The sequence below is a fragment of the Miscanthus floridulus genome, chromosome 14 (assembly GCF_019320115.1).
Source record: "Miscanthus floridulus cultivar M001 chromosome 14, ASM1932011v1, whole genome shotgun sequence".
Classification (NCBI taxonomy): Eukaryota; Viridiplantae; Streptophyta; class Magnoliopsida; order Poales; family Poaceae; genus Miscanthus; species Miscanthus floridulus.
In genome coordinates, this window is record NC_089593.1 from 46,898,251 (window position 1) to 47,042,429 (window position 144,179).

Consider the following 144,179-nt stretch of genomic DNA (forward strand, 5'->3'; position numbering starts at 1 on the left):
ACCATCGAGGGTAGGTTCAAGTAAGCCTACTACTACAAGCAAGACTGCGTCGTCCAAGCGGACGCACTATCCACCCCCTATGATCCCACTGGCTCCGGCTACGACGCAGGAAGGGTGTCAGCTAAGGGAGGAGTCAAGGCGATGGTGACGCTCGACTAACCGAGCACTGGCTGGGTGCCCGGTGCGACCGACGATAGTGGTGGCTCGGCAGGCCCCTCTATCCATGCGCTCAGCCCTCTAGAAGGGGCTGGTCTGATCGAGGTGAGTTCCAACCTCTCCCCATGCGGGAAGGCCATTGCCGAGCCAACTTCTCAAGAGCCCAGCACTCGAGCCAATCTAGGCCACTCCCGCTCTCCACCTCAGCATGACGTCCGAGAGGCAAACGCAAAGCTACATAGCTTACTTTGTTTGTTTACTATTCCTGTACCCTATGTCTTAAAAGTAAATAGTAAGTTCACTTCCTGATTGCCACGAATCCCCCTCCTTTTGATAAAGGTGTGGCATCATGAGGCCCACCTCGCTTGACTAGCCCAAGATCGAGCCAAGGGCCTAGGGTCACCACCCACGTCAGCTGCGGGCCGACTTCCCCTAGACAGGAATGCCCGACGCGTGCGCGTCACCCACCGAGCCTACTCGGCCTTCTCCTCCCGATCTATTTGCGCTTCCGAATTCCTTGACCTAGCAACGATGCCCTTGGGGAAGATGGCGTGGCTGGTGCCTATGGCTATGACCTAGAGTTCCCTAGACTCTGCGCTCTAGGTGTCATGATGGGTCTGGATCCTACCCGTGTCCTCCTAGGCTCACTGGAGCTGCTCCCCAAGACAGCGAGCCTCCTTCCTTGACTCTACACCAGCAAGAATTCAAATATCAAGATTAGCATGAGAAAACCAACCTAGGGTCTAACGCTCACTGAAAAAGAGTGAACGGAATGACCCACAGCTCTCAGCTCATCCCTCAAATGGGCCGCCTCCATGTGCATCACGTCGCGCATGTTCTCCACTGTCACCGCCACGAGCTGTTGCTCCTTGGCTTCCCTCTGGGCGTCATCTGTGTCCCCCACTGCATCCTCATGGTCCTTCTGTAGAGCCTTGAGCTCCATGGGGGAGAGCAGGGGGCAGCGCAGTGGGGGGACCTATGATAAGGGGGCTCGCCTATGCTCGAGGAACCAACCTCGATGACCGCTCTCCCCATGAATACCCTATATATAGCATAAGCGTCAGCGTCAACATCAGCTAAAGGAAAGAAATAGGAAGCAGTGATGACCCTTACCTATCATGCTTGGGCGACGATGAGTGGGAAGGGATCCACCCATGCCTAGGGGGACTCCTCTGATGCCTCTGTGCCCCCCTAGCTACCTCCATGCGAGGCGTGGGGGCCAAAGCCACTGCCAGAGGAGGACCGAACACTAGCGCTGGTGCGTTTGGCATCCCTATCGGCACCACGTCCATCCACTCCCACTCCACCATTGAAGGTGGATTGGGAGGCCCTGCGGCCATTCTGGTTAGGAGGTGACCCACGGGGGGAGGCGCGTGGCGCTGAAAGGCCCGGGGCCTATGCCTTCCCCCGAGAAGTCCACACCGATGGCGATGACCATCAGCTGCGTGAGTAGCTGTCGATAGAATATCATCGGTAGTCCACCTAGGGGTATACCCACGATGGTAGATTGTATGAAGGGGTGCACGTGAACAAGAACAAGATGGTGACAGAGACAAGATTAGATATGTTTAGGCCGTTAGCTCGACGTAATACCCTAGTCCTATGTTCTATCAGTTTGTATTGGCTATCGTATACGATGAGATATGTTTTGAGGGGTTCCCCTACCCGCCTTATATAACCTAGGGGTAGGGTTACATGCCGATCAGGCCTTAATCTATCCAGGTAAGAGATAATCTTTACAAGGAATCTAATATTCGGCATATCCTAATAGATCTTGTGTCATCTTCAGGATATCGCCGGAATGCCTTGCGGTGTGCGCCGAGTAGTGTCGTGCGTCGCAAGTCTTCATCTTGTGGGTTAGATCGTCCCTGATGGTGCGGCCCATGTCCATTGCAGTGGGTACCCGGGGTTGTACCCCCCACAGTTAGTTCCCGAGCATCTTGCATCTGCTTGGTGACATGATCTTGATCAAGTTTGAGAAGTCTAACACAAAGCCAATCAGTTTAACTAATGATCCGAGCGGTGAAAATCAAAGCTGACTAGTTTAACTGGTTGCTAGACCTATGAAAATGAACACCGACCAGTTTAAATGATCAGCAGACCAACAAAAATAACTGCCGACCAGTTTAACTGGATAGCAGACCTCGGACTTAGCCAAGTAAGGCTTACCAAATGGATGTAAGGAGCTCAAGATTAAAATTTGAAAACTCTTCATCTTAGATGAAGTGTACACACTTAGGTGCTAGAAGCATTGATAGGTGATTATCCCCTATGACTTAGTCATCTAAGAAAAGCAAAGGAAGATGAGTAGGCACCATGACTTAGTCAAGGCCAATCCAAGAAACATAGTACATGCACCACAAGGTACAGTGTACACACTATAGTCCCCGAGCCTGTCATTAGGTGAAGAATGCACCTAGTGTCAGGGTCAAATTAAAATGTCTAGTCCCCAGCTTAGCTGAGTATCCAGCAAGTCCCTAGCTTAGTTAAAAACGAGGAGCAAAAAATAGTACACTCACCGCTAGGTGAAGTGTACATACTTAGTCCCCGAGCCTGCTGAAAGATAAAGATTTATTTGTAGTAGGGTCAAAGAATTCAAGTGAAATTATTTCTAGAAAAATAGAATCAAGGTGTGCTTAGCACTTAACCATGGTTACAATCAACCAAGTACTGCGGCGCCATTAGTGGAGTTGAATTAACTATGTCGCCCGTTGGATCCGTCTTTAAGAAGAAAACCGAAGGCCCATTAAGTGGCCCACTATTGGAGCCCGTAGAGGAGCCGAAGCGTGCGCGTGGTGAATGTAGGAATGGGCGTGCGTAGCGTGGCATGTTTCCCCAAAAAACCCTAGAAGGCAGAGAGACGGAGCGAGCTGTTATATAACCCCGCCGCTCGCAGCATACTCCCACTTTCTCATTTGTGCATCTTCTGCCTCGAGCGGTTGCCTCCATTCTGTGGCCGTCGCTCTTTCTTCCTTGCAATCTCTCGCCTGCATCCTGTGCCCAACCCGCTCTTAGAGCAAATCCAAGTAGAACCTGCCACCAGATCTAGATCTGATCTAATGGCGCCAGCGAAGAGGCGTGCCCCCAAGGTGAACCCCCGTAGCATGGAGTGGGTGAAACTGACCTGCAGCCAATTAGATCTAGAGCATATGGTCATCGACGACGTCCTGCCAGACCAAACGACCGCCAGTGGTGTCCTGCAGCAGGTGAGCACTTCCTAACCCCCCATGGTAGCAAAATCATTGTTTTTTAATCTTTCTTCTACCAGGGATTTGGGCTGCCAGCGCAATCTACTTTATTTCTATGGCATTCTTCTTTACCATCTTACCCCCTACTACATCCTACACATTTCTATCTTCATCAATCTATGCAAAGCCAACCTCAGCATAGATCCACACTTCAACCTCTTTAGGTATTTCTTCTACCTCAAACCCTTGTTCGGACAAGGGGCCCAAAAAATTATTGGCGGAGTATACTTGGTGCTTTGCGATGGGATGGCCAACCAGTACAAGATGGTTCCATTGAATTCATTAGTGAAGAACTAAAACACAAGGTGGTTCTACATCGAGAATGCGAAAGAAAGTGTTTCCACTGATATTGACACCATGGCGAGGTTGAATGCCAATTGGAGGTGAGGCCGAGCAGCGAGGAGATAGTCAAGGTGGAGGAGCTCTTAAAGATCCTTGCTCGGACTAATGTCGATGGGGTCAGCGTGACTGTCAACTTCATTTCCTGTCAGATCCAACCCTGCAAGGAGAGGTGCCACCCCGCCTATGAGTTCTAGGATGAGGACTTCGTTCGGGAGGCGCCCGAGAGGCTAGAGAGGAGCGAAATCGCCATCCACACCCAGAAGCTATTCGCGTCAGACACAAAGCTTAAAACCAAAGGGCGATAGATACCATACAGTCTAGGGAACCCATGTCCAAAGGTAACTAACTTCGACCAGCTTAGCCAGTGTTTCTTCATTTCTGAAATTTATGCTTCAAATCTTCTATTCCTTGTTTGCACAGGACTGTTGACGGTAGTTAACACTCATCACACACCGTCAATATAACTTGTATAAATGCATGAAAAGGATCACCAACATAGGTTTAGGCATTTAAACTGACAAATTCCACGAGTTTTGGTGAATCTGTGTTTTTAGTAGGGTTTATCCAGAAAACTATTAAGGTGGACCCAATCGTCATATTTAATCACGTTTATTTGTGATGAAGCCGACACAGGAAGACTCCAGAACACTCCAGAAGGCAAACCACCATGAAAGGGCATGAGCCAATGCCATGTGGGACCGGCCAGCCCCACCTATAGGCCGGCCAGTCCACTAGCCCCATGTGTCAGTCTCTCTTCGTTATGTCGGTTCTCCACCGCCTTAAAGATCAAATCAACGCTGTTGCTCAAGGTTGGTTTGATCCGAGGATCCAGGATTGACGCTACCTCCAATATATATCACTCAGACCCCCCCTAAGGCATCAATCAAGATCAAGATCAAGATCTTCATCATCGTCAGAGCTACTACAATTATTCCAGAAGATCAACCAGAGAGAATAAAATAGATCTCCAATTTCTCAAAGCACTAGTATAGGCTAGCTAGTAGATTCAAGTAGAGTTGGGCTACTACTCAGGATTCTAGATTCCTCGTCTGGAGGCTGGTATAGCCATTGTATCCTCTATATTTCATGACTTTGTTCTTAATCTATATTATGTTTCTATCTATTATGTTCTTAGTTTTCTTCAGTAGTTGTTGACGGTCATTAACACCAATTATAAACCGTCAACATAACCTGCAAATATACTTAATTTTATCACCAAACATAGGTATAGGGGTTTTAACTAATGAATTCCATAAGTTTTGGTGAATCTATGAATGTAGGAGGGTTTATCCAGAAAACCATCAAGGGGGACTTAATTGTCAGAAGGCAACCCACCGAAGGAGACCCTGAGGGGCAGCCATGTGGGGCTAGCCAACCCCATCTATAGGCTGGCCGGCCTATGGGCCCCTCTCGTTAGTCCCCGCTTTGAATGTCAGTTTTCCACAACCTTAAAGATCGCATCTACGCTGTCCTTTTAAGTCGGTTTGATCCGAGGGTCCAGAATTGACGCTACCCCCTATATATACGGCCCTGTAGCCCCTCTGGAGAGCCATCCTAAAATCTTAATTCATATCCTCCTCATCAGGATCAGAGCTAGCAATCAAGAGAAGATTAGTCCTCCATAGGATCTAGTCTTATAAATAAAAATAGTGAGATAGAGAATGAGGAAAGAGTTTGAAGGAGGTTTTGGCCTATCGGTGCTCTCTCCATGGCTTGTACCTTGGCAGATCCAAGTTCTACTTGAACTTGCGTCTAAGATTTCTCTGGTAACTAACTTCTGATTCAAGTAAGCATCTTATTTATGTTGTTCATCAGGATCATGACTCTTTTGAGTGCTTTATTCTCTTCCTCGGGGGAGTAAAGCATCGTATTTATGTTGTTCATCAAGATCATGACTCTTTTGAGTGCTTTATTCTCTTCCTTGGGGGAGTAAAGTATTAATCATAAGTGTAAGCATGGTGCTTATACTTAGGTTAATTGTGGATGCACCCTGCATTCCGGATTGGTTGTAGCTCACGAGGGTGACTCTTATAGCCTTATTGAATCCTTTATAGTCCACCTCCTGTTTGTAGGCCAAGTAAGACCCGGTTATGAAGGAAAGCATCCTCTGCTGGTGTCTTTCCCTTAGTAATGTCCCTAGTTGAATATTAGAAGACATAGCTTACCCAAGTCAGAACAAGAGAACTTTAGTTATCTTCTCTACGCTCCTGTATCCTAACCTTGTTGCTATCCTTAGTTAAGTTAGACCATAGTTAGTCTCACACGTTTCATTGTGGATACGATACTTGGAATACTTCTAGGTGAAAGCTACAGTGGTATCCGTGTGGTTGTGGATTTATCTGTGTGCATTAATAAATATCAACAAGCTTTTTGGTGCCGTTACTAGGAAAACGGTTGCTGAATTAACTACGATCCTAGCTTAACTTTTTATCTTTTGTTTTGTTTTAAAATTTTCTTTTAGCATGGATAACACACCTATATATCAATATGCTAAACCTACGGGCGCATGTCTAGAGCCACCAAAATCTGTAGAGCCTATCCTAACACCTGGCTATGAGCTGTGCCCATGCTTAATAAAATTGATTCAGGAACAATCCTTCTCGGGAGTAGGCGATGAAAACCCATACTCACACCTATGAGAGTTTGAACAGACCTATGCATGCTTGGATATTGCTGGCATGTCTGACGAAACCTCAAGATGGAAGTTGTTTCTGTTCTCTTTGATGGGAAGAGCTAAACAATGGTATAATCGAACCGTAGGAAGTATGCAAGGAGATTGGGAAATGTTATGCTCTAAATTTTGTTTATGTTTCTTTCCCATCTCTAGAGTGGTTAACCTTCAGAAAGAGGCTCTAAATTTTAAACAACTAGATGAAGAATCTCTTGCCACATCATGGGAATGTATTAATAGTTTTATCACCACTAGCCTAGACCTTGCTATTTCAGACCCGATGCTCCTTCAACATTTTTATATGGGTCTTAGCAAAGATTCTGCGCAATCCCTTGATCATGCCTCTAGAGGAGCTTTCCTTCATCTATCTGTTAGTGAAGCAAGGTCTATGCTTGATAGAATTTTTGGAAAGACTCCCTGCACTAGCATTCAGGATGAGCTCCCCGAGGAAGAGAAGGAATCATCTCCCAAACAAGAAGAGGAAGTTTTTATAGCCAAATCAGAACCACTTCAATGCCAAGATTTAGCTATCAACCTCAAACCATCAATACCCTAGAATCTAAATCCTCCAAAGGAAGAAGAAATTCAACCTTTTAAAATTTCTTGTGAGGATGATCTTTTTATGTTGATTTTGGGAAAAGCTTAAACTTCTAGTTCCACAAGAGACCTATGAGCGAATATAATTCAAATCCTCTCAAGAAGGGATCTCTTAGAAAGCATCCTTATTCCCTTGTAGGACATTGGGAAGAATTCAAGGATGACATGTCTAGTGAACCCATGGAAGGAGAACCAAGTCATTTAGAAGCAATTCCTATCTTCTCCCCTTCTATGCCCACATTAGATGTCTCATTCAAACCCATCATTGACCCTGATGATTCCTCTTATGCTCTTTCTCCTGAAACTCATGATGATCCTAGAAATCCACCAAGACAACCAAAGCATAGAAGTCATGAAGGCCATAAGGAAGACCAAGAAGAGAAACAACAATGGCTGGAGGATATTAAGAACTTATGTGCCATTGCCATTAAATGGATGGACAAGGCCTTGGACAAGATCAACCCAAGAGTCACCAATCCAAGGGAATCTTGGATAATAAAATGACCAATGAATGTCATAGGCATGGAATAATGGAGACAATGTTTCTACCTATAGACATTCATGAAGAAATAACCTTGGAGTCTAAAAAGGAAGATAACATCAACAAGCATGGAAGCCATTTCATGAACATCTCATCAATTCCATGCTCACATGAGAAATCTCCTGAATCAATTGGTCTCTCCAACATTGCCACACACGAGATCTTCAACCCCCTCATGCTTCCTGTACATAAAGATTTTGAAAGGGAGGTTGTAGATGCATTCATTTATCATAAAATTGCAAATCTCATTGGCATGAATCTTGAGATAGGCACACAAAGGTTGGTGTTGGAGGGGAAACCACTTCACCAGCTTAGAAACACAATTCGAAGGTTTCCCAAGAACGAGCTTTTTCTCCAAAACAAGCACTTACGAGAGATAACACGAGCTTTACCTTTTGCTGCAATGCCCTTGTGAAATGAGAATAGAAATATAATTGTGAAAATATTCCTTTGGGAATTTTTGTCACTAACCATTCTAGGTTTAAAGCAAAAAGAATGATGGATGATGACGCATGGTATGCCCAACCATTTATCATGCAACATTTAATTACATCCAACCAAACTTGATTTTTTCTGCAAAATTCAAGCTGGGGGATAGACTTCTCTAAACAACATCTCTTGCCATGTTTCTAAATTATTTTGGTTGTCTCTACCTTTAAGCCATAGTCAATTTGCTAAATAACAATCAAGCTCTTTTATCTTCATTTGAGTAAATCTCTATAATGCTTTCATGCTACCTTTATTTGCTATAGTATGCTTAAGGTTTGGAGTATGTTCATACATCTTTTAAATTAAGCAAGGAGCTTAGTTTAGGGGTGCTGATCGTACTTCCAAAGACTTTTAAATTAAGTGTGGTGCTTAGGTTAAAATGTCTTACTAAATCAAATTAGATGTGGTGTCTAGGTTAATTTTTGAGCTAATAGTATACTTTAGTAGATTCTGGATACTTTATTGGACTAACCCCTACAGAAAACTCTCAATTCAATTTGGGTAAGTCACGAGATGAATTCAAATCAGAGATGAAGCAAGGCACATGATGAACTCCAATAACTTTGCAAAAAGAAGACACAGCTCATTCAACATGGATAGAAGAACTCCATGGAACAAAGAGGAAGAAGGCGAGTGCCATAAAACAATGAGTAGAGCGAAAGATCCAAATGAGATGTCAAGATCAAAGAGCAAAAAGATGGCATGACAAAAGGATGAGAAAGAAATGGTGCAATCTAGGAAACAAGAAGCTCATGAACAGCTCAAGATGCAAGGCTAGCCGAACAAGGAAAAATTCAAGCAAAAGGGAAGGACCATCACGAGTCATCTACCATTCGTCATGTGGTGTCATCACGCTTCAATGACGAAGGTAACATCCTAAGGTAAATGGTCATTATTTAAATAGTTTTCCTTGATTTGGGTAGGCACATAACTAAGAAACAAACATGTTTGAGTTATAACTTCATCCAATCTGAATTAACTCAATATGTTTAGTTCTTTAAGCTTGTTACTAGCACCATTTTCTTGATCTCATAGCCTTAACCAAATGAACTAAAAAATGCACATCCTATCTCTAGAAGATGATAGTCATAATCATGTAAAGATTGATACATTATGCACAGATAGACAATCCTTCCATGGGTTAAGCAATTCATCCCTTTTGGCCAAATGTACTTAAATGCTACATTCATATTCAAGTTTCTAATTTTATCACCCATGATATAAATGAACGAAGCACATAACATCAACTTCATCTTGTTCAATGTGCCTAAGGATAGAGAAGGATAAATAAAGTTTTGGTTCTGTTGGTGTTTTCCCACCAATAGAGCCCATACACTTGATCTCTACATTGTCCTCATGAGCAGGACACACTTCAAGCAAAGTGTGTGGAAAATCGATTCTATAATTTCTACAAGTGAAAGTTCTAAACCTATCAAACCAAAAATCCAAACTCAAAACCAAGATGGGTTTGGCGGAAGAAGGTGACATCACCATTAGAGGTGCCACCTCAATAATCCTCATCTTTAGAGCAAACCGAGGTACTTGATCAATAAGTCCGGATCAAAGAACTTACAACACCGAACCCTCACCGAAAGAGCTAGCCTAGGGGAGAAGCACTTCCGTGTATCCAAGTAAGTATTCTTCCCCTTTTAGTTTTAGTTTTAGTCTCTTTTAATTAGTTAAAAAAGTGATGAATGAAAAAAAATAAAAATTTATCTTTGCATTAGTCATTATAATAATAATGTGTGATCTAGTAAAATTGAAACACAAAATAAAAAGTTGTGTCTAGTTTGCTTTAGTTTATTTTTAAGAGTTGAATAAATAAAGAGGACTCAGAATAATCTCTTAAAATGGAAATGATGAATAGTTGCTCTATTGTAATTCCTTTCAAGTACCTAGTTTTCAGCCTTGAATTCTTCCGAGTTTTGGATAAGATTGTTTTGATATAAGGATTTACTCTGAACTTGAAACTCGTGGGTGGCATATGCTTGATCTAAGTCTAGGTAATAAACAGTTATGATATGAGACGGTCTAAGCTATTGTTTATCTTGTTCCATGTGACACTAAAGTTCTAGAGATTTATCTTTTGAAAAACATAAAAATGCTACATGATGAGTTCCTGTTTGATAAAGCTTGAATTCCCACCAGAGCCATACATGTTATTTTGGCTAGAAAAACTTTCATATATATGCTACTTGTATTGCATTGAGTTTTGTCAAGCTTTGTTGACCCTTATGAGAGGTTTGTCATGCTCTTAAAATCAAGATCACATACACACCACCCACATATGCACTAACTCCTACACTGGGGGTAGGTGCAAAATATGCTTCCCATTTAGATCTACCCAAAAATATTTTAATCCTACACTGAGAGTGAACACAAAGACATGCTTGATAGGTTTTTCATCCACCAAATAAATGCTCTAAGTTCTTGTTGCTATCTCTCAAAAGTTTTGTTGCAGTAAAGAGGCATGGGCTATGCAAAAGTTTTTCATATAAAAAAAGAGAAAGAAAAAGAAGCAAAAAGAGAGTTGAAAAAAGGGACACAAAAGTGTCTGAGATATTGAAAACAATGGGTACTTAGATGCCTGCCTAAAAAAAGAGATGAATAAGATAGCCCATATTCTCTCACAAAAAATGTTTTCATGTTTCAAAAGAGAGATAAGTTTTCAAGGAGCAAAGTAGAATTAGGTTAGCCATCATATATATCCACCATATATCCACCACATGCACATCTTGATTTGATTGTATGACTCAACTCTCTTTAGATCCATTGTTTGACTTTACAATATATGCATTGCCAGTATGCTTTAGCTTTTCCATACCTATGAACTCCACATAAAGCCTTAGTGGTAGGAAGAGAAAAAGGCATAACATCTTTATTACCTTGGTGAGGATCCACAAATACCACATATATTGAGAGACTTGAGAGTGTCGTACAATGAAATCTTTGAGTTTTATTTTGAAAACTTATAAAAACTCTGAAATAATGGTGAACAAAGAACTTGAGACATAGTGCTTGACTTGATCGTTCTGTGTCTCAATTGCCCAAGACCCAAGTGAAGGCAGCCCCATGGTTGAAGGTAATATGGGTAAATTTAAAAGTCAGATCAGTTTATTCTAATCTGGAGGAGAATTTTTGATTGAATGCATGTGTACTTTTGAGGAGTGAAAACATTATAGCAACTTCTGATCTAGTGTTGAGTTTAGCTTTTCTCAGACACTAGCAAAGGTTAAGCTTAGGGGAGCTTATTGATTGTCATTAACACCAATTCTAAACCATCAACATAACCTGCATATATACTTAATTCCATCACCAAACATAAGTATAGGGGTTTAAACTAATGAATTCCATGAGTTTTGGTGAATCTGTGAATGCAGGAGGGTTTATCCAGAAAACCGTCAAGGGGGACTTAATTGTCAGATTACATCACGTTTATCCATGACGAAAACTACTTGGGAAGGATCTAGAACACACCAGAAGGCAACCCATCGAAGGAGACCCCAAGGGGCTGCCATGTGGGCCTGGCCAGCCCCAACTGTAGGGTAGGTAGCCTATGGGCCCCTCCCATCGGTCTCTGCTTCGAATGTCGGTTTTCCACTGCCTTAAAGATCACATCTACGCCGTCCATTTAGGTCAGTTTGATCCGAGGGTCCAGAATTGACGCTACCCCCTATATATATGGCCCTATACCCTCCTCTAGAGAGCCATCCTAAAACCCCAATTCATATCCTCCTTATTTGGATCAGAGCCAGCAATCAATAGAAGATTAGTCCTCCATAGGATCTAGTCTTATAAATAGAAATAGTGAGATAGAGAGTGAGGGAAGGGTTTGGACAAGGTGCTAGCCTCTCTACGGCTTCTACCTTGGTGGATCCAAGTTTTGTGCTCTCTCTACGGCTTCTACCTTTGCAGATCCAAGTTCTACTTGAGCTTGCTTCTGAGATTTCTCTAGTAACCAACTTCTGATTCAAGTAAGCATCTTGTTTATGTTGTTCATTAGGATCGTGACTCTTTTTTAATGCTTTATTCTCTTCCTAGAGGAGTAAAGTATTAATCATAAGTGTAAGCGTGGTGCTTAGACTTAGGTTAATTGTGGATGCACCCTGCATTCTAGATCGGTGGTAGCTCATGATGGTGACTCTTATAGCCTTGTTGAATCCTTTGTAGTCCACCTCTCGTTTATAGGCCAAGTAGGACCCAGTTACGAAGGAAAGTAGTATGCTTGGTATAGTTATAGTTGATACTAAGTTTATGCATAAGTTCGCAAAGCGCTTAGCTCAGTACTTGAGTGAGTTAAGTGGTCGACATTATGTAAGCATGGTGTTTAAATACTGTTTACCTGTGGATGCACCCTACATTCTAGGCCATTTGGTAGATCGTGAGTGTGACACTCTTGTTGAGTCCTTTGTAGTCCACTCCCTGCCTATAGGACAAGTAGGACCTGGTTGCGAAGGAAATCAAGCTCTATTCTTGATCTTCCTTAGTAATATTCCTTATACGTAGATGAAGAGTTAATTATGCTATAGATGAAAGTGTATATATTTGGAGTTTACAAAAGACTTAGTAAATAGAAATGACTTAGGAATTTTTCTCCTAATTAATCTCTAGTACATCTATACTACATTTATGAGTATCTATTTCTATATCTGGATTATGATTGCCCTACACTTATTATTTATATATCATTTGGCTTACCCCTGTTTAGAGTAAGTGTTTAGTTAATGATCTCATCATAAGTATTCACATTTATCAATATCTCTAATCCACCGCTCCTCCCTGTGGTAAAATATAAATAACGATGCCTATAATACTCTCGGGTGAAGTGCTACAATGGTATTTTTTGTGTGCTTGCAGAATCCTTAATATGTATATATTCTTTTTGAGTCACAAACAAATACCAACAAGCATTTGTAGGCATCGTTGCTTGGAATACAAACCTAGTAGCGATGTTTCTCAACAAGCATTTTTGGCGTCGTTGCTGGGGAGAGCAAAAGGCTAAAAGAGAATTGATCAAATAAATACTTATTGATGATATCATAACTATGCACCACTGCTCAAGCAGGCTTATGCTTGTTTTTATTTGTTCATATCTTATACAGGGTATTGTAGGATTGGTTTTGATTCACCAGCAAATTCCATCAAACATAATCAAGAGGCAACTCAACACCTGTTCCTGAAGCTATGGCTGACAAGACACTGCGTGAGTTCTCTGCTCCAAGCACCAAGAACATTCGCACTAGACCAACACTCAAAACCAACAATGTTGAGTTTGAACTCAAGCCAAGCCTCATCAACGTGGTGCAAGCTACCCCATTCAGTGGAAAGGCACATGAAGATGTTAGTGTTGATCTCCAGAATTTTCTAGAGATTAGTAGCACAGTCATCATCAAGGACGTTGCTCAAGATATCATACTACTCTGCATATTTTCATTCTTGCTTGTGGGAAAGGCGAAGCAGTGGTTCTATGCCAACAAAGATGACATCAACACATGGGCAAGATGTTCGAAGGCCTTTCTAGCAAAAATTTTCCCTATAGGCAAAACCAATGCCTAAGAGGAAAAATCTCCAACTTCCAGCAACAGAAAGGTGAAACCATTCTAGAGGCATGGGAACGTTTTTAAGAATATATTTCAGATTGTCCATATCATGGAATGGAAGATTGGTTGCCATACAAGGTTTCTACCATGGATTAACCCAAAAAGCTCATGAACAACTTGATGCTACTGCTGGAGGATCATTTATGTCACTCACCCTTAGAAAAGCTGAAGCTCTTATGGAAAAGATAGCCTCTAATCAAGGCTGGTCTTAAGGCAACATTCAATATTGCAAGAAGGGCGAAGAAGCATAAGGAGAGGTGTGTGCACTATCAACCAAGATGGATGTATTGCTAAATTGGCTTGAACAACGAGCCAATTACAAGAAGGATTGACAAGCCATCTAGGACACTTATGATTCACAAATCATGTGCAATATCTATGGGACCATTGGGCACTTAGAGAACAACTGTCCTAAAGCACAACAGGATGTAAACTTCACCATCAATAATTCTGGTTCACAGCAACAAAGACAAGGATGGAGTCAACCACAACCATGGTCAAATTATCAAGGTAAGTACCCAAGTAACTACTATAATTCTTTCAATACTAATCAACCATCCTTAAGATATTTGATCCTAGAATAGGCTAAGATTAACGAAAACATTTCCAAAAAGCTTGCTTCTAATGATAAGTTAATGTATGACGATTTTTATAGAGGCATCCGAACTTAGTGACATAAGTTAATGTATGTAAAAAAATGTCTTAAAGCTAGTCCAATTGTATATTATGACAATATTTGCCATGTCATAAAGAGTAATTTGCAAGGATATGGTATCACAAATTATTTTATTTATTTTATTAACATTGTTATCAAGGTGGCGTGTGGGTCCAACTACCAAGACGTGTCTGGTAACACCATAGGTGTTGATCAATGTTGTTAATCCTACCCATAATCATATATCATTCTAGTAACCGACAAGTTAAATAAATCAAGATCTATATAAAATATATAAATATTATTTATTATTTATTATTTCATATAGTAGATAAAAGTATACACCTGTATGCATATTTGAATAACAATAAATAAATGTTATAATATATATGTGTGGTTGAGTTGGGTACTAAAATAATAATAAATAAAAATACATTTATATATACATGCATATCTTATTTTAAGTGTGAAAACTCAATTCGTGCTAAATGTATTTGCATATATCTGCATATATATATTTGTATATATCTGCTTATATGTATACTGGACAATTTATTTTCTAAATAAAGATCTAATTAACAAAAAAAGAAGAAAATAAAAAGAAAATGCCACACACACACAACACAACCCACACCAAACGCACACACACCACCAAGCATGTGCATTCCCTGAGCATCCCTAACTTTGTTCATGTGCATCCATGATGTTTATCTTGCGCATACATGCAATAGGTGTGTCGAAGGGAGTGACACTTCTAGAGTTCGAGGGAGCGAGCCAGGAGGAGGAGCCCAAGGTTTAGGCAACCGATGAAGCAGCCACCGAGGAGGAGTTGCCCGAGTGCCCTGACCACTGCCCATCCTCTTTCCTAAAAGGCAAGCCCTGGAGCATTCTAAGTCTCCCATGTTTTTACAAATATCTTGAGTATCTTTTATTATTGATGATGCATTATGTATAGGAATTGGTTGGAACCAATTGTTGCATTATATATCTATCATTGTCCAGATATCGCACTTGAATCCTAATTAAGTTCAGGAACGAGTTAAATTCTTAGCCATGCTTAGTGCGGTAGAAGTCGGGTGATTTCCTGTCACCTACGAGCTTTAGGATGAGGTGGATCATGGTTAGCTATATTTGCTATCGTGGAAAAGAACCATGTTAATAATGAATTAAGACCGGGTGGAGTCTTGTGTAGGGTTGGACATAGTGACTCTATCTGTGTCGTTTAAGGACCGATACGTTGTACGTCCATATGTCATGTTGAACGTAGCCTAACATTTAGCTAGCCGGATAACTCGTTCCGACCGCGAAGCCTAGTAGCTCGATTTAGGCCGAGAACATGAGCAGTTGGTCGCAATTTGGATGGCAGTAAGGATGTGCGGAGAGCTATTGGCGTAAGCCCAAGGGCGGTTTAAGTCACCGAGCACTCATGGCAAATGGTTCTCTGATTTTGTGGCACTGATCGGACTCGCAACTCCTAAATTATACCAAAGGTGACTTGTTTGCGACCCAAACAGGGGAAGCAGGGTTTGTGTTAGGAATACCCCTCCAGCTAGATAGGATCGGTTCAAATTGCCATCTCTCCCGGATAGTGAGAACTTGACTAAGCAGCGGCAATGTAGATCACTTAATTAACGATATGGTTAAATGGAGAATGATGATAATGTTGCCACAGTTTATACTTGCTATGGTTAATAATGTTTGCATCTTACTCAAGTGATTAATTAGTACATGTGCTAATATAGATGATAGGTTAATGGCTAAAAGTCACTGCTAGCTTAGGTTAAGAGTTGATCATTATTACTTATGCTTTTTCGCAAAAAAAAAGTATCAGCCAGATCCACTAAATTAAGCTATGCATGATCCTTGGTGTCAATTATTTTGGTTTCTGACGGGTAAGTCTAGCTGAGTACATTCTCGTACTCAGGGTTTATTCCCTCGTGTTGCAGATGACCTTCTTTATCAGGGCTTCTGTAAGTACTGTCTCCACCCGGCGGGTGACGAAGACTAGATCACGGGCATGATCTCTGTTTATCTTATCCAAATGCTTTTGTGGGATGTGATCGGCAAGCTGGTACTTGTATTTGAACTCCTATGTGTGAGTTAAACTATTTGCTTCCGCTACTTTACAAGACTTGGTTTGTAATAACTATGACTCTGATGTGTTGTAATCTACCTGCAAACTATTTGTGAAATGTTGTAACGTGTGATATGTTATGTTGAATTACTGTGATCTTGGTTGTATGCGAGTTGGTTTGAAATCCTTCGTGGTTTCAGTTGACTACCGGGTTTATATGGGCTCAAGTGCAAGAATTTGATTGTTTCAGCGATTGTTTTTGTACTTGTGCTCTTATAAATTGGATGGTTCTACGACAGCTGTAACACCCTAGGTGTTTGGCTTCCACATTTGCACTTGCATTTCATAAACATGAGCATCATTCATCCATGCATGTGCTTTGATTGTTTGGAACATGCTTTTGAAACATTGCCACATATGTTTATATCCCATGTGTGTTTGTTTTATGAAATGAATAGTGTGCAACACTCAAAGTGCAACATGTGCAACTCACTCTTGAAACATGTCACATACTTTAGTGAAACATGGTGAGTTAGTACTATGCAACAAACTCATGAAACATATGAAACATGGCTTTGAAACAAAAGTAACATTTCACTGGTTCTTCCTTATTTCAATACATGTGATGCTTGATTTTTGTGTGATCAATGTGTGGTGTGTCTAATTATCCTCTTAAACAACTTAGCTACACTTAGAATGTCATTAGGAACAATGTTCATATTGACCATATTGTCTAATTATGCTTTCAAGTAATGGTTTGACTAGTGTTGACCCCTAGAGCTCCTTTGTTTGACTATTTAAAAAGTATAGCTTAGAGTATTTGCATGTCTGAGCAACCTAAAGCAAAGTTGTAGCAAATTTTATAAGGAACAAAAGTTATTTTATGACCATCTCATGAAAATGTGCAGAACATGCTCAAAAGGGGGCCACAAGTCAGTTTTGAGGTCCATTTGGAGACTGAAAATTTTCTAAGTCACAAATCAAATTTCAGTTTCATGTACTCCACTTTGGCGTGATTTTACTCTGCATCGGTTGAGAACTAGGCCTTCGTCTTTTAATAGAAGTTGAAGATGGCATAAAGGGCTACAACTTTCATTTACACTGTTTTCGCTAATGATCAATGGTTTAGTGGTTTCAACGCGATGAAAGTACGCTGTTAGGCTCGGTTGGCTTCACTGAATCGAAGCTACAGTAGTCTGACCCATTTCAGCGTTTGAACGCCGCGTGGCGCCACGCGTCACCGCCGGCCTGACCGGCCAGGCCATGTTAGCCTGCCATGCACCAACACAGGCCCCGGCGTCTGCCCGTGTTTCCTAGCGCCTCCATTTGCATTTCCTGCTACTTCCTTCGCTCCTCGCAGCGTCCGCCGCAGCACAGCGCAGCGCGAGCACGCCATCGTCGCCATTGCTGGCCCTCGCTCACGCCTCATCGCTCAATCGCCACCACAGTAGCTTCGCCGTACTCCTACCATCGCACCACACACCACATTGGCTCGCTTGAATCACACGGTGAGATGTTGTGCTGCGCACGGGCCTCGCCGTTCTTCCGCCACCGCATCCCATCGCTGTGGCCAGCTCGCCTCCGACCGCCACTTGCTTAGGTAGCTTGTGCACTAGCTTCGCCGTGGACTGTAGAGTCTTGGTCGACCCATGGATCGAGCCCTCATCGCAGCTCCGGTGCCGCGCCGTCGAGCCGCACCGTCGTGCCGCCATGACCGCCGCCAGCGTGTTTAGCACCGGCAATAGGCCGAGCTAGGTAGCTCTGTAGGTGCGCAATGTCATGGGGATGCTCGTCGTGTCGTTGGTGTCATCGAAAAACCTCATCGTCGGTGAACTCTAGTCGAACCGCGTCGTCCCACGCCATGGCTCTACTTTTCGGTCACTGACGCATGGACCCGGCTGACCGGTGGACCCCAGTTGTCAGCGACACTGATTTGAAAGCTAGTTCATTTATTTCTAGTTTTGATGTTGTTTTGTAAAATCCATATCTAGAGTTTGGTAGATCCAAATTTGGTGATTCCAATTTTGTTAGGATCTTGGTGAAGTGTAGTATTTAGAAAAATATAATATTAGCACTTATAGTAGGGTTTCTGGAAGAATTAAATTGAAACTTGAAATGTGTTTTTAAATGGATGCAAACTTGTTTAATTCATATCTAGAGTTACTGTGCTCCAAAAATTATGAAATTTGGATGGTGAGCTCTTCTTGGTGAGTAGAAGCTCTGGTAAAAATTTTAGAGTCAGTGCATGAATAGTTTTTCGAGTTATAGATTTTCCTTTTATAATTAGGTGATCCTTGTGTGAATTTTTATAAATTATCTATGAATCCAATGATCATGAGATTTGTTGGAGGTTGTCCTAGTAGCTTAAGGATGCTAAGAAAAATATAAAATCTATTGCTTGACACTATTCACTTGGGTTTCCTATTTATGTTATTTTAAGCCTTTATGCCTTGTCCATTTTTGTGTAGGAAGCTATACTTGTTCAAATGATGTGAAATTTTTATAGTGCCCTACTTGGATCATGTAGTACCTACTGTAATTGTTGTAGATTAAATAATGCAGTTTTCATATATGTTTATTATTCCTCTCAAATAATTAAATAAATTAAGAAAGGCATTAAAAGAAATGAATTGGTGGTGAACACTTTACTTTCTGATGTTATTTTGATATGTGTGATGAGTTAGTATAAGTTGGTTTTGTCCATTTATAGGTTTGCCACATAAGTTAATAATTATTTTCTTGCATTATGTCTTACTGGACAGTTCTAGGGAACTTTTCAAAAGTTCACCATGATAATTTGGTTTTCTGGGAAAGTAGTGAATATAAAAGTTGTAGACAACTTACGTATCTAGCTCTTGTTAAAATTTAGGTGGCATTTGGCCCTAGTCGTTCAAAATTGACTCATGAGACACTACTTGCATCTCATGAAGAATTATTAGAACAATATATTTCTCTCATTAAAGTGTTTTCAAAGAAACTTAAAAATAATGAGAGCATCATCACATGAGTCAAGTGATCAATTGCAACATGTGACTAACTCTTGTGATGTAGGAAAAAAGCATGTATCCACCTCTTATGATGATTTATTAGATATGTCATGCTCTTCACATATAGATGCTTGTTCTACTTCTATGTCTTGTGAAATCTAACCTTTTGAAGGAGAACAATGAGCTCAAAATGAAGTGAAGAAATGTAGCAACAAGCTAGAGAGGTGCTACAACTCAAAAGTCACCTTTGAGCACATATTGAAGACTCAAAGAAACTATGGTGACAAGTGCAGCCTTGGCTTCAAAAAGATGACAAAGGGTGAACGAAAGAGAGAAAGAAAGAAGAAGCTACAACAAAGAAAGCTCTCTCATACCATGTGCTACCGGTGTCATGAAGCGGGATATCTTGCAAATGGTTTCCCAAATATTGAGAAGCTCAAGAAGATGAGGAAGAAGAGAGGCTAAAGCATGGGAAATGCTTCAAGTGTCGCACTTGGGGTCATCTTACCTCAATGTGACCAACCAAGCAATTGGTGAAGCAACTAAAAGAGCCTCAACCAAAGCCACAAGTTGAGCAAGAGAAGACACCCCAACAAGCAAGTCAACATCTATCATCAAGATGGTGGTGACTTGATGACGAAGAAGAAGAAAACAAGAAGGGGTGGAAAGGCAAGGCATCCAATGCAAACTCAAGATGCGGTTGATGAGCAAGACACAAGATGAGAAGAAAATCTATGCTCACATCAAGTGCTTCAAGTGTGGAAATACGGGACACTTTGCCTCTAAGTGTCCTACCAAGCTTAAGAAGAAGGCTCAAGCAATCCATGAGAGGCAAGGCAATGGGAAGCACCACATGAGCAAGGAAGAGAATGCTCAATCAAAGAGAAAGTGCTACTCATACCAGGGAAAGGGGACACATGGCACATTCATGTCCCCTAGGTAAAAATTCTAAGCCCATTTCAATTGATGATCATGATGTGCTTAGAAAGGATGGCAATGGTACCTCATTGGTTGCAATTTCAAAACATCCCGCTACTCATACTAAGGCTATACCTAAGTATGTTGCTCCTAACTTGAGAGGACTCAAACTTGCTTGGGTACCATCAAAAAGTGGATGATTGGTTGTTGGTGCCATTGGCATTGGAGGCTTGGTTCAAATGGTATTCATCTTGTTGATTATATAGTTGAGCCAAGTATTGATAAGTGATGATCATTATCCCAATGCCATGACAAATTGAGTGAAGTCCAAATGTGCTTCAACATTCAAGTGTCATGATTAAGTGTGGTGATTCATTGGATATATTTGATGGATTGCAAATAATTGAGTTGAAGCTTGCTAGTTGGATGATCATGAGCTAACCAAGGTATATCTCTTGTTGATCATTTATTTGGGTGCATATGAGTTGATTGAATTGGATTAAATATGCAATGTTGCTTGCTACGAGATGTTTGAATGGATAAATAGCTTTGTAATCAAGTTTGGATTGATTTGTGTTGGATAAATTCATAAGATGACATTATAGTGAAGATTGAATGGATTTATGTCTTGTGAAAGTATTCAAACAAGTTGATTTTAAGTTTGATTCACATTTGATGTAGTATAGCTCAAGTGATTGAAATCTGTCCTATATTGAAAATCTAAGCTAGCTGTGATCTTAGCCATATATGAGTGATCAAAACTTATTAGATTGGCATCAAAATTGGTGTACATGCTCTAGACTTATGGTATAAGATGATGTACAAATTTCATGAGAATTGGATAAGAGATGCTTCAGTTTTAGAGTGGATCTTGTTAGCTATAGTATAGCAGTTTTTAGCATGTGGCAGTAGTGGAAGAATTGAAATCTGGTAGCAATCTAGAAGTCAAATGAAGCTAGAATTTTTACAGCTGCTAGATAACTTAGTGAAGCACACCTCCACCAAATTTTGTGCTATTTGGATCTGTACATTGGGAGATATGTATTTTTTTTGAAGGGTACAGAATCTGCCAGAAAAGTGGCAATTACTGGATCTATTTTGAGTCACTTTTATTGAAAGGTCCTCAAGTTGGAAACATATTTTTACAAGTATTTGAGGTACATAAGTTTGGTTTTGAAATGATCTAGAAGCACGATAAGCAAAGAGTACAAGGCAATTTGATTGTGGAGTATACTTTGCACACATTTAGTACTCAAATTGGAACATCAAGATCAAACTCAAGATGAAGATGAAGTTTAAGTTATAATGACTATTGAAAATCATTTGGTAGAAAGAAAAGACTTAAACAAGTAGAAAGAAAAGGGCTTAAAGAAGGAATCAAGGTTACTCATCAAGTTAAGTCCATCACTTGGATCAATCAATCAAGTTATTTTAAGTGAGTGTCAAGAATGGTTCTTTGGAGAGAGGTCACTTCTCCATAAAGTGTAGGGGCTTGCCGCCTATGTGTAGGTAAACCAAGTGTAGTACTTGGAAGGCTAATATAGAAGTGGTGATCCAAGGGACATTTGAGATGCTTAGTTGAAGCAATAAAAATGGTTGATCAAGAAAAGCAAGCAACACCTAAAAGAGAGCTAGTCATGGAAATTCAAGTGGTATTCCAAATAGTTCTCTCATGCAAGCATTGATCAAAAGATGAAGCAAGCTAACCACAACAAGATAGTGCACTTGATCATATTAGTGGTTCTCAAATCATATGGATGAAGAATGGATTTCATTATTCATGATTGGTCTTCACCAAGCTTATAATTGGACTTCACATTGCTATTGGAGTAATGAATTAGAATCTATGTGACTATCCTCTACTCCAACATAGCAAAGGTATCATTGTAATGTGCATGATCATTTCATCCCTTACTAGTATGCGATTAGTGCATATAGTACATGTCTCATAGGATCATGCATAAAAAAAGAAATGTTTAAAATTCATAGCCTACCACTATTGCTTGAATGATTAGTTGATCTAGTGGTTAGTATATGAATTTGTTCATGAGCTAGTGAATCCAAGTACTTGATTTAATTTGGATTGCTAAACAAGTGACAAGTACAACATTGGCAAGATAACCCTTGTAAGAGGTGTGAAAAAGCTTGTCATTGGTTTAAACCGGACTTGGAAGCTTAGGCAAATCAATTTAGTTCAAGTCAACCATAGAAGCTCATGATAGTGATAAGAGTACAAGCACAAGACAACAATGCAAATGTATCTTATTTGTTTGTTTAAAATGGTATCTAGACTCAAGTATTTCATCAAGAATTCACAAGTGATGTCTAGATCAACTCACAAGGGATATCCTATAAGTGGTACTTATGAAGATAACAAATGTTCAAGAAATGGTTCACATTGATAAATCCAACAAGTGGTTCCATACTAGCAAATTCTTTCAAGTGGTATCACATCTACATGTGGTATCAATTATGCAAGACGATGGTTCCACAAGTGATCCTCAACTTTAAGTGATCATAAAATGAAAAATGCATCCCTCACCTACAAGAGCTCAAGTGTATCAAATGGATGACCCATGCTATCACATAGGGGGAGGTGTCCCACAAATTGGTATCAAGGTCAAAGATCCTATGTGTGGTATCTCAAGGGCTACAAGTGGTGTCATTCCAACAATCAAGTGATGTCCATAAAAAATGCAAGATTCAAGCCTCAACCATCTACCCCAAATGCAAATCCTTGCATCAATTAGAAGCACACCTTTTATGGAAATTGATGACAAAGGGGGAGAGATTGTATAAAGATATGAAAGCTTTGGGAAAGATTGAGACAAAGAAGTAGAGGTTAGACATGGACATGGACAAAGAGGGAGCAACATTGAAGGATGTGAAAGGATCAAAATTCTTGGACAAGAGAAGCACACAAGTAGGGGAAGTAGGGGGAGCAAGCTCATGAACTTTGATTGGTTACATTTGATATGTGCATATTCATGTGCTTGTTTGCATTGCATAAGCATTTGAATTCAATATGCATGCTTGTGTGGTGTATGCTAGTTGTAGAATTTGAATGATGATTTGATAACTAGCATACATAGGATGGTAGCTAGACTCATATTTTTACACGTGGTACTAGAACCTTGCTTATAATATTGATCTCATGGGGTTTCTAGTGTTCTTTGTCTAGCTACTCATGATGCTAAGGATGGTATTAAAAATTGAACTCCAATTGGTATCACGCTTCAAAGGTTATTCTATACACCTTAGCATCACTTAGTAGTGATAACACTCCCACAAATTTCATATTTATGCATGTGTGCAAACTTGAATCCAAATCATTTGAGCACACATGTAGGAGGAGCTATCACTACCAAGTCGGGTTTTATGATGATTATCTAAATCTTAACATGGATCTTAAATGTTGGATAAGTGGCATAAAATCTAAATCAAGTTGGCAATTTACACTTGTGTGAAGTGCTAGCTTGAAATGAGCTTAATTTCCATATCTTTGTAGAATTGTCATCAATTACCAAAAAAGGGGAGATTGAAAGGTCCTTGTTTGGTTTTGGTAATTGAGTGACAACCTTAGGTGGACTAATGTGTTTAAGTGAGATACACTGGTGATTAGTCCACAGGTACATGTGTGTGAGCAACATATGCCATGACGGTGATAACGGCTCAAAAAAGTTGCAAAGCTCACACATGTGATGATGAAAGAGCTTATTACACATGAGACATGACATGGAGTCATGTGATCAAGGTGGAGAAGATCAAGACATGACTTGGCTTAATAGACCGGTTGCAAGCATGAATGGCAAGTCGAAGGCTTTGGAGTGATGGACCACATGGCGGTAAAGCTTGAGCAAGACTTGGCGCCGATGGACGAAGGGAATGGTGAAAAGCAAGTGAAGTCAAGATCGATGAACCAATATGATCATGTGATGATATGAAGTGGATCATATCAATGTTGATCGTGTTGGTGCATGTGTTGCATCAATAATGGAGGAGATGGAATGGAATGCGCAAGGCAAAGGTATAACCTAGGGCATTTCATTTCACCGGTCATAGGTGTGTAGAGAAGTTTATGACTGGGTTTAGGATAGATGGCCGTACTATCAAGAGGGGCAAACTTGTTTGTATATCGGTCTTCTAGTGCCACTCGAGTGATCTAACTTTGCATCGTTGCTAGGATCAAGTGGCGTGGCAAGTGGAGTGGTCAACTTCTTGAAAAATGTTTGTGAAAAGCTAACACATATGCACAAGATGTTGTACACTTGGTGGTGTTAGCACATTTGCAAAGGAGAAGATGTTGGTGAAGAAAAGGAGTTGAATGCGCTAGTCACGGGGTGATCGGACATGTCCGATATGAGTACCGGACGCATCTAGTATCTACCTCAGCAGTAGTATTCCCATCGTGACTAGACACGTCCGATATCGATACTGGACATGTATAGTATTCTGGCTAGGCATGGTAGAGTTGATGAGGTGACTGAACTCTGGGTCATAGTAGTGACCGAACACTGAGCAATCATAGTTTAGCGTCTGGTCGAGGTGATGTGGAGCATGGGTGTTGGTTCAGAGAGGACTAGACACAGGGGTGCATCCAATCGGCCACATCGAACGTGTCCGGTCATAGTTGAGCATCTCTGGGAGCTCTCTGGAATCGACCAAATGCAGCAACCGGACACGTCTAGTCGCCACACCGGACACGTCTAGTATGATCCAACAAGTCTTGGGTTTTTAGCCCTATAATTGATCGGACGCTGGGAGTGTCCGGTCTGGTGTGATTGGACATGTCTGGTTGGCCTAGAGCGGCTCTGAGAGCTCTTAGGACTCGACCAGACACTGTGTCTCCCGTGTCTAGTCATTTTCTAATAGTGCATCTGATGCAACATGTCAGAGCATGTCAGAGAGGGCCATTGGGTGGCAATAGCTACTTTGTTTGAAAGAGACACGTGGCAGTCAAGCAGTGACTAGACATAGCGACCGGATGCATCTAGTCGCCACACCAGACGTGTTCGGTGCACATGACCTGCACGTCCGATCATCCCGAAAAATGCCCAGTGAAGGGGTAATGGCTATTTTAGCCCGTGGGGCTATAAATAGAAGTGTTGGTCGGCCTTTGGCTAAGGGATTAGTAGAGCTGAGCACACTAGAGCCTTGGTGGCTTATGTGGTAGTGTTTGGGAGCCCTCCATCTCACATATGCTTGATAGTGATCATCCGATTGTTTGAGAGATCGATTCTAGTGCAATTGCATCATGAGGTTGCATCGAGTGGCACTAGGTGATTGAGTTGCAAGCCGGTGGTGCTTGTTACTCTAGGAGGTTGCCACCTCCTAGATGCCTTGGTGGTGGTCTCCGTCGAAGCCTGCAAGAAGTTTGTGTGGTGCTCCAGAGAAGAGCTTTGTGAGGGGCATTGTGCTTGCCCTGTGGGAGCTGTAAAGAACAACTCTAAATGAGTGTGTCATTGAGTTACCCTCACTTTTGGGATAGGTTCTTGCGATGCCTGATGTGCGGGCTTGGCGGGTGATGCCAATTAGCTGCCAAACCACCAAGTGAGCGGTCGACACAACAGGGACGTAGTGTGTTGGTAAGCATGTGAACCTCAGGAGAAAATCATCGCATCAACTTTGTTCTTCCTATTGGTTTGCAATCCCCTTACACAAGCTTGTAATTACTTTCATATACATTCTGCTTGTGTTGTTGCTCTTGCAATTAGTTAGCTTGTGTAGCTTACTAGTCACCTTCTTGCTTGTGTAGCATAGAAGTAGCTCTTCTGCGTAACCTTGTTAGTCACATTACTTAGTTTGTGTAGCTAAGTATTTGCGCTCTCTAATTTAGCATTGGTTGCCTTATTATTGAGTATTGCTAGTGAGCTTAGGAGCTTTGTGCTTTTGCTTACTAGAATTGTGTAGGAGCTCCCCGGTGTGCAAAATACTAATGGCATAGGTTTGTGTGGCCTTGCTCCTAGAATTGGATAGGTGAGCTCTAGCTAGCTTGACACCTTAGTTGCTTAATTAGGATCTTTGCAAGGTGCTAGAGAACATAGATAGAGGGGTATAGTCTTGGCTAGACCGATAGTTTTAATTCCGCATTTGTTTTAGTTAGCCGGTGCGATTAAGTTTTAGAAAGGACTATTCACCACCCCTCTAGTCCGCCATCTCGACCTTACAGAAACCACCACCACCATTGTGCTCCCCTCATCAACCCGCGTCTAGTGGTGTAGGTGGTTGAGCCGATTACAGCGGTTAGACACAGCGGCGGTGAGCATGGCAATGCGGCAAAGGTGCGCGGCGGTGCCATTGCCATTCTTGGCAAAGCTGAGCTCTCTCGAGCTCGGTTAAGGCTTTAGGGAGACCTACTTGATGACCTAGGGCTAGGGTTAGGGTTTGGCAAAGCGCTGGAGAGCTCGGCCACGTGCATGGTGGCACGGCGGTGAGAGTACGGCGGTGCGGTGCATGCTATTCTGGTGAGCCGGCAGTCAGTGATGGGTCTCCATCTTTGGGGTAGGCACTAGGGTCCATGGTAGCTCAGAAACAAACATAGGAAGGGGAAGGTGTGGTCTCATGAGGGCCGGTCGTGGCGATCTTGAGCTCGTGGCCATGGCGGGCGTGCTCGATGTGGCGGTGCGTTCCCACGCGGTGGCAGCGATAGCGGTTAAATAAATGACAACGTGAGCATCTATGACCTAAGGCGATGATGGACCTAGGGAGAAGGAGGTAGGAGGAGCAGCGGATAGGGCTAGCAATGGTGAGCTCAGAGCTTGGTGGCACTTCGTGGCCATGGCGGTGATGGCGATGGCGATGTGAAATGTTGCATTACCTAGGCTCGAATGGTGGCAATGGCGGGTCAGGGAGGTAGAGCGGCTCATGGCGAAGCAATGCACGTGATGGATTGGATGGAGGTGTGGCGGTGGTGGCGCACGAGTGCGACGGAGGTGTGCAGTAGCGATGATGAGCACGGCTCCGCTCAGTGAGCTAGCGAGTGGGAGAGAGCAGAGCGAGAGAGTGAGAATGAGCGAGCATAGCGGCTTTGCCTCTATTTTCTCCCCCTACTAGCTTGACCCACCAGGCCGATGCCGGTGAGCGGCCACCACGCGGCACGCGCGGACTGGCGCCAATCAGCCACTGCTGCGCTACAGCTGCTCGGTTTTAGGCCGGCGATGGCTAGTTGATGGAGCAACATCAAGCACATGTAACTCCCAAACGAGCTTGAGTTGGTGAAAACCCCCTTAATAGGAAATATAGAGCTACATGTACTCTCCAACTTTGCTTTAGAAACCCTCCTCTAATTCACCATGGTTTTCAAACTACAATGCTCCAAAGTAAGCTAGTTTGAAATGAAAAACCAGCTTTAGACTTAGCAAAATTTATGTCCCTAAACAACATTTGATTGCTACTTTGGAGTTATTTTTGACTATTTGAGGCACTGAATTAGCTCATGACCCTTAAATAAAGTTTGTTACCCATAAGATAAGCTACTACATTTATTAAGGGTGCACTGCCATGCAAACACTCTAAGCTTCTGTTCAACTTTGGTCAAACTAGCATCATGAAAATGACATTTTGAGTAAACTTGGACTTAGAAGCAAAATTGGCCCATGCCATGAATACAAACATTGTTCCATTTACCATACTAGATATGTCTAAGGTGTTTTTGTGACCTCACAACCATTTCTTACATTGGTCACACATGATCACAAGCATATGCATGTATATAAGCAATATCACATGTGATAAAGATAGAGTAAATGGGATGAACTTTCTTACGCTCGTGCTCATGAATGAATGGATGATGCTTGTGCTCATGAAATGCAAGTGCCAAATTGCAATGCTTAACACTAGGGTGTTATAGCCCCTCCCCCTTATAGAAATCTTGTCCCAAGATTTGAAAGATCTACCATTTTTCGTAAAAAGCGGGATAGACCTCACGTTGATAGTCTCTCGTTCCCACGTGGCATCTTGTTTGTTGTGGTCATTCCACACCACTTTGTAGAATTTAATAACCTTGTTTTAGGTTACTCTTTCCATTTCTTCCAAAACTTGTATTAGTTTTTCTCATAAGTCAAATCCGATTGGAGCTTAATATTGGTGGTTTCAATAGCTTCATCAGGTACGCGAAGACATCTGTTTAGCTGAGAAACATGGAAGACAATGAATATAGCTTGCATCTCTAGAGATAACTAGAGCTTGTAAGTTGCCCTTCCACTTCGCTCGATGATCTTGTATGGGCCAACATATCTAGGTGCTAATTTTTTTCACACCAAACCGTTGAACCTTTTTCATGGGTGATACCTTGAGGTATATATAGTCACCTACCTCAAATTCGATAGGCCTTCTTCTCTTGTCGGCATAACTCTTTTGCCTAGACTGAGCGATGTTCATATGATGTTGGATAATACGTACTTGTTCTTTAGATTTTGTGACAAAATCAATGCCATAGTATCTTCTTTCTCCGGGCTCAACCTAATTCAAAGGAGTTCTACATTTTCGACCGTACAAAGCCTCAAAAGGAGCCATCTTGATACTCTCTTGATAACTATTGTTGTAGGAAAACTCTGCTAAAGGTAGCCACTTTTCCCATGAACCCTTGGAAGAGATCACACATGCTCTCAACATATATTCTAAGATTTTATTTACTCACTCAGTCTACCCAGAGGTCTGAGGGGGATATGCTGAGCTTCGAACCAGATTGGTACCTAACTGCTTGTGCAAGTGCTCCCAAAACCAGGCAGTGAATTGGGATCCTTGATCTGACACAATGGTTCTTGGTATTCCATGTAGCTGCACTATATGTGCAATATACAATGTTGTGTAATCATAAGGTCGATAGTTGGTCTTGACTAGGATGAAATGTGTGGATTTAATCAAACGGTCTACAATTACCCATATTGAGTCAAAACCTTTCTAAGTAGTTGGGAGTCCAACAATAAAATCCATGCTGATCTCCTCCCAGCTCCATCCTGGAATAGATAAAGGTTGGAGCAATCCGGCAGGCTTCAAATGATCAGCTTTGACTCTACTCTAATTATCACACCTAGCGACATAGGCGGTGATCTCTTTCTTCATCTTGGTCCACCAAAAATGGGTTTTCAAATCTTGATACATTTTGCTACTACCCAGATGGATGGACAACTTGGATGAATGAGCTTCATCTAGGATTTGATTTCTAAGTTCGTGGTCTTTCGGTACCACTAGTCATTTTTAACCATAGCACACCTCTTTCATCCAACTTGAATTGCTTGGTTTCCTGTTCCTTCATCTTTCTCTTTATGTGAAACACACCTACACATGTCTTCTGTAGTTCTATGATTTTGCTCTCAAGTGAACAACTAACAGTGATGTTGTGTAGCACAACAGGATGCAATAGATTAAACCCATCTTCCAATAAGGCTTCTAAGGCATTACAATGTGATTTCTGACTAAGTGCATCTGCTACAACATTGGCTCTTCACGAATGATAGTGCACTTCCAAATTATAGTCTTTAATTAGCTCTAACCTTCTATGTTGTGTCATGTTCAATTTAGGTTGAGTGAAGATATATTTGAGACTTTTGTGATCAGTGTATATGTGACATACATTCCCCAACAAATAATGTCTCCATGTCTTCAATGCATGGACAACTGCGACAAGCTCTAAATCATGGGTAGGATAGTTAACTTCATGCTTTCTCAACTACCTAGAAGCATATGTAATAACTCGACCTTCTTGCATAAGCACACACCCTAAACCTATACCTGATGCATCACAAAACACATCAAAAGGTTTCTCAATGTCGGGTTGTGCTAGAACAGGAGCAGTGGTTAGCAAGGTTCACTGAGTGTGAAAAGCATCCTCACACTCTGGAGTTCAATTAAACTTTTCATCCTTCTAAAGTAATATGGTCATGGGCTTAGCCATTTTGGAAAAGTCAGGAATGAAAAGACCATAATATCCTACTAGCCCAAGAAAACTCCAAACTTCATGAACCAAAGTCACGGCCTTCCAATCCATGACCAATTGTACTTTAAATGGGTCTACAAAGATTCCATCTTTAGATAATATATGACCCAAGAAAGGTACTTTCTTCAGCCAGAATTCATACTTACTAAACTTTGCATACAATGTATGCCCTCTTAGCCTAGACAAGACAACTCTCAGATGCTCTGCATGATCTGCCTCATTCTCAGAGTAAATCAGGATATCATCGATAAACACGACTATGAACTTGTCAAGCTCGGGCATGAACACCGAATTCATCAAGTACATGAAATAGGCAAAAGCATTTGTTAGTCCAAAAGACATGACCAAATACTCATACAAGTCATACATAGTTGAGAAAGCTATCTTAGGTATATCTTCTAGCCTGATCTTGATCTGGTGATAGCCTAACCTCAAGTCAATCTTAGAGAATACCTTTGCGCTTGATAGTTGATCAAACAAAATATCAATACAAGGCAAAGGATACTTGTTCTTTATGGTTACTGCATTGAGCGGCCTATAGTCTACACACATCCGTAAGGATTTGTCCTTCTTCTTCACAAATAAAGCTGGACAACCCCAGGGAGACAAACTAGGTCGAATGAGACCTTTGTCCAAAAGTTCTTGTAGCTGAATTTTATGTTCGGCTAACTCATTGGGTGGCATCCTATAGAGTCTTCTTGAGATAGGTGTTGTACCTAGCACTAACTCAATCTTAAATTCCACATCCCTATCTGGCAGCAAACCAGGCAATTCATCTGGGAATACATCAGGGAACCCGCAAACCACTAGAATATCACAGAGAGTAGTGGTTTGGATGGCACAAGACAAGTTTTGAAGATCAAAACTTCTAGGAAGTGGCACTAGGAAAGAACCATCCCCATTAGTTTCCCTCAACATAATGGTTAGAGTGGATGTGTTGATAAGAACCCCATGCCCACTCATCCATTTCATGCCCAATATCACATCTATGACTAATCCTGGCAATACTATAAGATCCATAGTGTACTCCCACTCTTGTATGGAGATGAGTACATCTCTGACTAATTGGTTTGTGGAAATAGTAACCCTAGCTGAACTTATACTATAACCACCCTTGTCCACCTTAATTATCTTCTGATCATGCTTAGATGCAAATGTCTAACTCATAAATGAATGCGAAGCTCTAGAATCAAATAAAACAATTGTGGGGTGCTTGTTTACAAGAAACATACTAGCAGTCATGACTTCTTTCACGGGGATTTCCTCCATGGCTGTATAATGCACATACTCAGGACATGCTTTAGGATTGGCTTGCTTTTGGTTGCCTTGATTCTGATTACTACCCTTTTTAGGATAGGGTCACTATTTGGCCTAGTGGCCTGTCTAATTGTAGTTGAAGCATGGCTAGTTACTTCTTGGCCCTGCTGAGCTTCCTTGGCTTGCGTTACCCTTAGGCAGGGCAATGGTGAATGCCTTGTGAAATACCTTCTGAGGTCAGCTAGACTGGGTGTTCTTCTGGGGAGGCCTAAACTTAGGTGCTGGGGGACGGAATTGTGGCCTATCTTCCACTAGAGCCCTAGAGTGAGAGGAACCTGAGGCACCCGCCTCAGCTACCCGCTTGCGACCATTTGCTACCGCATGTAGGTTGTTCTGGTTCTCTTGAGTTAGGGCATCGCTGATGAACTCATTATATGTATCACATCTAGAGTTGGCCATAGTTTTCATCAACCTGGTGCCAAGGCCTCTCTTGAAGCTTTCTATCTTTTTTTCTTCGGTATCCATGAATGCTAGTGCACATCTGACAAGTTGTTGACTGCATGCATATATTTAGTCAGCATTTTTGTCCCTTGGGTGAGCTTCATAAACTCAGCAGCCTTCATCCGCATCAGCCTCAAGGGTATATGATGCCCCCTAAAGGCTGTCTTGAATTGCTCCTAGGTAACATTTGCTCTAGCAGGTAAGGCAAACAAATAATGAGTCCACCAGATACCTGCAGGCCCCTATAGTTGATGTGACGCATACTCGGCCATCATTATTTTGGTGACCCTCAACAGACGGAACTTCTATTCAATAGTGTTCAACCACTCATCAGTTGGAGCGGTTCTTCTGCCTCATTAAAGATAGGAGGCTTAGTCTCTAGAAAGTCCTTGAACATACTGTATTGATTGGGTTCTGGCCCCTAATTTTGCTAGTGGGCACGGGCAGTATTCTATGTAATGTGGCATAGTGTTTCTTCCACTGCTCGCTGATTCCCCAAGAATTGCATGAAAAACTCATTCGTGGAGGGTGGCGATGGTGGTGGTAGGTCACCATTAATGCTACCTTGGCTGCTACCTGCCCTAGCGTGAGTGCGAGTCATCTACAAAATTGCAACAATAAGTAATTATTGGCTAATGTCAAGAAATTGTAGAAGAATTGTGTAATCATGCCAAACTAAATTTACTAGTCTCTGCAAGGCTATAGGCCTCATCCCTCTATTGGATGGCCTGCACCCTCTGAGCATGGGTGACCCATGTCTCTGCCTGTGCTACATTCCTACCTACAATAGGATTCTCCATCTGAGTCTGGAGGGCTCCCAATGCTATATGAGCATCATCAGTGTCCCAAAGAGTCTCCCTAGCTATCTTCTTGTGCTTACGCACATGCTTCTTCAGCCTTCACTGTACTTCCCTAGCTTGCATGAGCTTGTTCACACAGATGTTATAAGACTCTTGCTAGAAATAGCAGGCATCTTCTTAGGCATAAAACAACTGCAGGACAAGGAACATAGCACTCAGAGCAGGACTCGAGCTCTATGCCCGCTCGTCATGGACCTGCACCATATAAACACGGTCATGCTACCTCCAAACGACCATAGCTGGATCCACCTAAGGAATAGATCCCACTATACTATTGGTGAGTGAATCACCATGTTGTTGACCGAGTGTGCTCAAGACCTCAAAGGCGGCCACTTGAGCTCCTTCCCAAGGGGTTCTTCCCTCAGACTCTTCTTCACAGCCCTAGTACTGCGGTGCCCATGTACAAGCTGAGATGGACACTTGCACCTCAAACCATGGTTCCTCCTGCACATGCCTCTATGTCCAAAAGTATTGGGGCAGCTCTATGTACCCCACAAAATGCAACACTCTCCAGAGCAAGGCGGGTGTGCAAAAGATACCCAAGAATGCCTCATTCCCTTCCGGTGGGTAATAGGCTGCCATCTATAGCAAAATGGTGCAACTCTCATGAGAATAGCATTATAATAGAAAAGAGTTACTTAACCGAATAAGAAACTTATAAGGGGAGGAACAATGCAAGTATGTACTAAATGATTTATCATGATGCATGCACGTTCCATACGTCCTCACAAACTTAGGAAAATTGGAACTTCTAGCGACATACATAGTGGCATACATATGTTCTCTCATAATATAAGCGTAACTAGTCGGGCTACACATTTTGCTATTAGTGTACCTGCACAAGAATTTCATTTCAGCCTAGCCCCACAATTATATAAATACAGAACTGAAAATCTAGTCTCTAGGTTGAATACTAAATACTTCCATATATATACTTCAGTATCAAAGTTACCCAAAAGTAAATACATCCTATAGATACATATAAATATGCATATATAACCGTATCAAAGCTAACCCACAATTAAATAATTTAGTATATATATATATGAGACATATATATACTTCAGTATCAAAGCTACCTCTCCCCTTAGACTGCATGCTCACAACTTGCGGTCATGCCACTCATCATCTTACCTTGGGCGTAGAGGCATTTGGTCCATACATTACCACTCAAGTGAATGGCATCCATACAATAGCATACCGTATGGACGACGAAAATAAAACCCCCTATGTTAGTAAATATTTAGCCACCTAAAATCCTTAACTGGGCATAAGGGAAATGATCACTGGCACACCTTATATTCAAACTTCAAATTTGAACACCTATATATATAGTTATAAATTGCTAAAAACTAGTTTTTGCAAAACAAAGACTTTTGTTTTAAATACACATATGGCAATAATGTTGAGTCTTGCTCTAATGCCAGCTATGACAGAACCATCCAATTTATAAGAGCACAAGTACAATGGCAGCCTGCGAAGCAGTCGCACTATCATACTTGAGCCCATATAAATCTGATAGTCCATCGAGTACCTTGAAGGGTCTCGATTCATCACCAACATGCAACCAAGATCATACATGATTCAACATACATGCCACATGTTACATAGAGTTCATAATACATTGCCATACATCAGAGTGCGATTAAAGTTATTACAAACCAAGTTCAAATAAAGAAGTAGCGGAAGCAAAGTAGTTTTTAAACCAACATCTCACACCATTGTTCAAATACTTGCCAGTCTGTGATCACAACCCACCAAAGCATCATAGATTAGATATATAAATAGAAGTGTCTTGCCCTACCTTACTCCTCTTCCACTATGGGCGAGAAGTAGTTCTTACAATACCCATGGTACACTGTGTTATCTGCAACAAGTGGGAAATAAACAATGAGTACAAGAAGGTACTCAACTAGACTTACCCATCATAAACCAAAAATAAAGTGACTCCAAGGATCATGCAAGGCTTTATAAGTGGAGATAGCTTAACAACATTTTGCATAAAAGCCACTAGTTGAGCTATACATTTTGTAATTCGGTAACCAAGTTGATTATAGCTATTCATCTCTAGATTAGCAACTAACCTGTGCCAAACATGTGGTATATCATTTAGTAGCATAACAATAGTAACCATAGCCGGTGTAAGATTTTCATATTCATCAGAACCATCATATTCCATAATCCAATTACTATGATGAAGAAGCTCCATCAAGTTTCTCACTATCTAGGAGAGACGGTGATTCAAATCGATTGCAACCAGCTAGACATTATTCCTAACACAAACCTAGGTCTACTAGCCACGGTAGCCTTAGTTCACCTTTGGTACAACTCAGGTACACATTTCACGGGTTCGATCAGCGCCGCACAACTAGGGACAACCAACTGCTAGGATGATCAGGACTACCCTGCCCTTGGGCTCACATCAGGCTCCCCGCACATCCTTACTACCATCCAGAGTGTGCACTTTGATAGAATGAGGCTTGTCCTGAGTTGAGCTACTCAGCTTCATGGTCGGAATGAGTTATCCGGCCAGCTAAGTGAGAGGCATGAGTTCAAAATGATAAGAGGGCCTCCAACGATATGGTCCTTAATCGGCACAGACGGATTCACATGAGTCAACCTACACGTAGACTTCACCTGGCCTCCACTTACATTATCCCATGGTTCTTTTCCATGATAACAAATATAGCCAACTGTGCTCCGGTATCTACCTATATTTCGCAGGTGACAGGAAATCACCCGACTTCTATAGGTCTAAGCATGGCTAAGCATATATTCGATCCTAGACCTACATAGGGTTTAAAGTATATATCTAGACAAGGTAATTCTATGCATCAAGTGTTTCCAAATCAACTCTTATAACATAATGCATCAAACATAAAGGACTCAAGTGATATTTTATAAAACATAGGAGGCCTAGAATGCTCTAGGGCTTGCCTTTCAGGAAAGAGGTGGGTCGGTGATTAGGGCACTCCAAAAGTTCGTCAGTGGCTAGCTCCTCTCCTTTGGGAGCTGAGGGTTGGGGTGTCTCTTGATTGTCCTCCGCCTCTTCTTTCGAATTCCAGTAGGGTTACTACTTCAAGCGATCCTATATGTACAAGCATGAAATAAGATATCATGGATGCATAGATAATGTCGTGGATGATATGATATGATAAAATGCATACTCATAAGTACCCTTAATAGCAATGTATTAAAGTGATAACAAGGAAAATTTTCTTTTACCGAGTAGGTGCACATCTCCTCTCTAGTAATTAAACAAATTTCCATTTAAGTAATTTCTGGACTGCAAAACAGCAGCCACTTGTTTTGATCATAACTGGAGTTATACACATCCAAACAATATGGTTATGGACTTTCTGGAAAGATTATGAAATTGCCTACAACTTTATTTAAATTATATTAAGGTGATTTAGTAGCTATTAGGTCAAACAATTCAATCTTTCAGACCTATCTAGAGGACAAGCAAATCTAATAGCAGACTTCTAACAGCTATAACTCTTAAACCATTAGTCCTATGACTATGAAATTTTAGGCCAAGCAACATGAGTAAGTTATCTACAACTTTGTTATGACAAGTTTCACAAAAAGATCATTATCATCATGAATTTGTCAACACAACAGAAACTACTCATGCAGCCATTTAGTTGAATTATAAGGAATAATTATCTAGCTGCCTATCACCAATTACTTCTAAGCACAACTATTCATCTCAACAAATCATATGCATCACAAGCACCACAGAAAACATCATGGTTAAGCCCAACTAATTTATTTATATACATTTATTAATTTCTTTATATAATAGGGTGATTTATAAGATAAATACTTATAGTATATAATAAATTCTACAAAAATTACAGTAGCTTACATATGAACCCAAAAGTCTACTGCACAAATTTCATGCCAATTTGATATGTATAGCCATCTCTACAAAAATGACAAATTGCATAGGCTTATTTTAGCAAAAATAGTTTAGCCTAGTGAAAAGTGTCAAACAACAGATTTCATACTTTCCTTACTTTTATCCTAGTATAAGAACATTCTGCAAAAATTTGCATGATCATAAGTTATGTATTTTTACCCCAATTATTTTCACTAGAAACTAGCAATTATTTAAGATTAAATAGGAAGACCATATTCCAAATATGCCTGCTGTAGGTTTAGTATTTTTCCAAGCTAGAGCATGTCAACGCAAGACTAACAAAATTGGAATCACAATTTGAGCACCTCTCTAGCTCAAGTTATGCATTTTACAAATAGAAACTATTTTAAAAGCACTTTACTAGCTTAATTTAATTCTCAGTAGAAAAATATCCTAAACAGTAGGTTACATATTTTTATCAAATACTACACTTCATTATGAATCCATCAAAATTTGGATCACCTCATTTGGACACTCCTAGCTCAAGATATAAATTTTTGAAGTTTGCATTCAAATCTATAAAAATAAATAAATAAAATCAAATTTCAAATTGGGCCCAGCAGCTAGGTGCACCCGGTCTAGTGCACCCGGAGGCACCGGCAGCGGGGGCCCATAGGTCAATGGGACCCATGCGCTAGTGAGACCGAGGAAGGGCATGGCGTTTGAATGGCGAGAACTCGCCGACGGTGAGGTCTCCGACGAAACCACCACCACCATCGTGCTCCCCTCGTCAACTCGCATCTAGTGGTGTAGGTGCTTGAGCCGATTATGGCAGTTAGACACGGTGGCGGTGAGTATGATGGCATGGTGGAGGTGTGCGGTGGTGCCATTGCCATTCTTGGCAAAGCTAAGCTATCCTGAGCTCGGTTAAGGCTTTAGGGTGACCTACTTGATGACCTAGGGCTAGGGTTAGGGTTCGACAAAGTGCCGGTGAGCTTGGCCACATGCATGGCGGCACGGCGGCGAGAGCACGGCGGGTGCGGTGCATGCCATTCTGGCGAGCCAGCGGTCAGCGATGGGTCTCTGTCTTTGGGGTAGGCACTAGGGTCCATGGCGGCTCAGAAACAAACATAGGAGGGGGAAGGTGGGGTCTCACGAGGGCCAGTCGCGGCGAGCTTGAGCTTGCAGGCCATGGCGGGCATGCTCGGTGTGGTGGCGCATTCCCACGTGGTGGTAGCGGTAGTGGTTAAATAAACAAAGACATGAGCATCTATGACCTAAGGCGATGATAGACCCAGGGAGAAAGAGGTAGGAGGAGCAGCGGATAGGGCTAGCCATAGTGAGCTTGGAGCTTTGCAGGCACTCCGTGGCCATGGCGGCGACGGTGATGTGAAATGTCGCATTACCTAGCCTCGAACGGTGGTAATGGCGGGTCAGGGAGGTAGAGCGGCTCATGACAAAGCTATTCACAGTGATGGATTGGACGGAGGTGCTGGCAGGTGGTGGCGTGCTGAGTGTGGTAGAGGTGTGCGGCAGGCGACGCTGAGCATGACTCCACTCGGCGATGTAGCAAGGGGGGAGAGTGAGAATGAGCGAGCACAGTGGCTTCGCCTCCCTTTTCTCCCCCTACTAGCCTGACCGGCCGGGCCGACGCCAGGTGAGAGACTGCCACGCAGCTGCGCATGGCCTAGCGCTAGTCAGCCACTACTATGCTGCTAGTTGCTTGATTTCAGGCTGGTGATGGCCTGACTGACAGGAGCAACATCAAGCACATGTAACTCCCAAATGAGCTCGAGTTGGTGAAAACCCCACTTAATAGGAAATGTATAGCTACATGTACTCTCCAACTTTGCTTTAGAAAGATTCCTCTAATTCACCATGGTTTTCAAACTAGAATGCTCCAAAGTAAGCTACTTTGAAACTGGAAACCCAGCTTTAGACTTAGCAAAATTTCTAAGTCCCTAAACAGCATTTGATTGCTACTTTGGAGCTATTTTTGACTATGTTAGGCACTGAACTAGCTCATGACCCTTAAATAAAGTTTGTTACCCATAAGATAAGCTACAACTTTTATTAAGGGCACACTGCCATGCAAACACTCTAAGCTATTATTCAACTTTGGTCAAACTAGCATCATGAAATATGACATTTTGAGTAAACTAGGACCTAGAAGCAAAATTGGCCCATGTCATGAATACAAACATAGTTCCATTTACCATCCTAGATATGTCTAAGGTGTTTTTGTGACCTCACAACCATTTCTACATTGGTCACACATGATCACAAGCATATGCATGTATATAAGCAACATCACATGTGATAAAGATAGAGTAAATGAGATGAACTTTCATATGCTCATGCTCATGAATGAATGGATGATGCTTGTGCTCATGAAAAGCAAGTGCCAAATTATAATGCTTAACACTAGGGTGTTACAAGCCTCCTCCTTGGTGGCTACTAGGCCAATAGCTTAGTGATGGTCACATATACTGGTGGTGTGGGTACTCCTAGGCCCATATATCTGACACAAAGGAGCAAGATTTGAGTTGATTGGATATTCACACTCCAATTATGTGGGATGCAAGGTTGAGAGGAAGAGCACATTAGGCACACTTGTATCTTGGTCATCAAAGAAGCAAAATAGTAGTAGCACTTTCAAACAAGTTCCATTGCTATGTGACAATGGGACTAGTCGTGAAGCTCACCAACAACCCGGTTCAACATTCAAGAACAAAGCTTATAGATGTATGTCATCATTTCATAAGAGATCATCAACAAAAAGGGGATATTTGCATTGAGAGTGTGGGCACCGATGATCAACTTGTCGATATTTTCACCAAGCCACTTGATGCGAAGAGGTTTTGCAAGCTAAGGAATGAATTGAACATACTTGACTTCTCAAGTATGTGTTAATGCACCCCCATTATATAACATGCCTCTCCTTCGAGCAAAGCAAGGAAAAATTGGTTGACATGTCATTCATCCATTACTAGGGACTTGTTTAGTGCATCTAGTCATTCCTCACATGTTCTAGGCTCATTCATGAAAATCAAATGGATTTGATGCTTTTATGGTACCACTATTGCTTCTATGTTTGAAATGATCTAGTGGTAGCATATGATATGTTTGTGGGTTTGTGAACCTAGTGTTTAATCTAGAAAATGAGCTATAAGTGTTTAACTCAACATGGTCAAGATAACCCTTGAAACGAGGTGCGAAGAAGCTTGTCCTTGGATCAAACCAGGTCAAATATCTTTGGCAAGTGTTCTAGATTGAACCAAATTTGGGAAAATGATCCTCACATAACATGGTTTCACCTCACCTATCTAAAATTTGAGCTCACCTTTTGTGGTAATTAATGTCAAAGGGGGAGAAGTTATTCACAAAGATAGGGGGAGAGAAACACAAAGATAAGATAGGAGAAAGGAAGGGGATCAATTAAAATTTGAAGCACACAAGTAGGGGGAGCAAGCTCATAAACTTGTATGTTGCATTTTAATGTGCATTACATATGTTTGCTTGCATAGCATAAGTGTTTTAATTCTATATCCATGCTTGTGTGGTGTATGCTAGTTGTAGGATTGATTGATGAAATGAAAAACTAGCATGCATAGGATGATAGTTAGATGTACCTTGCACTTTTACAAGTGGTCCTAGAGCCTTGCTTATAATGTTGATCTCATGAGGTATCTATTTCTTTGTCTTTTCAAGTGATTTCAAGTGGTATCTAGCTAACCATGGTGCTAAGGATGGTGTTTAAATGGTAACTCCAATTGGTACCACGCTTCAAAGGTCCATTCTTTACACCTTAGCATTATTTGATAGTCATTACTCTCCCACACTTTCTATCTATGCATATGTGCAAGCTTTCAAATCCAAACACTTAGCACATATGTAGGGGGAGCTAATGCTACCAATTTGGGTTTACAAAACTTGTCCATATCCTTTACACATGGTAAAATGTTTGGGCAAACAACATGAATCCTAAAAGATTTCATTGAATATCTTTATGAAAAGGATATCATCAATTACCAAAAAGGAGGAGATTGAAAGCCCTAGTTTGGTTTTGGCTAATTGATGAAACTTAGGTACTAACCTTTGTCATGAGTGTTATGTGAGAAAGGTTGGTACATGTCAAGTGATGGAGCATGGTGATGAAGTCCATGGAGATGAAGATGGACATGTGATGATGATGGTCAAGCTCCAACTTTGAAAAGAAGAAAGAGAAAAACAAAAACCAGGTGTTGATCAAGGCACGGGTATCAAATAGGTTTTTGTTCTAGCACTCAAGACACCATAGAGGGTGTGAGTGTGTTTAGGATCGATAGCCGTACTATAAAGAGGGGAAATATTTGGCTAAGCGGTTATCGAGTGCCACTAGGTGACATGATTCTTGCATATGCATTAGGGACCTAGTGTGCTAACAATTAACCCTTGAAAAATGCTTTGAAAAATACTAACACACGTGCACACAAGTTCTACACTTTTGTGGTTAGCAACTTGGAAGCAAGGGTGAAGTTTTTGAGGAGTTAGAGAAAGAAAAGGAGTTGTTGGTCTAGGCCCAGACCCTGTGAGGAGTAGTGATTGAACTCTATGGCTAGCGTTCGGCCACTCGGTCCAGAGAGGGTGCAGCGTGGCTTCACGATTAGACATTGGTGGCATGGTCAGACCGGATGCATAGGGGGTGTGTCCAGTCATGGCTGTGCGATGCGTGTAGAGATGAGTGGGTGAGGACCGAACATCGAGCATGTTAGGTCATCGTTGACCAGACATGTCCGGACACTAAAAAACCTCTCAGTGTAGTTCCTGTTCTTGACCAGACTCGACGTGTTGGTGCGTCTGGTCATTTGAGCAGTACATCTGGTCATGACTTAACACTAACAGGCGACCGTTGGAGATTGATGCGCGATGTTGAATGGAGGGATGCATGGCAGGCATCGGGCAACTAGACTCGGCTGATCGAACATAGGGCAGTGTCCGGTCAGCACGTCCAGTCAAGCTTGTGGGCAGCCAACGGCTCTTTGAACCAAGGGGGCTCTATAAATAGATTTCAGCCGGCTTGGGGCTCACTCCCTTGGCACTTTGACATACTTGACATCCTTGTGAGCCTAAGCAAACACCTCCCACTCATCTCCATCACTGATTCATCATCATAGTGAGATTGGGAGTTATTCCTAGTGCATTTGCTTGAGTGATTGCATCTAGTGGCACTTGGGGATCATTGTGGCCGCGGAATTCTTGTTACTCTTGGTGGTTGCTACCACCTAGATGGCTTGGAGCAGTAGAGGAGCATTGGCACAAGTTAGTGATTGTTCATGGCCATCTCCTAGTGATTATGATGAGGGGTCTTGTGCCTTCCCCGGTGGAGCACCGAAAGGTAACTCTAGTTGATTGATCGTGTCATTGAGTTACCTCACTTGTGGTTGTGTTCTTGTGGTGCACAAAGTGTTGGCTAGGTGTGTGATACCTATTAGCCATCCGAACCACCAAGTGTTGGTCAACACAACAGGAACTAGCATGCTGGCAAGCATGTGAACCTCGGGAGAAAAATTCTTGTGTCTATTGTGATCGGAATTCTCCTAGTGACTCCTTTAGTATTCTTTGATTGGTTCATCATCCCTTGCCATGGCATTATAATCATCCTACTCACTCTCTTGTATTTACATTGATTACTTTCTTGCCTAGTCAAGCTCTTTAGTGTAGCTAGTCTTGAGGGCTTGTTAGTTTGGTTAGTGAGGCTCTTTAGTTAGTCTTTGAGAGGTCACTAGCTTAGAGAGTAGTGACATAGTGCTTGTGTGTGCTTAGAGATTATAGCAACTAGAATTGTTGGTATAGGTGGCTTGCAACCCTTGTAGAGCTAGAGCAAATTGCATTTCTCCATTTAGGTTACTAACCACTTACTCTAGTGTATTTAAAGAGAATTTTGTATAGTCTATTCACCCCCTCTAGCCATTTAGGACCTTTTAGCTTCTTGGGCATCCTTTACCAAACTTGTAGCTTCTAGTCCGAAACTTGGGATCCAAGAACCTATTCTTTTGCAACATTTCTCTCTGGGTCTCAATTCCAAATCTGCTAAATTTTTGGATTGTTCATCTAGGGGCTCTTTTGCCCATTTAACCCCATGTGAAGGGAGGATAGCCCTTAATAAAATCCTTGAGAACACTCCTTACACTAGGATATATGATGAGCTCCCTAATGAAGCGCCCGAATGAGCCCATAGAAGAAGAGTTGACGCCTTTAGAATCCAAATCTATTGACTCTCCTTCAACACCCACCTTTGACACGTTCTCAGAACCCATCCTTTAGCACAACCTAGACTCCTTTGATCCCCCATGTGCTCTTCCCTATGAGTGTTACAATGAGTTATTTCAAGATTATGGGAATGCATCGAAACACCCGATAGAGGAGCACTCAAGGCATGGGTGCCATGAAATTTATAAACCTGATCACAAAGAGCAATAGCAACAGATGAAACATATTGAACACCTTTCTACCATCATGAGTCAAAAATGGTTGGATGAGGTGGAAGCCTTAGTAGATGTCATTAAATTGCCCACTCAGGTCAGGGGAATTTACAAGTTGTGGGCATAAACGGTGAATATGCTTATGATCCTAGCCCTAGGATCAACATCATCTCTCATTTCCTAATCCAAGATCAATGTTAAAAGGAGCATCTTTCTAACTCACCAAAGCATCTCAAACTCCACTCTGGTCAAATTCTTGATTGTCTTGGAGTTCTTCGAGCTATAGCCGTCAACATAGATGATCCTAAAATTTTCTTAGATTTCCATGTCTTTGACCTTCCAAAAGTTTCCACTCATCCCATCATCATTGGAAGGCCAATCATGATTTTTTTTTAAAGTACCAAGAAATGAGCGGTTGGAGCTCAAGATAGGCAAGGAATATCCACCCGTGTCTTTTTCACAATCACTTAACACACGAGTAGAATCTATGCCTGAACTAGATCCAATAGAGGTGGTTATGTTGACCACTCTAGTGGACATGGCCCAACCAAGCTTCGTGGAGGAATCTAAGCATTTTAGTGAGGAAGAAGACTCTAATCCTCCTATTAAGCTAAAAATTCTAAAATTCCTCAACCTTCTCCTATCTAGCTTAAGCCACTTCCTCTTGGCCTAAAGTATGCTTTCTCCCATGGAAATCGGGGGACTCCTAGTTATCATTAGTGATAAGCTCTCTGATGTAGAAACTCAACAACTTCTCACTATTCTAGAGTCACATCGATCTATCTTGGGGTATTCACTTCAAGATTTAAAAGGGATTAATCCTGCACTCTACACTCATCGAATCCCCATCGATCCCAATTCCATGCCATCAAGAGAACCACAACGATGGCTAAATAATGCCATGAGAGAAGTAGTAAAGAAGGAAGTCCTCAAGCTATTGCATGCTAGGATCATTTACCCAGTGCCATGTAGTGAATGGGTTAGTCCTGTTCAAGTTGTTCGAAAGAAGGGAGGAATGACGGTCATACGTAATGAGAAGAATGAGCTTATTCCTCAATGTACTATGACCGAGTGGTGTATGTGCATTGACTATCACAAACTTAACAAAGCCACCAAAAAGGATCACTTCCCCCTTCCCTTCATCGATGAGATGCTTGAATGACTAGCCAAACATTCCTTCTTTTGCTTCCTCGATGGTTACTCTAGGTTACCACCAAATTCTAATCCATCCTGATGACCAGAGTAAGACAACATTTACATGCCCATACAGGTACATACGCTTATCAGCGAATGTCCTTTGGGTTATGTAATGCACCCGCTTCCTTCCAACATTGCATGATGTCTATCTTCTCTAATATGATAAAAAACATCATGGAAGTGTTCATGGATTACTTCTCTATCTATTGAAAGACCTTCACCGAATGCCTAAAGAATCTAGATAGGGTTCTACAAAGGTGTGAGGAGAAGCATCTTGTCCTAAATTGGGAGAAGTTCCACTTCATGGTGCAGGAAGGAATAGTTCTTGGACACCGAATATCTGAACACAAGATTGAGGTGGATAGAGCAAAATTGAAGTAATGGAGCAACTTCCACCTCCCACAAGTGTTAAGGGGATTCGTAGTTTCCTTGGGCATGCCGGGTTCTATCGACATTTCATCAAAAACTTCTCTCATATAGCCTAACCTCTCACCAACCACCTTGCCAAGCAAACCCCCTTCATTTTCGATGAAGAGTGCTATGCATCCTTTTACACTCTCAAGCAAGCACTCATTTATGCACCCATCATACAACCACCTGACTGGAATCTTCCCTTTGAGATCATGTGTGATGCGAGCGACTTTGCTGTAGGAGCTATTTTGGGCCAATCAAAGGATCGAAGGCATCATGCCATAGCCTAAGCAAGTAAAACACTGACTAGGCCCTCAGCTAAACTACGCAACCACCGAAAGGAATTTTTGGCAGTGGTGTTTGCTATTGACAAGGTCTGATCCTATCTAGTGGGGGGAAAGGTAATTTTGTATACAGATCATGCTGCTCTCAAGTATCGCCTCACCAAGAAGGATGCAATGCCAAGGCTTATCCACTGGGTACTACTACTCCAAGAGTTCGACATTGAAATTCGAGATAAGAAAGGAGTAGAGAACTCGGTGGCCAATCACTTATCATGACCACAAGTAAAAGGAGATTCGTTGCTGCCCATTGATGACTACCTATGAGATGACACTCTCCTTAAGGTAACAATATTAGACCCTTGGTACGCTAACATTGTAAACTTCATGGCTGCTGGTTATATCCCACCTAGAGAAGACAAGAAGAACCTCCTATGTGATAGCCGTTGTCACTTGTGGGATGACCCAGTGTTGATACTTTTTAACGACTAGTGGAGGGATTCCGCAAGCACATAGAACTATCGCGTAGCACTTCGCTCGGTGAGTACCGAGTGTCAAATTTATTTTTTCCCATAAGGCGAAAGGCTAAATTTATATTTATAGTTAGGATTGCTAAAGGAAAGCCTAAGTGTATCCTAAGTGGTTGAACGATAATGGTGTTTTGGGTGAACTACTAGCAAACTACTAAGCAAGCTACACTAGAAGTAAGACAGCTAGGTGGGAGAGCAAGCAGTTTATCTTTCAGTAACAAAGGGTAAACAAATGACTAGGAGAAATGCGCTAGTACTTTAGGGCACAACCCTCCTACCAACTAGGAGAGTTAAATAGACAAGGTCAGCCATGAGCCCTATGATTTAATAACTAGACCTAACATGGTGGAATACAGAGGATAGGACAAGGTTGTCACCACTTGCTAACTATCACAATCTATCTAGAGGCCAAGCCATATCCACAGGTAATCTATAGCCTAAGCACCACGCTTAATCTATAAATCTACTACTTTGATTCGAGCTCCAATGAAATGAGATCAAAGCACCCTAACCAGATGGTGGAACCTGGTACTAATGAAAGACTACTAATTAAAAGATAATCTATGCTACTAATGCCAAGTAACAAGCACCTAAGCTTTGTAATGATGAACAATAATGAACTAGAACTTGAACTAAGCAAAGCAATAATACTAAATAAAGTACTAAAAGTAAAGTACTGAATAAAGTAAATGTGAAATGAAGAATTACAAAGGAGCTATACCAGACCTAGAAGACTCTTCTAGACTCCGAGAGAAGCTCTGCTCTTGCTCTACTCCACTACTAGACTACTACTACTAAGCTACTAAGCTAGAGAGCTTGGAATGAATGGGGCACTTCTCCATCGAGCACCACAGCCCCTATTTATAGTGTGGAGAGGCAATGGGGGTACTTGTAGGTACCCAAGAGGTTAGTGGGGCACCTAGGGCACCGGGCGGTGGCAAGGGGGCACCGGCAGGCTCTAGGATGCACCGCCTTTGCATCCTACAGGTGTTGGTTGGCTCCCAATGGCGGTTGTAGACTGTAGCACATGTCAAAATTTGGATAGAAGGTCAGTTCCAAGATTAGTTGGAGGCCTCCATGTGTATGATGGTGGACCCATGGATCCAAGGCCACTCCATCTCATCCCTTGATGCAAACCGACGTTGAATGGACACCTAGGAAGGCTTGTGGAGCAGCTCCCATAGATCAGTGGCATGGCAGGGGCCAGGGGGCACCTGGGTGGCACCCTCATGGGGCCGGCTGACGTGGCCAAGTGGGCCTAAGACCCCCTACATAGGGATGAAAATGGTACGAATATTTTCCGACCATATTTGAAACCGAATCCGTTTAGAGGGGTTGAGATCTATTCGTATCCGAGTCCGGATATCCAACATCCGATACCATATCCGTATCCGAATACTCAAATCGCATATTTATGATGTCGATATCCAATCGTATCCTATCCAACATAGTTGATACTATCCGTATTCGAATCTGAATCTGGACAGAAATATGAAAACAAATGTAATATCGGTGATATCCGTCCGTATCCGATCCGTTTTCATCCCTACCCCTACGACGTCCACTTGCTCCCTTTGTCCAATTTTGTCACCATTTTGCACAAATTTTGCTATAATTCCTACTTCTAAATAATTCTACAAGTACAAGCAGAACTAGGTGAATTATAAACAAAATGCAGCACATGTGATGATGTTTTACCTCACTTTATCATGCTTTTGGGTAAAATATTGATGGTCAAAATAGGGTGTTAGTGGACCATCAATAACCCATACCTCTATCGAGTTTGTTCTGATGGACTGTTACGGCAGTTGCATCCCTATCACCGAAGCAACCGAGATTCTTGAGAAATGTCATGTAGCACCATATGGTGGACACTATGGTGCATTCTGAAACTCATGCAAAGGTATGGCAAAGTGGATTCTTTTCGCCAACCATGTACAAAGATGCCCTAGAATTTGTCAAGTGATGTCCAAGGTGCCGAAAGCATGGAAACATAAGCGCAAGAGATGCCATGCCCCTCCAAAATAACCTTCAAGTTGAAATCGTTGATGTATGGGGAATAGACTTCATGGGTACTGTTCCCCAAGTTAGGAGATTTTGAGTACATACTGGTGGTGGTGGATTACGTCTCCAGATGGGTAGAAGCCATTCCTTGTAGAGTAGCCGATTCCAAGAGTGCCAGGCGACTTTTCCATGAAGTCATCTTTCCTCATTTTCGCACTCCAAGGATCGTGATAAGTGATGATGTCGACACGGAATTTCAGTCCTGTGCTAAGGACACATGAGCAAGCCAGAAGGGTCCGCTCGATGGAGCTAAAGATCTACCTAGCTTCAGCGCAAGGGTGGTCGATCCTACGCACTCCTCTGAGACATGCCAGTCAATTTGACCCTACAATTGATAAGGAGAGAAAGCTTATCAATAATTAAGGGCGGAACATGCTGGTGTTGCCAGACAGTCCCGAATGTGCAGGCTCTAAGAGCTGATATGAAAGGATATCGACTAAATAGCTGATTCCAGCATATTCATAAGAATAAATCGGTTAAAGCTCATGGGGTTGTGTAAGAAGAATTGGTTATCATTATGAATATCATTGTTTAAACAAATACTGGTCACTAGCAAAAAGATATCAACAGTGATTAGTTCATGCTAAGCCAATGACTATAAGTAACCGAACCCCTTTTTTGTGAAAGAAACAATTCATCATCATTCAACGATTTAATAGAGATAAATCTAATAAACATATTAGATCTCATCTATCGCTATGACCAGTGGGGCATGAGGCAGAATCATGCAGGCCGTACAAATAATAGTAGACTCGACGACCCTAACTTATTACTAATATTAGTGGGGCATGAGGCAGAATCATGTAGGCCATAATACAATAATAAGATCATGGGGCTAACACATCTTTCAACCTATCGCTACTTCAACGATCTCGTGATGCGAACCGTTCATGAAAGCGCTCAATATCGGCTAAAACAGCCGATTCAGGCATAACGCATAGTTAAGGTTGTGCCCTCTCAGGAACAGATCTACCAAATAACGATCCCCACTCCACGGTGCTAATAGTGGGGTGTGAGGTAGAATCACACAAGCTGTGATAACAGGCTATGGAATAGTTTTCGCTAACCAATAGATCTACTCAAGATCAAACACACCTTAACCGCATGCTATGCATGATCAAGATTGACTATAAAACAGTCGATAAAACATAACTCATCAGTTTAAAGTGCAGATTAAATCAGGTTTAGATTAACAAACGATGGGTTAACAAAGATGTAAGGCCAATCTAGATCAATCTCAATCGGGCGAAGTGATATTGCTATAATTAAGTAAACAATGGAAGCAATAAGCAATATCGGTAACTTAGTGAATCTATCCAAAAGAACGCCACCCTTAGATAGAGCCGATAACTTAACCTTGATCTAGTTCGAGCAGTGGAAGTCGATCAGATCGATGCAGCCGTACTTGAACTAGACAAGAGTCGATAACTAACTCATACCAGAGTCATAGTGGAGGTCGACCGGATCGATGCAGTCATACGAATAGAGGTATAAGCCATGACGGTACTTACTAGACAAGAAGTGGAGGTCGATCGGATCGATGTAGCCATACTTGCTGAAGAACTCGTCGAGATCTACTCTCCTAAGGGGTGGCCAGAGCCAAAAAAGTAAATAACTTGTATTTGATTGATTGTGTGTCCTTTACAATAGCCGGGCTTTGATATTTATACCCAGGACCTATGCATGACTCCTATCTAAGCATGACTCATCACAATTTTTGACCCCTAGAGAAAACATTCCTAATTTAAGATAACTTGGACACTAATCTTTCTCCTTTTGTAGAGTCCATCATGTTTCGTCCTAGCGTCAATAGTAGCCTTTGTCATTATCTGCCGACGCTGCTTGAAGAAAGCCGATTCCAGTACTGCATTCGAATCCGCTAGTCTCGATCTGCATGCAATTGACTCCCTGCTGACATGATCTTAGGAGCTTTCGAGTCCTTGTGACTCTTCTTCCAAATTTGGGTGTAAATAGATGGAGGATCCCACTTCATTGACAAGGTGTTTTGGAAGTACCTTGCTGACCTTGGAATAAATTATAGAGTTGCCACTCCTTATCATCCACAAACAAGAGGTCAAGTAGAAACTTCAAACACGCGCTCAGCTCGCCGCACCCGCCCGATGCTACCCTTCCACCGCCACCAGTCGCCGCACCCAGCCGCCCGCTGCCTGCTAGCGTTGAGAGGGACGACCCCTGAGAGAGACGACCGAGAGATAACGGGTAAGTTTGTCTTTTTCATAGGGTTTTTATTAATTTTTAATTGCTTTGATCTGGATGTAGATAACTGAGTTAAGAATTGGGGTAAACGGAGCCTTCGTTTTGGAAAAGTAGGGGTAAAAACACAAAGTGGAAGAAAGTGGGGGTAAAATCACAATTGAGTTTTGAAATAGGGGGCCAAAACACAATATTTGGAAGGGCAAACTTGTCATCTTTTAACTTTTTTAACACCTGTTACCTGCTGTTCACTGGAGTAGGGGTAAACTGAACCTTCATTTTAGAAAAGCAGAGGTAAAAACACAAAGTGGAAGAAAATGGGGGTAAAATCACAATTGGGGTTCATAATAGGGGCAAGAACACAATAGCCCCTTTTGCAAAAGACAGTCAATGAGATGGGTAAACTCTAGGAAAGACAAATTACCTGATGCACTATGGGCCTACCGAACAGCATACAAAACTCCAATAGGGATGACACCATATCAATTGGTGTATGGAAAGACATGTCACTTCCCCATGGAGTCAGAATTCAAGGCTCATTGGGCAATCAAGAAATGGCGCATGGATCTTCCAGCAGCAGGAATCAAAAGACAAATACAACTTGTTGAGCTAGAAGAATGGAGGGAAAGAGCTTATCATAGCTCCAAGCTCTATAAGGAAAGAACAAAGCGATGGCATGACAAGATAATCAAGCTTATGGAGTTTACCGCAGGAGACAAGGTATTACTCTTTAACTCCCGAGTTAAGCTTTTTGGTCGGGGTAAGCTTAGAAGTAAATGGGATGGGCCATATAGTCATCAATACATCTCACTGGTGCCATTACTCTTCAAGATGAGAATGGAAATGTTTTCAAGGTTAATGGGCAACGTTTAAAAATCTTTCTTGAGCCTAAAATGCCTGAACTTGAGGAAGTGGATGTTGTTGAGTTCATAGATGTAACATAACTGCCTCTCTTAACCCAACAAAACTATGTACTTGCTTTCACCCTCTCATATCTTTGACCTTTGCTTATACACCTCCTTTATGATAAAAAAAGAAGTAAAAAACTAAAACTTTCATGCAAAAAATATAATAAATAAAACTTTGTATAAGTTTGCTTTGAATAAAATTGGTTGCCACCTTTGTTACTCTGACTTGGTGCATTGAGCCAGTCAGAGATGACATGCTTTGCAAGAATGAAAACAAGTTGCAATCAAAAGACAAGATGAATTAGTGCAAGATTGGGGCTCTCGCGGAATGCCTACAAACATCAAAGTGACAAGACATATATGTGCATGAGCATTTTGCACCCTTCAACTCTCTGCCTTTTGATTTTTCATGTCTAATCTTTAAAATCTTGCAAATAATATAAAGAACCAATCTTGAGAAATCCTATTAATATAATGAAACACACACAAAGTCCCTTGAGCACAACTTTGTTTCTCATATGATTGGCTTGCATAAGTATTATTCCTTGATTAGTACTCAATTCTTGTGGGACAAATATCAATTAGGAAGATTTGACCTAAGTTGTTGTGAGATGTGATATGGCAAGATAGAAGTATTTATTCTCTTCTTAATTGAGTATTGCTTGGAGAATTTTATTTTGAGCAAAATTCTAAAACCCCTAGCTTCACATCTCCTCAATGGTTCATATAGCGAGCACCTTGGCATCCTAGATTTCAAGTATAGAAATCCGTATGAGCACATGTGGGCTCATGCATAAGAAAAAGAGAGAAAAGATAACCATGTTCTCACAATATAATAATGAGAGAGAGGTCATATTTGGTAAGGAGTATCATTGTCATGTTTCACACACATGCACATCTTGATCTAAGAGTATGAAATTTTACTCCTTGGACCCAAGCTTTGAGTTTACAATATATGCAGTACAAGTATACTACTCTTTATCCTACCCAAAGCTCCATATAAGCTATTAGAAGTAGGATGAGAAGACATTTGAAAAAGTGCCTTGGTGAGGACATACAAAAACCACTAAGTGATTTGAGAGTACCATTTGAGGAGTATAGTGAACTAGGAGTTTTCTCTTTTAAAATTTATCTAAAAACTCCAAGCATGCTTGAAAGGGAGAGGAGTCATTTCTTCACTCAAGTTGTTCCATCTGTCAACCGTCGAAGGCAAGTATCATAGCCAGCCACCTCAAATCCCACATGTACGAGGAATATCTTGGAATAACATTTATGCTAACTTCACATCCTGAGAAGTTGTGTTTCAAACCACCTTAGTCTTTCTCAATCCATTGTTCTTAATTCATATACTTTACTCGGGACGAGAAAAGATCTAAGTGTGGAGGAGCTTGTTGGCGGTCGTTATGCACATATTTCCAACCACCAACGAAGAATTGCCTGGTTTAAATAATGCAACGTAGAAAATTAGGTTTATACTAACAAATTTCATGAGTTTTGGTGTTTCTAAGTATTTTGCAGGATATATATGTCTAAAATATGCTGGAATCAACTCTATATAGGATACATGCAAGATTGGCACAAATAGGACGAGAAATAAATTAAATATATCATCATCATAAATACTCTCAAATGCCAAATTGGAGGACACCATGCCAAAGAGCTTATTGAGACAATCGAGATGAATATATAGTTTCTTATTTTTGGACGTAGGATGAAACGGATACATGCAAACTAAAATGGGACACCGATACATGCTGATGTCAGCACCCTAAATGTCGAACTGCAGCATCAATTCCATCCACGTCCACGTGATCAAGGAGCAACACATGCATGTTTGCTACGCATGGACTCATGGAGCAAGGGGCCCAACATGTTCACCACGCAGCAGTAGCACTAGCATGCACGACGCACAGCACAAGGATGGGGACCCATTGCTCTTCGAAGCCCATCAGGCATTTGGTTTGTGCACAGCCAAGACATGGCGGTGCATGTTTGTGCAGAGTGGAGGTTTTGTTTAGTACCAAATTGCTTAGACAGGATAGTTTTCACTAGTGGCATCCTATAAATAGAGACCCCCTCTTCACCTGTAAACCCGTACCTCATTGTATCACACTCTTCCCCTTAGGAGGTGCCCGTTGGGTGGTGCTTTCATCCAATTATAAATTTTGTACCTGGCGGATGCGGATTCTGGTATGATAAATTAGCTCTTTTATTTAATTAAGTATTTCAGTATTTATTTAAGTTGTTTACTGGTTTCTCGTCTATTGCATAGTTTATACTTTGCATAGATACCTTGCTTTGTTTCTTGTCTATTGCATAGTTTATACTTTGCATAGATATTTTGCTGTGTAGTAAGATAGTAATCAATAGTGTAGACGTGGTGTCTAGACTAGTGGTTACCTTGGTTTGCAATCAGTTCAACGGATAGTAGTGGTAGCCGACAGGTGGTGACAACCCTATCCAGCCTATGTATTCCACCATGTTAGTTATGTTCTGTAGGACTTAGGGGTGGGCTTGCCGCTCCCCTTCTCATTCCTATCTGTGAGTTGACTGGTCCTAGGTGGTTGAAGTAAACAATGTTAGTAACTCTAATCTGCTTGGTTATCTAGAAGAGCTTAGTGCTATCATTCCAGTACTCTGTCAACCTGTCTATTTATCTTTATTTTTACCATCACTACCCCCATATGAACTAGTTCAGGATGACTATACTTCATGTTTCTCGTGGAAATTGATACCTTGGAATACTCCTAGGTAAAAGCTACGACGATATACGTGCACTTGCAGATTTATAGCTGTAAGGCGTAATAATCGCCAACAATGGACTCAAGAACATAATAATCACGGAGGGGACGCAATGGTTTATTCTAGTTCAGGATGACCGATGCCTTATGTCCAGCAGCTGATGATCCTTATACTCAAGAGCACCCAAAATCAGGGGGTTACAATAGAGTGTAAAGGAGAAAGAGAGATTTGGTAGGGGAGAGCTCGGTGCTAATCCTGAGGTTCCCTCGTCGCCGGTGAAGCCTTTTCCTCGTCGGAGAGGAGGAAGACGATGGGAGCAAGGGAGGAGCTTTCGGTACCCCTCTCTAGGTTGCTCTGCTCTCGATGCTGAGCAGGAGCGGATCGCTGAGGAATGGAATGATCTATCTCAGATTGTCCTTCCCCCTCTAGGATCCGACCTATCCCTTATATACCTAGATAGGTCGGTACATGGTGTTTTGGGGGGTTCAGCCTATGGTCTACATGTGCTAGAGTCTAGGAGAGTCTTGCAGGGATGTTCTATGGACCGTGGTAGAGTCGTGGAGCCGAAGAAGCCCTGGGCGCTATCCGACTACTCTATTCTAACACACTGAGTGTCAAGCTATGTTGGCTTAGACCGGTCTCCCTCAGGTGCCCCTTTTAAAGACTTCTTGGTAGCGAAGGAGGCCGGCTTGAGGTACTGACATGTGGGCTCAAGAGGCCCTGAGCCTTTGGAGGCTACGGAAGGACTTGCCTTCTTGTGTCATGCTCTGTGCGTGACCCTATTGGGGGAGCGGTTGGCAGAGCCATGCCCAAGGGACAGTGCTAGGGAGCCCTCGAGCCTTGGTGGTTTGGGGCGTGTCTTCTTGTGCCCTGGCCTTAGCTGGCACCTAAGGCCAGGAGGATTCTAAGGATCGAGTCTAGGCCCCTATCGATCAGGAGCCCTAGGCTTGGGTGAGCCCCCGAGCATCGAGCAAAGGCGACGGGCTTGCTTGGGCTCAGCCTGATCCCTTGACCTTAGGGTGTGCATGAGTGTATTTGATGGGTATAGCCCCTGAGCCCCTGGGTGATCCTGGAGGGATCGGTCAGGGGGTCCGTCGGTTAGGAACCCTTGATCCTGAGGCTTAACATACCCATATGTTAGAATCTCGTCAACTAGCCTAACTACTAGTGACTACTTGGACTAACTCGAACTCAAATGGACTCTAGAGATGAATGAAGCTTAAGATGATTACAACTAAGGTGATCACTAAAATTTATAGCACCTAGGAGCTAGGGCGGTACTTGTAGGTAGCTAAGAGAGGCGGTGGCGGTGCTTGATCGTAGGATGCTCTACCATTGCATCCTACAACATTGAGCACACTCCTGGAGGCGATTGCATGTCTAAAAGTTGGTTACTTAGGTCGGTTACTTCCTTTGGTGTATGACAATGGGCCCTCCAATCCATGTGACTTGTGTTGATAGCCTTTGGATCAAACCAACTTGAGATCAACGTGTAGATGTGCTCCTAGACATGCCACATCACCAATCATGTGGATCAGTGATGTGGCAGGCCCCATGGGGCATTAGGCGACACCATAGGGCGTCAAGCGACCCCACATGTCAACCCATGGGGCCCTAGCTTGCTGGAGGGCCTCCTAGTGTGTCCCTTTTGCTCATTTTGACAATTTTTCCTGTGTTCAAATAAACTTCATGTACAAGTGGAATTCCATTAGTAATAAACCATAATTCTACATTTAATGTTGTTTTTTTCTTGGAATATTTGCATTGTTGATGGGTGAATAGGCATTTAGTGACCATCAATACCCGTGTATATGAAAAACTACCCAAGTCCTCTCGAGGGCTCTGACCTGATGGTTTGCCAAGCCTAGGACAAGGGCAAATCCAAAAGTACCATGAACTACCACTGTAGCTTGGATCAACTAGCCTAAACACGTATATTGCATAACTGATTGAGCATAGAGACTCATATGCTAACCTAATAGCAAATGAACCATGCTCCAAATCATAAGAATAACAAGACAGATTGAGAACAAGGCCATAAGGGAGCTGATGATATTGGTCGTACCAAACAATTCCGAGAAGTCCAAGATCTCCGACAAAGATTTAGTCTAGCTCCAAATACTACAAAGACAAAATTACAAGAGTGGAGAGGGAGAGAGGCTTCAAGTGTGGTGTGTGTGAGTGGAGAGCCTCTCCCTATATTTATATTAGTGTATGGTCGGTTTTCGGAGGAATATTGCATGGATCCACCATGCAACTGCCTTGGGGGTCACCAGAGGGTGCAGAGAGGGGGTCAGTCAAGCCCTAGGGTTGGTTGTTGGTATATTTAACGCATATAGATAAATTCACAAGCGCATGAATACCACTGTAGCTTTCACCCAGAGGTATTTCAAGTATCATATCCATAGGGAAATGTGTGAGACTAACTATGGTCTAACTTAACTAAGGATAGCAACAAAGTTAGAATAAATAGGAGCATAGAGAGGATAACTAAAGTTCTCTAATTCTGACTTGGGTAAGCTTATGTCTTCTATTCAACTAGGGACATTACTAGGAGAAGACACCAGCAAAGGATGCTTTCCTTCGCAACCGTGTCCTACATGTGCCTACAGACAGGGGGTGTACTACAAAGGATCAACGAAGCTATATAGTACAGGCTATACAAAACTTATGTCACTCATGTGATCTACCACCTTCTGGAATGCAGGGTGCATCCACGATTAACCTAAGTCTAAGCACCATGCTTACACTTACGATTAATACTCTACTCCACATAGGAAGAGAATAAAGCACTCAAAAGAGAGTCGTGAACCTAAAGAACAATATAAATAAGATGCTTACTTGAATCAGAAGTTGATTATCAGAGAAATCTCAGACGCAAGCTCAGATAGAACTTGAATCCGCCAAGGTACAAGCCTCAGGGATAGGCCTTGAATGATATCAGTTGCTCTGGTTCATGGGCCTTCTCCCCTTTGTACTCGTCGAATGGTGTTTTGATGCGTTTCTTGTTTACTTTCGAGCATGTTTTCTATGTTATTGTGACATGTGTCCTACAAAACACTTATTCTCCAAGACATATGGAAATAGGTTAATATAAATAGAATATGTGAGTGTAGACATGTTAGTTCTCCTTTATTTCTATCTTATTTGGCAATCGGATTTGGCCTCTAAGGACCGCCAACATATGTCCTTTAGCTTCGTCTGTTGGTATTTGAAATCTGGGATGCCAAGGTGCTCGCTATATGTGTCCATCAACTTCATCCATGGTTTTCAGGTCTTGGTCCCTTTGTCATTCTACTAAGTACATTCAACATCTCGAATGCCCAAGGAGGATGGGAATAAAAAAGTTACTTGATTTGGCTTAACAATGAGGTTAGCAAAGGTTTAAACAAGGTAGGATTTTGGGGTACTAACACCTTTCTCGTTTCCTGTGCTTGCATATCATCCTTACTCTCATAGTTTCTTCCACCTTGGCTCTTAACCACATATCTAGTGCTTATACATTCTATGTAGCCAACCCTATATATCTCAAAGTACATCACTATAAATAAATCACATTCTACTAGTTTACTAGTGCCAATTCTAGAAAGTTGCTATATCACTATTATTGACATATCACTCCACCACCTCTCTCCCTTTAATTGAAGATTTCTAGTCACCTCTTTGATGGTAGATTTGGAGTATCAATAGATAGATTTATAGGGTGTTTTGTTTGAGGAATCACTCTATACTAGGCGAGGTAGTGCATTTGAGTCGATTCTTCAGATTTTTTCATTCTCCACACTAGTATTAATTATTGACTTACGAGAAATGAGGTGATGATGCATCATCCTATTCCATTTCACAAACCAAACAAAATAAAGTGAGGAATGAGTAGATGATGGACTAAGTCATTCTTTAAAGGCCAATTGCATTTCTGCCCTTGTTTTGAGCTCTAACTACCCGTTTGCCCCTATTTTTTTAACTTTGCAGATTTGCCCCTAGTTTTTTCAATCTGAAGCTTCCACTTGCCCCTATTCCTTGAAGGAGAGTTAACGGTGTTAAGTACAGGCTTAAAAGATAGAAATACCCTTGACATAAATGATCTAAGAATCAATCTGATTTTTTATGTACAAACTTATTGTCCATTTATTTTGGACAAATGACAATACATATTTTGTATAAATATCAAAGTTCAATATTTTGCAAGCATGACATGAAGAGAGATCCATATAATATATAAGCATAATATTTGCATCAAAATGCAAGAGTTGACAGGAACCACATCAAGTTTCTCATGTCCCGATCACAATTAAGCACACCAAAATAAAGGCACCACATGCCAAGATCATGTCCACACCATACATGGCCTAGCACATACACAACAATCACCTAGTAGTTATTTCATATCCCAAGCAGTTGTCATTTCTACACATTGAGCAATGCAGCAAGCCTTGAAGCACCTCTTCCTCCTCCTCTTCCTCTTCCTCTGCCTCTACCCCTCCCTCTCCCAGTTGGTGGTCTTCCTCCTCTAACATTAGTGGGACCATCACTTCAAAACAATGTAGTAAAAATAGCATTAGTAAATATCTACTGTGGGATGTGGCATAAACCTATTCAAGTATAAGAAACTAGAAAAGAGTACACATGGATGACATACTTGGATGACTTTGTAGTTGATGACCGTCTACTTGTACCCACCTCTGATGCATTCTCAGAAGATGGAAACATCCTTTTTATGCCTAGCAGTTAGTCCCCCCTTGGCACTTCTTTGTTGTATGGCCTAGTTCATGGCATTTAGGGCACCTCTTTCTTTTCCTAGCACCAGGTTCATCTGATGCCTTAATCCTAGTTTTCTTTGGTCTGCTAGGCTTTCTTCTCAACTTAGCCTTTTTTATTTTGTATCCAAGATCAACACGTTGCCAAAAATGCTTTGATATCATTGGATTGAACATGCCTGAATATGCTTTTCTTAGCTTGTCAATAGAGAAATAATCATGGACAAAGTCATCTATTCGCACCTCTCTACTAAGTTTTGCTATGAATGCTAAAGCATGTTTACATGACTTTCCACTCACTTGCCACAACCTACAGCTACATGTCTTGAGCTCCAAATTAACTGCATACCTGAAAGCTGCTCCGGATGATGTAGATGTAGTAACTTCAGCTATGTTATTGGCACATCTTAAAACCTCACGGTCCTTGATAGATTTGCTTTAAGCCGTAAGAGCCTTTGTTATATCAGGGATTATGCTGCCCTCTATTGACATAGCAATTTTCCTCCTCACTTCAAATTTGGATATGATCATTTGCCTTATCATATCATGCATCTTCAGAATCTACAAGTCTTTAACTTTTTCTCACATAGTTGTTGAAAGATTCAGAGAGGTTATTATTGATGTAGTCTACCTTGCATTGATTAGAGAATTTGCTTCTACTCCACAAGTATGGATGATTATCATCTAAGTATGCAATTTCTTGAGGGCACTTCTCCTATATTTTCCCCATGTGCCAATTGAACTTCTCAATAGTGCAAGCCTTGGCTGTCGGGCACATGTTATAATTGAACAAATCACTTGAGTAATGCTTCTTGAAATTCTTCCACAGATGCCTCATACATTCTCTATGTTCCACATCTGGATACACATCTTGCATAGCCTTACCAAGACCTTTGTCTGCTTTGTGCTAATATCCAAACATGTAGGTGTACCAATAGCAACCTTCAAGTTCTGGATGAACCATGTCCAGCTTTCTATGGACTCAGTTTCAATTACACCATAGGAAAACGAAAAAAGGCAATTATTTCCATCGATAGCAATAGCACTTGCTAACTGACCCCTTGACCTTCATGTCATGTGGGTAGCATCTATAGCAATGTAGGGCCTACATCCTTGCAAAAAAACCATTAATGCATGGTTTGAGGGCCAGAAAGAATCTCCTAAAACAAACATTCCCATGATGATTTTTCATATCTAGCTCAACAATGCTTCCTGGAACTGATTTGAGTAGCTCTGCTCTATATGTTGGCAGTAAGTCATAACTGTCATCTCACTTACCAAATATCATGTCAAGAGCCTTTTCCTTACCCCTGAATACCTTGTCGTAAGGAATTTCTAGTGCATACTTCTTCAGCCTGTAACTCCATAGGTCCCAAGGTTGAGTCCTCCGTCAAGAATTCAAACACCCTTTCAGTGACCCAATTACTTGCTGTCGTTGTGTCACCATAGCTGTTGACGACTAAACTGCATGTGTGAGTGGGCCTGTTTGTCTTAACCTGCTAGGGAAACAAGCTGTGAATGAAGATGACAGTGTAAAAAAATCAAAATTTATGGAAAAGCCCAACAAAAGAAAGGAACTGCTATACCTTGCATCCAATAAATTTCTTACTGGTAGATGCATAAAATGTTCACTCGCAGCCTTTATCATCTCTCAAGCACTTGGCTTGAAATCGCTCGTTATCTTTCTTCACAGTATGAAAAACATAATCATTTAAGATTGCATGTTGGGTCAACGCCGATTTGCACTGATTCACATCAGGAAACACATAACCAATATCAACACATGGAGCATCAACATCATAAGAACAGATAGGAATATCATCATTGTCATCTTCGTCAATTATTTCATGATCAGGTTCATACTCAGGGTCAGAGTAGTCAGAGTCAGAAGATACATCCAAGTCCAAGTTAGAAGATGCAACCAATTCAGAGTCATAGCTGCTATCACTTAGTGTAGCTATAGATTTAGTGTCAAAGTGTTTGCATTCTTTCCCATCATCTATGACTTTCCTGTGCACCTTCTTGTCTTCGTTGATAGGCTCTTTTGTAGGTTTAGTGGGCTATGTTGGATCTATGAAAGGATCCAAATCAATATGTGCAGTACTCGGAGTAAGAGTTGGAAAGTCTTGAACAGTAGGGCGAAACCTATGTTTTGGTCAGTGAGAACTGCAACAAACCATCGAAGTCATTGATTTGACCAACAATGTGGACTTCCCCATTTTCTTTGCTGAGCTCAAACCCCGCCACAAAGAAATGTATTGCTTTGAACCCCATAAAAGGCTTTCACCAATGAAATCTACTAGTTGCAGCAAGCTTTAGTGATGACTGTCAACAATTGTAGTCAAGGCTTCCCTCCTATATGTCTTTCGACCCGGATCCTGCAAGCTCCAATGTGTCCAAACCATAACAAGAAGTTTTATGTGGTTGTCATTTATTCTGCAAACCACAACATTTTGATAAGCTAGCTCATCCTACAGACCTAAGCGAAACCACCATTTGCCTACTGCATAAAAGGACAAAGTCCAAGACATTTACCTAGGCTGTTCCATGTCGCAACAAGTGCATGTCATGGTGCCGCGCGCCGTCTAGTCCCATCGCGCCGCTCGGCCAGTCCCGCCGCGCTGCCCGACCGCCGCCCAGGCCATCAGCGTAGGCCTGTCACATCGGCCGCCTGTAGCTTAGGCCGCACGCTACCTAAGCCCGCCCACCGCAGCGGTCACATGTAGGCCGCGGCGGCCTCCCGCCGCCCAGGCACGCCTGCCCTGCCACACACTCCGGCCGGCCGCCCGCACGAGACACCCGCCCACACGCATGCGTCGGACGCCCGCCCGTCGCCCAGGCCCGCTCGCCGCCGAATCTAGCGCTGCGCCAGCCTCCCGCCACGCACGCAGCACGCCGACCCGCTACCACCACGCGCCGGACGATAGCTTAGGTTTCGAAAAACAAGGGCAAACATGCAAAGTTTAAAAAATAGGGGCAAAAGTGCTGTTAGAGCTTAAAGCAAGGCCAGTTATGCAATTGTCCTTTCTTTAAAACAAACACCCATAGAGATTAATGCAACACACTTTTCCAACTATTCTTAATATAGGGCTAACTTTTTTAAACTGTTATTAAAAACTATTGCTGATATATTGGCTATATTTCTGTCAAAATAACAAATTCCGTTTCTACCCCTCCAAAGTCTAATGGCGCAAAAAAGAAAAAGAAAAAATATGAATCCCCATCCTCTCGTCTTCCCTGTCTCTCTCCTCCGAAGTCCCCATTCTCTCTCTCCTCACTACCCCAAAGCAGCAGCAACAGGCCAGCAGCCGCTGCAGCAAGCTCGAAGCAGCAGTCAGCGAGAGCCAATTCCCCGAATCGCCCCTCCCAAATGCGAGTCCTCGCCTGAGGAAGCCCCTCCTGACCTCTTCGTGGTCCCCGCCGCGGCCATCATGCCGCCGCCGGCGGTGGAGACGCCGGAGTGGCTGCGCAACCTGCCCGTGGCACCGGAGTTCCGCCCCACCGCCGCCGAGTTCGCGGACCCCATCGCCTATATCCTCAAGATCGAGGCTGAGGCCTCCCGCTACGGCATCTGCAAGATCGTACCTCCGCTCGCGCCGCCGCCGCGGGAGGCCACGGTCGAGCCGCCTCAAGGCCTCCTTCGCTGCCAATGCGGCCTCCACCGACGCCGGCGACGTCGCGGCCCCTGCACCTACCTTCCCGACGCGGCTCCAACAGGTGGGCTTCTCCGCCAAGAATCGCCGCCCCGCGAGCCGCCGCGTCTGGGAGAGCGGCGAGCGGTACACGCTGGAGGCCTTCCGCGCCAAGGCCCGCGACATCGAGATTCCGAGGTACGCGGTGCCGCCCAAACACGCGACGCAGCTCCAGCTGGAGGCGCTCTTCTGGGGCGCCTGCGCCGGGAAGCCGTTCAACGTCGAGTACGGCAACGACATGCCGGGCTCCGGCTTTGCGGCGCCGGAGGAGCTGAACCTCGACCTGGAGGGCGCCGGAGGCAATGCGGCGCTTGCGGCGAGGGACGTCGGGGAGACGGAGTGGAACATGCGGTTGGCCCCTCGCGCGCGGGGCTCGCTGCTGCAGGCGATGGGCCGGGACGTGGCCGGCGTGACGACGCCGATGCTGTATGTTGCGATGCTGTACAGCTGGTTCGCGTGGCACGTGGAGGACCACGAGCTGCACAGCCTCAACTACCTCCACTTCGGCAAGTCCAAGACCTGGTACGGCGTACCACGCGATGCCATGCTCGCCTTCGAGGACGCCGTCCGCGTGCATGGCTACGCCGACGACCTCAACGCCATCAGTGCGTGTGCCATCCCACTTTTTGCCCCTTCTACTATGCTATGCTTTGGTTCCTTGTATAGATGTGCAGCGTTTAGTCTTTTCTGCTTTCTTCTTTACTGGTAAAGTCAAAACTTTTTCTCCATGTGCCGTTGTCTATATGCCACTGTGCCAAAACAGGTTTCTTCATCAAAAGGGAAAAAACTGAAATGTTGTCAGCAACTCCAAATGGGCCATTTTACATTTAGAGTACCATGTAAATTAAGCAGAAATCAATGCCATTTGATAATGCAAGTTTATGACTTTAATGGACTTTAAGGAAGAGAATGAACCAATCAGCTATCATTTTGGGTACAAGAGGTTCTGATTGGACTATTGATTGAACTTGAACACTGATTTGAGCTGTAGCAAATTTGATCAGCATATGACAGGGTACTTCCTGTCTTCCTCACCAGGCAGCGAAGACTTAAGGGTACGGGGTGGGGTGGGGTGGGGTGGGCTTTCCCAAGAGAAGTAAAGTCAATTTTTTTCTTACTAACCTCTACTTCAGAATGACATGACTGAATCATATGTCAAAGCATACTGCCTCTACAAAGATGTGCGCATCATTGTGGATTTGTGGGTCTTGTTTCTCCCTGCACTTTTTTTGTTTCTTGCTTGGATGTTTTTTTTTATGGAGTTGGTACCAGGATGATATGGCTAGGAATCTGGGCACTCTATTGATGAACTGGAAGGTGATTACAATGGCTGGATTAACTGGAGTAGCAGCATGTAGAGGAGACCGCCCTCCTGGGAGGCTCTGATGGCTAACTCTACTTCTGCTTGATCCTAATTCCCAGCTGCACTAGTGGTTATAACACCCACATGAGTGGCTGGCTAACTCTACTTCTGCTTGATCCTAATTCCTAGCTGCACTAGTGGTTATAACACCCACATGAGCGGCTGAGGACACTCCCTCTTATTACTCCCATCCTATTCTTAGCTAGCTAATCGCTGAGCCAAGTCCAATCAATTGACCTAATTCTAGCCACTAGAGCCAGCCGCATCCTTCTTCTTCCTATTATACTGCTGCCCAACATCTTCATAACTGGTCTTGGTTTTTTGGGTTTTCTAAATGATGAGCAAAGTTGATATGATCCCGCTAGGGTTTGTTCCCGATCTTTCGATGAGAGGTGTGGGATAACTCGATTGATGGGTGGAGACGACGTTCACGGCCTGACTACAGCTTTCCAAGCTGCGCCTTAGCAACCGATACACCACCTCCAATGGCTGCCGCAATCTTGTGGAGCGCGTCACCCGGCCACTAGGGCACTCGTCCTGCAAGCAATCGAAGGACTAGCAAGAACAAGTATAGCAAGCACTGAATTACTAGATGTAGATGAAAGTTTCAAACTCAATCTCAATTAAGGTGGGGTTCCGAAGACAAGAAGACGAGCGGCTGATCCAGCACGCACGCTTACAAGCAAGTAGCGAGAGCTAAACTTGATCTAAACAAAACTCAACTATTCTTGGTGGCGGCTAAGGAGTATATGAAGGTGGAAGGACGACCACCAGGGCGTTGGGGTCGTTCTCCAACCCTAGGACGCGTCCCTAATGGACCTAACTTGATACACGGCCCATTGGACCAAACTAAGGTGACGTAGCACTTTTGGACAGACAAGCTCTCAGTCGTAATTCAGTCATTGCGGCCGCCTCAAAACAGATATGGACTTGATTCCGGATCCATATGAAAATAGACTTCATAAGGATTCCATAAAGTACTTGAACGCCCCAATCCGAGTCCGTATGCGACCGTGGTGACCATCACAAGTTGGAGCTGTCCTGGCCTGGAGTCCCGACGACGGATCGGCGGCGCCGTGCTCGGCGCCTGGATTGTCGGACGATGAACAGTAACGCAAACAGGGCAATGCCAAAGAGCGAGAGAGGTAATCTCAATTCTCTGGCTAAACTTTATTAAGCACAATAGTTCACTACTTATACTCCAATCCTAACAACTTTCAGCTAATACAAAGGGATAACAACCAAATGACTCAAAGCCAGAAAATCTCCTAAACTTTAGGATCTAGCAACTGACCTGGCTGGTGACCGCGCCCTGGCCTGGCTCGGTGCCTTGGCCTGCCCTTGGCCTGGTCCCCAGCTCAGCCACTAGCCCTCTTCTTCCTTGTGTAGACGTTCCCTACCATAACATATCTCCCCCCTCGGGAAACAGCTCGTCCTCGAGCTGGAAGGAAGGGTGGGCGGCGCGGAACGTGTCCACTAATTCCCAAGTAGCTTCGGAGGCCGGCATGTTCGCCCACTGGACCAGAATGTGCCAAACACCACGGCGGAGGCTGGAGCGCAAGACCTGTTCTGGTTGCTGCAAAAGACGACCGTGCTGAAGAGGTGGCAGAGGTGGTGTGGACGCCGGAGGATCTCCACGGAACGGCTTCAGGACGCCGACATGGAACACATCATGTACACGGGCAGCCTCCGGCAACTGGAGCAGATATGCCACCGCGCCGATGCACTCCAACACTTGATAGGGCCCAGCATACTTGGGTCCAAGCTTGCTGCGGCTACTAGGACCAAGTGACTGGGTATGGCGATGCAGCATCCGAAGCCACACCCAGTCACCCACGGTGAAATCCAGTGGCCGATGGTGAGCGTCGTAGTGACGACGGGCGTACTCCTGTGCCTGGAGCAAGCGAGTGCGTACCTCCTGAAGGAATTCGTCGCGGCTGGACAAGAGGGCGTCGACGGTGTCCGTGCGCGCGGATCCCGGCTCATAGGGCAGCAGCGCTGGAGGGGACCGGCCATAGACCACCGTGAACGGCGTTGTGCGGAGTGCCGAGTGGAACGCCGTGTTGTAGCAGTACTCTGCCAACGGAAGCCAGTCGAGCCAGTCCTGAGGCCGGTCCCCGGTGATGCAGCGAAGGTACATGGCGATGGTTTTGTTCATGGCCTCGGACTGGCCGTCTGTCTGCGGGTGGAAGGCGGTGCTCATCCGTAACTGGACGCCTGCCCGCCTGAAGAGATCACACCAAACGAGACCGGTGAACACCGGATCCCGGTCGCTGACAATGGACTCGGGGAACCCATGCAGGCGCACAATGTCGTTGAAGAATGCGCGTGCGACCGATGATGCCGTGTAGGGGTGGCCGAGCGGAATGAAATGGGCGTACTTCGAGAACCTGTCAACCACGATTAGAATGACGCTCTTGCCGTGTACCTTGGGTAGTGCCTCCACGAAGTCCATCGCAATGTCCGCCCAGACGCGGGACGGTACCGACAATGGCTGGAGAAGGCCGTGCTCGGCGCCTGGATTGTCGGACGATGAACAGTAACGCGAACAGGGCAATGTCAAAGAGCGAGAGAGGTAATCTCAATTCTCTGGCTAAACTTTATTAAGCACAATAGTTCACTACTTATACTCCAATCCTAACAACTTTCAGCTAATACAAAGGGATAACAACCAAATGACTCAAAGCCAAAAAATCTCCTAAACTTTAGGATCCCGCCCTTGGCCTGGTCCCCAGCTCAGCCACTAGCCCTCTTCTTCCTTGTGTAGACGTTGCCTACCATAACAGCACGCGTCTCCATGGTCTAAATATGATGGACAGGAACTCAAGAGTGAACTTACTTGATGATTAATTTGACGAGCATGGGCGCGAGTAATAGGACCAGAAACTGGTACTCGTGTCGGCGTGGATGTATCGTTGGTGTTGATGTCCTCATCATCCTCCCCTTCTTGCATTTGAGGCGTGCTCGACTCAAGTTCGTCGTCTTCTCCCAAATATGGCTTCAAATCTGCAATGTTAAATGTGGGACTAACCCCAAAATCTGCAGGCAGATCGATTTTATATGCATTATCATTAATTTTCTCTAACACTTTAAATGGTCCATCAGCCCTAGGCATCAATTCAGACTTTCTGAAATCAGGAAACCTATCCTTTCTCAAGTGCAACCAAACTAAATCTCCAGGTTTAAATATTAGTTCCTTTCTACCTTTATCACCAGCAAACTTATATTTAGCATTCATACGCTCTATATTTTCTTTAGTTTCATGCAGTTTTAACATCAATTTAGCACGCTTAGTGGCATCAAAATTTAGTTTTTCAGAAGATGACAAAGGCATCAAATCAATAGGAGCATGAGGCAAGAAACCATATACAATCTGAAATGGGCACATCTTTGTAGTAGAATGCAGCGAACGATTATAAGCAAATTCAATATGAGGCAAACAATCTTTCCACATCTTGATGTTCTTCTTTAAAACAGCCCTTAATATAGTAGACAAAGTTCTATTGACAACTTCAGTTGGACCATCGGTTTGGGGATGACATGTAGTAGAAAACAAAAGCTTAGTTCCCAGTTTTTCCCATAAAGTCTTCTAAAAGTGACTAAGAAATTTAGCATCACGATAAGAAACAATTGTGTTGGGCAAACCATACAAACGAACAATTTCTTGAAAGAACAAATCAGTAATATGAGTAGCATCATCCGTTTTGTGACAGGGTATGAAATGTGCCATCTTAGAAAATCTATCAACAACCACAAACACACTATCACGTCCTTTCCTAGTCCTTGGCAAACCCAACACAAAATCCATAAAAATATCTTCCCAAGGAGCACTAGAAACAGGTAGAGGCAAATACAAATCGTGTGGATTTAACCGTGACTTAGCCTTTTGACATGTCGTGCAACGAGCAACAAACCTCTCCACATCTCTTCTCATCTTTGGCCAAAACAAATGACCAGCATGTGTCATCCTTTTTCTTAGCTCCAAAATGCCCCATTAAGCCACCTCCATGCGCTTCCTGCAGCAACAACAAACGAACGGAGCTAGCTGGAATGCATAACTTGTTAGCTCTAAACACAAACCATCACTAAAGATGAATTTGTTCCAACCTTTTCCATCTTTACAATGCAGCAACACATCTTTAAAATCAGCATCATTAACGTATTGGTCCTTAATTGTTTCTAATCCAAAGATTTTGTAATCAAGTTGATTCAACGAGGTATATCTCCTAGACAAAGCATCAGCAATAGTATTCTCTTTCCCTTTCTTGTGCTTAATAATATAAGGAAAAGATTCAATAAATTCAACCCACTTAGCATGCGTACGGTTCAATTTCCCTTGACTACGAATATGCTTCAAAGACTCATGATCAGAATGAATAACAAACTCTTTGGGCCACAAGTAATGCTGCCATGTTTCTAATGTGCGAACAAGAGCATACAATTCTTCATCATAAATAGAATAATTTAGAATAGGCCTGCTCAATTTTTCACTAAAATACGCAACAGGTTTGTCTTCTTGTAACAAAACACCACCCAGTCCAATTCCGCTAGCATCATATTCAAGCTCAAAAGTCTTATTAAAATCAGGAAGTTAGATGAGAGGTGCATGTGTTAACTTATCTTTCAGCATATTGAAGGAGTTCTCTTGTACTTTGCCCCAACTAAAAGGCACTCCCTTCTTTGAAAGCTCATTCAAAGGTGCAGCAATGGTACTGAAATCCTTTATAAATCAGCGATAGAAACCAGCAAGTCCTAGGAAACTCCGCACTTGTGTGATAGTCTTTGGTACAGGCCATCTCTGTATAGCTTCTACCTTGGCTTGATCAACCTCAATTCCCTGTGGAGTCACAACATAGCTAAGAAAAGGCACTCGATTGGTGCAAAAGGTGCACTTCTCAAGGTTACCAAATAAACGTGCATCTCGTAAAGTATTAAAAACAGCACGTAAGTGATCAAGATGTTCATCCATAGATTTGCTGTAAATCAATATATCATCAAAGTAGACTACAACAAATTTTCCAATGAAAGCACGCAAAACCTCGTTCATTAACCTCATGAAGGTACTAGGTGTATTAGTTAACCCAAAAGGCTGACTAACCACTCATATAAACCAAATTTAGTTTTGAAAGTAGTTTTTCATTCATCTCCCAATTTCATACGAATCTGGTGGTACCCACTTCGCAAATCAACTTTGGAAAACACAATAGCACCACTCAGTTCATCAAGCATATCATCCAATCGTGGAATAGGGTGTCGATATCAAATAGTGATATTATTAATAGCTCTACAATCAACACACATACGCCATGTTCCATCTTTCTTAGGCACTAAAATGACAGGAACAACACAAGGACTAAGGGACTCACGCACATAACCTTTGTCGAGTAGTTCTTGCACTTGTCGGTGAATTTCCTTCGTTTCTTCCGGATTAGTCCTGTATGGCGCACGGTTTGGCAAAGATGCACCAGGAATAAGATCAATTTGGTGCTCAATCCCTCGTATTGGTGGCAACCCCGCTGGTATCTCACTTGAAAAAACATCCGAAAACTCCTGCAAAATGTTAGCAACAGCAGGGGGCAAAGAATGCTGTATATCGTGAACTAAAATCAAAGCACCCTTGCATACCAAAGCATAGGCAACAGAAGTGGAAGCAACCAATTCATTAATATCAGATTTAGTAGCAAGCAAGCAATGTCCTTTCAATCTTATCTCATCTTTGTTACTACTAACAGATTTGACATTTTTATCGATCTCAGATTTAATTTTCTTAGCTTTAGCAACATCATCATGCACAATAGCTTCAGGAGACATAGGAAGCAAAATAATTTTTTTATCATGGTGTATGAGAGAATACATATTTGATCTTCCATGATGCATACAATCTGTATCAAATTGCCATGGTCTACCTAGCAGAATATGACAAGCTTCCATAGGCACAACATCATACTCAACAACATCATGATATGATCCAATAGCAAAATGAATTTGTACCAATCTCGTTATCTTAACCTTACCACTATTGTTGAGCCATCGAATGTGATATGGATGTGGGTGCGGTTTGGTTGTAAGTGCAAGCTTCTCTACCATATCGCTGCTAGCTAAGTTGTTGCAGCTACCTCCATCAATTATCAAATAGCACGAACGCTCTTTAATGACACACTTTGTTTGGAATAGTGTATGCCGCTGATTTTGCTCTGCCTTCTCCATTTGTGCGCTAAGCACACGCTGCACAATAAGGCTCTCATAATGATCTGCATCCTCTGCACCAATCTGCTCTTCTGGTTGTTTCTCACTTCCTACATGGTCTGCAGCAAACAAAGCAAGTGTATCTTCATCAAAATCACTAGCAGAGGAATACTTACCATCATCTTTAACGACCATAACACGCTTGCTTGGACAGTCATGCATCACATGTCCATATCCCTTGCACCGGTGACACTGAACATCTCTTGTTCTACGATGCCATGGATGAAGCACTCGCAACAGGCTTCTGGGTCGTCTTCGCCACTGAATTTGCGGAAGTAGCACGAGGTTTGTCGATGGATGATGGCATAGGAGCACGTGTAGTTGGAGTAGTAGTCGTGCAGGGCTGCCATGAATTAGTTTTTCCTGCAGAAATATTATTCTTGGCACTGGCACGTCGTCCCTGCATTTTCCTTTCAGCTTTACAAGCAAGATGAAACAAACAAGTTACGTTAGTGTATTCTTTATACGCAAGGATGTCCTGAATTTCACGATTTAACCCACCCAAAAATCCTGCCATAGCAGGTTCCTCATCCTCATCTAAATTACAACGCAACATACCCATTTGCAATTCTTGATAATATTCTTCTACACTTTTAGCACCTTGTCTTAGTTGTTGCAATTTATTTAACAAATCACGTGCATAGTAAGAAGGAACAAATCTGGCCCTCATGATTCGTTTCAAAGCATTCCAAGTTCGTGGTATGTTATTAGGATTTTTCTTGCCATATTCTATCCATCAAACAGTAGCAAAATCAGTAAACTCACTAGTAGCAGCCCTAACACGTGTATTCTCAGGAAATTCATGACATGCAAACTTTTGATCAATAGCAATTTCCCAAGTAATGTATGCATTAGGATCATATTTACCATCAAAAGGAGTTATCTTAAATTTTATCTTACTGAAAGCATCATTATTATTGGGTACCTCACGTCGGCGGTGACCACCCATACCTCTACGATTATGACGTAGGCGACGCCGGTCACAAGTGTCATGAGCATCATGTTCAGTATCAGCAGCATAATCATCATCATAATTATCTTCGAGTCGCTCTTCGTTCTTGTTGTCTTCATTATGCTGCTCTTTGTCTTTCGTGTGGAAGTCATTAAAATGCTTCAGAAGAGCGCTTCAGAAGAGCAGCAAGGCTTCTGTCCATACGGGCAACAGATGCCTCCAATCCTGTAAGCTTGGTGGTGGTGGCAAGTTGGGTGGCCTCCAATTGCCCAATATTGTCATTGGTCACCTGTAAATCTTGATCAAGTCCTTCTGTATGCAGCTGCACTTGCCTTGTAAAATGTTGAATGATGCCCTTGGTGCGAGGAGATTGTGGCCTCTTGTTAACATCCCCTGATCCTGACATGGTTTAAAAGACAAGGGCAATAAGAAAACAGGTGAAGAAATAAAAGCCCTACAGCTATTAGGATGTGGCTACTGCAAGGCGCTCACTTTCAACCTGTTACAAAAGCTCTTACCAGTGTTTTAAAGGCGTCGCCTAGGCGTCCAGGCGTATCCAGCTCGCCTCGGGAAACAGTGGCGCCTTGTCGCCTAGGCGTCGCCTAGGCGCCGCCTAGGCGTCCAGGCGTACCAAGCACTCGCCTGAACGCCTAGCCGCCTTTAAAACATGGGCTCTTACCAATTCTTACCTTGCTCAACAGGAGGGAACGACAACCAACAAGTCTACAACCGTGGAATGAAGTGTATCAATGCCGCAACAACAATACCTGTCAAGTTGTAGTCGAAATATGTGGAGCTGTAGGTGGGCTGAAGCAAGGAAGTACTAGCACAACGTTAGTCACAAAAGCAAGCTGAATAATCGTTCAACGGTGGTACTATGCTGGTCCTAGCCTAGACCGTGCTAGAGGCGCGAGCCTGGGCACAAAGGAGGTCACAACACACCACCGGAAACAATGGAGAAGCACAATGGACAACCCCTCTTTTTTCTATTTTTTCCTGTTTTTTTTTATTTTTCTCTTTTTTTTTTCAGGGGATCCTCAAAACTGATTATATAAACAAAAAGACTTCACAGGAGTCACACACCACACAAACTTTTTCCGAAGGACAAGGGTATTCTGGTAAAAAAAAGATACTCTCTCTCTTTCTCTAGAGTAAAACCGAGCCAAAACGTATATGCAGGACGTGGAGAGTTTGAGTATAAGTAGGACTACTGCTGCACAAAGATGTACTCAGATTCAGACTCACAATAGCAACCAGGCAGCTGTCAATTCGGACTAAAAACCGATTCCAACTCGAACTTAACACCACGTGGGATTCGGTCTCAAACTTAGATTCCTACTCGGTCTTAGACACAAGGATGTATTCGGATTTAACCAACAGAAGGTTTATATGTTAGCACACGGCTGTGACTATAACGTGACAAGAACTCGAAACTCTAAAGGAAAAAAACTAAGACCAGCAACTCGACACAACCGATGTAGCCGACGACTCAACAAGCCTTAACTAAGCAGTGCTAGCAAAGGCTCAAAGGGTTTATAAGATCGCGGGTAAAACTAATCTACTATATTTTTTTTGGCTTTTCTGGACTATAGGAAAAATTAGAACAACGAAGGATTGGAAGACTCTCACCGATAAACCTTGCTCTGATTACCAACTGATATGATCCTGCTAGGGTTTGTTCCAGATCTTTCGATGAGAGGTGTGGGATAACTCGATTGATGGGTGGAGACGACGTTCACGGCCTGACTACAGCTTTCCAAGCTGCGCCTTAGCAACCGATACACCACCTCTAATGGCTGCCGCGATCTTGTGGAGCGCGTCACCCGGCCACTAGGGCACTCGTCCTGCAAGCAATCGAAGAACTAGCAAGAACAAGTATAGCAAGTACTGAATTACTAGATGTAGATGAAAGTTTTAAACTCAATCTCAATTAAGGTGTGGTTCTGAAGACAAGAAGATGGGCGGCTGATCCAGCACGCGCGCTTACAAGCAAGTAGCGAGAGCTAAACTTGATCTAAATAAAACCCAACTATTCTTGGTGGCGGCTAAGGAGTATATGAAGGTGGAAGGACGACCACCAGGGTGTTGGGGTTGTTCTCCAACCCTAGAACACGTCCTTAATGGACCCAACTTGATACACGGTCTATTGGACCAAACTAAGGTGACGCAGCACCTTTGGACAGACAAGCTCTCAGTCGTAATTCAGTCATTGCGGACGCCTCAAAACAGATATGGACTTGATTCCGGATCCATATGAAAATAGACTTCATAAGGATTCCATGAAGTACTTGAACGCCCCAATCCGAGTCCGTATGCGACCGTGGTGACCATCACAAGTTGGAGCTGTCCTGGAGTCCAAATTCAGCCTCCGCGAATCCTTGACCCTTCCGGTCCTCTCCTTAGTTCCTAACCAAAACAAGAGTGCACGCGTCTCCATGGTCTAAATATGATGGACAGGTACTCAAGAATGAACTTACTTGATGATTAATTTGACGAGCATGGGCGCGAATAATAGGACCAGAAACTGGTACTCGTGTCGGCGTTGATGTATCGTTGGTGTTGATGTCCTCATCAAAAGTGGAAACTTTTTCTGTAGAGCAACAGCAATGTGTCAAAAAGAAAGGAAAGCTAGTTTGTCAGGAGCTCCAAATGAGCATTCTGGCATTGTAGTGGCATATAAACCAAGCAGAAATTAGTACTATTTTTTAGCACAAAACCTATTGCCGAAGAAAACTTATGTACTTTGTTTTTCCTCTTTGTTGGGCAAAGGTAAAAGTCAGACTTGTTCTTCAGGGTACCTTATGTGGGTGCCAAAATAGCGATGTGCCAAAGGAAAAAATGTATTAGTTAAAAAGTGATGCCAGATAACTTGGCATATCATGCTGAAGTTACTGAACTTAGTTTCTGTGTTGTTTACTTACCTAAACATCTACTCCCTCTAGTCACAAATACTTGACACATTTGACTTTTCATAGTCTTCGATGTGTATCTTGGACCACTAATTTCTTCTAGAAAATATTCATAAAATCCTTCAAATATAAGAGATTTTGCAAATATTTTGACTTTTGAGTACAAATCGACATATATAATCTACACACTTCCAAACTAAGTAATGTAATAGTTATTGATGTTTGTAGTTTTTAATTTCGACCAAATCTTGTCCTAAACAAGTTTTTGTGATTAGAGGGAGTAACTGGTTTTGGTGGATAGGAGTTTGGGGCTTTGGGCAGCAGCAGTTGCACAGCAGCTGCACTTGCTGAAATGCAAGGTTCTAGCAGCAGATTAGAATGTGTACCTTTTTTTTTGTGATTACTCAGACTCTCAGAACGCACGCTGTCAAGGGCGTCGAGGGATAGGGTAGGTGCACCCCGGCTACGTAGTTCGTAGCCGCGATCCGTGTTGGGGCGAGGTTTTACCCCTCAACGCCCATTTTGTTGAGAGAGGGAGAAGGAGAGATAATTGTTCTTGCTTAATCCCAAATGACGCATTACAAGGACTCCTATAGGCCATAGCCTCAACAGACTTAATCACTCCTAAATCAGAGGCCCCTTGATTGGCTCTCCTTTAATCTAGCCACTTTCTAAACCGAGCCCTGCGCTGGTGCCTGCTGCGGTGACCGCGGCGCCCGCGTCGCCCTGGCGCGCTGCTGCACGCCGCGCATCTCGGGCCCTTCTATTCCTGGCGTATGTGTGGCCCCACATGACATCTCTCCCCCCGTCGAGGAGCAGCTCGTCCTCGAGCTAGAAGGCCGGGTACTTGGCGGTGAAGGCCTTGATGTCTTCCCATGTAGCCGATGCAGCCGACTCGCCCTTCCACTGGACAAGGACCTGGCGCACACCGCGCGCCAATCGTGCCCGCACGGCCCGCTCTGGCTCTGGAACCGATGCACCATGGTGGATGGGGGGCAGTGGTGGTGGAGCATCCGGTGGCGGCCCGCGGAACTTCTTGAGGAGACCGATGTGGAACACATCGTGCAGCCGAGCGCGAGGCGGAAAGGCCAGGCGGACAACGATGTCATTGATGGAGTTCGACGACGCGGTAGGGGCCGAAGTAGCGCGGCTTGAGCTTGCCGGTGACGGCCTGGGGAATGGACGAAGCTGCCTGCTGACGAAGACGAAGGAGGGCCCAATCGCCCACCTAATACGCGACATCACGGTGGAGCTTGTCGTAGTGCTTCTTCTGGACCGCCTGCGCCTGTTCCAGGCGATAGTGGATGTCCGCCAGGAACTCGTCACGCTCCTCCATGTTCCTGGCGACGGCGGCCACCCGTGTGGCCCCCCGTCTCGTAAGACCGGATGGTCGGAGGATTGCGCCCGTAGACGACGCGGAACGGCGTGTCCCGCAGCGAGGACTGGTAGGCGGTGTTGTAGACGTACTCCGCCCATGGCAACCAGCGCAGCCACTGTCGAGGTGGATCGCCGGTGAGGTAGCGTAGGTACATGACGATGACGCGGTTGGCAGCTTCTGACTGGCCGTCGGACTGAGGGTGGAACGCTGAGGTCATGTGGAGCTTGGCGCCCATCAGGCGCATGAGCTCTCGCCAGAACGTCGAGGTGAAGACCGGATCGCGGTCGGACACCATGGACTGGGGGACGCCGTGAAGCCGCACTATGTCGGTGAAGAAGGCTTGCGCCACGGACTCGGCGGAGTACGGGTGCGCCAGGGGAATGAAGTGGCATTACTTGCTGAACCTGTCCACCACCGTCAAGATGACGGACTTGCCACGGACGCGCGGCAATGCCTCCACGAAGTCGAGTGTGATGTCCGTCCAGACACCCTGGGGTACGGGCAGGGGAAGTAGAAGTCCTGCCGGGTGGAGGTGCTCCGATTTGTACCTCTGACATGTCACGCACGAGCGCACGAGGTCCTGCACCAGCTGTCGCATGTTAGGAAAATGAATGTCGCGTCGGAGGCGATGTAGTGTGCGCTGGACCCCTTCATGCCTGTCCTAGTGCACGGCCACCATGATCTCCTGGACGAGCGGGGACGCCGGGGGGATGTAGAGGCGGCCGCCGAACTGGACCATGCCGTCGACGAGCGTCCATGGTGCGCCGCGGGAGCTTGCACGGAGCTCGTGCCGTATGGCGACGAGGGCAGGGTCGGTGTCCTGCGCTTGACGGAGGCGCGTGACGAAGTCGAAACGCGGAGCGGAGATGGCAAAAATGACCCCCTCGTCCGTGTCCCGGCGAGACAAGGCGTCCGCCACCAGGTTCGCCGCGTCCGGCTTGTACTCGACGGAGAAGTCGAAGCCCAACAGTTTCCCCACCCAGTGGTGCTGGGGAATCGTGGCGAGACGCTGATCCAACAGGTACTTGAGGCTGTAATGATCAGTCTTGATGAGGAATCGGCGTCCCCAGAGGTACGGTCTCCAGTGCCGTATGGCGTGGACGAGGCCGATGAGCTCCCGCTCATAGGCGGCGAGGGAGCGATGGCGTGGCGCGACGGGGCGGCTGAAGAATGCAATCGGGTGCGCGTCCTGGATGAGCACTGCGCCGAACCCGTGCGAAGAAGCGTCGCACTCCACGACGAAGTCCTTGGCGAAGTCTGGCATCGCCAGGATCGGGGCCGAGGTGACTGCCGCCTTGAGCGCGTCGAAGGCCGCGGCTGCTGCGTCGGTCCAGGAGAACCCTTCCTTCTTGAGGAGGGCTGTCAGCGGCGCGGCGACGGAGCCGAAGTTGTGGACGAATTTGCGGTAGTACCCGACCAAGCCGAGGAAACCGCGCACCGCCCGCGCCGAACGTGGCATCGGCCAGTCATGGATGGCCTGCACCTTGGCGTACTCCGCCCATGGCAACCAGCGCAGCCACTATCGAGGTCGATCGCCGGTGAGGCAGTGCAGGGACATGACGATGACGCGGTTGGCAGCTTTTGACTGGCCGTCGGACTGTGGGTGGAACGCCGAGGTCATGTGGAGCTTGGCGCCCATCAGGCGCATGAGCTCTCGCCAGAACGTCGAGGTGAAGACTGGATCGCGGGCGGACACCATGGATTGGGGGACGCCGTGAAGCCACACTATGTCGGTGAAGAAGGCTTGCGCGACGGACTCGGCGGAGTACGGGTGCGCCAGGGGAATGAAGTGGCAGTACTTGCTGAACCTGTCCACCACCGTCAAGATGACGGACTTGCCACGGACGCGCGGCAATGCCTCCACGAAGTCGAGCGCGATGTCCGTCCAGACACCCTGGGGTACGGGCAGGGGAAGTAGAAGTCCTGCCGGGTGGAGGTGCTCCGATTTGTACCTCTGACATGTCACGCACGAGCGCACGAGGTCCTGCACCAGCTGTCGCATGTTAGGAAAATGAAAGTCGCGTCGGAGGTGATGTAGTGTGCGCTGGACCCCTTCATGCCCGTCCTCGTGCACGGCCACCAGGATCTCCTGGACGAGCGGGGACGCCGGGGGGATGTAGAGGCGGCCGCCGAACTGGACCATGTCGTCGACGAGCGTCCATGGTGCGCCGCGGGAGCCTGCACGGAGCTCGTCCCGTATGGCGACGAGGGCAGGGTCGGTGTCCTGCGCTTGACGGAGGTGCGTGACGAAGTCGAAACGCGGGGTGGAGATGGCGAAAATGACCCCCTCGTCCGTGTCGTGGCGAGACAAGGCGTCCGCCACCACGTTCGCCGCGCCCGGCTTGTACTCGACGGAGAAGTCGAAGCCCAACAGTTTCCCCACCCAGTGGTGCTGGGGAATCATGGTGAGACGTTGATCCAACAGGTACTTGAGGTTGTAATGATCCGTTTTGACAAGGAATCGGCGGCCCCAGAGGTACGGTCTCCAGTGCCGTATGGCGTGGACGAGGCCGATGTGCTCCCGCTCATAGGCGGTGAGGGAGCGATGGCGTGGCGTGACGGGGCGGCTGAAGAACGCAAGCGGGTGCGCGTCCTGGATGAGCACTGCGCCGAACCCGTGCGAAGAAGCGTCGCACTCCACGACGAAGTCCTTGGCGAAGTCCGGCATCGCCAGGATCGGGGCCGAGGTGACCGCTGCCTTGAGCGCGTCGAAGGCCGCGACTGCTGCGTTGGTCCAGGAGAACCCTTCCTTCTTGAGGAGGGCTATCAGCGGCGCGGCGTCGGAGCCGAAGTTGTGGACGAATTTGCGGTAGTACCCGGCCAAGCCGAGGAAACCGCGCACCACCCGCGCCGAACGTGGCACCGGCCAGTCATGGATGGCCTGCACCTTGGCTGGATCCATGGCGACGCTCGCCTCGGAGATGACGTGGCCGAGGTGCGAAACGGAGGCGACACCGAAGGCGCACTTCCCCCGCTTGACGAAGAAATGGTGCTGGCGCAGCATGGAGAGGATGGCGCGGAGGTAGCGAAGGTGGTCGGCCCATGTCTTGTTGCATATCAAAATGTCGTCAAAGAAGACAAGGACAAACCGGCGGAGGAAGGGTCGCAAGACGTCGTTCATGAGCGCCTGGAATGTCGCTGGGGCGTTGCACAGCCCGAACGGCATAACCAAGAACTCGTAGAGGCCCTCGTGTGTGCGGAACGCCGTCTTGTGAGGGCGTTCAGGGCGCGGTAGTTGACGCAGAAGCGCCAGGATCCCTCCGCCTTCCTGACGAGGAGGACCAGCGAAGAAAACGCCGACGCGCTGCTGCGGATGATGCCCTGCTCCAACATGGCGGCGCATTGCCGCTCCAACTCGTCCTTGTGGGATGCCGGGTACCGGTACGGCCGGACCGCCACCGGCTGCGCACCCGGCATGAGGACGATGCTGTGGTCGCGGGCGCGCGGAGGCGGGAGCCCCTAGGGCTCAGCGAAGATGTCCTCGAAGGATGCCAGCTAGTTCGTCCAGGAGGGACTCGTTGGCTATCGTGGTGCGGACGCCGGGCGCGCTGGTCGTCGCCACGCCCCTGACGCTGGAAGGACATCTTCCGCGCGCTGAAGTCCCAGAGCACCGGCCCCAAGGTCGCCAGCCACTGCGTGCCGAGGATCAGGTCGTACCCGGCGAGTGGCATCACGAAGAGATCTACGCGGAATGTGTCGTTGTCGATGGTGAGCGGTGCCTGCCGAATGACGCCAGGGCAGGAGACGCGCTCGCCATTCGCCACTGTCGCCGTGAGGCGTGGGCGACGCTGCAGAGGCAGCCCGGTACGGAGGGCCACGTCCTCGGCGATGAAGTTGTGCGTGGATCCCAAGTCGAGGAGCGCGGTGAAGACGGCGGCGCCCACGGCCACCTGGACCTGCATGGTGTCGCTGAAGGACACCCCAGCGATCGCGCTGAGGGAGAAGTGCGGGGTCTCCTCCCCGGTGGCGTCCACATCAGCAGCGGCCTTGTCGTCGGTGTCGTCCTCGATGACGCTGTCGAGGAGGAACAGCCACTTGCAGACCCGAGTGTGCCCGCGACCGAACTTTTCATCGCAGTTGTAGCAGAGACCGAGGCGACGACGCTCCTCCTGTTCCGCCTGAGTCAGCCGACAAACCGGCCGGCCCTCCTCGGTGATCGTGGCCGGTGCGGCCTTGTCCGCCGGGGGTGCCGGTGGGGCGAGTCGCGGTGCGGGCGCCGGCAGGAGCGGCCGATCGCGCGGGGGAACGCGTGCCGCGGGTGCGACGTAGCTGTTCCGCAACTCGATCTTGTGGGCGAGGCTCATGGCCGCCACCAGCGACTGGGGATTTTGGATCTCCACATTATGGCTGAGCGGTGGAAGGAGGCCGGCGGTGAACAGCTGGACGCGCTGTGCCTCATCCAGGCGGCCCGCGCGAGGTAGCAGGGCCTGGAACCGGCCCTGGTACTCCTCCACGGTACCGGTTCGGTGGCAAGCCGCCAACTCGCCGAGGGGGTTGGATCGGAGGGGAAGCCCAAAGCGCAGGTGGAGGAGCTCCTTGAAATGGCGCCAGGAAGGAGTACCCTCGTCCTGCTGGACTTGGTAGTACCACAGCTGGGCGCCGTCCTCGAGGTTGTACGACGCCATCCAGACTTTCTCCTCCATGATTCGCTGTTGATGAAAATAAGATTCACAGCGATTGATAAAGATCAGGGGATCCGACTTGCCATCGTAGCGCGGGAAGTCGAGCTTTTGGAAACGCGGCGGCCGATCTTGGTGGTGCTCCCCCGACCCGGAGTGTGCGGAGGTTGACGATCCGCCCGGCGGCGGGCGCGCGGCGTCCAGGCGTTGGATGGCCTGGGCGTTGGCCTCCACGGACGTCTGGAGGGTCCTGATGGACGCGACCATGGAGTCCAAGGTCGCCTGCAAGGCAGCGTTGGCGGCGTTGTTGACGGTGTTGTCGCCCATGGCGTCTACGCGAGGCGAGGGTGATGGCGCGGCGGCTGAGGGTGGTGTGGCGGCTGGGGTTGGCGAAGGGGCACGTGATGAACTGGATCGCCTAGACTGTGATACCAGGTTGTCAAGGGTGTCGAGGGATAGGGTAGGCGCACCCTGGCTATGTAGTTCGTAGCCGCAATCCGTGTTGGGGCGAGGTTTTACCCCTTAGCGCCCATTTTGTTGAGAGAGGGAGAAGGAGAGATAATTGTTCTTGCTTAATCCCAAATGACGGATTACAAGGACTCCTATAGGCCATAGCCTCAACAGACTCTAACAAATCACTCCTAAATCAGAGGCCCCTTGATTGGCTCTCCTTTAATCTAGCCACTTTCTAAACTGAGCCCTGCGCTGGTGCCTGCCGCGGTGACCGTGGTGCCCGCGTCGCCCTGGCGCGCTGCTGCACGCCGCGCATCTCGGGCCCTTCTATTCCTGGCGTATGTGCGGCCCCACATGACACATGCACACTCACCCCTATGAGCACATGCATGCAAACCCTACCCCTTTGAGTCTCACCCCTATGAACGCACGCATGCAAACCGCCCTATGAGCATCTTTGAAGACTGGGCCGGCAAATCAAGATTCAACGGGAACAGACTAGGAGAGGCAGGGGTCAACTGAACCTGACATGCTGTTTTGGAAAACTGATGGAAGATAAATTATTTATTAGGGGTGATTGATAGTAACTAGCCTTAGTCTTACTCTTTAAAGTATGAATGCTTCAGTTTTCTTCACTCTGAAGAGAAAAGCTTGCTGATGGATTGCTTATCTGGTGCAGTGGCCTTTCAAATACTAAATGAAAAGACAACTGTCTTGTCTCCTGAAGTGCTTCTTTCTGCTGGAGTTCCTTGCTGCAGGTGTTACTGCATTTCTTAACATTATTTTTGTGGCATTTTTCTTGGCCATTGTTTTGAGTATTGGGTATAATGATTGATAGATACTTCTCCAAAGCAGATTGGTTCAAAACCCTGGTGAATTTGTTATCACATTCCCTGGAGCTTATCATTCTGGTTTTAGCCATGGTAAGCCATCTAACACATCCATATTCGTATAGTGCACTTATTGGGTTAGCACAATGTTCCTTGAATCACTGTCAAAAAAAAAGTTCCTTGAACTATTTATCTGGTTGCTCCTGTATGCTAAGTATGGTCCAGTCCTTTCACTGACTAGTGTTTATAAGGACTATAATTTTCAGTTCACATATTAAGTGAAATGCTAACCTTGCAATTCCATATTTATGATACAGTGTTCATGTTCATGCATATTTTCTTATACTTGTAGCGGACAATAGTACTTTCAGTATCTTGCTGAAGTCACTCACAGTTGCACATGGAACATCTCTGAATGCAACAATTAATTTTATTTCACTATCCATGTTTCATAGGATTTAATTGTGGAGAAGCAACAAACATTGCTACACCTTGCTGGTTGCAAGTGGCTAAAGAAGCTGCAATCAGGAGGGCTTCAACAAATTCGGGCCCAATGGTGTCTCATTATCAGCTGCTTTATCAGCTAGCACTGTCATTACATCTAAGGTTTGCCTGCAGTAAATATGATCTCAATTGTTGTTGTTATAGAACTTTTCAATTGTCTATGAATATTGGAGAGGATGCCATCCAAATTATATGACCTCAGATTTCTTTTCTTGAATACACATGAGATGCGTATCCTTGCATTAAGGAGATAAATAAATGACAACCCACCCACCACTCTCTCTCTCTCTCACACACACACTGTCAGGATGTATTCATTGTAATATTATCTATTTATGAACTAGAAAGGTCAGTTACATCACAACATCTAAAAAATGGATATCAAATAGCAGTTCTGTTTGTGTAATTGTCTGGGTTATCATGTCACTGGAGATTGAATCTAGATGATATTTTCCTTTTATAGGGAGCCTAAGAATTCTCATATGCCTAGAAGCTCTCGTCTAAGGGACAAGAAGAAGAACGAAGGTGAAAGAATGATCAAAGAAACATTTGTTGGAAGTGTGATAGAAAACAACAGTTTTCTGAGCATCCTTCTTGACAAGAGTTCTTGTGTAATTATCCCGGAGATTGAATTTCCCCTTCCATTGAGGGCACCTGAAGTCACTGATAAGCAAGGCTTGATTGCTGGTCCCTGTAGTATTAGCCAGAAAAAAGCTGAGGAAACACTTGTTTATGGCGATGAAATAGATGAAATCAAAGAGGTTGAGAACATGAGTGAATCAACAACTTCCTCTGCATGTAACCAAAGAAAGTTCTATGAAACAAAATTTGGAACAGTTAATAGTACGGCATTCTGCTTATCAACTTCTGATATTAAGACTGGAGTAATTGGAAAAGGTAGATCACATGAAGGAGGTGGGCTCTTAGATCAAGGGCGGTTGCCATGTGTTCAGTGTGGCATATTAAGCTATGCATGTGTAGCCATCATTCAACCTAAAGAGGCAGCAGTCCAGTATGTCATTTCTAGGGAGTGCATGTCATCAAGTGCAATACACAGAGAAATAATGGAATCAGATGATACCTCAAATCGGATGGCGATAGCTCGTCAACAAGGTTAGCAAGACATGGATCCACTTGCACTATTAATGGCCGGTCCTCAAGATTTTCCTTTTACTTGATTTCATTATCTAGCCTCCACCATTTCTCAAATTGGTTTTAAATAGTGACAGTGATAATATTTCTCTTTGATCCGGTATATGTCATTCTAATATTAGTCCTCTTTTATGCTTCTGGTCAAATGGTCGGTAAAAGCAGAAATTTCATAAATCTACAGCTATGCCATGCACTTGTGCATCATAAAAGGTGATCGGTCTTCCAATTTTTCTTGTTAGTAACCCTTCCAGTCGCAACTCAGAATTTAGTCAATTTTGACATTGAAGCTGCTGATAAAACATAACTTTTATATGGATGAACCTACCAGATAATAATTCATAACCTCAATAAACAGTGTATTGTTTAATTACTTTCTGACATACCTCATAATTGACAATCGAAATGTCCATAAAATATTGATGGCCAAAGTTTCAATTGTTTGTCTGAATCATATTTCTGTTGCACCTAATTTTAACAAGGATTTTCTTTTGAAATGAACTCTAGAGTGAATGTTTTAGTGAACTATATTACTTATTTTGAAGGGTGGGCCTGGTGCAAGCGGTAGAGTCTTACCGCCTGTCACCGGAAGGTCCCGGGTTCGAGTCGTGGTCTCCTCGTATTGCACAGGCGAGGGTAAGGCTTGCCACTGACACCCTTCCCTAGACCCCGCACAGAGCGGGAGCTCTTTGCACTGGGTACGCCCTTTATATTACTTGTTTCTGAATTATTTATCTTTTTAGTTAGTTTAATTCAGTTGACATCACTTTCCTCTGTGACGCTCAAGACTCAATAAATTTCTATTTTGTTTCTGTTGATGTCTTCACGCTTTCGTGATTGAATGATATCAAAGTGTCATTGATTGTAATACTAGATTTTTTATTGTAATGAAATTATTCTTCCAGTGCATAGTTTGGAGGCCATCATGTAAATATATTGTCTTTTTTCAACAGGATATGCTCGTGAAACCGATGATAATACAAGACAAAATGTGAGTGCAGCCCAAGTTTCTGATAGGTGTAGGCAGCTATACAGCAGCAGCACCCATGGATGCACTTCCGCTCTTGGGCTTCTGGCTTCTGCTTATGAATCATCAGATTCTGATGAAGAAGCAGAAGCACCTAACAATATATCAAACAATTGTGAAAACAATGATGCGGCAAATGGAGTCACAAATATTCAGTCCTCAGGAACATCAGTTCAGGATCAAAATACGAATTTGCACTTGTATGAAGAGGAAAATGACTCCAGAGCAATAGCATCTCTGTTGCAACCAGTGGAGGATAAGAGTACTGCTATGACTCCTGTTAGTATGGAAACAAATATGATCCATCTAGCAGATCAGGGAGAGTCACTAACCTCCCATGACCAGTGGCATGCGTATCTTGATTTTGATGATGATCTAACTGCATCAGGTGTAAAAGGCTCTCCGAATACTAGTTTGAGCACAGCTAAAGGTGCAATGGAAACAGATGCACTGACTTTGTTCAAGTACAGCAAGGATTCTTGCAGAATGCACGTGTTTTGTCTAGAACATGCTTTGGAAACTTGGACACGACTTGAACAAATTGGTGGGGCTAATATCATGCTTTTATGCAATCCAGGTAGTTGCACTTTCCCTAATATCCGCAAAATTCTTTTGGCATTGCTCCTTCGTATTTCCCTTTGTATCCTGTTTACTTCTTAGAATGATTAGTGGCAGTACGTTTTTAAATAAAAAACTCGACCAGGGGGAAGGATGTCCTCTGATTTTGGTCTAAACAAGTTTGTGCCAGCCTTCAAACCTGGACTGGTAATGGGGGTTTCATTGTACCCTGGATCTCTACGGTCTAACCAGTGTAACTCAGGAGGTGTTGGCATATTGCATTTTGATGATTATGACAATGACAGAGTCCTAATCCTGCAATCTTTTGCAACATGGAATTTTTTCATAGCTAATTCACAATGCATTTGCAGAATACCCTAGAGCAGAGTCAGCAGCAAAAGTTATAGCAGAAGAACTTGGTATGAAGCATGCTTGGAAAGATATCACTTTCAAAAAAGCAACACGTGAAGACACTGGAAGAATTCAATTGGCTCTTCAGGATGAAGATGCTGAACCTACAAGTAGTGACTGGGCAGTAAAAATGGGTATCAACATATATTACAGTGCCAAACAGAGCAAATCTCCACTTTACAGCAAGCAGGTACCATACAATTCTATCATTTACAAGGCATTTGCTCAGGAAAATCCAGACAGCTTCACAGATGAAGGACAGCGATCAGGCACAACAAAGAAAAAGGTAGCTGGATGGTGGTGTGGCAAAAATTGGATGTCAAACCAAGTTCATCCACTTTTAGCTCGTGAACAGGTAGAACAGAATCATGAAACAGTTTACAGCAAAGCGATATTCTCTGCTAGTTCTTGTGACAGGATGCAAGAACAATCAACAAGATCTACTACCCTGATCAACCGAAGTTCTTCAAAAAAGATATCCAGAAGAAAAGAGGGGGACTCTGTTGAGAAATCTAGAGGCAAAAAGAAGAGAAACAGTGCCAGTGCTTCTGATGAAGCTGCTTTGCACTACACAGTGTATGATCAGCCTGTAAATTTTGATAATCATGCCAAATATGAAGATGGAGATGAAAGTGAAAGCGTGGATGCACAGAACACCCGGCAACATCAACAACATGAATCACGAAATAAAAAATCAATTTCTATGAGGCGAAAGGATAATAATAGAAGCAACAGCTTTTATGAGCTTCACAAGGACAATGATGACATTGACAGCAGGTTTGATACAGATAGCACTGAAAACACCTCAATAGGTGACTGGGATAATAGTCCACCACAAGGGTGTGGTGTAATAGCAGTGAAATCTAGTGCTCGATTGCAAGGTAGTAAGAGGTTTAGCAAGGAGAAGGCAAGTGATGGTTTGCCAAATGTAAACAAGAAATTGCTAAAGATGGGTAAGAAAATGAGTAGTAAGAAGCAAAAGAATGATAAAACAAATAGGCAGTTTCAAGAAAATCACAAAAAAGCTGACATAGTGGATTTGCTTCATGAAGATGATGGAGATGAAGCCACATACACAAAATGGAATGAGATTGCAAAACAAAAGACAGATGACGTGAGAGTAAAATCTAGAGGCAAAATGAAAAGTGGTAAGAAAAAAGTCAGCAAATGTCAGGCAAGTGATGGTTTGCACAATGGAGGTAAGGAAGCTAAATTTTCGAGTGACATAGAAGTGTGCAACAGAAGAGATGGGACAGCAGTAGACAACTGGGAAGAAATTCCAAAAGAAAAAACCGATGATATGAAAGTGAAACCCAAGATGCAAAGTGGTAAGAAAAAAGCCAGTAAACATCAGGCAAGTGATGGTTTGCGCAATGGAGACAAAGGAGCAAAATTTTCTTGTGATATAGAAGGGTGTGACATGAGCTTTAGCACCCAGCATGATTTGTCGCTGCACAAGAGAGACATTTGTCCTGTGAAAGGATGCAAGAAGAAGTTCTTCTGCCATAAATATTTGCTTCAGCACCGCAAAGTGCACCTGGACGAAAGACCGCTCATGTGTTCATTTCCAGGCTGCAAGAAGACATTCAAGTGGCCATGGGCGAGGACAGAGCACATGAGGGTGCATACAGGGGTGCGCCCATATGCATGCACAGAACCTGGCTGCACTCAGACATTCCGGTTTGTGTCGGACTTCAGCCGTCACAAGAGAAAGACTGGTCATTCGTGTGATAAGAAAAAGAAGAACTGTACATAGCTTTTAACTGCTTATGCACAAGTACAGGTTTCTTCTCTGATGGGGATTTGAAAGGGATGCTAATTGAAGAATTGCATCAGGTTTCATTGATTGCAGAATTAATCTGCATTAGGAGTCTAATTCATTTCATTGTTTACTGCTGCTACATAACCACTGATTTACTGTCGCTTTAGGTCCAACTGACCTGCTGTTGACTGTGATTATTCCATGTCAATTGTATCGTTCTTTGGTTCATCCTGAGAAATTGGGAAATTTCTGTTGTCAGGAACGTTGAATTTAGTGTACTGTGCCTGTTATTAACATGCGTGTTAATCTGTGCTCAATTGCTCCTTTTTATTGTTAATACATTTTAAAATCAGACTAGGGATTTTTTTTTGGATAAATGATGAGTATATTAGCAGCATGAAGCTGCAATGAGGGAGAAACACTCCCAGGGTACAGAGTTCAGAGCCTCCCTTAAGGGGCATCTTGTAACATGATTCTGATTTGTACATGAAAAGTGCGTGTCATGGGAAAGCGAAGATGAATGAAAAGCCTGTCCAGCTAGAACATGTGCTGTTGTGTTTAGCTTTCTTGGAACCTTAAGACTCTTGCATTGTGGCTGGAGCTGTGGTTGATAAATCTCTGGGTTTAGTGCTTGATGTTCCATCGAGGAGGTGTGGAGTGGTCGCGACTATTGAAGTAGGACACCAGCTGTTGATTGTCTGCTAGTAAAACGGGACATTGAATGTTCAGAGCAGAAACCACCGCTGCGGCCAATACTAAAGCCGCTGCTTCAGCCATTATAACTGAGAGGTGGCGTTATTTAGCGCTGCTTTGATGTAGATGGCAAAAGAAGGCCTTTGTTGAGAGTTTATGATGAATACCCCAAGACCTGCATATCTGGAAACCTGTTACAGCAAATCTGGCGCCGTTGATGCATCGGTGTAGCACCGTGTGCCTGACAGCAGCGCCGGCAGTCGTATGTATACGGAGGTGGACTTGGCAAAGCCGGAGTGGGGAGGTCTTGATTCCCAGTATCATGGTTGCTGGAGGCAGCAATTGGCGGACGTACACCTGCATTCAATAGATTGTTACGTTGGTCGAATGACTCGTCATCTTGTTGTATCCGCGATTGCACCTGTTGTTCATGTCCGCCAATAGATAGCGAAGTGGACGTGATGTCAGCCGCCACTGCATTATGTAATTGCCAGAGTCCAATTTTTGTTTTGAAAACGAAGGTCATTTCAGGCCTTCCATATGTGAGTGTGGTTAGAATGCCTCGGATTTGTTCGTCGGTCGTGTTTTGGTTTATAAAATGCGGGAGAATCTCCTTTACTCCATCCTGTTCTACAGGTAGCATGGAAGTGCAAAATGGTGGATTTGCAGAAAACCAAACTGCTCTTGCAAAGGTGCAGTGGATGAATAAGTGAGAATCATTTTCAACAATGTTGCAAGTTGAGCATAGCTTACTTATTTTGTTTGAGTACTTCCCCGCTCTTTCTCTAGTTGCCAGAGTCCTTCTAATCAGTCTCCAGCATAAAGTTTTGATGCATGGAGCAAGTTGCTTGTGTTTCCATGTTCTGGTTCAAGATGTACATGGCTTGCGGGGTTATGCTTCTGGATCCATTTTGAGGAAGCTGAACCCGCAAGCTATTGTTAAGAAGTTTGAAAGCCTCTTTGTAGGTGTAGATACCTTTTTTGCCGCCCTCCACCTAACAATGTCAGGAAGATCTGAGGGGACAATCTGAACCTCCGCAATTTCTTGACTCCGATTGGTCACTGAAGATGATTGGTCACTGAAGATGAGAAATGAGATCGGTACTCCAGGACTGAGAGCGAGTGCATCTTGTTAGGGTGATCTACGCTAATTGTCCCAACGGTCAATTGGTTTCTTGATCCGCGCCCTGATCAGGGGTGCTCAACCGGTTCTAAGTGGTTGATGGGCCCCCCGTCGCGCAGCACTATTAAAAGGATGGTGGGGGTTGGGACACAGGACATGAAGTTCACCGTAGCCGCCAGCGCCCCACCGTGATGTCCTAACCCCAATCCGATCTAGAAGGGGGAGCTGTAAGCGATGGAAAGCGCCATCACCTTCGCCGCCGCCATCAGCACCGCGCCCGCACTACAGCTACCTACGACGACTTAGCGGGCGCGTCTCTGCTTCCCCACTACTCCAACACGACGTGGACACCGTGATGGCAGCGCCATGGCAGCAACTACCCTTTTTGGCGAGGTATATCACCAAGCCTATCTAAGTTAAGCATTTTACCCACTGTTCTACGCCTAGAAATACTTTCAGTTCTATCAATGGTACCAGAGCCAGGTTTCCTAGTGTGTAGATCTAGATCGGGGTAGGTAGCAGTTTAGAAGATGAGAAAGATCTGATTTGGATAGAAGTAAAGGGTACCGAACCCTAACCCTAGAAGGGGAAGAACAACAGAAAAAATAGGGTTCGATTTGGCCCAATCCAAATCGACTCAAACCCGAACACTAACCCACGTAGATCGCATCGGGGAAGATAAACAGTAACCCGAACCCTAACCCTAACCCTAACCCTAGATCAGACCAGTTCCGAGAAGCATAGAAAGAAGATCCAAGAAGAAGGGGAAAGGGGAAGGGCTTGGGAGGCGGCTTACTTCGCCACTGCCACCACCACCGTCATGTGGGAAGATCACCGCGCTGCTGCCTCATCCGAAACGCGAGAAGAAAGTCGAGCCAGCGGGCTCGGTATACGCGCTAGGGCACTGCCGCAGGCCGCTCGATGGCGGCATGCTCACCCGTTGGGGAGCGCGCGCCCCGCCGAGGGGGCTGGCGACGGCGCCACCATCCCTCCGTCCTCAGGCTCTCACTCGGTGGCTGCGCTCTATCGCTCGCAGGGCTGATAGAGAGAAAGGGGAGAGGAGAAGTGAGCTAGGGTTTGGGTGCCGGCGCCGCGTCGCGTTTTGTTCCGCCGAGATCATCACCCCGTCGTCGATCTTCATCCAACGGTGGCAAGCGACCGGGCCGAGATGGAGCCCAGGCGGGAGCGCGCAGTGGGCGGCTTTGCTGGCCCAGGCCCAGGTTGCGGCCTGGGAGGCGCCGAGGGCGCGCGTGGGCGTAGTTGGGCCGAGCCGGTTTGCTAGTTGGGCTGAAGTACGGTATTGAGTTTGAGTCCATTTTTTGTTTTTTTTTCTAGGAAATAAACATTTACAGGCTCAAAGAAAATTAGCAAAGAGAATTTTTCTGTGGGTAAAATTCATCAATTATGTTTGAGTTTCCGCTGCAAAGTTTAATGCTGATTATCTTCTAATTAAATTTAAACCAACGAGATAATTTAATTTGAAGAGCAGTTACTCTTAGTAAATTATGATTATGTTTATCCTCTAATTAAATTAGAACCAACGGGAAAATTTAAATTATAGGAGTAGTCCGATTTGTTTATGTTAAATTATGGTATTGTTATTTTCTGACCAATGTTGATGATAACAATATTATAATGAGTTTAAGGTTGAGGTTTAAATCTCTGATAAATTTTACACACATGGTCAATTTTTCAGAGAGTAGATAAAGACCAAGAAATACTCATGAACTAATAGAATGTATTTCATTATCAAGTTTCTGCTGCAATGATGTTGATTATCTTCCAATTAAATTCGAACCAATGGGAGAATTTAATTTTGAAGAGTAGTTATATGGATTTCAAGTCAATTTATGAGTTTTATGCATTAATTCTATTTTCTACCCAACGATGATGTAGAATTGATGCAGAAGCATATTGTATGTTTTAATTTTTTTAACCGAAGAGCAACACTCGGTTGCATGCCAATGGGTTGCAATAAAGGGCTATGTGAAAGAAAAAGGCTTGAGTCAAGCCAGTTCAGGACTGTTTTTTTTGTTAGTTTATCAATTTTCTGATTAAATTGGAATCAACGGAAAGATTTAATTGAAAAATGAAGTATAAGTGAATGTTTTATGATAAGAGTTGCAATAAGCAACATGTGTAGGAGACCATGACGCCTAAGAGGGAGGGGGGTGAATTAGGTAACTTAAAATTCTAACTCTAAACTATGGCCTCTTTTTCTAACCTTAGCAAAACCTATGTAAAAAATAAACTATCTAAATATGCAACTACGGTTTTGCTAGTGTGTTGCTATCTCTACCCCAAAAGGAGTAATACAATCAATGTAAATGTAGAAGCTAAAGAGCAAGGTAGAGATATGCAAACTCCCATCGATGACTCTGGTATTTTTATCGAGGTATCGAGAAGCGCGCAAACTTCCCCCTAGTCCTTGTTTGAGCCCCTCACAAGGAATCTCTCGCAAGGGCCAAGCTCTCGGTCGGGTAACTCCATGGATAGCCTTGGGCTTTTCCCACGTGCAAGTGGGTCTCCGACGTGCCTTTCGGTAAGCCTCTCCCGGATGCTTCCCGCCGTCTTCACTATCAAGCTTCCGGCCAAAACTCCACGGGCCTTGTTCTCTCCAGTACACGGTGGTGGCCACACCACAAACACGGTTGATGTGATCTCACAAGACTACAAGCTCCTCCGATGTACAACGATGGTGCGCACAAGCATCGAGTGGTAAGAGGTATGCAAACCTCACTAAACACTAGGCCTAACCCTAGAGCAAACGCATAAGGGAAAGCACGTAATGATCAACCTAAGAACTTCGCAAAGCACATACGCTAATCACCTAATGAATCACTAAGCACTATGCACGTGGATATCACTAAAATGGTGTATTAACATCCTATGATATGTTTCCTCAGCTCCACTATCATCAAATGGCTGGTTGGGGGTTCTATTTATAAGCCCCACTGAGAAAGTAGCCATTGGGGACGAAATCCTGCTTTTCTGCTACTGACTGGACGCGTCCGGTCGTCCCGACCATTAGAGGCGCGATCAACTGATCGGACGCATATGGCTTGGTTCCTATCTTCGTGCTTGGACTTTGCTTGATATTTTGGGTCTTCTCTTAGTGCTCCTAGGGTCTTCCTTATGGTGTTGATCATCGGATCATCACGTCGCCTTCGTTCAAGTCACGTCTTGCACCCTATTGGACTACAAAACAATCACTTGCAAATTCATTAGTCCAATTTGGTTGTGTTGGTCATCAAACACCAAAATGCAAAGTAAATGGGCCTAGGGTCCATTTTCCTTACAATCTCCCCCTTTTTGGTGATTGATGACAACACGACCAAAGCAAGCAAATAATAAAAATTTGTAATTTAAAGGCTATCTACTTGCTAGGATACAATGCAAAGGGGCAAGGTTATATGATGCTTAAAGATACTACTTATAAGACTAAAAGATACTACATGAAAACTTATCTTGCCCTTGCAAATGTCCCCATGTGGCATTTTGGATATAAGCCTTGCTTTCTACAAATTCTCCCCATTACCTAGGCTAATCCATAATCCACTATCCACCCTTTCTCGGACCATTACCACTTATAGACACCACTTGTAGACCATTACCACTTGTAAATTATTATGATCTAGCTTTTGGTCCTACAAATTAATGCTTGCTTTTGGTCCTCTAAATTCTCCCCCTTTGGAATCAAACACCGAAAAGGAAGACATGAGTAGCACAAGGGAGGGTCAAAATTTGTGATCCTTTGTATGTAGAGTGGAATAGGTCACAAAATCTGACTCTTACATTATATAGACTAAGCTCCCCCTAAATATATGCATACATATGGTAGAAGGAAAAGCATATGCACAATTGGCAAATTATTGCTCAAGGGAATTTAATCTATATAATGCATAGAGAAAGCATATGAATATCAAAATGAAATCAACATGATGATATCAGTTTAGAAATACCACATGTGGAAACCAATTTGATTTCTACCACTTGCAATAGGTGATGGATATTTGAAGTATGATGCTTAACTCCGGAGACTCCATTTTCCTTGCAATGAGACTACTAAACACATGATAAGCTTGAAAGGATGTTAGTCTCAAAGCATCCAACTTGTAGAATAACCTCCCCCTAAATTTGTGCACACAAGTGTGGAATACTTGTAGAAAACATGCACATTGATTTTAGAATCAATAATACCACTCAGAAAGTTGACATCACATGAATGCGAGAATTATTTTCGAAGATGATATTCGGGAGAAATTATCTACAATTTGGACTTTGGCACATATTAGATGAACAATTGTAAGACAAGCTATGTGCCGTGCTCCTAACTAATTTTAAACCATGTAGGTTTGCTCCAAGGATTAAGAATGAAACCGAGCAAGCCTAACATAAGATATACCTAGTGTATGCATGACAAAAGATATAAGCATGCAAATACAAACCTAGGCATGAAAAGTAACTAGATGCTCAAAGATACGACTAGTAGGAAATCAAATCTAGTACCACTTGAAGAAAATTGAATCTAGTTACCTAACATGGAAAGGGGAATTTGGGTCCATAGTATTCACTAACCCACTTGGCAATGATTTTGTCCATCATGATGCACCCCATGAAATGCACCCATATTTTGTCAAGTCTCCAAATTCCCCGATGTCCATCGGACATCTCACTTCCCTTTCGGGATCCAAACCTTCTTGGTGCTCTTCATGTTAGAAATAATTTCCTTTGGCACCCAAAAGCGTTTGACCCCATTGTTGGCTTGCTTTGTTCACCTTGATGGCCACCACCTTGTCATTTTTCTTCTTCTTTAACAAGTATGGTGTGGAGGCCTTCTTGTCCACCTTGTTGGTGTAGGTGTTGGAGAGCTTGCTTGTTTGCTTCTTCTCTTTCTTCTTTGCTCCTTCCCCATTCTTCACCATGCACTCATACGGACTTTGTGACCTTCCTTGTGGCATACGTAGCAAACCACGGTTTGTCCTTCATCAAGCTTCTTCACTCCCTTGATGGTGTTATCTTGATGAAGTTGGGCTTGCTTCGCCTTGCCTTTCACTTGAGTTAAGTCCTTGGTGAGGCGAGCTACTTCTTGCTTGAGTTGCTCATTCTCCTTTGCAACCTCTTGTGTGCATGTATCTACAACAACTTTGTCAACACAAACTTGGTTGCACAAAGATGAGTCTAAACATAAATTATTACAAGAAGTAGAGGCATCCTTTTTAGACATGTTAAAGATAGAACTTTTCTTTTTAGATGTCTTGGTGGGGGTTGTATTAACGGTTTCAAGATTAGCAACTTTATTAGTTAGCTCATCACAATGTTTGCACATGGTTTCTATTTTAGCAAGCAAACTTTTATAAGCATCTTATGAGCTAGCTAACTTTTCTTTTAATTTTTCATTTTTCTTTATAAGTTGCTCATCATTGATTGTGCATGCATTTTTTGTTGCACTAGCCTCAAGTTGCTCAATTTTAGTAGATAGTTCAACATTGAGATTAGCAAAGTTCTCATATTGTTCAAGCAAAGTTTTGTATGCTTCTTGTGAACTATCTAGCTTTTCTTTTAATTTTTTGAGCTTCTTTTGTTGACTAGTACAAATTTTAGCATAATTATGATTTTGTTGCACAATTTCATCATAAGAAGGCATTTCATCATCACTATCACTCTCACTAGAGGATGAGCTTTCGTTACCTCGTGCCATAAGGCACAGTACGAGAAGAGCTTGATGATGAGTGCTTGCGCCCTCATTTCTTGTGATGGTGTTCTTCTTCACTTGAAGAATCATCCCATGACCTTATTGATGTGAGGGCTTGGTTCTTGCATGCCTTCTTCTTTTTCTTGGATGTGGGCTTGTTTGGACAAGCTTCCACAAAATGCCCCAACTCACCGCATCCATAGCATCCTCTCTTTCTTTGCTCATTTCTTTGATTGGTGAAAATGAGATCTTGGATTTGGATGGGCACTCCCTTGACATTGAGCATTTGGATCATCTTCTCCACCTTGTTGATTAGTTTGATTGATTCTTCATCAAGGTCGGAGGTGGAGGAGGAAGATTGATTATCTTCACTTGAATCTTCATCATCATCATCATCGTCCTCATCTTCTTCTTCATCTTCACTTGAGGAGCTTGAGCTTGAGCTTGTCTCAACTTGCTTGTCCTTCATCTTCTTTTTCTCGCTACGTGCGATAGCTTTGCCTTTGCTCGATGAAGAGGCTTCGTCTTGACCCATCTTACGTGACATTTCAAATGCCACTATCTTGCCAATGACTATGCCCGAGGTCATGGTGCTCAAATTCTCCATGTTGTGAAGGATGGTGATGATGCTTGCATATTTCTTTTGTGGTAGCATGGAGATGATCTTCCTCATGATGTCCTGCATCATCTAGCTTTGTTAATCCTATTGAATGGAGCTCATTGATAATTAGATTCAAATGAGAATACATATCATGAACAAGCTCATCATCATTCATTGTAAAGGAATCATAATTTTGTTTAGCTAGACATTGTTTTTGCTCATGGAACATAATTTTGTTTAGCTAGACATTGTTTTTGCCATCATGGAGCTCTTGAAGTTTTAACTAAATTTCATGTGCCGTATTTAAAGTGAATACTTGGTTAAACACATCCATACTAAATGATTCAAACAAGCAATTTTTAGCTCTAGCATTGAAATGAATTTCCTTTTCTTCACTCTTCATGGGTTTATCGGGATTCTTAATGGGTTTCATCCCATCACGAGTGACTCTCCAAACACCCAAATCAACCGCCTCAAGGTGGCAAGCCATTCTAGCTTTATAATAGGGGAAGTTAGTGCCATCAAAGTGCGAAGGCCTAGAGGTATACATCCCAACCACTCTAAATAGTGTCGGCTCAACGGCGGTTAAGCCAAAGGTCTAAATTGAGGCAACCAGCTCTGATACCACTTGTAGGGGACCGTGACGCCTAAGAGGGTTGGGGGGTGAATTAGGCAACATTAAAATTCTAACTCAAAACTATGGCATCTTTTTCTAACCTTAGCAAAACCAATACAAAAGATAAACTATGGTTTTACTAGTGTATTGCTATCTCTACCCCAAAAGGAGTAATACAATTAATATAAATGCGGAAGCTAAAGAGCAAGGTAGAGATATGCAAACTCCCATCGATGACTTCGATATTTTTACCGAGGTATCAAGAAGCGCGCAAGCTTCCCCCTAGTCCTCGTTGGAGCCCCTCACAAGGAATCCCACGCAAGGGCCAACCTGCCGGTCGGGTAACTCCATGGATAGCCTCGGACCTTCCCCATGTGCAAGTGGGTCTCTGACGTGCCTTCTGGCAAGCCTCTCCCGGATGCTCCCCGCCGTCTTTACTATCAAGCTTCTGGCCGAAACACCGTGGGCCTTGTTCCCTCCAGTACATGGTGGCTATCGCAGAACCGACCAATTTATAAGAGCACAAGTACAATGGTAGCCCGCAAGCGGTCTGTCGAGTACCATGATGGGTCTCGATAAACTGATCCATAAACAACCAAGATCGTACATGATTCAACCTACATGTCACATATTACATAAAGTTCGTAGATAAATTTCCATCATCAGAGTATGAAATAAAGTTATTACAAACCAAGTTTGATAGATAATAATGGAAGCAAATTAAGTTTGAAAGTAGCATTTGCCAACATACGATCACATTCCACAAAAGCATATAGAGGGATTAGTAAAGAAGCCTGCCCAAGGCTTACTCCTCATCCATAGTGGGATAGAAGCAACTCTTGCAATATCCATGATATACTGTGCCATCTGCAACAATGGGAATAAAACCCTGAGTACGAGAAGGTACTCAGCTAGACTTACCCAGTCATAAACTAGAAATAAATTGACTCCAAGGATTATGCAAGGCTTTATAAGTGGAGATAGCTTAACAACATTTTGCAGAAAAAGCAAAGTTATACAATTATAATTCCATTATCAAGTTAATTATAACTATCCATCTCTAAATTAGCAACTATCCTATGCCAAACATATGATACATCATTTTAAGAGCATACAATAGTAACCATAGTAGGTATAGTAATTCCATGTTTATCTGAACCATCATACTCCATAATACAATTACTACGATGTTGGGGCTAGCCAAGTTTCTTACTATCTGGGAGAGACGGTGATTCGAATTGATTTCAACCAGCTAGGAATTTATTCCTAACACAAACCCAGGCAGACCAGATCAACGGTCACCATAGGTCACCTTTGGTACAACTCAAGTACACATTTTATGGGTTCGCCCAGCGCTGCACAATCAGGGACAACCAACTGCCAGGACGTTTAGGCCCAGCCTACCCTTGGGCTCATGTCTGGCTCCCCGCACATCCTTACTACCATCCAGAGTGCACACTCTTATAGAGCGGGGCCCTGGCCTGAGTTGAGCTACTCAGCTTGGCGGTTGAAACGAGTTATCCGGCTAGCTAAGTGATAGGCATGCGGTCAATCTTGTTAAAAGTGCCAACAATGGTACGGTCCTTAATCAGCACAGATGAAATCACATGAGTCAACCTACGCATAGACTCCGCCCAGCCTCGATTTACATTGCCTAATGGTTCTTTTCCACGATAGCAAATATAGCCAACCGTGCTTCGGTATCCACCTATATCTCACAGGTGACAGAAAATCACCCAACTTCTACCAATCTAAGCACGGCTAAGCATATATTCTAATGGGAACGGGGATCCCGATCTTCCATCAGGTAGAGGTAACTATCGTTATGGCGGAGAATGACACACCGATCCATCTTCAGATTGAAAGATCGAACCCTGCAATCTTAGCACCACAACTCCTCTGGTTATCAACCGAGACATGGATCCGATTGACCTCACCAAGAAGGCTAATCCCTGCCTGCGCAATGAAGAACACAAGCAAGAACAAGAAAGAAAGCAATCAAATTACAGATGATTGATTAATCTCACTAAAGTTGGAGTCTCACAAATCGATGAACGGTGAAACTATTCTTGGTAGATTAATCTAAGCAAAACCCAAAACCTAATAGCGGTGGCGGCGTATGATTATAAAGGTCTTAGGGTCAGTCGCCTACCCTGGACGCGCCCCCTAATGGGCCCAAACACGATACACGGTCCAACGGACCAAAAGATGGTATCGCAGCACCCTGGCAGATTCTAGGACACTAACTTGTTTTGATGATTCCCGTTGATTATGAAGGGATTTTGATGTGAGACCACTTGTATTAGCTTACTTATCAAATTAGCTTTCCAACCATATGTGGATCGTTGAAAATGGAGTCCGGATACGTCCTGGGTGACCAGTTTTAAGGCAGACTGGTCCTGGAGGCCAAGGCAGACTCGAACTTGAGTTGCTTTGGGCCTCCACCTCGGGGACTCGAACCGAATTAGCCTCGGGCCTCCTTCTTGACTTGGACACCCTTGCTGGCCTCCTACCCCTCCATACCATGTGCCAAACATGGTCATATGCATGGGTGTCATGTCCTCATCATCCTCCCCTTCTTGACGAAAAGCCATCCTCGGCGTCGATTGTGCTTGAAACTGATCCTGCACAACATAAAGGAGAATGGGGTTGCGAAGACAAAGAGAACTAAAATAAGTATGAGAAGGAACGTGACCATGTTTCTAAGAAATTTCAGCAAGCATGTAAACTCCATGATCCGAATGCACACGATGTATGTCAACACTATCCTGCAAAAGATTAGAACTAACCAAAGACAATGTAGGAATAGATGGTCTAGCAGACATTGGTAGCCACCAACAATGCTCCCCTTCTTGGAAGTGAACTTGTTTCTTTGAGGAACATGAGAAAATGTTTGTATTATTATGGCTGCCCTCTAAACGATCATAACCTTGTACAACAAAAGGAAAATTCATATTACTACGAATGTATACTCGATGTATCATATATTGTCCCTTGTTGTTATATTTACCAATAACATGATATGGGTGTTTAGAAAACCAAGGCAAATCAGCATATTTAAAAAGGCTCTCCTCCAAACAATCTAGGTTACACAAAACATCAAATTCAATGTAACCCAAAGTATGTAAAGAAGACAACAATTTGAACTCATCAGTTTTATTATCAATATGAATAACATGTTTATTTTCAGCATAAGTGTCTGGTTCCAAAACATGTAAAACTAAAGCATCATCAACCAATTCATCTTTATCACAAGGAACTTCAAGCATATTATCATGGGATAGAGATAAATCAAGAGAGGGTTCCACTAACAATTGCTCTATGATAGCATGGTTTGTGGAAAAATTTAGTACATTAAAACATTTCTCACCTTCCGTGAGTGTAGCACCATGAGCATTACCTGTGTTCTTAGCGGGAGTAATAGGTGCATTGTAAAGTGATGGTTCTGAATTTGCATATGAGGTTGTGAGCTCCTCATTTTCTTCTATGTCATCCTCTCGCTTATGGACATTATCCTGCAGAAGGTTAGTCATAGCAAGAGGAATAACAACAGACTCTTCCTCTAAATGGTGCACCTCAGCATATGAAGTCAAAACAGGAGGTGGATTAACAAAGGTTTCTCGCATAAGGAGTTTCATATCATTCCAAGTTTGAGGTTTATCAGAAGGATCTAAAGACTCCCACCAAGATAAAGCAGAATGTCGCAAAACACTAGCTGCATTTTTTACCTTCCTCCTTGGACACATAAAGCGAGTAGCAAATATGTTATCTATGGCAATTTCCCACTCCATGTACTCATCAGCACCTATACCATCATAAGTCGGTGGATACGAACAACCTGTCATTGTTAGAAGACAACAAAAGACAACACAAAAGTATTATCCCTATCAAATGACTATGTTGTTGCAGTGGTGTCACTTTTCACAATAAGTGGAAGCATCTTACCAAGCTCTTACAAAGTTCTTACCAACACAAGCAGTGGGCAGTACAACCGGTGGCTGGTTCGCGATACCTGTGAGGCAGTGGTACCGAGATTGCAAGGCCCTTTTTCTGTACTGATCTGAAGAGTTTGTGGAGCTTGGAAGGCACACAAAGAATAATATGTATATCTAGCACACAAGTCAGTAATAGAAAGTAATGCTGAATTATAGTCCAAAGTACTTATTCTCATTGCTGGTCTAAAATGTTCCAAGTACCAAGGTGTGTGACAAACAAGTATGGTGGATAACAAGGTGACAGGTGTGTGAAAAATAAGTATGGATGGATGGAAACAGCAACACAAACAAGGAACCTAGACAGCACATGCTAACACAACTCACTTTGGTCTTCTCTATGTGCTCCTCTAGATATTGTTTCTCTTTTACCCCTCTCTTTTTCTACTTTTTTGGGCTAATCGTTGTTTTTTGGGAAATTTTGACTTTTTTATTTTATTTTTTTGATAGTTTTCCTTCACTTAGGAGCACAAAAGAAGTAACCACAAAAAATATGAGCTTAAAAAAATGAAAGACGTGGCCTGTGGAAATTTCAGAAGACGTGCTCAAAATCGACAAAAAGCTTGTGACCACGAAAAGAGGATCTTGTGACCAGTTTTTGACCAATTTAAAAATTTCCAACTTCGACGTGGCAGTGGATGGACGGATCCAAAAATTTTTTGATTCAATTTTGATATATGGAACGTCGAAATCGGAGTTCGTATGCGAAAACTAAACCAGTTTTAAGAATTGGCTCCGAATTAGAGGACAAAACAGAAACATTGTGTGCAAAATTGGTCACAGCAGCAAAGATTTGATAGAATCGATGGGGGAAAACACACGAACTGGACTCTAACACGACTTAACTAGCAACAAGACCTCGACCCGGACACAAACTCAACACGACGGACTCTGAAACTGAAATATACAAAGGCTATGGCGCGGAAGGTTCTAGGACAGGAAATAAAAGTATGGCACTGGACTATGGGACGAATGCAAAACACTCAAAACTAGGGGATAAATGTGAACCTGATGGTATACCTTAGCTCTGATACCACTTAATGGGAACAGGATGCCTGATCTTCCGTCAGGTAGAGGTAACTATCGTTGTGGCGGAGAATGACACACTGATCTGGCTTCAGATCGAAAGATCAAACCCTATAATCTTAGCACCACAACTCCTCTGGTTATCAACTGAGACACGAATCCAGTTGACCTCGCCAAGAAGGCTAATCCCTACCTACGCAACGAAGAACACAAGCAAGAACAAGAAAGAAAGCAACCTAATTGCAGATGATTGATTAATCTCATGAAGTTGAGGTCTCACAAACCGATGAACGGCGAAAACTGTTCTTGACAGATTAATCTAAGCAAAACCCAAAACCTAATAGCGGTGGCGGTGTATGATTATAAAGGTCTTAGGGTCATTGCCTACCCTAGACGTCCCCCTAATGGGTCCAAACATGATACATGGTCCAACAGACCAAAAGACGGTGTTGTAGCACCCTGGCAGATTCTGGACACTGACTTGTTTCGACGATTCCTGTTGATTCTGAAGGGATTTTGACATGAGACGACCTAGATTAGCTTTCCTTATCAAATTAGCTTTCCAACCATATGTGGATCGTCGAAAACCGAGTCCGGATGCGTCCTGAGTGACCAGTTTAAGGTAGACTGGTCCTGGAGGCCGAGGCAGACTCGAACTTGAGTTGCTTTGGGTCTCCACCTCAGGGGACTCTAACCTGAATTAGCCTCGGGCCTCCTTCTTGACTTGGACACCCTTGCTAGGCCTCCTACCCCTCCATACCATGTGCCAAACATGGTCATATGCATAGGGTGCCATGTCCTCATCATATTCGATCCTAGACCTACATAGGGTTAAAGGTATATTTCTAGGACAAGGGAAATTATATGCATCAAGTGGTTCCAATCAACTCTTATAACATAATGCATCAAACAAAAAGGACTCAAGTAATATTTTGTAAAACACTAGGAGACTTAGAATGCTCCGGGGCTTAGCCTTTCAGAAAAGAAGTGGGGCAGTGGTCAGGGCACTCCGGAAGCTCTTCTGGGGTCTGCTCCTCTTCTTCGAGAGCCAGTGGCTTAAGGAATCTCGTGCTGGTCCCCTTCCTCTCCTTCGTTGAATTTCAGCAACTGTTATCTCCTCTGTTGATCCTTAGATGCATGAATATAGCATAAGATATTACGAATGCATACATGCTGACAAGTATGGTATGATGACACATGATGAATGCATTCATGTAAGTATTCTTAATAGCATGGTGCTAAAGTAATAACAAGTGCATCACATTTTACTGAGTAGGTGCATATCTCTTCAGGATTACTTAATCAAACACTTCAACAATTTATTTACTATACCTCAAAATAGCAGCTACTTGTTTTACTCATAACTAGAGTTATATACATCAAAATCCATATGGTTGTGGACATTCTAGAAAGCTTAAGAAATTGTCTACAACTTTATTTTAAGACTCTTACTGTGATTCAACAGTTATATAGGGCAAACAAATCATTCAATCAAATCTGTCTAGAAAGTAAATATTTTGGACTAGCAAACTTGTAACAGCTATAACTCTAAAACCCTAAGTTCTATGACTGTAAAACTTTAACACAAGGTAGATTAGTAAGTTATCTACAACTTTGTTATTAACAAGTTTTACAGCAAAGACCATTATCCATATGAAATCATCCGCACAATCAAAACTTATACATGCAACCTTATATTTGAATTATAAAGTGATAATTAGTTAGTTGCATACAATCAATGGCTTCTACACCTTACTATGAACATCAACAGTTACTACGCATCACAAGAATCATAGAAAACATCATGCTCAACCCCAATTTAATTACTTAAATGCCTTTATTAATTTAATTAAATAATTAGGGTAAATAATAAACATACAACTAATATGCACAATAATTTTTCAGAAAATTCACAGTAGACTCCTAATGCTCACAATAGGCTACTGTGAAAATTTCATACCATTTTCCCATGTATAACATCCTATGCAAAAATGATAAGCTAGCAAGGGTTAATTTAGTGAAATTAGTAAACCCTACAGAAAAGTGTCAAGCAATAGATTATATATTTTTCCTAGATTCATATTAGTGCCATACTACTGTACAAAAATTTGCATAGCAACATATTACATATTTTTATCCCTATAAATTTGCTTAGAAAATACCATTTATTAATAAATAAATAGAAAGACCATATTTAAATTAAGTTTACAGCATGCTTAATATTTTTACTAGCTAGAGCATGTTAATACAAAACCCATAAAATTGGAATCATAATTTTAGAAGTTTTCTAGCTCAGGACATCTATTTTACAAGATTATTAACTATTCAAAAAGCATTTATCTAAATGCATTTTAATCCTTAATAAAAATATCAGAAACTGTACTTATCATATTTTTACAAAACACTTACACTTCATGAGGGACACAACAAAATTTGTTTCTTAAAATTTGGATCTCTACTAGCTCAACTTATCCTTTTTCAAAGTTAGCATGAAATTATGAAAATAAATGAGCTATCCTTTGAAACTATGTCGCTGATAGGCGGGGTCTAGCGCTTCAGACGGGCCCGCGCATCAGCGAAACAAGATAGGGGAGCAGCGCAGCTTGATGTAGATCAGCCCCAGCTCATCGCCGGCGAGCTCTCCGGCCAAACGAACTGTACAGATGTGTTCTACAGACCAAGGCTGCATTAGGTGACCTAGGTAGTGAAGGCAGCGCGTGCACAGGAGCATGCTCGTCGCCGGCCATGGCGACACGACGGCGCGGTGCTAGTGGTGCATCAGCCATGGAAGGCCATGGCGAAAGCTCGGCGAAGAACGCACAAGAACCACGGTGATGACATGGATCTATTATGGCTATCTAGGTGACGCGAGGTGCTCCGACGTGCTATGGCCACGTGCGTGGTGGCTGCGAAGGTGTGAGCGTGGCGGCATGGGTCGCCATGTTTCCGCGCTGGTGAGACAACCAAACACAGAAATGTCATGCAACTTGCTAGCACAAACCCTAGCCAAGCCCTAACACAAGTAATCAAATGAAAAGCTCAAGCGAGCAGTGCGGCGGCGAGCTCGCCATGGAGGCGGCCATGGCGGCCGAGATCTCTGGCGAGATGAAAATGGCGAATACGCCCTCACCGAAGCTCATCGGCTTGCTGAAATCAAGTCGAGGAGGTAGAGGGGGACGTGGTGCAGCTGTGGGCTAGACATAGGCGGCGGCGGTGTGGTGGAGCGCGCTTGAGGCACCGGCGGAGCTGGTGTGGTGCTCGATGGTGCTGTGCTTTTCTGCGGCAAGATGCAAGGTGAGCAACCGAGAGCGAAGGGAGCGGGAAGGAGTGAGTGGGAAGGGGGCACGGGGTGGTGCAGATAATGGGCGCCAACTCGTGGTGTCGAGGGCCCATCGCCTGGCCAACATTGGCCACACGACGGCCATGCTCTGTGGCCGGTCAGCCATGAACCTGGCACGGCGCGGCGTTCATCAGGGTCTGAAAACCAGCCTGACGACGCGATTTGGTGGTAATCAAACTCCTAATTTGTAGATTATTAGTGCAAACAATGTGAATAAAACTTGTAGCCCTAAGTACCAGCTACAATAATGCTTAAGAAACCTTCTCCTAATTCACAACAGTTATGGAGTAAAATCAGCCTAAAGTTGAGCTCGTCACACTGTCAGTTGAAAATGACTTAGCGAAATTTTTGATTTTGAAAACAGCAAAATGTTGAATCTTGTGAGCTCAAAAAGACTAAGCTATGCACATAATTAGCTCATGACCCAAAAATAAAAGTTATTCCTCTCCTCAAATACTACAACTTTACTTTAGTGCACACATCCATGCAAAGTCTCTATCATATCATTCAAACTAGGTCGAACCTACTACATTTAAATGATGACTAACACTTGAACTATGACTTAGTGACCAAATTACCCTCACTCATGAATACCAAAGTTGTTCATAATGACATTCTAAACATGTTTAAGCTATTCATAAGGTCACACAAACATTTCATACATTGGTTACACATTTCACTTTCTAGGTCAACATACATAGCATCACTTAAGGACTTGATTAGACAAAGTGATCTTCATGAACAATGTTCCATTAGTCATCCTAAGTGTAGCTAAGATGTTTTAGTGAATCACATCAACCATTTACATGTATTCACTCATGATCATATGCATATATACAAAGAAACATAAAATAACACACATGTTTCATATGTTTCAATCACATGTTTCAAATGTAAAAGCTTAAATATGGATGTTTGATGCTCATGCTCATGCTCATGCAATGCAAGTCAAATTATGCAAGCTTAACACTAGGGTGTTACAGCCCCTCCCCCTTATAAAAATCTCATCCCAAGATTTGCAAGACCTACCATTCTTGGAAAAAGGCAGGATAAACCTCTCGTAAATAATCCTCTCGTTCCCACGTGGCATCTTGTTCACTGTGATTGTTCCATACCACCTTATAGAACTTAATGATCTTACTCTGTGTTACTCTTTCCATCTCTTCTAACACTCGGATTGGCTTCTCTTCATAGGTCAAATCTGATTGAAGCTTTATGTTGGTGGGTGCAATAGCTTCCTCAGGTACACTGAAGACATCTCTTGAACTGAGAAACATGGAAGACATCGAATATTGCACTCATCTCTGGTGGAAGTTGTAACTTATAAGTGACATTCCCTTTCCGTTCAATAATCTTGTACGACCCTACATGTCTAGGCGCAAGCTTTCTTTTCACTCTAAATCTCTGCACTCCTTTCATGGGTGACACTTTCAAGTATACATAGTCTCCCACTTCAAAAGTCAGTGGTCTTCTTCTTTTATCAGCATAACTCTTTTGTCTGGATTGAGCGGCTTTCATATGCTATTGAATAATATGCACTTGCTCTTCAGCTTCAGTGACAAAGTCAATACCAAAGTATCTCCTTTCACCGGGCTCAATCCAATTCAATGGAGTTCTACATTTTCTACCATACAAGGCTTCAAACGGAGCCATCTTGATGCTTGCTTGATAACTGTTGTCGTAGGAGAACTTAGCTAAAGGTAGCCATTTCTCCCATGAACCCTTGGAAGATATAACACAAGCTCTCAGCAAATCTTCTAAGATCTAGGTTCACTCAGCTCAGTCTATCCTGAAGTTTATGGATGGTATGCCAAACTTCTGATCAGTTTAGTTCCCAAAGCCTGGTGCAAGTGCTCCTAGAAACAAGCTATGAACTAGTGGTCCTCGATCTAAGATTATGGATCCTAGGTACCCCATGTAGCCTCACAATCTGAGAAACATATACCTCAGCGTACTTCACCACGTGATACCTTATGTTCATAGGTATAAAATGTGCTGACTTGGTGAGACGATCTACAATGACCCATATTGAATCAGTGACCTTGCTGTGTCATTGGGAGGCCTATGATAAAGTCCATACTAATTTCTTCTCATTTCCAACCTGAAATAGACAATGGCTGAAGTAATCCGGTAGATTTCATATGAACAGCTTTTACTCTACTACAGTTATCGCACCTAGCGACATAGGCTACTGATCTTTTTCTTCATCTTAGTCCACCAAAAATAGGATCTTTCAAATCTTGATACATTTTGCTACTACCCAGATGGATTGACAACTTGGATGAATGAGCTTCATCTAAAATTTGATTTCTAAGCTCACGGTCTTTCGGTACCACATGTCGGTCCTCAAACCATAACACACCCCTTTTATCCAATCTGAAATGCTTGGTTTCTTGTTTTTGCATCTTTCTCTTGATGTGAAATATACCTACATCTGTCTTCTGCAGCTCTATGATTTTGCTCTCAAGTGAACAACTGATAGTGATATTGTGTAGTACAACAGGATGTAACAAATTAAATCCATCTTCCAACAATGCTTCCATAGTGTTGCAATGAGACTTCCGACTAAGTGCATCGGCTACAACATTGGCTTTCCCTGGATGGTAGTGCACTTCCAAATTGTAGTCCTTAATCAGCTCTAGCCATCTTCGTTGTCACATGTTTAGCTCAGGTTGGGTAAAGATATACTTGAGACTTTTATGGTCAGTATATATATGACATACATTGCCCAACAAATAATGTCTCCATATCTTTAATGCATGAACAACCGCTGCAAGTTCTAAATCATGAGTAGGGTAGTTGACTTCATGTTTTCACAACTGCCGAGAAGCATATGCAATAACTCTTCCTTCTTGCATGAGCACACACCCCAAACCTATACCCGATGCATCACAAAATACATCGAAAGGCTTTTCAATGTCGGGTTGTGCTAAAATAGGAGCTGTAGTTAACAGAGTCCTGAGGGTGTGAAAAGCTGCTTCACACTCTGGTGTCCACTTGAACTTCTCATCTTTCTGAAGTAGCCTAGTTATGGGCTTAGCTATCTTGGAGAAATCCAAAATAAAACAACAATAATATCCTGCTAACCCTAGAAAACTCTAAATTTCATGGACCGAAGTCGGAGCCTTCCAATCTATGACCTCTTATACTTTTGATGGGTCTACCAATATTCCATCTCTTGATAAGATGTGACCTAAGAAAGGTACCTTGCTTAACCAAAATTCACACTTGCTAAACTTTGCATATAGCTTATGCTCCCTCAACCTGGACAGAACAATCCTCAGATGCTCTGCATGATCTGCCTCATTCTCCTGAATAAATCAATATATCATCGATAAACACTACCATGAACTTGTCGAGCTCAGGCATGAATACCGAATTCATCAGGTATATAAGTAGGCAAGGAGCATTCGTTAGTACAAAAGACATAATCAAATACTTATATAAGCCATACCTAGTGGAGAAAGCAATTTTAGGTATATCCTCTGGCCTGATCTTTATCTGATGATAGCTTGATCTCAAGTCGATCTTGGAGAATACCTTTGCTTTTGCCGAACTGAATCAAATAAGATGTTGATGTGAGGCAAAGGATACTTGTTTTTTGATGGTCACAGCATTAAGTGGCCTATAATCCACACACATTCTCAAGGACTTGTCCTTCTTCACAAACAATGTTGGACATCCCCATGGAGATGAACTAGGTTGAATGAGACCTTTGTCCAATAGATCTTATAGCTAAATTTTAAGTTCCTGCTAACTCATTTGGTGGCATCCTATAGGGCCTTCTTGGGATAGGCACCGTACCTTGGCACTAACTCAATCTTAAATTCCACAGCCCTATCAGGTGGTAAACCTGGTAACTCATCTAGGAATACATCAGGAAACTCACAAACCACTGGGATATCGCAAAGGGTAGTGGTTTGGATAGCACAAGCTAAGAGTTGGATTTCAAAATTTAGGGAAAGTGGTACAAGAAAAGCATTTCCTCCCTTGGGTTCTCTCAACATAATAGTACGAGTGCTAGTGTCAATGAGAACACCATGATCCTTCATCCAATTCATGCCTAAGATTACGCTTATGGATAACCTGGGCAATACTATCAAATCCATTGTATACTCCCTCTCTTGTATAGAGATGAGCATGTTTCTGACTATCTTATTTGTAGAAATAGTAGCCCTAGCTAAACTTATATTATAACCACCCTTGCTTACTTCAATTAGTTTCTAATCATGTCTAGATGCAAATGCTTGGCTCATAAAGGAATGAGAAGCTCCCAAATCAAATAAAACAATAGCGGGATGCTTGTTGATAAGAAACATACCAGCCGTGACAACTTCAACAGTAGTATAGTGCATGTATCCTGGACATGCCCTTGAGTTTGCCTGCCTCTGATTGTTCTAATTCTGATTGCTGTTCTTCTTAGGGTGGGGGCATTCCTTGGCCCAATGACCCACTTGATTGTAGTTGTAGCAGGGTTGATTACTCCTTGGTCCTGTAGAGCTTCCCTGACCTGCCATTCCCTTTGGGTAAGGCAATAGTGAATGCCTTACGGAATACCATTCTGAGGTCGGCTATTCTGAGCTTTTGGTGGTGGAGGCCTGAACTTAGGTGCTGGTGGGCGGAACTATGGTCTAGCTATTATAGGAGCTCTGGTCTGTGAAGATCTCAAGGCACATGCCTCAATTGCCCTCTTGCGGTCCTTAGCTACCGCATGCATATTGTTATGGTTTTCCTGGGTCAAAGCATCACTAATAAACTCATTGTAGGTGGTTGTCACAGAACCGACCAATTTATAAGAGTACAAGTACAATGGCAGTCCACAAGCGGTCACACTATCATACTTGAACCCATATAAACCCTGGTAGTCCATCGAATACCACGACGGGTCTCGATAAACTGATTTACAACAACCAAGATCATACATGATTTAACATACATGTCACATATTACATAAAGTTCACAGATACATTTCCATCATCAGAGTATGAAACAAAGTTATTACAAACCGAGTTTGATAGATAAAAGCGGAAGCAAATTAAGTTTGAAGGTAAAGTTTCCAACATAGTTTAATACAGTGCCAAAATACGATCACAGTCCACAAAAGCAAGTAGAGGGATTAATAAAGAAGCCTACCCAAGGCTTACTTCTCATTCCACAGCGGGATAGAAGCAACTCTTGCAATAACCATGATAAACAGTGCCATCTGCAACTAATGGGAAATAAAACCCTGAGTACGAGAAAGGTACTCAGCTAGACTTACCCATCATAAACTAGAAATAAAATGACTCCAAGGATCATGCAAGGCTGTATAAGTGGAGATAGCTTGACAACATTTTGCATAAAAGTGATTAACTCAGTTATACAATTATGATTCCATTATCAAGTTAATTATAACTATCCATCTCTAAATTAGTAACTAACCTGTGCCAAACATGTGGTATATCATTTTAAAAGCATACAATAGTAACCATAGCTAGTATTGTAATTCCATATTCAATCGAACCATCATGTTCCATAACACAGTTACTACGATGTTGGGGCTAGCCAAGTTTCTCACTATCCGGGAGAGATGGCGATTCGAATCGATTTCAACTAGCTGGGAATTTATTCCTAACACAAACCCAGGCAGACCAGATCATTAGTCGCCTTAGGTCACCTTTGGTACAACTCAGGTCCACATTTCATGGGTTCGTACCACGCCGCACAATCGGGGACACCAAATGCCAGGACATTTAGGCCTAGCCTGCCCTTGGGCTCAGTCTGGCTCCCTGCAAGGAGCGCACAACAGAATGGGGCCCGGCCTAAGTTGAGCTACTCGGCTTCGTAGGTCGGAATGAGTTATCCGGCCAGCTAAGTGATAGGCATGTGTTTAATCTTGTCAGAAGTGCCAACAACGGTATGGTCCTTAACCGGCACAGACGGAATCACATGAGTCAGCCTACTCATAGACTTTGCCCGGCCTTGATTTTCTTTTACCCCATGGTTCTATTCCACGATAGCAAATATAGCCAACCGTGCTCCGGTATCCACCTATATCTCGCATGGTGACTAGGAAATCAGCCGACTTCTATCGGTCTAAGCATGGCTAAGCATATATTCGATCCTGGACCTACTCAGGGTTAACAATGTATATATCTAGGACAAGGAATTTATATGCATCAAGTGGTTCCATTAAACTCTTATAACCTAATGCATCAATCATAAGAACTTGAGTAATATTTTGTAAAATACTAGGAGACTTAGAATGCTCCAGGGCTTGCCTTTCAGAAAGGACGTAGGGCAGGTGATTAGGGCACTCTAGAAGCTCTTCTAGGTTCTGCTCCTCGCCTTCAGGAGCTTGCGGCTTGAGGATTCTCCTACTGGTCCCCTTCCTCTACTTCGTCGAACTCCAGCAACGTTATTTCTTCCTCCGATCCTAGATGCACGAATATGGCATAAGGTATTGCGAATGTATGCATGCCGATAAGTATAATATGATGATACATGATGAATGCATTCATGTATGTATTCTTAATAGCATGTTGCTTAAGGAATAACAAGTGTATCACGTTTTACTGAGTATGTGCATATCTCTTCTTGATTATTTAATTAACTACTTCAACAATGCATCTACTATATCACCAAACAGCAGCTACTAAATTTACTTATAACTGAAGTTATACTTATCCAAATATGGTGATCTTGGACTTTCTGAAAAGCTTATAAAATTGTCTACAACTCTTATTTAATCACCAAAAGCTAATTCACAATGTATCTTAACCAAAACAGTCAATCAATCTAGTGCTGTCCAGAAATTCCAGAGAGCAAGCAATTCGGAAATACTAACTTTAAATAGCTATAACTCCTAAACCCTTTGGCCTATGGTCCTGAAATTTTAACACAAGATACATGAAGAAGTTACCGACAACTTTGTTATTAACCATTTTTACAGCAAACATTGTTTTCACTATGCAATACACCAAACTACAGAATCTATCCGAAAACCCTCTCAACGCGAATTATAAAGCAACAATACTTCTACTTCATATAAGCATTCAAAATTTGACAACACCAAGTCTACCAACAGTTTAAGTATACCAAATACACTCAAGAAAACATAATGGTAAAGCCCAAACTATTTGTTTCAATGCTTTTATTATTTTATTTAGATACATTATGTTAAATAATAAACCTATATCGAATATATATCATAAATTCTCAAACATTTATAGTGCCTTACTAATGATACCAAAAGACTACTGTAAAAGTTTCATACCATTTTACCAAGTAGAACTATTCTATATAAAAATGACAATGCAGAAAGGCTTACAATAGCAAAAATAGAAAACCCTAGTGAAAAGTGTCAAGCAACAGATTTTATATTTTCCTAGCATCCATATGGTACTAGGATAACCTCCAACAAATTTCATGAATATTGGATTCATAAATAATTTATAAAAATTCCTACAAGGATTACCTAATTATAAAAGAAAAATCTATAACTACAAATCTATACCTGCACAGATCCTCAAATTTTTACCAGAGCTCATACATGTCAATAATAGCTTACCACAAAAATTTCATAATATTTTGAGCAAAGGAACTCTAGATATAAAATAAACAAATTTACATACATTCAAAAACACATTTCAAGTTTCAATTTAAATCCTCCAAAACTTCTACTACAAGGGTCAAGATTATATTTTTCCTAAATACTACACTTCCTAAGGAACACTACAAAATTTATTTCACAATTTTTGAATCTACCTAGCTCAACTTATCAAATTTTCAAAGATTGCACCAAATCTGTAAACAAATGACCTATCTTTTGAAACTGTGCCGCTGACAGCCGGGCCCCACGCGCCAGTTGGACCCACATGTCAGCAACGCAAAAACAGGGGAGACGTCCGGGATGGCGCTACCTCGCCAGTGGTGACCTCACCAGCGACGAAACCTGGACCACCGTGACCTCCTTGACCTAGCGCTCACGACCGGGTAACTAGGTGGATGGATAACCGACGCGAAGGACGGCGGCGCTACGCCGGTGGTGGCCACAGTGACGCAATCTAAAGCATGGATGAGGATCTTCTAATCAAGACGAACCTAACGCACATGATAGCACCAAGAATGGTGGATGGAAATGGCGTGGCCACGACGACGGGCTCGATGGCGGAGCGGGATGACGGTGATACGCCGAAGCCGGCCGAGGCGGTGTCATCTAAGGTTTGGCCTAGGCCCTACCGACTCTGGGGATACTCGCATACTCATAGTCATGGCACACGATGGACTGAGGTGTTCCGGCCACGACGAGCTCGCTCTCTGGGGAGGTGCCCACGATGGCGGCGGCGACGGAGATGACCAAAGGGCCCTTACCTTGGCTCAAATGCAACTGCGAAGGGGTCAAGGAGTTAGGGCGAAGCACGGCGCATCTACGATTGCAAGCAATGGGCACGATGGTTGGCCGGTGAAGGAGCTAGTGCGGCGGTGGTTGGCTTGGCAGTAATGGCGGAGGCTCGGCGCTGGCTCTTGTGCGCTTGAATGAAGCTACCGGGCGCGGACGAAGGTAGATAAGGAGGCAGGGAGGGTGCATGGCGTCGACATGCCCAGTGATGGCCTGATGTGAGGGGGCAGCGCCGGCATATTGCCGCCAGATGGCACGCATGGCCTGGACTCTATCGGCCACCGCGGCGTGAGCTTGGCCGCCATCAGAGTCCCGCGATTATGACTGGCAGCCCGTTTCTATGATGCTCAAACCCCAATTCCGTAGTTCCATAGCACAAATGACCTAAACGAAGTTTGTAGACCTATGTACCAGCTACATTCTAGTCTTAAAGAATCAAGTGCTAATTCTCAATGGTTAGTGAGTAAAATCATCTCAAAAGTGAGCTTGTCAACACTGTCAGTTCTTAGGACTTAGAAAAATTTGCTAAGTGTTGAAAATGTTGATTTGCTGATTTTTATGAGCCTAAATCAAGCATGTTAGGAGCTAAACCAGTCAATGGCCCAAAAATAAAAGTTGTTCCTCTTGCCAAATACTACAACTTTGCTTTAGTGATCACCTCCATGTAAGGTCTCTAGCACATAGTTCAAACTTGGTCAAACATGCTACATTCAAATGATGGTATACATTCTAACTAGGACTTAGTGACCAAGTTGCCCTTAACCATGAATACCAAAGTTCTTCATAATGATACTTTAAACATGTTTAAGCTATTTTTCATGCATTGGTCACACATAGGGCTATCCAGGTCAACCCATATACATCACTAAGTGCTTGATCATGAAAGGTGACATTCATGAACACGGTTCCATTTGCTAACCTAAGTGTTGCTAATATGTTTTTGTGACTCATATCAACCAATTACATGTTTACACTCATGATCATATGCATATACACATGGAAACATGAAATAATAAGCAATGTTGCACATGTTTCAATCTCCTGTTTCAATTGTAAATGTTTATATATGAATGCTTGATGCTCATGCTCATGCTATGCAAGTCAATTTATGCAAGGCTAACACCTAGGGTGTTATAGCCCCTCCCCCTTATAAAAATCTTGTCTTCAAGATTTGCAAGACCTACCATTCTTGGAAAAAGGCAGGATAAACCTCTCGTAAATAATCCTCATTTCCCACGTCGCATCTTGTTCACTATGATTGTTCCACACCACCTTATAGAACTTAATGATCTTACTCCATGTCACTCTTTCCATCTCTTCTAACACTCAGGATTGGCTTTTCTTCATAGGTCAAATCCGATTGAAGCGGTACGTTGGTGGGTGCAATAGCTTCTTCAGGTACATGAAGACATTTCTTCAACTGAGAAACATGGAAGACATCAAATATTGCACTCATCTCTGGTGGAAGTTGTAACTTATAAGCAACATTCCCCTTTCGTTCCTAGAATCTTGTATGGCCCTACATATCTAGGCGAAAGCTTCTTTTTCATTCCAAACCTCTTCACCCCTTTCATGGGTGATACTTTCAAGTATACATAGTCACCCACTTCAAAAGTCAGTGGTCTTCTTCTTTTATCAGCATAACTCTTTTGTCTCGATTGAGCTGCCTTCATATGCTGTTGGATAACATGCACTTGCTCTTCAGGCTTCAGTTACAAAGTCAATACCAAAGTATCTCCTTTCACCAGGCTCAATCCAATTCAACGGAGTTCTACATTTTCTGCCATACAAAGCTTCAAATAGAGCCATCTTGATACTTGCTTGATAACTGTTGTTATAGGAGAACTCAGCTAAAGGTAACCACTTCTCCCATGAACCTTTGGAAGATATAACACAAGCTCTTAGCAAATCTTCCAAGATTTGGTTCACTTGCTCTGTCTGTCCTAAAGTTTGAGGATGGTATGCCGAACTTCTGATTAGCTTGGTTCCCAAGGCCTGGTGTAAGTGTTCCCAGAAATAAGCTATGAACTGTGGTCCTCGATCTGAGATGATAGTCCTGGGTACTCCATGTAGTCTCACGATCTAAGAAAAATATAGCTTAGCATACTTCCCCACATGATACCTTGTGTTTACTAATATAAATGGGCGGACTTGGTGAGATCATCTACAATAACCCATATTGAATCATGACCTTGCGGTGTCATCGAAAGGCCTGTGATAAAGTCCATACTGATTTCTTCTCATTTCCAACCTTGGAATAGGACAATGGCTGAAGTAATCCGGTAGATTTCATATGAACAGCTTTTACTCTGCATGCAGTTGTCCGCACCTAGCGACATAGGCTACGATCTCTTTCTTCATCTTAGTCCACCAAAAACGAGCTTTCAAATCTTGGTACATCTTACTACTACCCTAGATGGATAGACAATTTGGATGAATGAGCTTCATCTAAAATTTGATCTCTAAGCTTACTGGTCTTTTGGTACCACGAGTCAGGTCTTCAAACCATAGCACACCTCTTTCAGCCCAATCTGAAATGCTTGGTTTCTTACTCTTGCATTTTTCTCTTGATGTGACTTATACCTGCATCTGTCTGCTGTAGCTCTATGATTTTGCTCTCAAGTGAACAACTGATAGTGATGTTGTGCAGTACAACATGATGTAACAAATTGAATCCATCTTCCAATAATGCTTCCATAGTGTTGCAATGAGACTTTCGACTGAGTGCATCTGCTACTACATTAGCTTTCCCCGGATGATAGTGCACTTCTCAATTGTAGTCCTTAATTAGCTCTAACCATCTTCGTTGTCTCATGTTCAGCTCTGGTTGGGTAAAGATATACTTGAGACTTTTGTGGTCAGTATATATATGACATACATTGCCCAACAAATAATGTCTCCATATCTTTAATGCAGTGAACAACTGCTGCAAGTTCTAAATCATGCGTAGGGTAGTTGACTTTATGTTTTCTCAATTGCCGAGAAGCATATGCAATAACTCTTCCTTCTTGCATAAGCACACACCCCAAACCTATTCCCGATGCATCACAAAATACATCGAAAGGCTTCTCAATGTCGGGTTGTGCTAAAATAGGTGCGGTAGTTAACAGAGTTCTGAGGGTGTGAAAAGTTGCTTCACATTCTGGTGTCCATTTGTACTTCTCATCTTTTTGAAGTAGTCTGGTCATGGGCTTAGCTATCTTTGAGAAATTTAGAATGAAACGATGATAATATCCTGCTAACCCTAGAAAACTCCGAACTTCATGAACTGAAGTTGGGGCTTTCCAATCCATGACATCTTGTACTTTTGATGGGTCTACAGAGATTCCATCCCTTGATAAGATATGACCTAAGAAAGGTACTTTGCTCAACTAGAATTCGCACTTGCTAAATTTCGCATATAGCTTATGCTCCCTCAATCTAGATAGAACAATCCTCATATGCTCTTCATGGTCTGCCTCATTTTCCAAATAAATCAATATATCATCGATAAACACGACCACGAACTTGTCAAGCTCGAGCATGAATACCGAATTCATCAGGTACATAAAGTAGGCAGGATCATTTGTTAGTCCAAAAGACATAACCAAATACTCATATAAGCCGTACCTAGTAGAGAAAGCAGTTTTAGGTATGTCCTCTGGCCTAATTTTTATCTGATGATAGCCTGATCTCAAGTCAATCTTAGAGAATACCTTTGCCTTTGCCAACTGATCAAACAAGATGTCGATGCGAGGCAACGAGTATTTGTTCTTGATGGTTACAGCATTGAGTGGTCTGTAATCTACACACATTCTTAGTGACTTGTCCTTCTTTTTCACAAACAATGCTAGACAGCCCCATGGAGATGAGCTAGGTTGGATAAGACCCTTGTCCAATAGATCCTATAACTGAATCTTAAGTTCTGCTAACTCATTTGGTGGTATTCTATACGACTTTCTTGAGATAGGTGCCGTACCTGACACTAATGCAATCTTAAATTCCACATCCCGATTAGGTGGTAAACCTGGTAATTCCTCTGGAAATACATCCAGAAACTTACAAACCACGAGGATATCACAAAGGGTAGTGGTTTGGATAGCACAAGCTAAATGTTGGAGTTCAAAATTTTGGGAGAGTGGTACTAGAAAATCATTCTCTCCCTTGGGTTCTCTCAACATAATAGTACGAGTGCTAGTGTCAATAAGAACACCATGATCCTTCATCCAATTCATGCCTAAGATTACACTTATCGATAACCTAGGCAATATTATCAAATCCATTGTATACTCCCTCCCTTGTATAGAGATGAGCACATTTTTTACTATCTTATTTGTAGAAATAGTAGCCCCTGCTGAACTTATATTATAACCCCCTTTGCTTACTTCAATTATTTCCTGATCATGTCTAGATGCAAATGTTTGACTCATAAATGAATGAGAAGCTCCCGAATCAAATAAAACAACAGCGAGATGCTTGTTGATAAGAAACATACCAGCCGTGACAACTTCTCCTGCGGGCACTTCTAGAACCACAGTATAATGCACGTATCCCGGATGTGCCCTTGAGTTTGTCTGCCTCTGATTATTCTAATTTTGGTTGCCATTCTTCTTTGGGTGGGGGCATTCCTTGGCCCAATGGTTGCAGTTAAAATAGGGCTGATTACTCCTAAGTCCTGTGGAGCTCCCCTGACTACCATTTCCTTTTGGTAAGGCAATAGTGAATGCCTTACAAAATGCTTTCTGAGGCCTGTTGTTCTGAGCTTTAGGTGGTGGAGGCCTAAACTTGGGTGCAGGCAGATGGAATTGTGGCCTAGCTATGATAGGAGCTCGGGACTATGAAGATCCGGAGGCACCTGCCTCGAATGCCCTCTTGCGACCCTTAGTGGCCACATGCATGTTATTGTGGTTGTCCTGGGTCGAAGCATCACTAATAAACTTGTTGTAAGTGGTGCACTTAGAATTGGCCATGGTCTTCATCAGTTTGGTGCCTAGACCCCGCTTGAAGCTCTCTATCTTCTTCTCCTCGGTATCCATGAAACCTGGAGCATACCTAGACAAATTGTTGAATGCGTGCATATATTCTATGAGGGTCTTTGTCCCTTGAGTGAGCCTCATAAATTCAGCCGCTTTCATGCGCATTAGGCCTAGGGGAAATGATGCCCCTGAAAAGCCAACTTGAACTGCTCCCATGTTACTTGCGCATTAGCAGGTAGAGATGACACGAAATGTGTCCACGAGATCCCTGTTGGTCCTTGCAATTGGTGAGAAGCATACTCAGCCTTCAGATGCTCAGTGACTCTTAGCAGACGAAACTTCTACTCAATAGTGTTGAGCCACTCGTCAGCCTATAGTGGTTCCTCTGCCACCTTGAAGATAGGAGGCTTTGTATCTAGAAATTCCTTGAATGTACTGTGCTGATTTGGCTTGGGCCCTTGTTGCTATGGGTGGCCACAAGCGGCGTTCTACGTGATGAGGCATAGAGCTTCCTCCATTGTCCTTTGGCTCCCCAAGAATTGGGCAAAGAACTCCTGAGCGGACAACGGCGGCGGTCGTGGTAAGTCATCACCATTGCCATCATGGCTGCTACTAGCTCCTGCACGGGTGCGCGTCATCTGTGAAGTTGCAACAATAAGCGATTATTGGTTGATGCCACAAGATTGCAGATGAATTTATAATCATGCCAAACTAAAATTACTGGAGATAATCTCATATTCATACAATAAAAATAGAGGCATAATAATTCATTCTCGCAACATGTCACCACCAATTTGATCACTTATCGGACTCATAGCATGTTAATGTTCAAATCGTGATCTCTGATAAATCAACCAAAATTTGCATTAGCGTTTAACCAAATGTGCGATAGTCGTGCAAATAACAATATTACATGATAGTTCAATTCATCAGCACCAAATTTAAACTACAGGTCCATTACATAACCAATGATGATACATTAAGCAGTTCTACGAAGTACTAAGCGATCTAATCCTCATCATGATCACTATCGAGGTCAGAGATAGGATCATCTCCTTCCTCAGGCTCCACCTCTTCCTCTTCCTCATCCTCATCATCTTTTTCCATATTTGGACCATCTTCTTCCCCATCTAGGATTGGGTTCAGCTGGTTGTTTAAATAGTGCACTTCATGCTGAAGGTTCATAACTTGGAATTGAGCCTGTGCAAGCTGCTGACGTAAACCCCTTCGGCATGGTCCTAGGCGTTACTCATGTCACGGTGCCTATCTCGCTCTATCCTTATTGTAGTGACACGATTTTCTGCTGCATCACGCTGACGTCTAGCTATGGACACCTCTACATGGGCGGTCTCCAACTGCTCCCATAGCCCTACAAGCAATGCTTGATCATTAGCTCTGGCTTCTTGAGCTACTGCTCGCTGATGATCCACTAGTTCCATTTGGGCATGAAGAGTGCCCAAAGCTGCATAGGCTTGGTTAGATTCCCATCGGGCTTTACTTGCGACTTTCTTTTGCTTGCGCACACACTTCTTGAGCTTATGCTACGCGGCTTCATCTCTCATGAGTTTGTCATGCAAGTGGTGTATGATTCCTGCCAGAAATCCCTGGTGTCCTGGCGTGCACAAAACATCTTCATCACCACAAACATTGCACTCATGGAGGGACTAGAGCTATTTGCTCGCTCATCCCGATCTCTGATCAATGCATTTTGGTTACGTTGTTCCCAATTGGTGGTGGACGGATCCACCCAAGGAAACATACTCGCTGCACTGCCAGTCAGTGCATCTCCATGCTACTAGCAGACTTGCCTCAAAACCTCAAAGGCCACAACTTGGGCAGCCTCCCAAGGAGTCTTCCCTTCCGATTCTGCCTTCCACTCCTACCAGAAGGGCAGTTGTGTGCGGGCTAGTATAGTGAGCCGCACCTCGTACCATGGCTGTCCCTCCAAGTACTCTTCAATCCAATGATAAAGGGGCAGTTCATGGTACCCCACAAAGTGCAAAACTCTCCACAATAGGGTAGGCGTTCCAAAAACCATCAGGAAATTCTCACATCCAACTGGTGCTGCCATCTGTACCATCAACATGTACACTTTTGTGAGACAAAGCCATAATGGATAAGAGTTACATAACCGAGTAAGAAATTTATAAGGGGAGGAACAATGTACTTATTTGAATGATAATTATCATGATGCATGCTTGTTCCGTACGTCCTCACAAACTTAGAAAAAATTTGTTTCTAATGGTAGACATGGTGGCATACATATGTTCTCTCATATATAGCGTAACTAGTCGAGCTACACGTTTCGTTGTTAGTGTACCTGCATAAGAATTCCATTTCAGCCCAAACCCATAATTAAATATGCAGAATGTAAATCTAAATACTTCCATATATGTGTACCCACACATATACTTCCGTATCAAGCTACCCAATAACAGTTTATACTCACAATTAAATACGCACCACATACACATGCAAGCATGCATACATAGTCGTACCAAAGCTAACTCTCCCCAACCGCACGCTCACATCTTGCGGTCATGCCACTCATCAACTTACCTTGGCGTAGAGGCATTTGATCCATACATTACCATTCAAGTGAATGGCATCCATACAATAGCACGCCATATGGATGATGAAGTAAAAACCCCCATGTTAGTACTTAAATAGGCACCTAATAGTCCCTACTTTGGGCATAAGGAAAGTGATCATCGGCACACTTTAGATTTCAAATACCTATTTATATAGCTATTAGTTGCTAGAAAAGGGTTTTAGGAAAATAAAAACTTTTGTTTTAAATACAAATGTGACAATTAATGTTGAATCTTGCTTTGATGTCAGTTGTCGCAGAACCGACCAATTTATAAGACTACAAGTGCAATGGCAGCCCGCAAGCAGTCGCACTATCATACTTGAACCCATATAAACCCGGTAGTCCGTCGAGTACCACGACGGGTCTCAATAAATGATTTACAACAACCAAGATCGTACATGATTCAACATACATGTCACATATTACATAAAGTTCACAGATACATTTCCATCATCAGACTATGAAACAAAGTTATTACAAATCGAGTTTGATAGATAAAAGCGAAAGCAAATTAAGTTTGAAGGTAAAGTTTCCAACATAGTTTAATACAGTGCCGAAATACGATCACACTCCACAAAAGCAAATAGAGGGATTAATAAAGAATCCTGCCCAAGGCTTACTCCTCATCCACAGCGGGATAGAAGCAACTCTTGCAATAACCATGATAAACAGTGCCATCTGCAACAATGGGAAATAAAACCCTGAGTATGAGAAAGGTACTCAGCTAGACTTACCCGTCATAAACCAGAAATAAAATTACTCCAAGGATCATGCAAGGCTGTATAAGTGGAGATAGCTTGACAACATTTTGTATAAAAGCGATTAACTCAATTATACAATTATGATTCCATTATCAAGAATATTATAACTATCCATCTCTAAATTAGTAACTAACCTATGCCAAACATGTGGTATATCATTTTAAAAGCATATAATAATAACCATAGCCAGTATTGTAATTCCATATTCAATCGAACCATCATGTTCCATAGCACAGTTACTACGATGTTGGGGCTAGCCAAGTTTCTCACTATCCGGGAGAGATGGCAATTCGAATCGATTTCAACCAGCTAGGAATTTATTCCTAACACAAACCTAGGCGGACCAGATCATTAGTCGCCTTAGGTCACCTTTGGTACAACTCAGGTCCACATTTCGCGGGTTCATACCACGCCGCACAATCAGGGATACCAAATGCCAGGACGTTCAGGCCTAGCCTGCCCTTGGGCTTAGTCTGGCTCCCTGCAAGGAGCGCACAACAGAACAGGGCCCGGCCTGAGTTGAGATACTTGGCTTCATGGTCGGAACGAGTTATTCGGCCAGCTAAGTGATAGGCATGCGTTCAATCTTGTCAGAAGTGCCAACAACGGTACGGTCCTTAACCGGCACAGACAGAATCACATGAGTTAGCCTACGCATAGACTCTGCCCGGCCTTGATTTTCTTTTACCCCATATCTCGTAGGTGACAGGAAATCACCAGACTTCTACCGGTCTAAGCATGGCTAAGCATATATTCGATCCTGGACCTACTCAGAGTTAACGGTGTATATATCTGGACAAGGAATTTATATGCATCAAGTGGTTCCATTCAACTCTTATAACATAATGCATCAATCATAAGAACTTGAGTAATATTTTGTAAAATACTAGGAGACTTAGAATGCTCCGGGGCTTGCCTTTTAGAAAGGACGTAGGCGGTGATTAGGGCACTCCGGAAGCTCTTCTAGGTTCTACTCGCCTTCAGGAGCTACAGCTTGAGGATTCTCCTACTGGTCCCCTTCCTCTACTTCGTCGAACTCCAGCAACGTTATTTCTTCCTCCGATCCTAGATGCATGAATATGGCATAAGGTATTGCGAATGTATGCATGCCGATAAGTATAATATGATGATACGTGATGAATGCATTCATGTATGTATTCTTAACAACATGTTGTTTAAGGAATAACAAGTGTATCACGTTTTACTGAGTATGTGCATATCTCTTCTTGATTATTTAATTAACTACTTCAACAATGCATCTACTATATCACCAAACAGCAGCTAATCAATTTACTTATAACTGAAGTTCTGCTTATCCAGATGTGGCGATCTTGGACTTTCTGGAAAGCTTATACAATTGTCTACAACTCTTATTTAATCACCAAAAGCTAATTCACAATTTATCTTAACCAAAATAGACAATCAATCTAGTGCTGTCCAGAAATTCCAGTGAGCAAGCAATTCGGAAATACTAACTTTAAACAGCTATAACTCCTAAACTCTTTGGCCTATGGTCCTGAAATTTTAACACAAGATACATGAAGAAGTTACCTATAACTTTGTTATTAACCATTTTTACAACAAACATTATTTTCACTATGCAACACACCAAACTACAGAATCTGTCCGAAACCCTCTCAACGCAAATTATAAAGCAACAATACTTCTACTTCATATAACCATTCAAAATTTGACAACACCAAGTCTACCAACAGTTCAAGCATACCAAATACACTCAAGAAAACATAATGGTAAAGCCCAAACTATTTATTTAAATGCTTTTATTATTTTATTTAGATACTTATGTTAAATAATAAACCTATATCGAATGTATATCATAAATTCTCACAAATTTACAGTGCCTTACTAATGCTACCAAAAGAGTACTGTAAAAGTTTCATGCCATTTTACCAAGTAGAACATTCTATAAAAAAATGACAAGGCAGAAAGGCTTACAATAGCAAAAATAGAAAACCCTAGTGAAAAGTGTCAAGCAACAGATTTTATATTTTTCCTAGCATCCATATGGTACTAGGATAACCTCCAACAAATTTCAGTTGAGGCACACAACTGGATGCGATGGTGGTGACTCTGGTCGTTGCTGATGTACACTGACGCAAGCATTTCCACATGTCTGATTTCGTTTGGGCAGCTCTGGAACCTTTGTGGAGTTGACCTGACACATGGTGGCACAACATTAGGTGGTGAAGAGGCATGTTCAGTCAGTTGTTCGGGGGCATGGGTGTTGCCTGACCTGATGTGGCATCAGCATGTCCAGTCGTCTCGGCCGTGCGTCCGATCGCAACTTAAGCACTCGCTCAGGAGAACTCGGCCGTTGGAGATCAGCTACTCGCATTTGAAGGCAGGGGCCATGTTGCGCTCATCGAGTGACCAGATTCTAGGGGCCTGTGTCTGGTCACCTCTGACTGGCATGTTCGGTCAGCCCGCAGTGAGCTCCTATTGACCACAATGGCTCTATTTCATGGGGGCTTCTATTTAAGCCCTATGGCCAGCTCTAGCTCACTCTCTTGGACATTTTCATTGACATAGCAACCTAGTGAGCTAAGCCAAAGCCCTCCCACTCATCTCCATTATTGATTCATCATCTTTGTGAGATTGGGAGTGAATCCAAGTGCATTGCTTGAGTGGTTGCATCTAGAGGCACTTGGTGATTGTGTTTCGCTGTGGGATTCGCTTGTTTCTCTTGGTGGTTGCCGCCACCTAGATGGCTTGGTGCAATGAGGATCATCGAGCAAAGGAAGGTGATTGTCTCTGGCTCTGATCATGGTGATTGTGAGAGGTTCTTGACCTTTCCCCGGTGGAGAGCCAAAAGGTACTCTAGTGGATTGCTCGTGGCTTGTGGATTCTCATCTTGTGTTGGTTGTGCGGCACCCGATTGCGGGTTAGGTGTGTGATGCCTATTAGCGCATGAACCTCCAAGTGAATGAATCACCACAATGGGGACTAGCTTGTTGGCAAGCAAGTGAATCTTGGTGAAAAATCATTGTGTCATCTTATCTCCAAGGATTTCATTTGTATTCTTTGTGATTGATTGATCATCTCTTGCCATGGTGGTATAACTCACTACCTCTCCTATGCATTTACTTTCTTAGTGTAGCTAAGCTCTTTAGTGTAATTAGTTTTAAGAGCTAGCTTGTGTCTTCTCTAGTGGTTAGTGAGGCCCTTTTGTTTGTCTTTGAGAGCTCACTAACTTAGTGGTAGTGACTTAGCCTCTTGTGTGACATAGAGATCATAAATAACTAGAATTGTGGATAGGATGCTTTGTTTTTGAATAGGCTAGCACAACACTCGCTTTGCTTCATAATTGTCTAACCACTTGGCTTAAATGTTGTTGTAGAAATTTTTTTATAGGCTATTCACCCCCCTCTAGCCATTAGGACCTCTCAACTCTCTTGCATTTACTTTGATTACTTTCTTGCCTAGTTAAGCTCTTTTGTGTAGCTAGTCTTGAGAGCTTGTTAGTGCACTTAGTGAGGCTCTTTAGTTAGTCTTTGAGAGCTCACTATCTTAGAGAGTAGTGACTTAGTGTTTGTGTGTGCTTAGAGATCAAAACAACTAGAATTGTTGGTTTAGGTGGCTTTAACCCTTATAGAGCTAGAGCAAAATTGCATTTCGCCATTTAGGTTACTAACCACTTGCTCTAATGTATTTGTAGAAAATTTTTATAGGCTATTCACCCACCCTCTTGCCATTTAGGACCTTTGAACGGGGTGGTGCCAGAGAGCTCCTCTGGTTGTGTCTAGGCGGTCGGCGTGGGTCTACCTCAACTTAACTGCCGATAGAATATCGTCGGCCTCTCCTCTAGGTGCTGGCATCTTCAGCACCAAGTATGTATAGTGTGGTATGGCCATGAACTTGGCTAGAGCCGAATGGACGAGGATGGTGTGGTAGGCGGTGTCAAAGTTGGCCACTAGGAAGTTGATGTACTCAGTATAGAACTTGTCGATGGTGCCGAACTATACTAGTAGAGCAACCTCGCCTAAGGGCTAGGACGCCCTACTAGGAACAATCCCCTAGAATGGAGAATTGAAGGGGGTGAGAGCTTCCTTAGAGATGCCTAACTTAGTTAGGGCACTAGCGAAGAGTATGTTGAGGGTGCTCCCTCCATCGATGAGGACCTTCCTGAACTGTACCTTCTAGATGATGGTATCCAAGACAAGAGGGAAGCATCCTGAGTAAGGGATGTTGGTCCACTGATCAGCCCTGCTGAAGGTGATGGGCTGCTCTGACCAAGAGAGATATCTGGGATCGGTGATGGTGTCGTAGCCTTTGATGGCTAAGACCCACTGGGCAGTGAGCTTCTGATCATACCTGTTCTCAGAGGTAGCTTGTCCTCCGAAAATTGTACCAACGGTCTTGTTGGCATCTTGTAAGGCATTACCTACATCCCTAGGGTGCTCATGATCCTTGCCACCATCGTCTTGGGGTTGTCACGCTTCTTGTTCTGCTCGTTGTAGAAGCCCTTGCCTAAACTAAGACACTCTCACATAATATGCTTTGCATTTTTGTGGACCGAACATGGAGGAGCTTTTCATATGCCGCATCATAGCTACGCTTGGTGCGGGCTGCTCAATGAAGGCAATGACGTTGTTTGGTCGACAATGTTAGAACTGTCTAGCTTTGGAGCTCTCTAGCCTATCATGACGGTCATGGTCGTCATAGTGGTGGTCATGATCATTATAGCAGCAGTAGCGGTCATCGTTGCACTGTTCTTTGAGGCGGTCATCATTGTGACATGCTCGATGATTAGGCCAAGGAATCTGAGTGATGCCATCCCTGTGTTGCTAATTAGCTTCTTCAGCATCGGTGTACTGATTGGCCATCTGTAGCATCTCGTCGAGCGTCTTTGGTGACTTTTGATTAAACTTGGATTAGAGCTCGTCATGGTGATAGAGCCCTCGAATGAACACGAAGATGACCTTAGCTTCAATGATGTTAGGGATGTTGTTTCTTGTTTCTAAGAAATGCCTGACGTAGCTACAAAGAAGTTCACCAGTCCTCTGGTGGATCCACTCTAGGTCATGCCTTGTACCTAGTCGGTCACACGTAGCCATGTAGTTCTCAATGAACATCTTCTTGAGATCATCCCAAGAACCGATGGTATCCAACCCCAAACTTATGAGCCAATTCATTACAGTAGGTTTTAATATGATAGGCAAATAATTTGCCATTACATCAGTGCTCCCTCTAGCAGCACACAAGGCAATGGCATAGCTCGTGAGCCACTGCTCAAGGTTGGCTTGGCCATTGTAGGGTTCAACCCTAGCGATTTGAAGCCTATGGGCCACTGAACAACCCATAGCCTTGCCATAAAGGCACGTGGTCCTTCTAGATCACCAACAATAGTAGCATTGCCAATAGTCGGTAGAGTAGCATTGCTAGGTTGAGCATCGGCAACTTGCATGAGAGCATCGATTGGATTGCCCCATTCGGCATCATACTCCTATTAGTGGGTAGCCTCCTATTCATGACATGAGTTGCGGTTTCTATCGATGCGATTGTGAACATCATGGAGACTATTGAGATGCCCACAAACATCACCACCGGGTTGATTTACCTTCTAATTGGCATTCGGTGCCGCTCGCTATGGTGATAGATTAGGATTGAATACGTAGTTGCACCTTGATCCCATCTGTACGTACTGGCTACCGCCTTGGTGCAAATTCAAATGCTGATCAGAAATGACTTCCTCCTGCACGATGGGAGCGGGGGGTTGTTGGCTTATAGAGTGACAGAGATTTGACACAGTAGAATGAGAAGGAGCCAAGTCTCGACGGAAGTCATTGACTTGAACTTGGGCTGCTTTAAGCAGCGTAGTTGCCTTGGCGATCTTCGATGTCTGCTAGAGTTTGGATAGATTGTTGATGGCTACGGTGAGGTTAGCACTCAGTGTCTACTAGACATCATGGCCATCAGCTTGGAGGAACTCTTGATCAAAGTTATGAGCAACATGTAGATTCCCTTGCTGATTGGCCACAATCCCGTCGGTGGCTGCGGCAGCAGCAGTGTTTGCTTCATTTGCACGGCGCCTAGTGTGGTTGATGTTCCTATTTTCCCAAGCAATGCGCTGGGAGTCAGTTTCTCTATCTCATATGGTGCTATCATGGCTGACCATGAAAAGCTTCCTAGGGAAATGCCTAGGTGGAGTTGGAGTGTCAGTGACGGTCTTGGTGGAGCCTTCTAATTCTGCCCCTAGATCTTCCTCCAAGATGGGGAGTAGGGAATCCTCACCAAGCTGGTGGATATGCACCATGTTGACTATTGGCGCAAACTGATCGGCCTTAGGTAGATCAAGCTTGGTGAGTGGGTGAATGTGACTAGTCTGGTCGGTGTAGCGATCTCGTATGGCCTCCTGATAGACAGTGGCCGCATTAGCTAGCCCAAAAGGATGAGACATGATGATGTCCTCCACTGGGGCTTCATGATCGGCCAAAGGCAGATCAGATCTGGAGAGTGGTCAGCGTTGGACTGTATGCCCCTCTAGAGTCACCATGATAATCAGATCTACATCTTGCCACTTCGGACAGTGCGAACGAGTGGAGCGCTTAGCGCCAACCACTTGTCATCGTAAGCAGATCGATCTAAGACTGATTCCATGAGCGACAAGCACTCAGCTAGTTTTTTATTGACCCGGTCTATAGATGTGACCAGGTCATCTTGATCGATGGGCTTCCTCGATCGACATGGTGCCGAGCAGCAAGCTCTTGGTGAGGAAGATGACCCTAGAAGAGGTTTTGAGATTGGATCTGCTAGCGTAGGTGTAGGCATGACCAGTGTAGGATTAGCCTACACTGACTTGACGATCTCCCTGTTGCCACTGGCATTGATTACCCATGAGATGGATCCAACCACGAAGGACTAGCTAGGCCTGGGGGAGAACGGAGAGCTTGAAGGACAAGCATTTGGCTTACCATGGGGATAGCACACACACCCCTACCTAGCATGCTAACTGTCAACAGAATATTGTTGGTAGTCCATCGAGGGGTATACCCATGATGATAGATTGTACGCAGGAGTGCGCGTGAACAAAAACTAGATGGCAACAGAGACACAAGATTTAGACAGGTTCAGGCCATCAGCTTGATGTGAAACCCTACGTCCTGTATACTATTGGTTTGTATTGCCAGAATATGAGAATGAATATGTTTTGAGGGGGTCCCCTACCCATCTTATATAGCTGAGGGGTAGGGTTATAGGTCAGTTAGATCTAAATCTAATTGGGCAAGTAATAATCTTTACTAGGAATCAAATAAGTCGGCATATCCTAACAGGTTGATCGCTATCTTTAGGATATCGCCTTGATGTCTTGAGGTGCATGTCGAGCAGTGTCATGCACGGCAAGTCTTCATCTTATGGGCTAGACTATCCCTCATGATGTGTCCCATGTACCTTACCATGGGTACCTGTCGATGAAATATGGTCGGCAGTCTACCTAGGTGTATGCCCAAGGTAGTAGATTATCGGTAGACAAATACGCAAGCTACAAACAAGATGGTGACGCAAGATAGACACAAGATTTTATCTAGGTTCGGCCACCGTAAAGGTGTAATACCTACATCATGCGTCTGATTGTATTGCTGTATGTCAATGAGAGATGTTTTTAGAGGGGTCCCCTGCCCACCATATATAGTCTAGGGGGCAGGGTTACAGATCTGGAAACTAATCCTAGCCAGTTACAATTGCCATAGGTGGCTGGATAAGGATTCCTATTCTAACTGACCAGGATCTCGTTTGACCTCCAAATCTGCCTTGATTCCTTGTGTGGGATTCCGAACAGATTGGCCAGGCCGCACGTCATCTTCTAGTGGGCTAGACCTCCTGATCCGGGCCGGCCCAAGCCTAGCCGTAAGGGTATAGGGGTTAATACCCCACAGCTAGTCCCCGAGCACTGTGTATTATGCTGTGACACGCCATTCGATCTCCTTCAACTAATGCGATCCGTCGTAATGTCATCTCCAACTGGTTGAAATATTGACCAATCGAATGTGCCAGAATTATGGTCAGAACAGAGAGCAGTAGACCATGATTATAGCCGAAGATTTTGGTTGTCCGAAGAATGCATGGTGCTCTAAAGAAAAAAGAAAAAGATTTCTTTCCTTATCAAGTGTGCCCACTTGTATTTCTGAAAAGAAATGTAAGTGACCCTTGGACAATAGTAGTTCTAGCGAACAGTCAGAGCGTAGGGGTTGATAAAATAAACACATTCACCGCAAGGTGAAGTGTGCCCACTTAGTTCCCAAGCCTGGTAGTAGGTGACGTAGGCACATGGTGACAGGGTCTAAAAAGAATTTCCACTGAAGTTAAGAATCCAATCATCGTACAAGCAATACGAGATGCACCGGCAGGTGCATCGTACCAATGTAGTCCCCGAGCTTGCTGGAAGACGAAGTATAAGCCTTGTAGCAAGGTCTAAATAAATGCCTCTCAACTGTATGTGAGTACAAATCACATATAGCCGAGGAGAGTAGTCTCCGAGCAATGGTCAGAACAGTTCTCGAGCATGATAGTGGTCAGAAAAATCCTTGAGCATGGTAGTGGTCAGAACAGTCCCCGAGCACGGTAGTAATCAGAACATTCCCCGAGCATGGTAGTGGTCTAGATAGTCCCCGAGCATGGTAGTGGTCTAGATAGTCCTCGAACACGGTAGTAATTAGAACATTCCCTGAGCACGGTAGTGGTCTAGACAGTCCCCGAGCACGGTAGTGGTCTGGACAGTCCCCGAGCATGGTAGTGGTCTAGATAGTCCCCGAGCATGGTAATGGTCTAGATAGTCCTCGAGCACGGTAGTGGTCTAGACAGTCTCTGAGCATGGTAGTGGTCTAGTCAGTCCCCGAGCACGAGAGGTGCGGTGAAAAAACAAATGCCACTTGTACTATTATTTTGTGTATTTATTTATTTACTTGCTCTATTAAATCCAATCTGACACGTCTGGTCAAAAAAGTAGATGGGTATAGCATGTCATACTACCTTCTTGTCCTTTCAAGCAAACAGTTATGTGGCACCTATAAGTAGGTGCATCAGCGTGGGCCCTCTCACACTAGTAATGAAGAGGTGCATACACTGATAACGAAGTGGCGCATATATTGGCATAGATCTTGAGGTTGTGAGAACAACCGTCTGCGGTGCGTGCGCATGACTCCCAATAATCTCAGGCAGACAAAACAGCAGAACTCTTGGTTAAATACAGTATAGAATTGGTAAGTTACTTTCTACTGAACCCCATTACCATTCGCCGCCGTAGCCTTCTTCTTCCTCTTGCCAACCCTAATACCTCCAAAATCACCATCAATCAATCCTCCACCGTTTCCTTGTTCATCAGCAAGGCCAGATTCATGGCGAAAAGTGACGCCCAGAAGAAAGTAGGAGTCATGGCGAAGGAGTGGTGGAAGTCAAGAAGCAACGAGCAAACCATTGAAGACCTCGTCACCATGGGAGTACTCCACAACAAGGAACTCATAGGATGGCGTGCGCTAGAGGGCGAGGGGTACCCCGATCCACAACTAGGTGAGATCATGGTTTTCGAAGACTTCTTTAAGTGGGGTTTTGGGGTTCTAGTGCACCCTTTCATTCAGGGCCTCTGTCTGTACTACGAGATTGGGATTTGCAATCTGCATCCCAACTCGATTCTCCTTGTCTCCACCTTCATTCATCTTTGCGAAGCATATGGCGGCTTCTAGCCCCATTTCAACTTCTTTTGCCATCTTTTCTGTCTGTGGAAGAAAGGAAGCGGTGGCTCAAAGATAGCTGGAGGTGTGTACCTCAACCTCCATGACGGGATGAAGGCCCAGTACCTACACTACCCATGGAACACATTGCTTGATGACTGGTACAAGAAGTGGTTCTACATCCACAAAGAGCCAAACACGATCACACTGTGCGACATGGGGTTCATTTTGGAGAAGAGGACCAGCTGGTCGGAGAAGCCCGAGCGCCTAGAACAGATTCTAGAATAGGAGAGCTATTTAACTTAGCTTATCCAAATTATGTTAGATTGAGCAACATCGAGCATGCTTTCAAGCTCACCCGACCTCCCCCAAAGGTAACTCATCTTGCCTTGTACCCGTAGTCTCATATTGTAGTAGAAACATACTGTGTGATCTCCTATTTGTTTCCCAGATTAATGGTTGGGATAGAGCGACAGTGTTTGTGTCGCCACCCCCTAGTGTAGATTGGCCGCAAGTTGCTGACCCGACCACCCAGATCAGCATCGGGGGCAAGGACATCGACTGGGCCATGCTCGGAGTTGGAGAGGAGGTAGCAGCCAAAGCTGTTGGTAAGCGGCCGGCGGCCAACAAGTGTCGTCAGGCGATCTTGACTCTGTCGGACGATGACACAGAGGAAGGAGAGGATGTAGACATCTTTCGACCCATCCCTCGAAAGAGGAGGAGGCAACTGGAGTCGACGGAGCAAGGTGGCTCCTCCATGCCGGTGGGACCCACATCGCCAACCACTGCAGTGCGAAGGACAAGCGGTGGAGGGGTCGAGCACCAAGCCCTAGCATCGGTGCTGGATGTAGAGAGAGACTAGGTGTCACCCACACAACACGTGGAGTGAGCATGGCCGAAGAGACGTGCCTTTGCCACATCATTTCATGCTTCCAACATGTAAGTATTTGTAACTTTGATGTAAGCTTGCAATTTGTATTGATTGTGGTGGCCTTCTGAACTTATCTCGGATGTACTAGTTCAGCATCCACCAAAAATCCGGACCAACTAGCCGGTAGCGGCATGGCTCCACCAGCTATCGTAGAGGAGACTGCCCAGTAGCCGGCCATCGAGGAACCCATGGCAGAAGGTTCGTTGGGGCCTCAACAAACAAGCGGTCAGACAACGGTCCTCGAGCAGGGGGCCGAGGGAAGAGCTGAGCCAAGCACCAGTGCTCTGAGTACTAACCCTACTGAGGACAACACCTTAGCACCAAGGGTAATGGAATAGACTGAGGAGCAGCGGTCAGAGGTGAGAGCACAGAGCACGTTTGTTGATGCTACAGCCCGTGGAAAAGCCATGGTGATCGCAGAAGCTGCCAACTCTGGACCAGCACCGATACCCGAAGAAGAGCCCAAAGAGGACAAAGTAGAGGAGGTCCTGGGCCATCTGCAGGACAAGCGACAACATGTGTATGGGTTGCATTGGCGGAACGACCAGTGGGTTGTTCATGAGGTAATCCCAGAGGTCGAAGAGACCAAGAAAGTTGAACGAGCGGCGAAACGACTAGTGACAGAGGTCCAGGTATGCTTTGCTTCACCACCTGATTTTGCTGTGTAGTCAAACTTTCTTACTTATCTATTTGCACACAGGACTTAATGAAGACCGCAAGGTACCATAAGAAGTGCTTCGACCAGATCGAGGGGATCGCTACAAGCAATAAAGAGCTGATGGCAGAGGTGGAATGCTTGTGCCACCAACTTGAAGCCGCCAATCATGAGAGGATGGAGCAAGAGTCCTAGAACCAGAACCTGGTCATCCAGCTCAGTAACAAAGAGCAAGAAAGAACAAGTAAGTAGTCACTTTATCATAATGAGTGCATGACAAGTGTTGTTGCATTGTTGGTAGTAACAGCTGTAGTACAGGCTTAGAAGCCGAAGTGGTCCGTCTCCGAGAGAAGAACAGTCATGCGGTCGTAGAGTGTGATCGCCTAAAGGAGGACAACAAAAAATTGGCACACGACCAGTCATAGCTCCAGGACCACATGACCAAGATGAAAGAGGAACTGAAAAGTAAGTTTTCCAAACCCCTTTGCTCACTTTTGTTGCCCACCTTATCTTGTCATGGTATGACGTTGTAATAGCTTGTGCGGTTTGCAGTTGTGAAAGTTAATGCTAAGAAGCATCTGGAGGCTGTGATAAAGGATCATGACGGTTGGAAGGCGCAGTGCCAAGAGATCACCAAGGATTGGGACACGTGGAAAAACCGGTGCTAGGAAGTGGCAACGGGCATTTTGCCAGTCCTCAACCTTATCGATCCAGCACTTACAGAGGACGTGCCAAGGATGCCATAGCTCGGACTGGTCGATAGATGCCGAAAGGCATGGGGATGGTTCTAGGAGTTCGTGAAGGAGGCGGGTGAGTACACAGGCGCACATGTGTTAAGCATGGTGCGTGCTCACTACCCCTTGATCGATCTCAAGTGCCTGGAGGCTAGATACCTGAAGGAGGTAGATCTAGACAAGGCTGAGGAGCTTCAGATGACCCAGCTAGACTTGTCGGCAAAAATAATTGGTGACATTAACCTGTGTGGAGGTGGGCAGCACCTGTACAGGGTACGCCATCAACAAGTCAGCTGGAAGCGCCATCAGTTTTGAGCCAACCGGCAAAGCCTATGGTCTCGACCAGCCAGGCATCGGCGGGGCCATCTTCTTCAGCTCGACCAGTACAAGAGTCCCTAGGACTCGAGCACGATGTCAGGCCCAGTGAGCAGCAGGTGCCGCGTGACCCGACCAGCCAATAGTATAGGCTATAGCTGTAGAAGAAGATGTAGTTGTGTTATTGTAAACTTGGACCTTTTTAGGCAAGCTTGTAATAACGTAACTGTATATCTGTATAAGCTTGTTTGTTTTATAGAAAACGTATTTAAGCTTGGATCTCGTGTTGGTGTAACTAAGTGAGAACATGTTAGCATTCTGTTTAGTTGTACCAGTTTAGTCGACACGTCATCCTGAAAGGTTTGTATGGACCTAGTTTGTCATGTGGTCAGAGTGTGAGGTGCATAGCCTGTGCACATGTAGATGCACATAAGTCAAACCAGAGGGGACCTGCCGATCACCCGTAGCATAGAGAGCAGATCCCATGCACATGTTGGGAGGAACCGGAGACAGGGCCTGCTCCAAAAACCTGAGAAGGAATGGTGGTCGGTTTTGACTAGTTGAGTTAGGATAACAATAGACTTTGAAGTGACACATTAGAGTGGTCAGAAAAATCATAATAGCTTTATCGAATTAAGTTGAAAGTACAAGAGGAGTACATATCTTAGTAGTTAAGCATAGAAACGCCTAAGCTTGTCGATGTGCCATGAATTGGGTACGTCAGTATCGTCTAGGTGAGCTAACCTGTAAGACATTAGTCGTGTAACCTCCTTGATCATGAAGGGCCCTTCCCATGGAGTTGCGAGTTTGTGGACACCAGTCTGATTCATCTTCCACTTTAGGACCAGGTTCCCAACCATGAAGAACCACTCCTTAACGTTCTTGTTGTAGTACCTACGCAAAACAGCAAGGTATTTGGCTATACGTACGCAAGAATCGAGCCGCTTCTCTTCTGCACTATTCACTTCTAGCTCCTGCACTTCATTAGCCTTGTCTTCATTGAAGTTCTCTACCTGTGTTGATCTGAAGGCTATATCTGCTGGGAGCACTGCCTCAGCGCCGTAAACCATAAAGTATGGTGATACATCGGTGTTGCGACTAGGCTAGGTTCTGAGGCCCCAAACCATGGTTGGTAACTCTTTGAGCCATCTTCTGAAAGCTTTATCGTTTTCTCTGTACATCCTCTTCTTAAGTGCGTTCAAGATCATACCATTTGCTTGCTCGACCTATCCATTAGTTCTAGGGTGTGCCACCGAAACGTATTTTACTACTATGCTCCTTTCATCGTAGAAGTCTCAAAATGCGTTTCTGGTGAACTGAGTACCTAGATCAGTGATGATGCTATTGGGTATGCCGAAGCGGTGAATGACCTCATCGATGAACATCATAGCCTTTTTGGAAGATGCCTGTACTAGAGGCATGTACTCTATCCACTTAGAAAATTTATCGATCAGGACAAAGACACATGTGAATTTCCCAGGAGCCAGCTTGAAGGGCCTGATCATATCCAGTCCCCAGCATGCAAAGGGCCAAGAGGCTGGTATTGTCTGAATCTCATGTGCTGGTACATGGATTCTCTTGGCGAAGAACTGACAACCCTCATAATGGCGGACTAGCTTTTCTGCATCGGCTATGGCGGACGGCCAATAGAACCCTGCTTGGAAAGCCTTACCAACCAGCATTCTCGAGGCTGCATGGTTGCCATAGGAGCCAGAGTGGATTTGGTCCAGAAGATGTTCGCCATCCTCCTGGGTTATACACTTCATCAAGATTTCCTCCTTTGTGTTCTTGCGCCACAATTTGCCATCAACGAGCAGATACTGCTTACTACGATGCATCAGGTGTTCATTTTCTGTCCGATCAGTGTAACTGCTACCATCTATTAGGTACTTGATGAAAGGTACTCTCCAGTCAGGCTCCTTAGTGGTCGGAGGTGGTTCGATGGTGTTTGACGCCGGAACCATAGCCACCAAAAGCTGGTCTGGAGGCTTGTCAACCGTGGGATCTTCCTCTTCGATGGAAGACATGAGTAGGTCTTGAACGAATACGCCATGTGGGACTATAGCTCGAGATGATCCTAACTTTGACAGCGCATCTACTACTTGATTTTTGTCCCGGACCACATGTGTGTACTCGATGCCATAGAACTTGCTTTCCAGCTTTCTGATCGATTTGCAGTATGCATCCATCTTTTCGCTAGTCATATCCCAATCCTTGTTGAGTTGGTTGATGACTAGGGCCGAGTCTCCATAGACATAGAGACGTTTGACACTGAGCTTGACCACAATGCGTAGACCATGCAGGCATGCTTCGTACTCGGCGGCGTTATTAGACACCGGGAAATAAATCCTAAGGATGTATCGGAGCTACTCCTTGGATGGTGACACAAAAAGGACTCATGCTCCTGCACCGTTAATGTTGAGAGGGCCATCGAAGTACATCTTCTAATATTCATCGGGCCCCTAAGAGGCAGGTGTGCTTAAGTCTGTCCACTCGACGATGAAATCGAAAAGTGCCTGAGACTTGATTGTAGTACGACTTGCAAATTCCAAGGAGAAAGGGCATAGCTCCATTGCCCATTTGACGATGCGACCATTCGCATCCTTGTTGCGAATGATGTCTCCTAGAGGGTACTCGGTCATGACCACCACACGATATCCGTCGAAGTAATGTTTCAACTTTCAGGATGTTATCAATATGGCGTAGATTAGTTTCTGGACTAGTGGGTACCTAGTCTTGGATTCATTGAGTACCTCACTGATGAAATAAATTGGTCGTTGTACCTTGTAGACGTGGCCAGGCTCATCGCGCTCGACCACCATGGCAGTGGAGACCACTCGATTAGTTGCCGCAATGTAAAGTAGGAGAGTTTCATCTTCTCTGGGAGCAGTGAGGACCAGAGGTGATGTAAGGTATTGTTTCAGCTGTGTGAAGGCAGCATCTGCTTCCTCCGACCACTCAAACTTCTCAGATGCTTTGAGCAGCTTAAAAACGGTAATCCTTTTTTGCCTAATCTTGATATGAAACAACTAAGGGCAGCCATGCATCCGGTAAACTTCTGAACATCCTTCACCTTTTTGGGTGGCTTCATGTCCAAGACAGCTTTGACTTTCTCTAGGTTAGGGCGTATGCCGTTGTGACTGACGACGTTGCCAAGTAGTATACCAGAAGGAGCACCAAAGATGCACTTCTTTGGGTTTAATTTCCATTAGAATGTATTAAGGGCTGCAAAGGTACGTTCGAGGTTGTCAACAAGGGTACATGCTTCCTTGGTTTTGACAACTACATCATCAACATAAGCCTCAACAAGGTCATCTTTTATCTCATCTTTGAGGTAGGCCTGTATGGCGCGTTGGTAGGTAGCCCTGGCATTCTTGAGTCCGAACGACATAGTTGTGTAGCAGTAAGCGCCGAAAGGCATGATGAAGGATGTCTTGATCTGGTCATCCTTTTTTAGAGCGGTCTGGTGACAACCAGAGTAGCAATCGAGAAAGGAAAGCAGCTCGCAACCGGCAGTTGAATCTACGACCTCATCTATGCGAGGTAAACCAAAGGGGTCTTTAGGGCAGTGTTTGTTGAGATCAGTGTAATCAACGCACATTCTCCATTCATTATTCTTTTTGCGTATAAGAACCGGGTGTGGCAGAACCTCCTAAGAAATTGGGCCCACATGCATCTATCATTGTCTCAATAGACCTTTGATAGCGTACACGAGTTCCCAACAACTTAACAAGTCTGTCGGGTGTCCTCGGGAGACCCGAATCATCCATGATTCTTATTCGAATAGGATCTCAATCACAGACATTACAGATTACGACAGTTTATTCAAATATATACATCAGAGTAAAAAGATAGCAGAAGTCTTAAGATAACATAGTTTACAAACTAGTTGTTTTCAAACTTACAATACCATAAGTGTCATACAACCATAGTAGCAGGATAATATTACATTAACATTATTTATTATACAAACTAGTGCCTTGTCCAAAGGCCATTCATCATTCATCATCATCATTGACTTCAAACACAGACATGCAGTAGGGACCAAAACAAGCCTGCGCATGCGACTCACCTGCAACAAGGGTTAACAAACCCTGAGTACAAAAGTACTCAACAAGACTAACCCGACATAAAGGGGTGTAAGACTTTTAGAGATGCAGGGGTTGGGGCAAGGTAAGGATGTAGCAAGATTCAAAAGTTCTTTGCTAAAAGCTTACTATTCTTGATCCTATTTTCCAGTTTTTACCCCTATTTATTCTTAGTTCATTATCTCAACTAAGTGTTCATATCCCATGTTCCAACCCTTCTCATTCCATTCCTTTTCTCAAGTTTTAGTAATTCACCAGTCCTGCATTGCTTTTGTAATAAAATGAGTCTCCATATCCGCGAAGCACCGGCAATTCGAATTGATTCAAGTCCCAGCTAGGGATTCCTTATCACACGACATATGTAGAACTTAATCTTGCATATATCAACCTCGCTACCAGATCCTCCTATACTAAGCCGTCTCCATGCCACCCGAGAGTACAGCACACCTCAAATCCAGCCACATTCCAGCCACGAGGGTACACGCTACTCCCACCATCTCTCCACTCCCAGTGCGTGGGCATTCGTCTTAGTATCGGATTAGCCGAAGTAGGCTTACCGGAGTATGTGACCAGTACTACAAAGTGTCTCGTTTAGAAGATCCACAATGAGTGGCCTTTAAGCGACATAGTCGGCAACATTACCCAACATTCAAAATAAGTCGCCCGACTAGTCTCTAGTTCATTCTACCTTCTTTCTTTCTTTGGCCAGTATGCCATCTTTGATTGTATCGAAACTTTTATTTTGAAAGTCTATCATAAAGCATACTAAGCATTCTACGCCTTTGTAAATGAAAACATCTTCAAGGATGGTAAAAAATTAACAAGGTAGGCAATGCATCAAGTAGGTAACATTTGAATTAATCAACTTAATGCAATAAGTAACATAGGTGATAAACTTTTCAAAGTAAACAAGGTAAGGGTTTAATGCATAAACCGGGGCTTGCCTTCATTGACGATCTTGGGTTCTGGATCAGTACCACAAATATCAAATCCCGAGGCAACCAGGGATCCTTCAACAACTTGCTCAACTAGGATCGGTTCACTCTCGGATTCTACACGAAATGATAACATATGCTTCATCATGATGATAATGTAAACATGATGCTTTCATAGTACATGAAATATAATAACATCTCGAATACAACTGTTTTTCACGGTATAGTTGCAAGCCAACAAAACCAACATACAATTCTACAATCAAGGACCACACATGTGACTTGACCAAATTGATCTTGAAACCCTACTGGTCACAAAACATGACCAAAACAAGATCAAACACTAATCTAACACTTAGGGTTTGCTTTTATTTAATTTTGAATTAATTTGGAAATAAGCAAAAAAATGAACTTGTTCCAAATGACCTCAAAATTTTATGTAAGCTTCCTCATGACAAATTAGTGTACCAAAACAAATTTCATAATTTTTGAAATTATATAGTGGTCTACAAAAATCATGGAAATTGCATTTATCAATTAATGGACTGAATTTTTGAACATTAAAAATTTATTCAAATTTCAAGTTTCATATTTTTAAACCATACTAGAGCATGTATAGAAGCTACACACAAATTTTCAAAATTTTTGGAGCTATGATTATTTTCCTACAAATTCCCAAAGTTTCAGCACTATTTAAAAATCAGAAATAGCAAAACTTCACTGTTCTCTCTCTCTCACTGACAGCCAGGCCCCGCTCGTCAGTGACACAAAACAGGAATACGGCGGGGCTGCCATCACCGGTCGGCCAAAATGCTCCGGTGGTGATGCTTCGGCAAGGCAGAATGCATCTACATGATCTACACCACCCTACGGATCCATCCCAGCCCTCAGAACGGCAGTAGGCGCACCAGAGGGAGCTCCACGCCAGCCATGGCGGTGCGGGCACGATAGCGCATGGCACAATCCCATTCATGGTGTGGTAGAGGCTAAAGTGGAGCGAGCATCATGCTCAGGAGCTCACCACGATCACGCCGGTGTGCTTGGTGAAGACAGAGACGGGCTGGAACGTCCTAGCCACGGCGAGGTTGATGGTGGCGGAGCTTCGGCCGGTCTCGGGGAAGAACGCGTTGCGCCGGGCGATTTCGGCCAACACAAGCGATGCGAGCAAGCCAAAGAGGAGCGCAAGGTCGAGGCGATCGTGTTAGTGTAGCTGGGCATGACGAACGCGGTTAGACGGTGGCTACGGCAAGAGGCGGAGCTATTCGGTGGCGAAGGAGAGCAGAGGGAAAAACGGAGAGCGACGGCGGCGATGTTCCTATTTATAGCCGGGAAGAATGCGCCCAGCGTCGACAGCTCACACACGAGCTCGCCACGGAGCTTGCTGCGTGTCAACGCACGAGGAAGCGGCGCAAAACGATCGGCGGCGACAACTGCATGGCGCCGGCGGCAAGCAGAGAGGTGGCGCTCGGCTGGTTTTGATTTTTGAAGTATTTACAGAATTGCCACTGTGTTAATTTTGCAAATTACTCACAAATTTTCTAAAGAAGTTGAAAATCTCCAAAAATGAAAGTTGCTCAACTTTTCAAACTCTACAACTTTGCTTCAAGGAATATTTTCAAATTCTACCTCCATTTTGAAATTTGAATTTGGGGTGCATTTGAGCATTTGAATCATTTCAAAATTACTCCAAATTTTATATGTAAACTTGAAAAACTTTGAATACCAAAGTTGATCTTTATTTAGGGTTTTGAATCACATCACATAAAATAACAACTAATGAAATAAAGCTTATTTAGTGAATGCATTCAAAATTTTCTACTTTATGAATGCTTTGCAATGCATATGATGACATGTCAAGTTTTAGTGCAAGGTCAAAACACCAGAGGTGTTACACCGGATTGGCTAACCACTCCGGATGATATACTTCTTTGATAAATCCGGCTACCAAAAGTCGTGTAACTTCTACCCTAATCGCCTCCTTCTTGTCGCGAGCGAACCATCGTAGCTTCTACTTGATAGGTTTGGCCTTGCTATTGACATTCAAGGAGTGCTCAATCAAGTTCTGAGGTACATCGGGCATGTCGGCAGGTTTCCATGTGAACACACTCACGTTGCTCCTCAAGAACTTGATGAGCATGTCTTCCTATTTAGGATCTAGGTTGGCCCCGATAAGGGCTATTTTGCTGGGATCACCATCGACCAGCTAGATCGCCTTGTGCTCCTTGGACTTTATGTTCTTGCATGGAGCCTCAAGCTCTAGGATCTCTAGGTGGTTGGCTGAGGTCTTCTTGGCATCGAGCATGGTCTCAGCCATGTGAATAGAGAGGTCATGAGCCTCTGCTATTTTGAAGCTGTCGTCCTCGCAGGTAAAAGCTGCGTATACGTTGCCCCTAAGAGTTAGAACCCCTTTCTCGGTAGGCATCTTGAGCACCAAATACATGTAGTGAGGTATGGCCATGAATTTGGTGAGCGATGGTCGACCAAGGATAGCATGGTAGGTGTCATCGAAGTCAGCGACCACGAAGTTGACGTAGTCGATGCGGAAGTGGTCCGGGGTACCAAACTGCACAGGTAGCGTGATCTGCCCGAGAGGTGTAGAGCTCTGTCTGGGGAGGACACCCCAGAACTATGCCTCGTATGGTTTGAGATCCGCCTGGGTTATCTTCAGGGCTGGCAGACTGTTCTTGAATAGTATATTGATGGAACTGCCACCGTCAATCAGCACTCTGTCGAACTGAACCTTGTTGATACAAGGATCGAGGACCAAGGGAAAATGTCCTAGCTCAGGTATTGCAGCCCATTGGTCCTTTCTGCTGAAGGAGATCTCATGGTGAGACCAAGGAGGGAGCCACGGATCGGCGATGAGGTTGTCAGTGTTGGCCACGTTCAAGCAGGCGCGGGCGAGCAGCTTGCGTTCTCATTTGGTCTCGATGGACACTTTGCCTCCAATGATGGTGCAGACGTGATTGGTTGGCTTGACGTACTTGTGACAGGGATCTACGTCTTCATCATCGTTGTCTTCGTTGCGCTGTTCCCCTATGTCGTTAGGCTTGTCGGACGTATTCGGAGCCTATTAACGTGTGTAGATAGACTTGAGAACGCAGCAATTCTCCATGGTATGGTTTGACTTGGGGTGGAGCTGGTAGGGTCCTTTCAATGCTTTGGCATAGTCTTCTTCGTAGTTGTGACATCCGCCACCTTTCTTAACGGTATTGACCTCACTGTCGTCTTCCCGAGCACGCTTGCCCCTATAATTGTCACAGTGATTACGCCGCTGATTACGCTGGTCGCGGTGGTCGTGGGTGTCGTTGCGCTGGTTGTGGCGATCAAAATTGTTGTTCCGACCATGGTTGCCGTGGTAGTCGTCGTGGTGTGGGGGGTGGTTGGAGCGTGGAACCCTTGCTGCTTCTTCGATGATTATCTTTTTAGCATCGTCGGCATCCGCATATTTCTTAGTAGTGGCCAGGAGGAGCGCTGTGATTGATTCAAGTCTCTTGCGAAGGGCATCGTGGAAGTAGAGACTAGTGATGAAAGCCTCGATTGCCTCATTGTTGGAGATTGACAGGACCTTGATGCGCATCTCCGAGAAACACTGGACGTACTCGCGTAGTGGCTCATCTTTCTGGTCTCGAATCCACTGCAGATCATATTTGTTGCCGGGTTGCTCGCAAGTAGCAATGAAGTTGTCGATGAAAGCTTGCTTGAGCTCTTGCTAAGAATCAAAGTAGTTCACCAGCAAGCTGACCAGCCATTGGTGACCTGCATGGTCGATAGCAACTAGGAAGTAGTTAGACATGACATGCTCGTCAGCCATGGCTGATCTACACGTAGTTTCGTAGAGCATGACCCATAATTCAGGGTTCTCCTTGCCATCGTACTTCTGATGTTTTTTGAGCTTGAAGTTCTTAGGCAATATGACTAGGTGAAGGTGCGGAGAGAATTGCTTCAACCCCAGAGGGCCATGGGCGGTATCATATTCCATATGGCGATAGCTTTCGTGGGATGCATGATCGTTGGCTCTTTGGTTGATGCGATCGCGTAGATCGTGTTCTCCGAGGTAATGGCGGAGATCGTTATTGCCATCATGGTGATCTCGGTTGCCACCCTAATTAACCCTACGACCGTGGTTATCACGGCGATTATCACAGTTGTCCCGGTGGTTGTCGTCTCAAAAGTGACGGTGGTTGTCATCCTGACGATGGTTGTCGTCCCGACCACCATCATGGCCACCGTTTCCGCCTTGACGGTTGTCTGATGGGTCGTTGTTGCACGAGCCACGTTGGTTGGGTGGTTGTGAGTGACTTGAGTACTAGTGGCTATGGCTTGATTCGACTAAGACAGATGGAGCCCGGGCTTGATTTACAATCTCTGCGGTTTGGGCCATAGCAGCCATTAGGTAAGCTTGTATATCGTCACGAACTGCCTATGTTTTCGTGGTGTTGGGTAGTCGTTGCATTGTCGCCATAGCAACAGCTACGTTGGCGCTTGGAGTCTTGAAGACCTGCTTGTCTCCCACCCTGTCAAAGGCATTGTTAAGGTTGCGTGGCTGGACCCTTATGCGTCAGGCCTCCTCTTCTGCCTCAGCTTCAATTTGTCGGTGATTAAACCAGTCAATATTGCGTGCTTCGCGTGCTAGCCTTTCTTGTTCTATTTCGCCGACTGCCGGTGGTTCGTCATTACTGACGACATTGATCAAGTCTTCTTGCCTTGGTGGGAAGGATGGGAATTGTAGGAATCCTAGGGCGTGGTCTGGGATATCCATATCGTATTCAACGCCTTCATCGTCATGATGCTAGAGCTTGGTGTGAACGGAGGCATTAGATGCGATGCCAGACAAGGAGCTTGAGCCACCCTCTTGAACTGTGTGGACTGATCCTTCTTGATCATCCTCAATTCAGACCATGTTGACGAAGTTGCATAGGCCGTAGGGCTAGACCTGGTGGTTCTCCATCGAGGCTTCGTACTCGGAGAGCCAAAGACCCATCGAAGGGGCTGGCCAGCAATGAACGGAGCGCCCTTTAGGAGTAGATGTGACCATGAGATCCATACTGAGTTGTGCAGGATGACTGGCCCGAGCTGGTCGGGTAGATCTATTGTGGGTCATAGTTACCTACTCATTAGGTTGACTTTGAATCGAACTTACCAGAGCCAGGGTTTCGGCAAGTTTGGTGCCGACTCGATCGATGGAGTGGAGCAAGTCGGTGTTGTCGATCTGCCTCCTTTTGTAGTGAGGAAGCGGACGACGGGTTATCGGCATGGCTAAAGATGACACCACCGTGGTCGGAGCCAGATCCACCATGGTCAAAGCCAGATCCACCGTGGTTGGAGCCGTAGCCGATGTAGGTGAAGCAGTGGTCGGCGCAGATTATACCCGCACCTCCTCCAGGGTCATGGCGATGAAGTCATCGGAGCCGGTGGTCTAGGTGATCCGGCCGATGGTGAACGTGAGGTCATTCAACATAGCCATGGAACCGGGGATTATGACCATCCTGTTCGCCTAGAGAGCAGTACGCATACCCCCTACCTGGCACGCCACTATCGATGAAATATGGTCAGCAGTCTACCTAGGGATATGCCCAAGGTAGTAGATTATCGGCAGACAAATGCGCAAGCTACAAACATGATGGTGACGCAAGACAGACACAAGATTTTATCTAGGTTTGGCCACCGTAAAGGCATAATACCTATGTCCTGCGTCTGATTGTATTGTTGTATGTTAATGAGAGATGTTTTTTAGAGGGGTCCCCTGCCCACCTTATATAGTTCGGGGGGTAGGGTTACAGATCTAGAAACTAATCCTAGCCAGTTACAATTGCCATAGGTGGCCGGATAAGGATTCCTATTCTAACCGACTAGGATCTCGTTTGACCTCCAAATCTGCCTTGATTCCTTACGCGAGATTCTAAATAGATTGGCCGGGCCACGCGTCGTCTTCTAGTGGGCCAGACCCCCTGATCCGGGCTGACCCAAGCCTAGCCGTAAGGGTATAGGGGTTAATACCCCCACAGTACCTAGGGTTACACCTCCCACATTAACTTTTGTGCTCTTAGAGGAGGCATGTGGATGCCAGCATGGTGTAGGAAGGCTATGATGTGGGACTCCCTCGACTCGAGTTTTGCCCCCTCTAGGGAGACATAATGGTGGTGTGGCGTAGGAGCACTATGGTGGCGCAATGAGTGGTCCGAGAGGTGTGGTGGTGCATCGTACGGCCTGGTGGAGGAGGGCTCTGACACAACATGTGATTATGTGAAGCTCCGCCTACAGCAGCTCAGCGTAAGGAAGATGGGAAATTTCAATACTTCACCCTCAATACGCGTGCCTCTCTATATTTGACACCCAATTCACATGCCTTTGAAAATTTAAGCATGGGCACGCTCTTTTGACATGAAAGATTTCTACCATTTTCTCTCATTTCCTATTTTCAATATTATTCTCATCTTTACTCAGTCCATGGGAAAAGACTCAAATGCCAAAGCACCTAACAAAGAAGGATCCCAAGCATCTCTGTTCATTCGCAAACATCGCATGAGTCGCGTGGGGTCACGATGCAGAGCCGTGACACCCGCTATCGCCACCCGCCATTGACACCCACCTTCAACCCTCCATCTACGCACCTAGGCCTCTTGTTAGTCCCCCTTGCTTGATGCTAGGGTTTGGGTGGCGCTGCATAGCCTGCCCCTCCGCCCTCCATAGGTCGCTGCTAGTAGCAACAAAAGTTTCAGTAGGCAAAAGGCAGCAGAACACTTTTTTGGTACATGGGAAGAAAGTCTTGGATATTTGTTTAACTTCAAGGCAGAGATTGAGCTCAGAATACTAGGAAGTGTTGTAGAGATAGAGGTCATGGATAAGGAGGATGGTGTATATTTCCATAAATTCTTTTGTTGTTTAAAACCAAGCATTGATGGTTCCCTAAATGGTTGTAGGCCATTTTTGAGTATTGA

General features: G+C 43.8%; 1 long non-coding RNA gene, 1 other non-coding gene and 1 pseudogene across 2 annotated transcripts; 2 read left to right on the forward strand and 1 right to left on the reverse strand.

Annotated features, from left to right (window-relative positions):
* Window positions 1–13,593: 13,593 nt before the first annotated feature.
* LOC136506343 (small nucleolar RNA R71) lies at window positions 13,594–13,699 on the reverse strand. The gene has a single exon (XR_010771551.1). It is a non-coding gene; the product is annotated as a small nucleolar RNA R71 (small nucleolar RNA).
* Window positions 13,700–52,881: 39,182 nt separating this feature from the next.
* LOC136504112 (uncharacterized) lies at window positions 52,882–56,495 on the forward strand. Its single transcript, XR_010770774.1, has 2 exons — window positions 52,882–52,957; window positions 56,052–56,495. It is a non-coding gene; the product is annotated as an uncharacterized lncRNA (long non-coding RNA).
* Window positions 56,496–61,697: 5,202 nt separating this feature from the next.
* On the forward strand, window positions 61,698–86,567 carry LOC136504111 (lysine-specific demethylase JMJ705-like; annotated as a pseudogene).
* Window positions 86,568–144,179: the final 57,612 nt, after the last annotated feature.